At 50.8% G+C, this 142,085-nt stretch overlaps 4 protein-coding genes and 2 long non-coding RNA genes across 19 annotated transcripts; 4 read left to right on the top strand and 2 right to left on the bottom strand.

Annotated features, from left to right (window-relative positions):
• Nucleotides 1-37,352: 37,352 nt before the first annotated feature.
• On the bottom strand, nt 37,353-48,004 carry LOC121233011. Its single transcript, XM_041121599.1, has 6 exons — nt 47,748-48,004; nt 45,889-46,060; nt 44,882-44,938; nt 44,268-44,390; nt 43,147-43,227; nt 37,353-37,415 (listed from the first exon to the last, which is right to left on the bottom strand). Exons 1-5 carry the CDS (start codon nt 48,002-48,004, stop codon nt 43,165-43,167), a joined length of 672 nt encoding a protein of 223 aa, XP_040977533.1. The 3' UTR covers nt 37,353-37,415; nt 43,147-43,164.
• On the top strand, nt 46,067-50,310 carry LOC121233006 (sigma non-opioid intracellular receptor 1-like). 10 transcript variants are annotated; one of them, XM_041121588.1, is made up of 6 exons: nt 46,067-46,785; nt 47,597-47,797; nt 48,335-48,427; nt 48,748-48,817; nt 49,245-49,421; nt 49,825-50,310. In XM_041121588.1, exons 1-6 carry the CDS (start codon nt 46,188-46,190, stop codon nt 49,868-49,870), a joined length of 1,185 nt encoding a protein of 394 aa, XP_040977522.1. In that variant the 5' UTR covers nt 46,067-46,187; the 3' UTR covers nt 49,871-50,310. The 10 variants fall into 10 exon arrangements, with proteins under 10 accessions (XP_040977522.1, XP_040977515.1, XP_040977518.1 ...); XM_041121581.1 differs by having other exon boundaries at nt 48,530-49,421; XM_041121584.1 differs by having other exon boundaries at nt 48,335-48,615; nt 49,245-50,310.
• Nucleotides 50,311-66,224: 15,914 nt separating this feature from the next.
• Nucleotides 66,225-89,409, top strand: LOC121233008 (AT-rich interactive domain-containing protein 3A-like). Its single transcript, XM_041121594.1, is given in 9 exon segments — nt 66,225-66,455; nt 83,094-83,166; nt 86,973-87,023; nt 87,026-87,140; nt 87,362-87,606; nt 87,911-88,180; nt 88,357-88,391; nt 88,393-88,447; nt 89,267-89,409. Coding segments are annotated over 9 exon segments (1,218 nt in total).
• A 2,175-nt stretch (nt 89,410-91,584) lies between these two features.
• On the bottom strand, nt 91,585-98,022 carry LOC121233020. The gene is made up of 3 exons (XR_005931823.1): nt 97,837-98,022; nt 92,276-92,279; nt 91,585-92,124 (listed from the first exon to the last, which is right to left on the bottom strand). It is a non-coding gene; the product is annotated as an uncharacterized LOC121233020 (long non-coding RNA).
• Nucleotides 98,023-102,656: 4,634 nt separating this feature from the next.
• Nucleotides 102,657-107,854, top strand: LOC121233025. The gene is made up of 3 exons (XR_005931828.1): nt 102,657-103,086; nt 105,662-105,664; nt 107,841-107,854. It is a non-coding gene; the product is annotated as an uncharacterized LOC121233025 (long non-coding RNA).
• Nucleotides 107,855-117,515: 9,661 nt separating this feature from the next.
• On the top strand, nt 117,516-122,791 carry LOC121233012 (dynactin subunit 3-like). 5 transcript variants are annotated; one of them, XM_041121606.1, is made up of 8 exons: nt 117,516-117,628; nt 117,729-117,813; nt 118,758-118,844; nt 119,730-119,813; nt 119,910-119,953; nt 120,575-120,633; nt 121,373-121,432; nt 122,167-122,791. In XM_041121606.1, coding segments are annotated over exons 1-8 (513 nt in total). In that variant the 5' UTR covers nt 117,516-117,535; the 3' UTR covers nt 122,168-122,791. The 5 variants fall into 5 exon arrangements, with proteins under 5 accessions (XP_040977540.1, XP_040977539.1, XP_040977538.1 ...); XM_041121605.1 differs by having other exon boundaries at nt 119,904-119,953; XM_041121604.1 differs by lacking the exon at nt 119,910-119,953 and having other exon boundaries at nt 120,578-120,633; nt 122,167-122,790.
• Nucleotides 122,792-142,085: the final 19,294 nt, after the last annotated feature.

The following is a 142,085-nucleotide window of genomic DNA, read 5'->3' as shown; positions in this document are numbered from 1 at the left end:
GTGTCATTACAGAAAATGGGCCAAAGTGGATTCCAACTAAGTGGACGAAACCTTATGCTGAGATTGATATGGAACACACTGACTGTAGTAAGCAGCATGACAGTGACACCGGTGATTGATCCACATCGTTTAACACCGTGGGACAGTAAGAATGTTTGGGTGACAGTGGCTAAAGCTATTAATCAAACCTCTTTTTGTGTGTCTTTTATTCTTATGTATTTTATTAGGTATAATGTTGCTTTTACTGTGTTTAATTAATTGTGTTCATAGATCTTGTAGGTCCCCTTGGCCAACATAACAGGTCAAGATTCTCTGTGCATTACAACCGCATCGCAAAGCCCATGAACCAATTAGACAGGATGGCTATGACTCGTGCAGCACGCCTGGCCAGTGAGCGCATGCGTCATAGGCTCCCCATGTTCAACCGAGGCGAATTTTGGCACCCGCTGGCCACGTGTGCTGAAATCCGTTCCTCTGACAAATACCAGGATTTTCCGAAGAGCATCGGGCTGGTGTACGGCAAGGTCATCGTTGCCTCTATGGGGACGCCCACATAAAGCTGGCACCTACCGACTGCTGGGCTGAGTTCGTGGAACAAGACAGATTGGTGTAGTCTTAAATCATAGGTTCAGATAGTTTTGATTTATCTCGTAGTGGGTTTTTTGTATTTTAATTTGTGTGCCTTGTATGTTGCAATGTGTTTAGGAATTAATTGATGGATCAAGTAAGGCTGTGTTGATTAACAAAAAACAAAAAAGGGGGAATTGTGGACACATATTTAGCTAACATCGGTCGCAAGAGCATTCCAGAGGCCTTTAGAAGACCTTGAACAGAATAAACAAGAAGACTAAAAAAGAAAGATGCCAATTAGAAGAACACAGGTGCGCATTCCACGATAAAGGGAACTTGGCACAAAGAACCTCAATTCGGCAGTTTATCTTGACCAATTAGACTGAGACAAGTTTCGCGTGTTTTAATTGGTATAACCAATTATATCTTATGTTTATGCACGTGTACAGTGTTGATATAACCAATCATATTTTATGCTTGTGCGCGTGTACAGTGACTTTGCAGAATATGTGACTATAAGTATGTGTGTGTTTTAGCAATAAAGGGTCGTCTGTTGTCTGCTCTCAAGATTACAGGCGTCCGTCTACTTCAATCTCCTCACTTTGACATATATTCCTTACTACCTTCTCTCTTTAAACATTAGATTGATCCCACTGATTACAAGTAGTTTGCCTAAAGCTTTCTCAGGTTTTACGATGGCAATTTATTCTTTAAATTAATTCAGTCACTGTAATATTTGTGATTCTAATTTTAGTATTTATTTCTTTCATTCTGTATGTCATCAGCACTTTAACATTTTTTCCAGTACTGCTTGGAATTCCTTTCTCACTTTAAATCCCACAAAAGAAATCAGCTACTAAAATAAATAATTTCTGAAACCTTGTTCATTCAATTCCACCCACAATACAAAAGTATTGGAATTCTGCCACATTACTGAATATTAATACATTTTGTATTTGCCTTGAACAAAGAAATCCCTGGGCAATTATACCCTTAGAATCTAAATTCCTCACCCCTCATGCGACAGTTCGGACCCATAGTAATATTAGGGTCTGGGGTCTTCCCATTCTTCACTGGGTCCTTTCATTGTCTCTAAGCAGGTTGTTTCTTTTCTTATCTCTAAGGTTGCAGCTTCTCTTAATGAATGTAGCTTCCTTATCTTCTGGCTTGAACTGGCTCTGGGGCCTTCTTTTACTTGACTAGGTAAAAGTTCAACATATCTAGGTGAAAGTTCACAGCTTGTGGCCTAAGGCTTCAGCAAATTTAGCTACTAATGCTAAGCAAGTTATGCTAAACAAGTTCCATATAAGTAGTATACCAAATCACACAACAACAGCCAGTAAAACTCCAGAGACTGGCATGAAAACAAGTCTAATACACACTAAGAATGACAGCCTGTAAAAATTATCAGTTTGAACTGGCTTCAAAAGAGCAAAATTCAGTTCTTCATGAAAACAAAATTTCTATGATTGTTTTTCAGAAAGTAAGAAAGATGGGAGGGATGCATTATCTCTGTCACTATACAGTATTAGTGTACCAGACACCATCCAGAGGTAGAGAGGTACAGTTCTTTGTCTAAAAACCTTTGACTTATGGTATTTAAACAACATATTAGAAAATTGAGCATGAAATTGCAGACATTGTGATTCTTCTTTTGAGACTGAGATATATACACACAATAGACAGTAATGCTAAACACTGAAAACCATTAAAAAGTGATCAGGTATTTCGACTAGAAGTCATGACAATTTTAATCAAGCCCCTATTCACAGTATAAAATTTTACTTAGAGTGATAAGCCTACCTATTTTCTCTGAATTTTTGCATGACTGACCTTAGAAAACAATCAACCTAATTGTCGTGGTTTAACCCCAGCCAGCAACTAAGCACCATGCAGCCACTCACTCACTCCCCCCCCCACCCAGTGGGATGGGGGAGAAAATCGGAAGGAAGAAGGTAAAACTCGTGGGTTGAGATAAGAACAGTTTAATAGAACAGAAAAGAAGAAACTAATAATGATAATAGTAACAATAATAAAATGACAATAATAATAATATAAGGATTGGAATATACTAAACAAGTGATGCATGATGCAATTGCTCACCACTCACCGGCCGATGCCCAGTTAGTTCCCGAGCAGCGATCCGCCCACCCCAGGCCAACTCCCCCCAGTTTCTATACTAGATGTGACGTCACATGGTATGGAATACACCATTGGCCAGTTTGGGTCAGCTGCCCTGGCTGTGTCCTGTGACAACTTCTTGTTCCCCTCCAGCTTTCTCGCTGGCTGGGCATGAGAAGCTGAAAAATCCTTGACTTTAGACTAAACACTACTTAGCAACAACTGAAAACATCAGTGTTATCAACATTCTTCACATACTGAACTCAAAACATAGCACTGTACCAGCTACTAGGAAGACAATTAACTCTATCCCAGCTGAAACTAGGACACTAATCAAAGCTAATAGCTACTGAGATTAAAATTTTTCATTTTTATTTGGAGAATACTGGTATTGGTCATTCACTCTGAAAGAGGGAAGTACTATATGGAATAGCTAATAATACCTGACATGCAAATTACATCCAGGACTGATACCAAACAGTTATTTTCAGCCTACAAGGAACAGTAGGAATGAGTGCCTAGTACGTTCTCCTAGTTTCATCATAAGCATTTTCCAGTGATTTCCCTTACACTTAATTATAAAATCCAATTGTGTAGGGCTTTTAGATCACCCTTATGGATTAGTCAACATTCCCCATTGTCCTGGGTTCAGCTGGGATAGAGTTAATTTTCACAGGAACCTGGGAGGTGAGGGGGCACAGCCGGGGCAGCTGACCTGAACTAGCCAAGGAGCTATTCCATACCATGTGACATCATGCCCAGTATATACATGGGGAGCGGGCCAGGGGGTGCTCTCGACTTTCAGTGGGGGAATTGGCCGAGCATCGGGTTCCGGGTGGTGAGCAGTTGCACTGTGCATCACTCCTTTTGTATATTCTTTTATTAGTACCGTTGTTGTTGTTGTAACTTCTCTTTTTTTCTTGTGTTGTCCCAGTAAACTGCCCTTATCTCAACCCTCGAGGTTCGTGGGGGTTTTTTTGTTGGTTGTTTTTTGTTTTTTTTTTTTTCTTTTCTCCTTTCTGATTCTCCTCCCCATCCCACCGGAGGGGGGCGGGAGGAGTGAGCGAGCGGCTGCGTGGTCCTTTGTTACCGGCTGGGCTGAAACCACTACACCCATGCAATGTGTCAACAGCCTAACAGAATTTTAGACTTTATTCTGGGAGGCAGGAATAAAAGCTAAGTTTGTAGACTCCCAGATTCTCTACTGAATCTGTCCTTTTAACTTTTTAACTGCTAAAATACAGTTTTGCTTTAAATTAGTTCAATCAGCAGACAGCAATAGGAAGAAGGCTCTCTGTACCCAAAGTATTCCATCAAAGATATATGGACTAGTAAAACAAAATAAAAAAATAAAATGAAGAAACACAAGTTTCCCACCCACCAAGAAAGGTTCCATACCAATGACCTGTTATGGCGAGTTGACCCTGGCTGAATGCCAGGTGCCCACCAGAGCCGTTCTATCACTCCCCCTCCTCAGCTGGACAGGGGAGAGAAAATATAACAAAGGGCTCATGGGTTGAGATAAGGACAGGAGAGATCACTCACCAATTACTGTCACAGGCAAAACAGACTCAACCTGGGGAAAATTAACTCAATTTATTACCAATCGACCAGAGTAGGGTAATGAGAAATAAAACCAAATCTCAGAACACCTTCCCTCCACCCCTCCCTTCTGCCCAGGCACAACTTCACTCCTGGATTCTCTACCTACCCCCCCCCAGCAGCACAGGGGGACAGGGAATGGGAGTTGCAGTCAGTTCATCACACGTTATCTCTGCCGCTCCATCCTCCTCAGGGGCAGGACTCATCACACTCTTCCCCTGCTCCAGCGTGGGGTCCCACCCATGGGAGACAGTCCTCCATGAACTTCTCCAACGTGGGTCCTTCCCACAGGCTACAGTTCTTCATGAACTGCTCCAGCATGGGTCCCTTCCACAGTGTGCAGTCCTTCAGGAGCACACTGCTCCAGCATGGGTCCCCCGCAGGGTCACAAGTCCTGCCAGAAAACCTGCTCCGTGGGCTCCTCTCTCCACAGATCCGCAGGTCCTGCCAGGAGCCTGCTCCAGTGTGGGCTCCTCTCTCCACAGGTCCGCAGGTCCTGCCAGGAGCCTGCTCCAGCGCGGGGTTCCCACGGGGTCACAGCCTCCTTCGGGCATCCACCTACTCCGGCGTGGGGTCCTCCACGGGCTGCAGGTGGAGATCTGCTCCACCGTGGACCTCCCTAGGCTGCAGGGGGACAGCCTGCCTCACCATGGTCTTCACCACGGGCTGCAGGGGAATCTCTGCTCCGGTGCCTGGAGCATCTCCTCCCCTTCCTTCTTCACTGACCTTGGTGTCTGCAGGGTTGTTTCTCTTACATGTTGTCGTGGTTTCAGCCCAGCCGGTAACAAAGGACCACGCAGCCGCTCGCTCACTCCTCCCGCCCCCTCCGGTGGGATAGGGGGGAGACGGAGGAGAGAAAAGAAAAAAAAAAAAACTGGAACCTCGAGGGTTGGGATAAGGGCAGTTTACTGGGACAACGCAAAAAAGTTACAACAACAACGACGGTACTAATGAAAGAGTATACAGAAAAGAGTGATGCACAGTGCAACTGCTCACCACCCGGGACCCGACGCTCCGCCACTTCCCCCACCGAAAGTCGAGAGCAGGAGAACCCTCCCCCCGGCCCACTCCCCATGTATATACTGAGCATGATGTCACATGGTATGGAATAGCTCCTTGGCTAGTTCAGGTCAGCTGCCCCGGCTATGCCCCCCCACCTCCCAGGTTCCTGTAAAAATTAACTCTATCCCAGCTGAACCCAGGACATTATCCACCCCTTATTCTATACCATTTACATCATGCCCAGATCCTACATTTTCCAATCAACCGCTACCACTTTCCTTGTCTTATATATAGATATATATGTATATGGACACCCCCCCCCCACACACACACACATACAAATAGTATTCCCTTAGTCAATGGGTTATCCCTCCAATGTGTCCATCAATTTTATTTAGTCCATGACTTTGAGGCTCCATCTGTTGTAACACTTCTTCAGGATAAGAGAGATGGTGTGAGGTGTTGGGTTGTTGTATGCTGTCTCTGGAACTTCTGGCTGGTACATTTGATGCAACCCACACACTTGGTCTGCAGGTCGAAGATGTTGATCTTGAGGAAATTGCTGGGCGCCAGTTCAAGTTCTATCACTGTTGTTCTTGGCTCAGTTTCAAAGTCCATTCTTCAGTCATTTGGGTAATTCTTACAGTAATACCCTTGATATGGCATATAGACACTATAGATACAATGACATACATTGGCAGGTTATTTAGCAGTTAAATATCATACAGCCTAGTTCACTGGCTATTCTCTCCCAAAATCAAATCTCCCTGAGGTACACATCGAACTTCCCCATCCTTCTGCATCACCCACCAGGTGTACCCAGGTCCCTGAGCAAAAACCACCCCTTGGATGGGTTTGTCTCTGCGTGAGGGAGGACTAACCCAGACTGTCTTTCCTAACATACTCCTCATGTGCACTACAGGAACTTTATCCCCTTCTACAGTATGTGGAAGTCTTGGTTGGGCGGGGCCCGCCCGATTGGTGGATCCTCTAGTATTAACTAACCAGGTGGCTTTTGTTAAATGTGTATCCCAATGTTTGAAAGTTCCACCCCCCATTGCTCTCAATGTAGTTTTCAGCAGTCCATTGTATCGTTCGATTTTTCCGGAGGCTGGTGCGTGATAAGGGATGTGATATACCCACTCAATGCCATGTTCTTTGGCCCAGGTGTCTATGAGGTTGTTTCGGAAGTGAGTCCCGTTGTCTGACTCGATTCTTTCTGGGGTACCGTGTTGCCATAAGACTTTCTCTTCAAGGCCCAGGATAGTGTTCTGGGCAGTGGCGTGGGACACAGGATATGTTTCCAGCCATCCAGTGGTTGCTTCCACCATTGTAAGCACATGACACTTGCCTTGGCGGGTTCGTGGGAGTGTGATATAGTCAATCTGCCAGGCCTCCCACTGTTTATATTTCAGCCATCGCCCTCCATACGACAGGGGTTTCAGTCGCTTGGCTTGCTTAATTGCAGCACATGTTTCACATTCATGGATAACCTGTGCGATAGTGTCCATGGTTAAGTCCACCCCTCGATCGCGAGCCCATCTATATGTTGCATCTCTTCCCTGATGGCCCGAGGTATCATGGGCCCACTGAGCCATAAATAGCTCACCCCTACGTTGCCAGTCCAGGTCCACCTGAGACACTTCAATCTTGGCGGCCTGATCTGCCTGCTGGTTGTTTTGATGTTCTTCAGTGGCCCGACTCTTGGGTACATGAGCATCTACGTGGCGTACTTTTACCACTAGCTTCTCTATCCGAACAGCAATATCTTGCCACAGTGCGGCAGCCCAGATGAGTTTACCTCTGCGCTGCCAATTGCTCTTCTTCCATTGCTGTAGCCACCCCCATAGGGCATTTGCCACCATCCATGAGTCGGTATAGAGATAGAGCACTGGCCACTTTTCTCTTTCAGCAATGTCTAACGCTAGCTGGATGGCTTTCACCTCTGCAAACTGACTCGATTCACCTTCTCCTTCAGCAGTTTCTGCGACTAGTCGTGTAGGACTCCATACAGCAGCCTTCCACCTCCGATGTTTTCCCACAATGCGACAGGACCCATCAGTGAACAGAGCATATTGCCTCTCATTTTCTGGCAGTTTATTATACAGCGGGGCCTCTTCAGCCCGTGTCACCTCCTCCTCTGGCGACATTCCAAAATTTTTGCCTTCTGGCCAGTCCATGATCACTTCCACAATTCCTGGGCGACTGGGGTTTCCTATGCGAGCCCGTTGTGTGATCAGTGCGGCCCACTTACTCCACGTGGCATCAGTTGCATGATGTGTAGAGGAGACCTTCCCTTTGAACATCCAGCCCAGCACTGGCAGTCGGGGTGCTAAGAGGAGCTGTGTTTCAGTACCAACTACTTCTGAGGCGGCTCGAACTCCTTCATATGCTGCCAATATCTCTTTTTCAGTTGGAGTATAGCGAGCCTCGGATCCTCTGTATCCCCGACTCCAAAACCCCAGGGGTCGACCTCGGGTCTCCCCAGGTGCTTTCTGCCAGAGGCTCCAGGTAGGGCCATTCTCCCCAGCTGCAGTGTAGAGCACATTTATAACATCTTGTCCTGCCCGGACTGGCCCAAGAGCTACTGCATGAACAATCTCCCGCTTAATTTGTTCAAAAGCTTGTCGTTGCTCAGGCCCCCATTTAAAATCATTCTTCTTCCGGGTAACTTGGTAGAGAGGACTTACAATTTGACTGTAATTTGGAATATGCATTCTCCAAAAGCCCACAACACCTAAGAAAGCTTGTGTTTCCTTTTTATTAGTTGGTGGGGACATAGCTGCTATTTTGTTGATCACATCCATAGGGATCTGACGACGCCCGTCTTGCCATTTTACTCCTAAGAACTGGATCTCCTGTGCAGGTCCCTTGACCTTACTTTCTTTTATGGCAAAACCAGCCATCAAAAGGATTTGGATTATTTTCTTCCCTTTCTCAAAAACTTCTTCTGCCGTGTTGCCCCATACGATGATGTCATCAATGTATTGCAGGTGCTCTGGAGCTTCACCTTTTTCCAGTGCAGCCTGGATCAGTCCATGGCAAATAGTGGGGCTGTGTTTCCACCCCTGGGGCAGTCGATTCCAGGTGTACTGGACACCCCTCCAAGTAAAGGCAAACTGTGGCCTGCACTCCGCTGCCAAAGGGATGGAAAAAAAATGCATTAGCAATGTCAATTGTGGCATACCACTTAGCTGCCTTTGATTCCAGTTCATATTGAAGCTCTAACATATCTGGCACAGCAGCGCTCAGCGGTGGCGTGACTTCATTCAGCCCACGATAGTCTACTGTTAGTCTCCATTCCCCATTAGATTTCCGCACGGGCCATATGGGACTATTAAAGGGTGAGTGAGTCTTGCTGATCACTCCTTGACTCTCCAATTGGCAAATCAGCTTATGGATGGGGATCAGGGAATCTCGGTTGGTGCGATATTGCCGCCGGTGCACCGTCGTGGTAGCAATTGGCACCTGTTGTTCTTCAACCTTCAGCAACCCCACAACTGAAGGGTCTTGAGAGAGACCAGGCAGGGTAGACAGCTGTTCAATCTCCTCCGTCTCCAATGCAGCTATACCAAAAGCCCAACGGTACCCTTTTGGGTCCTTGAAATATCCCCTCCTGAGATAATCTATACCAAGGATGCACGGGGCCTCTGGGCCAGTTGCAATGGGGTGTTTATGCCAGTCATTCCCGGTTAGACTCATTTCAGCTTCTAATACGGTTAGCTCTTGGGATCCCCCTGTCACACCAGAGATACAGATGGGTTCTGCCCCTTTATAACTTGATGGCATTAGGGTGCATTGTGCACCAGTGTCTACTAGAGCCTTATATTCCTGTGGGTCTGATGTGCCAGGCCATCGAATCCACACTGTCCAGTAGACTCGGTTGTCCCTCTCCTCCACCTGGCTGGAGGCAGGGCCCCTCTAATCCTGGTTAGAATATTCGTTACTCACTTTTCGCACCCGTGAATCAGAAGTCCCTTCAAGAGGATCAGAAATGTGATCAGCCCATCTACTGCATCTGGGGGACTCCTCACAGGAAACTGGAGCAGCAGTTTTCCAAGAAGAATCCTCTTTCCTGGTTGCTTTTTCTCGCAACTCCCGTACCCGTGCATCCAGGACTGAGGTAGGTTTTCCATCCCACTTCCTCATGTCCTCTCCATGGTCACGCAGGTAAAACCACAGGTTAGCCCGTCGTGTGTACTTTCTCTCTCCTCTCTCTTGGGCAGAGGAATGCTTACTCCCAATAGCTGCGATGCGGGCCTGTACAGGTGGGGAGGAAGACATATCCACTTTGAATTGCTGGAACTCTCGGGACAGTTCCTCTACAGCCGAGACACAGGACCGTAGGGAGGAAGAGAGACTTCCTTCGTATTGCCGGAGTTGGACAGCCAATTCATCCACCGTTTGTCCATGGCCTTCTTTCCAGGACATTACTGCCAATGAGTTGGCATAGGTTGGTGGTGCACTTCGTAGAAACTTCCGCCACATGGGTTGTGTGCATTGGACATCATCTGGGTCTATGGGTGACTGCGTATTTTCTGGATCATTATAAATCACCTCCAGCACGGCTAATTCCCTCAGGTACTGGATACCTCTCTCCATGGTGGTCCACTTGCCTTGGTGACATGTAACTTCATCCTTGAAGGGGTATCTTTCCTTTACACCTAACAGAAGTCGCCTCCAGAGGCTGAGGACTTGTGTTTTTCTCCCAATCGCCTTGTCGATGCCCCCTTCCCTAGACAGAGATCCCAACTGCTTGGCTTCCTTACCCTCTAATTCCACACTACTAGCCCCATTATCCCAGCATCGGAGCAGCCAGGTAACAATGTGCTCACTTGGGTGGCGGCTAAAATCTTTTCGCATGTCACGCAACTCACTCAGGGATAGAGATCGGGTGATTATTTCAGGTTCTGCCTCTTCCTCCTGTTCTCGTGATGACCCTGGTTCATCTTCATCTCTCACTGAGCGAACTGATTTCTTTGTGTGTTTCTTTTTCTGTACAGGGGCGACTGATACTGGCACAGGTTGGTTCTCTGGTTTAGCTGCAGTATCTGTCACTGCGGTTGGGGTAGCCGCGCTGCCTGTTGCCGGGGTAGGGGTAGCCATGGTGCCTGTTGCCGGGGTAGGGGTAGCCACGGTGCCTGTTGCCGGGGTAGGGGTAGCCACGGTGCCTGCTGCCCTGTTTTCCATCTTTTCCCCCTTTTCTCCCTGAGGGTGCTGCATAATATCAAGCAGTGTTTGGTAGATACTGGCCAGGGCCCAGCACAGTGCAGCGAGTTGTACGTCTTTGGAATAGCCACAGCATTTTTCTTTCAAATATTCTACCACTTCATGAGGGTTCTGTAGTTGTTCAGGAGTGAACTTCCAAGCCACTGGGGGTGAGAAGTTCTCTAGATACCTGCCCATATCCTCCCACATGCCGTGCCACCCATGAATATCCAGCTTTGGGGCAGATCTCTGGGTGGTACTCTTAAAGAGCCTTTTTGTAGCCCTAAACAAGACCTGAAACATATTCAGGAGGCATAGCACTAACAGCACAGTGGCTTGTGCATCCCAAGGATATTCAAAGTTCTCAAAAGCTGTTGTAATTAGTCGGAAGGAGAAAAGGGAGGCGAACGGATGGGGGGAAGTATCCCCCCCTAACTCCCCCATGGATTGGCTGTAATTACCAATAAAATCCGATAGAAGGTGCCCAAAGTATGGGAATGATATCACTGCCTCATACAGATACCAGCTTAACCTCATGACCAGTGATGTAATCATTTCACAAGTCGACATTGCCCAGTACAGCAAAATGATAATCCCAATCACTCTCCCAGAGGTGAGAAACGTAACTACAGGGAATACATAGAGCATATAAGGACCTACAAAACGCCACCATGTAAACAAATTAATCAACATTGTGACTAACATCTATTTATCTAATATAAGGAATGCGTATGACAAATTTGTTTCAACACGCTCTGGCCAGATCTGTCGTTATCTCAACCCTTCTTGCCCCACGTTGGGCGCCAAAAAGGACTGTCGTGGTTTCAGCCCAGCCGGTAACAAAGGACCACGCAGCCGCTCGCTCACTCCTCCCGCCCCCTCCGGTGGGATAGGGGGGAGACGGAGGAGAGAAAAGAAAAAAAAAAAAACTGGAACCTCGAGGGTTGGGATAAGGGCAGTTTACTGGGACAACGCAAAAAAGTTACAACAACAACGACGGTACTAATGAAAGAGTATACAGAAAAGAGTGATGCACAGTGCAACTGCTCACCACCCGGGACCCGACGCTCCACCACTTCCCCCACCGAAAGTCGAGAGCAGGAGAACCCTCCCCCCGGCCCACTCCCCATGTATATACTGAGCATGATGTCACATGGTATGGAATAGCTCCTTGGCTAGTTCAGGTCAGCTGCCCCGGCTATGCCCCCCCACCTCCCAGGTTCCTGTAAAAATTAACTCTATCCCAGCTGAACCCAGGACACATGTTCTCACTCCTCTCTCCAGATGCCGTTTCTATCTGTCCCAGCAACTTTTTTTCCTTCTTAAATATGTTATCACAGAGGTGCTACCACTCTTGCTGATTGGCTCGGCCTTGGCCAGTGGCAGGTCCGTCTTAGAGCCGGCTGGTATTGGCTCTGTCAGACACAGGGGAAGCTTCTAGCAGCTTCCTACAGAAGCCACCCCTGTAACCCACCCCCCACCCCCGCTACCAAAACCTTGCCACACAAAGCCAATACACCTGTACAGCCAAATTCAAGTCTGCGGAACTACCTTCTGCATTCTGAATGCACCTGTATTTTTAATAGAATGTAATCACAGAATGGCTGAGATTGGAAAGGGCCTCTGGAGATCATCTAGCCCAAACCTCCTGCTCAAAGCAGGGTCAACTAAAGCAGGCTGCTTAGGACATTGTCAAGTCAGGTTCCGAGTATCAACAAGGATGGAAAGTCCACACCACCCTCTAGGCAACCTGTCATCTATCAGGTTGGTCAAGCATGATTCCCCCTTCACTAATCAATGCCAGCTACTCCCAATAACCTTTCATGGCCTTTCAAATACAGTTGAAGAGTCCTTGCAATGACATCAAACAGCTCCCTCAGCACTTATGGATGTACCCCATCAGGTCTCATGGACTAGTGCATGTCAGGTTTGTCTAAACATTTCCTTGTCTGATCCTCCTCCACCAAGGGTAAGTCTTCCTTTTTCCAGACTTTCCCTCCAGTCTCAGAGGCCTGGGGTTCATGAAGGCAAGTCTCATCAGTAAAGACAGAAGCAAAGGCAGCATTGAGTACTTTGGCCTGTTCTGCATCCTTTGCCACCAGATCCTCTGCCCCATTCAGCAGAGGACTCACATTTTTCCTAGTCTTCCTTTTGCTGCCAATACACCTGTAGAAGCTCTTCTTGTTGCCCTTCACATCCCTCACCAGATTCAACTCCAGGTAGGCTTTGGCTTTCCTAACCCCATCCCTGCATACTCAGACAGCATCTCTATAGTCCTCCTGGGTCACATGACCCTGCTTCCACCTCTTGTACATATTCATTTTATGTTTGGATTTCGTCAGGAGCTCCCTGTGCATCCATGTGGGACTCCTATCACCTTTTCTTCATTTCCTCCTCATCAGGATGAACCATTCTTGAGCTTGGAGGAGATAACTTGAAAAAATATGCAACCAGCTCTCCTGAACCTCTCTTCTCTCTAACATACCCCACTTCTCATCTACTGTGTAATGTAATTAAGCCTATTAAACTGCTGAAATGTTTCTGCCAAAGACAGCTGAGAAACCTCTTTATTAACACTATAAATAACATCAATTTTATTGAATGAAAATTGAAAGACAATTTGGACACAATGATCTTTGTCCTTTGCCATGTCAGCTGCATCAAAATGAATTATCAAGATAATCTGAAAGCAAGTTTATTACTGTAGCACTTTCCTAACTGATTAGTAATCAAGAGCTTATCATAATCTAAACCTGAAAGACATGGGTAAATTGAACAGATACAAACACTATAAAAACATGACAGAAAGGCTTTTCAACTTTTTAAAATAGGTATTATTCTTCTGCACCATCTGCTAAATAGATTTATTTTATAACACTTAACTCAACTTACCACTACACTAAACACTTTTTAAAGGACTGTGCCTCTCATCATCTTACACTGACACCTTACTGTGTCTAGTGAGGAAGACAAAATCAGTTACAGTTTAGGAATCCTTATAGCTAAGGAATCATAAGCTACACATGTTGAAGTGATGCTAGCATATTAGCATCAGGGCAAAAAAAAGTCAATCCACATTTTACAGTTGAAACTAAGTAGCATTTCACAAAAGTTGGATTATTTTTTTAAATAATAGATTAGAAATTTAAATTGAGTAATTCTCAAAGATTAATTTCCCTAGAAAAGTAAACCACTTCATGAAGTTTGACCTATTATCTGGTCTGTTCATAGCACTTTGATGTGTCTTTGTTTAATTTGCTGCTGCAAAAGCTAAAGGAAAGAAAGAGTAAAACCTTATTAATCAGTCTAATTTACATATCAAGTGAAAAACTGACATCAACTATTTATTTTAACATAGGTGAATCTCTATAAGCTCAGCCAAAACAGAGCATTCCAGTTGAAACTATGATCTTCCCAAACAAGTACCAGCTTTAGAGATGGAGATTTTTTTTGAGTGCAATATGGAATAATAAATATCATCAGAACTGGGATGCAAATCAATAAGAACTTAAAACCAATAGTGTTTATTTGCAAAAGAAAATGAAGTATTTAGATGAGCATTTTTTTTGCACCTCTTCAGGGTATATTGAAGAGAACTCTATGTCCACCTACTGGACCAGCTACAAAAATGTTTGTAGTTTGAAAACAGCACAGGGGGATTGCAAAACCATCTATATGAATATGCAACTCAATTATATTGAAGATACTAGTCTGACATAGAAGTTTTCCTCTCCTTTCTCTTAGCTCTTTACACACCACATGTTTGAAGACGTTATACTCCATTGTTTAATCTCACCTAAACCCATTATTAAACGGACAAAGGCTACCTACCTACCAGTCAAAATACACTGTAATTGCAAACTGCTGTGTTCAAAATAGTGAGGCTGAGCACATGAACTTTTATCCTTTTGGATTGTGCTGGATTGAAAACAGTATAGGACTATCAACAAAAAACTAACCTGTATTATGTTGGGGTTTTTTTTAGTCCAGTGTTTGTGGGCACATCCATGCTGATGTCTCAATTTGGATAATATGTCAGCATTGTAAGTTTCATATAAGCAAAAACAATTTATCCTCTGGAATATTCTCCATTCTTTCCACCAACAGACAATATTCTGTTTCCCAAAAGAGTGTGTATGTTTGTACATGTTTGTTTAATTGCTCCTTCCCACACATCCCAAGAGCACACAATGTGATACTTCTTCCACATATCTGCCTTTTCTTTCTGTTCTGACAGCAAGATCACTCATTCACAAGTCATCTTCATAACTGCCTATTGATCAAGCCTCTAGGTCAGAATTTCCTAAACCATGTCTTCCACAATATTAGACCCACTGGGATAATCAACCTAGTTCAACACCTGTTTCTGGCAGTCTCCCCATCTTCCTTCCTATCCCACAAAAGGACTAAAATATAGATCAGAAATTGTTCTCTTCAGCACCATTTTTCTTTCTCAGCTCAACAGGTTTAATGCACACACATTACACTGGGTACATATAAACACTCCCCAAGCAGCTCCCACAAAAGCTGAAAACCCATAGAGGGCTGCCAGCTCCAAAACAATTCACCCATGCCACTCCTGAGTTCACCAGTGGGCAAAGCAAGCAGGCTGTACAAATTCTTCCCTCCCCAAGAAGCACTGAGACTCACTTTACAAGCACAAGTCAGTCAGATCTCACTCATCCACAGAAACAGACTTACTGCATACACAGAGACTAACAAAACCGTGCTGGGGATGTAACACCATTGCTGCCTTCCCTTACCAGAAAAAAAGCTAATGGACTAACCAAGCATAAAGGTGGTAATTACTATTCTAGCTAAGTAATAGTGGATCCACTTGTAAAATTCATCTTTCATTATATTAATTTTGCCATGCACATTACCTTGGAGTCTCTTTTCCATAAGAAGTGAAATTGAATTTATTACTTTCCATTCTTTGCTTTATTTAGCCTCTTGCTTCTTCCCAAGTCTGTTTCCTTCCAGGACCCCTTCTTCTCTCCATTCCACAAGTAACACCAACTAAGACATCACCTTGGTTTCCCTCTAGTGCTGTCTTTGTTTTTCTTCTGAGTTTCATCAATGGAACATATACCAACCTTTTATGTGAATGCTACACCATCCACATCTAATCTTTCTTTAACTGTTATGATACTTTGATATTCCAATAAACAATCTACATTAAGTATTTAATTTTTCACATGAGTCTGCTTATGTTGTATAAAGGTACGTTCAAAAAATAGACCATGTAAGTCTAAAACGCAATTAGAAAAACCACTTGTAGCAGTACATTCCCCCCCCCATCCCATCCTGCCAGCAAGAAACGAAGCTTCTCCAGGAAGGGAGAAGGGGAAGGAAACCCTGGAGGCTGCAGGTTGAAATTTGAACTGGCCAATCGAGATGCGCCAGGTACACCGAGGTGACCCTCCTAGCCAATAGAATTAAATGACCACAGGTCAGATTCGACAGGGGTATAAACGGGGTCCCGCCGGAGGACACGTTGGCAGTCCTCCTCGGAGCAGCGGGTCAGCAGTCGGGGACTCCCCCTCGGGTCGGGGCACCGCCCGAGGTAACTCCTCGAGGGAGAGAGCCCTCAGCTTTTAGGTCAGTGATACGCGCGTTTTGAGCCATCACTTTAAATCTTGGGGATTCTTAAGTCGGCCGTGTAGTATTAATTCTCTTTACATCATTGGGCCTGTGGTTTTATAAAATGTTACCGGACTTCTAACTAACTTTGCTGAAGAATAAATCTGAGTTTTAACACCTGTTGGATTTGGTTAGTCGTGCATCCGTAACATTTTAAATTGGCGTAGTCAGCAGGATGGTGTTAATGGAGGAATTATTACGGAGGCACGGCTGCAGCCCTTTCCCCCAGGTCTGGACTGGGCGAAGTGGTCCGACCCGGCAGCGGTCGTGGAGAGAGTAGAACTATGCCGCGGAAGTAGTCCGTGAGACAGCAAAGGCAGCGTGTGTGCCCTCCTGGGCGCCTGATGGATTCAAGCACAGAACCGTGATTCTGCTAAAAGGCAAGGGGAAATAGATTGTCCGAAGGTGGAATTGGAGGAAAGGGACGTGCGGCCCCTTACTGAAACAGAAGGGCACGCGGGTCCGCACGGTGGGAGCCCCCGGAGCGCTGTTTGCACGGCCCCTCGGTCGGGACCCGAAGTCGGCGAGTTGCAAGCTAAGTTTTCGCGCAAGCTGGGCGAAACCGAAACCGAGTATTTGTGGAGAGCTTCTCTAACGGGGGAGGATCGGATACTGTTGAGGGATGATGAAGCAAGAAATTACTGGGGACCGGGAGTGTTTCTGAGTGCTGGACCGGCAGGTGATAGGTCGATAACGTCCCGAGTAGCCTACTGGGCTGGGGGTGTGGACCCCAAGGAGAATCTGTTACTATCCGAGCAAAGGGACTGTCGGAGTTAACGGAGGGCAGCAGGAAGGTCCGCCCAGCCGGTTGTAAACCCCGCCCCGAGCGGTCTCGAACTCGGGGGCCGTCGGGTCGGAACTACGATCCCGGAAGGGACGCTCTCTGGCGGAAGGCACCGGCGCTGGGGGCAGCCCGAGCCGTGCTGCACGGGCAGTCCGCCGGCGGCGTCCGGGAGTGGGATTGCTAGAGGGGAAAGCTGGAGACCCAAGGGAAGCGCCAGCAACCCCGCCCCCTCGGGAAGAGAAACGGGACCCTTTCGCGGCACTGCGAGAGGAACTGGAAGGGCTAAAAACTAGGAGCTGCGGTTTGGGGTTCAGGCCGCCCAGTCCGCATGGTGAATACTCTGCTACATGGTGAATGGTCTGCTGATAAAGAGCCTTATATACGCATTCCTGTGGGTCCAAGACGGATAAGTTTGGAATTCTTAATCGGTACAGGAGCCCAAATTAGTGTTTTAAATGAACGACAAGCTAGTGAGCTGGGAATTAGGCCATCAAGAAAGGCTATAAACATTAGAGGAGTAACAGGGGCGACAGGAAAATGCCCCATAGCTCAAACCCAACTTTGGTTACTGGGGGAAAAGAGAATGACAGCTGTGGAAGTGGCTTTAAGCCCCTATGAGGGAAATATACTGGGATTTGATGTGCTGGCAGGCAGACAATGGGACCTACCCAATGGTAGGGTGTGGAGCTTTGGGGGCAGGGAGGCAGAGGCTATTCATGTGAGAACATTGCAGGTTGCTCCTGCACTACCGCAATCTAAGGTAACCCCTGTCCCTCAATACCCACTTCCAGCTGCGGCCAAGCGGGGCATTTTGGAAGTAATTAATGATCTGGAGAAAAGAGAGATCATCAGTCGCACACATTCTCCTTACAATTCCCCTGTTTGGCCAGTCCGTAAATCAGATGGAAGGTGGCGACTAACAATTGATTATAGAAGATTGAACAGTAATACCCCACCATTAACTTCTGCCGTCCCAAGTATTAACTCAGTGACTGCCCACCCTCTCTATGACTTGCTCCGAAAAAAACAGAAAATGGGATCGGACTTTGCAACATACGGAAGCCCTTAACACTCTGAAAGATGAGCTTAAGGCTTATCAGAGACTAGGTCCATTGCACCCACGAGATCCTTTAAGGGTGGAAAGGGGATTCACTGAACATGCCTCATACTGTGGCGTGTTTCAAAAGGGGCCACAGGGACCAGCTAGACCGTTATTATTCTCTTCCACTGCATCCAAAGAAATGGAGCGACGATATTCAGATTGGGAAAAGGGGGTCCTCTCCCTCACTAGAGCAGTTAAAGAGGCTGAAAAGCTGCATACCTCACAGGATGTTATAGTACAGGGTCCTTTCCCTCTCCTAAATTCAATCCTCAGTGGGTCACCTCCTCCGGAGGGAGTAGCCCAAAAGGCCACAGTAAGGAAATGGTATGCATACCTAGAAGGGATAAGCCAATTGCTCCCACTAAAAGAGGGTCCAACTAAGGTTTTCAAACTACAGCAACCTGTAAACCCTAACCCAGCCTTGCTGTGTCAACCGTATAAACCTTGTCCGATTGAGGAGGCACCCGAATTTGTGGCAGGCTCAGATGTGCAGGGAGTGTGGTTCACGGATGCATCTGCCCATCGAGTGGGATCAAAATGGCAATATAAAGCAGTGGCGTTGGAGATTGGTACTGGGAAGACAGTCGAGGAAGAGGGTGAAGGTAGTGCACAAGTAGGAGAACTACGGGCTTTATTACTGGCCGTAGAGAATGGTACTACCATCGTCTGTACTGACTCTTATGCAACCTTTAAGGGTGCTACAGAGTGGATATGTCAGTGGCAATCTAGTAGGTGGGGAGTAGGTCATGTGAAAGTGTGGAGGACAGAGGACTGGCAATGTCTCCTGGCAATAGGGAGATCCTGACCTTTAAAGGTGGGATGGGTGAAGGGACATGCTCGGGATGGAACCCCAGCTGCGAAATGGAATCAGCAGGTGGACCACCTGGCCCAAAGCAGGACGGTCACCAGTGAGAAGGAAGATGGGGATAGACTAGCAGAATGGTTGCATATCAAACGAGGCCACTCGGGGAGAGTAGATCTTTATTATGAATGCTGATCTTGGGGTTGGCCAGTGTCTCTGAAAACCTGTGAAGCAATTCTTACAGCTTGCCCGCAATGCCGAATAAGGCTTAAAGCTAATCACCCAAACCAAGCTCCGTCCCAGCATATCGGACAAGGCAAGGCTCTTTGGAGCACGTGGCAGGTTGATTACATTGGTCTTCTGAGACCATCTCATGGGAGTGGAAAGACTCACCACATCAGTGCCCGGTGGATAATCCCGGACTTCTAACCCTGTGACCCGGTTTTAAGACCGAGGCCTAGTTTGTGCTTTCTTACAGGACCATGAAGGAACGAGTCATTCCAGTCCTTTTGCTGACAGTGATGACGGTGACAGGCGTGGATGGTGAAGATCTGGATGATAATGTTGTGGCAAAATGATGGACATTAATATATTGTGAGTCCTTGAGCTCGCATGAGAGCAATGTAACAATTATAGTTGGAGGTTCAGATTGGATGGGGGAGGAGGCTATACTCATGTTGTTTATAGTTGGTCACCAGGTGCAGTAAATGCTAGTTCAGTATGAAACACCAGATGTGACTATATCCTCCAACTAACCCATGGGATCAGGGGGTGGAGTTGGAATGGTACTACACTATGCCCTGAAATTCCTTGGGGGCAACTGTATATGGTACTCAAGGAACTTCGATAGAGCACCCTAGAACTGAGTTTACAACTATCAACCTTAGCCAACGCTACATCTAACAATTTGGGGACTCTCAAACAATCGGTTATAACATATCGGTAAAACGACTATCCAAAATTGGGCTGTATTGGATTAGATGCCAAAGAAAGAGAAGGGTATATGTAAAGTTTTGAACATGTCAATGGACAACTGCTGTGTTCACTCCAAATGTGTCAGTGTGGCTTCAAGGTCAAATCAACAAAAGTAAGTGGCAAGAGACTCGGAGGCAATTGCTTCTGCACCAGGGACCAACTGGTTGGGAAAAGTTTTGATATGTTCAGATTTTATTTCACGGGGTGGGCGACCAGCCTTCTCTAATCTTTAATAATGCTTGTAATTATGACTACTGTAATCTATATTGCAATAAGTTCTATCAAATACTTGGTAGTAAAGCCTGTACTAGCGGTTAAGTATACTCCTTTAAACTGTCCATACACTGAATATTCCTGTGTTTGACATTCCACTTTAGTTCTAGACCAGAAGGGAACGATGACCCACAATGAGCGTCAAACTCGCCAAACTGCACTCCCTTTTAACTTTGGAGGCAAGAGGTGACTGTACCACCACTCCAAAGAAACCAGTTGAATCATGACTGTGGTCACAGGGTGGATTGTGGCAGTACATCCCGCCCCCCCATCCTGCCAGCAGGAAACAAAACTTCTCCAGGAAGGGAGAAGGGGAAGGAAACCCTGGAGGCTGCAGGTTGAAATTTGAACTGGCCAATCGAGATGTGCCAGGTACACTGAGGTGACTGTCCTAGCCAATAGAATTAAATGACCACAGGTCAGATTCGACAGGGGTATAAACGGGGTCCCGCCGGAGGACACGTTGGCAGTCCTTCTCGGAGCAGCGGGTCTGCAGTCGGGGACTCCCCCTCGGGTCGGGGCACCGCCCGAGGTAACTCCTCGAGGGAGAGAGCCCTCAGCTTTTAGGTGAGTGATACGCGCGTTTTGAGCCATCACTTTGAATCTTGGGGATTCTTAAGTCGGCCGTGTAGTATTAATTCTCTTTACATCATTGAGCCTGTGGTTTTATAAAATGTTACTGGACTTCTAACTAACTTTTGCTGAAGAATAAATCTGAGTTTTAACACCTGTTGGATTTGGTTAGTTGTGCATCTGTAACACCCTGCCAGGCAGAGTCACCTCAAAAAGTGTGTGGGACCCCCCAAAAGCAGCTGTCTGCCTCTTCTGCAGGTATTGCAATGGAAGGAGAGTGGTCCCCAGTCAGCAGCCTGTGAGCACCAGGATTTTAAAAGCATGTGTGAAGCCAATCTTTTTTGTTACCACGTCAGTCCTGGGCAAAATAACAGATGGCTGGTGGAGGATGGGATTAATAAAGAGTTAAAGAAAGGTAAAATAATAATGGTCCTGCTTGTGGGGAATATGGAGAATAGGGCTTGTCAGAGCAGCTTGCTCTAATTTTTCATGGAGATCACAAATTTGGTGGAGAGATACATAATAGCATTGCTGTAATGTACTTAGGCTGTTGTAAGCCATTTGGTCTGCCCCTGCCTGGCACTGATTAATAAACCAGAGCAATAGTGAATCGACATGGCACACAAGACACATGGTGAAGCAGCAACTAAGGACACCCAAATGGGATTGAAGAAGGGGAGCTGCCTCCAAGAGAGCATTTCTCAGTGTGTCCCTGGGCCCCATCCATCATGTGTGCACGTGGGATGTGGGCAAGAAGGATGCTAACCTCCCACAAGCGGGGATGATGTGGGTACCCTGGCTGGGGGCAGCAGTTCTGCAGGGTGGTTGGATGCTGCCCCAGGGGATGTTTGGCTCAGCCCTTGGGCTGTTAGAGCTAAAAAGCTTATTGTAACCCTAGATGTAAGGTAGGATCACACCAGAGCAGAGGCAGAGTGTCCTTCTGCAGCCTGATTGAGACTGCATTGCCAGGTCTGGGGTTTGGGAGACATGCTGATGTGAGACCCTCCCAGGAAGAGCACAGTGGATTGCATGCAGCAGATGGAGGGCTGCCCCATTGCAAACCCAAATCCTCCTACCTTGGAGGATCTCAAGCAGTAACTGGAAGCAGCTGTTATTCAAGGTTTACACTAAGGCCTCGCAAGTAGGCTGCCCTCCTTCCTCAGAGTTACATGGAGTATGATAAAGGCACAAGAGATGCTAAAGAGCTGATAAGGAGGAATTGGAGAGTGCCATGCCAGAGATCTGGGCTGCCCCTGTTTCACTTCCCCTCCCTTGCTACCTCCCAGGGCCGGGCCCAGCTCACCAGCACTCCTGGAACACCAACTTCACCATGCCACCCCAAGCATCCTTTCCAGACCACTGGAGAAATCCCAAAATCAGGTTCCCTCCCTCCACACTGCCTGTGTCCCTTCTGCTCCTGCCCTTTCCCTTGGGAACAGCCAGGCACTTTGGACAGAAATGCTTTTTCATCCAGAAAATGCCAGTTCATCAAAACACTTCCTAAGAAAAGGTCACTTCAGAGGAATTTCTCTTTCCAAAAACCTTCTGGGGAAAAAGACAGACATTCAATGGTTTAACTCTCCTGTTTCAACAGCTTTAAATGAAAAATAAATCTTCTCACACACATACACACAGAGGTGCCAAATGACTTTTCATTTGGAAATGGAAGATTGTTATCATCTTAAAAAAAGATAGAAAAGGATGAAATCAAAAGAAAATTTCTGGAAAATGTTAAAGCGAAACACTCAGCTGAGTCCAATGCAGCAAGCAGGAGCCAGGTTCATGCTCTGCCAGGTTCCCCAGGGTGGCTTTCATCCCAGCTCGGGGCAAGACAGGACTCCTGAGTCTTGACAAGCATCCTGGGACAGTGGAGCTGATTCCCACGCCTTGTCCTGGCTTTGCATCCCCCAAGAAAGGGACACGGCCAAACATCTTTCAACCCATGTGCTTGCCAGGAGCAGAGACCCCACAACTTGTGACATGTTGGAGCAGTGGAGCTTCATTGGCCAAAGGTGGTGATGCGGCTGGGGGAGCCCTGGGGAAATGAGTCTCACCGGGGGTGTGGAGCAGCACCGATGCTGGGGTAGGAAGCAGGTAGCTGGTATTTCTGCTCCAGCTTCCCTGCATGTGCTCACAGCCCCCCAACATCATCCCCAGCCCCCAGCTGTTACAGTTTAGGCTGCATGGGGAGCAGGAATGCCAGCAATCAGGCATCCAGAAGGGAATCCAGGCCCTGTTCAATACTGAAAGAAGAAGGGCTTTGAAAGGAGTATGCTCATTTTCCCATTTCATCCTTTGCCAAGAAAACGGAGGATGGGTGAAGGGGTGGGGGGAACAGTGGAAAAAAATGTCTTGGCTGGGCCCTCTCTGCCTTTTATCTCATGGGCAGCCTGCCAAGACAGGGTCTTCCCCCCACTGATCCCACTGGCAGATCAAATGAAAGGAGAGAAGAGTTATAACCCCCCCCATCGTGGCCCTCTCCCTGCAAGGAATAGGAAAGGAGGAAAGAGCAAATGGTCCCATGATGCCAACAGCTCCCCCCTAGCTGGGGGGCACCTACTCAGTACCTATGGGGGCCAGGAGATATCCCCCCAACTGGCAAAGGGGACCTCAGGGAGATCTGGATGTGACTGGCAGGGTGGCCCGTGTCCCTGTGGAGGGGACATCACTGCTCCATGGCCTTGAACCAAGGGGGAAGGTCACCAGTGACCACAGCGAGCATCTCCCTGGGGTCCCACTGTGCCCATTCCTTCATCATGCCAGATCCTTCAGAGCTGACTTCGAGCAAATAGCTTAAATGCCTTTATTCCAAGGACTCCCTCTGTGTGTTTGTGTATTTGTGGATTAGCAGTTAATACAGTAAGAGGCTTTATTGTAAATAAATTGATTTCTTTTTTTTTTTTCTTCCTTCCTTCTTCTGTATTTTTTTCCCCTTCCCACTCACCAGACTGTCCTCCCTTGTCACAGGGTTTCCTGTGGGGACTGTCACCTTCACTACCCGATGGTGCCGGTGTGATGGGGAAGCAATCACAGCAAGCACCTAGCTGGGGAGATCTGGGGGACTAATGTTGCTGAAGGTATCTTTTCAGGAAGGACAGGTAAGTAAGTGAGCATTGGCTTGACTATTGTATGGGGAGAAGAGATCCCTGATGCATATAGGATGTTCACCTTGGCAGGCTGTCGTGGTTTAACCCCAGCCAGCAACTAAGCACCACGCAGCCCAGTGGGATGGGGAGAAAATCGGGAAAAGAAGTAAAACTTGTGGGTTGAGATAAGAATGGTTTAATAGAACAGAAAAGAAGAAACTGATAATGATAATGATAACACTAATAAAATGACAGCAGTAATAATAAAAGGATTGGAATATACACAGTGCAATTGCTCACCACCTGCCGATCGATGCCCAGTTAGTCCCTGAGTGGCAATTCCCCCCACCCACCCCCCCCAGTTTCTATACTAGATGTGATGTCACATGGTATGGAATACCCCTTTGGCCAGTTTGGGTCAGCTGCCCTGGCTGTGTCCTGTGCCCCTCCAGCTTTCTCGCTGGCTGGGCATGAGAAGCTAAAAAATCCTTGACTTTAGACTAAACATTACTTAGCAACAACTGAAAACATCAGTGTTATCAACATTCTTCCCATACTGAACTCAAAACATAGCACTGTACCAGCTACTAGGAAGACAATTAACTCTATCCCAGCTGAAACCAGGACACAGGCACAGTGGGCACAGGTGGAGCGCAGAGCTCCAGCCATCCCCATCCAAGGACACCCCATTTCCCAAGGCAACAAAGCCACAGGTCCCCAGAGGGAAACCCCAGCTCCAGCCTCACCTGCAGACCCCTGAGGATTGCTTGGCAGGATCTGTGCAATCCCACCATCTTTCTCTTTCCAGTGTAATTCAACTTCCCTATATTATTATTAAATTGTTACCAGCCCATTGGCCCCGTGCCCTACATGCTTAACTCAAAAGCTATGACTGCAACAGATCCATGAGGAATGAAGGCCAAGGAAGATCAGACTTTGCTAGCCCATCAATCAGCATTCCTAGATCACTCCGAAAGCTCACAGTGTGCACATCTTCTCGCTGTGTTTAGCTAAAAAAAAATAGCTAGGCTGATAAATGCAGGCGTTACCCAAGCTGGGACCTGGGCATTACTCTGGGCTTCCCAGGATGAACACAGACCTGTGCTACACTTTCCTTCCTTTTTCTTCTTTATGCCTTCCTTCTTTACTGCCTGCCTTCTCCTTCCTTCCTTCTCTCTTTCCTCCCTTCCCTCCCTCTTGCCCCGTGCCCCATGCCCCTGCCACGGGTATGCAGAACCACCCTCTCCCCTTCCCATCCCTGGGCAGCGGGAGCTGAAGCCATACTTAAACTTGTCTGGGAAGAATGTGAATCAAAAGGCTGTTAGAAAAGAAAAGAAATGAGGGTACCCGTGGATTACGCGAGCCAGAAAAATGCAAAGCCAGCTTCCAGCTGCCCATAAAATAGATACTATCTCCTTTCCCATTGGTAGGGTTTGGCTGAGCACAAAAAGGCTGGGAAGAGGATTTTTACAGAAGTTATTTATAGCCTGGATGAATAGCGGCATGTCTGTCAGTGGGTTTCTGCCTCTCGGCATGTGCTGAGGTTGGGCTGAACAAGGGGTGCCAGCCTTGGCAGGTGCCACCGCACTGGGTTTGGGATGGCACCGGCAAACCTGGATACAGCCCTGGGCCCTGGCCAGCCCTTCCTGCAGGGATGGGAGTGGTGTCAAAAGAGGAGAAATGAGGAGAAAAAAGGATGGGAAGGAGCAGCAATGGGCAGCTGCTCACCCCCCCAGCAGCTTCACCTTGGCCAATGTCACCATGCACCTGAGTAGGGACAAGCAAAGGGCTGGCCCAGCCCAAGAGCCACTGAGTCAGGACCACTCCTGGGATATCTGTTGTCCCCATCCCCAGCACCACCGCATCTTTGCTCCTGGCCTGGCCACTCTTCCTCTCTTCCCAGGTTTGATGGAGGCATCTGAGAAGCCTTTCCCCCCATTTGCACTGGGAGCTGGTGCAAAGATTCATCTCTTTGTGAACAAAATAAGTTTACAATCATCACCAAACTCTAAGCAAAGATCAAAAGTTGGCACTTCAAGAAGCACATTCATTAAATAAAGGGGAGGGGAGAAAAGCTGGGGGGGGGAAGATTACCTTGCTGAATGTCATAGTTTAAGCCCAGCTGGCAACAAAGCACCACAAGGCCGCTTGCTCGCTTCTCCCTCACCCCGTGTGTAGAAGAGGAGAAAATGTAAAGAAAAGCTCGTGGGTCAACACAAGGACAGGGAAGGATCACTCACCAGATATGGTCATGGGCAAAAGACAGACTCAACTTGGGGAAAAATAAAATCAATTTAATTTACTACCAATCAAATCTAAACAAGGATAATGAGAAGTAAAACCAAATCTTAAAACACCTTTCCCCCACCCCTCCCTCCATTCCGGGCTCAACTCTACTCCCAGTTTCCTCTACCTCCTCCCCCCAGCGGCACAGGGGGAGGGGGAATGGGGGTTGGGGTCAGCTGGCCACACATTGTCTCTGCTGCTCCTTCCTCCTCAGGGGGAGGACTCCTCACTCTTCCCCTGCTCCAGCGTAGGGTTCCTCCCATGGGAGGCAGTCCTTCACGAACTGCTCCAGCGTGGGTCCTTTCCGTGGGCTGCAGTCCTTCAGGCACAGGCTGCTCCAGCGTGGGCTTTCCCATGGAGTCACGGCCATCTTCAGGGGCATCCACCTGCTCCGGCGTGGGCTCCTCCCTGGGCTGCAGGTGGGCATCTGCTCCCCTGCTCACCTCCATGGGCTGCAGGGGGACAGCCTGCCATCTCACCATGGGCTGCAGGTGGGCATCTTCTCCCCTGCTCACCTCCATGGACTGCAGGGGGACAGCCTGCCATCTCACCACGGGCTGCAGGGGCATCCCCTCCTCCAGTGCACCTCCTCCCCCTCCTTCTTCACTGACCTTGGTATCTGCATAGGTGTTTCTCTCACATTCCGTTCTCTTCCCCTGTTGCAGGTTTCCCTTCTTAAATCTGTTCTCCCAGAGGCGCCACCACCGTCACTGATTGGGTCAGCCTGGGCCAGAGGCAGATCTGACTTGGAGCCAGGGAAGCTTCTAGCAGCTTCTCACAGGAGCGACCCCTGTAGCCCCCCCTCCCCCGCTACCAAAATCCTGCCACACAAACCCAAAACACTGAATTAATCAGGCTTCACTGTAATGTTCAGCCTCAGATTTTATTTACTGTGATAAGCTCATTAATATGGGTGTCTATGGCAGGGGGCTTTTAGCAGCAGGCACCATTAGTGTAATGAGGAAGGGCTAATAGTGTTTTATTGGAAGTTTTATTCCGACATCACAGCCTTTTAAAACAGCTGTCTCAATAGGCATTATTATTCTGATTAACATTTAGACAGTACAAATCATAGTGATGCCCTTGGTGTCCTGAAGGTTTTATCATAATCATTCCAAGTCCCTGATGCGTTGGCTAGTCCTTTAGACCCCGGCAGAGGCTGGAGGTCATTTCTTTTCTCCTGTGCCAATGTATTGGCTACTCCTGAGGGGTTCTGCTGTGCTGTGATGGAGCAGGGTCCTGCTGTTACCAAAACACGGCAGAAGCAGCTGGAATCGGCCAGTTGCTTTTCAAGCCTCTCTGATCCCTGGGGGGATTTGAAAACTGGGTGGAAAGGGTTAGAAAGCAAGCTAGCAACCTGTGCACCCATCCTGGCTTTGCTCTCACCCTGTTTCTCACCCATGTGAGAATTATTTTTTTAATTTTTAAAATTTAATTTAATTTAATTTTTTTTATTGTGTGAATTAAATATTGCACCGGCAGTTTGGGTGCACAAACCCAGCAGTTTGCTAGGCAGCACTGTTTCAGGGCAGGAGTCAGCCCCAGGGCTGGAAAAGGTTTTCCTTGCATCCACAAGACTTGTACAGGGTGGGATGGAGCCAGGTCCAAGCTGGAGGCACCGCAGGAGTGTCACACCAGTCCTCATGCAGCCCAGGAGCATCTGCAGGACTGGCACATGGGGGCTCCCACTGCCTGGTCAGCCAAGGTGGATGGGGTCTGGCCTCTGTGGTATTGATCCTATTTGAGCCATGGGGAAATTGAGGCACAAGGAAGGGCAGCAACTTGCCCACAGGGACAACGCAAGCAGCCCAGGAGTCCTGCCTCCCTGCCCAAGCACATAATCGGGAGGGAGCAGACGAGCTGCCATGAGTTATAGATGATTGCAAGCAAAATAAGCAAGGGATCAAATGCCAAAAGCAAACAGGCTGCAAATGCACTTTTGGCTTTTATTTGTCAAGTTTTGTTTCGCAGGGGTTATTTATGAGGACATTTTACTGCAAGTGAGCGTGGCGGTGTGCGTGGGGATCAGTGGCTGGCTTGTCCCAGCTCTGGCCATACCCTGCAGGGCTTAAACCACCCTGGGTGCACTGAAGCAGGTGGTTTGGCTTGGAGATGGGCAAGGGAGCCTGAGGGCACTGGGCAAGCTGGAAACCCACTAATTAGTTTCTCATTAGCATCTAATTAGCATCTGACCACCTCCTCCCCTCTCAAGAGCTCTGCTTCTGCCAGGAGTAACCTTGTGCCTAAGCGAACCCCGGGGGGTGACTTTCTGCTCTGGCTTGTTGCGTTAAGGAGTAAAGAAATTTGGCAGAAAATAAACCCTCTTGCGTTCCAGCTTATCCTCAGATGTCAGAGGGGCTGGGGGCAGTTATGTTTAATTTCTGAGTGATGTCCAATTCAGCGCTATAAGTCTGGTCATGTTCAATATGCTTAACTATCACGATGATGGATGCACTTAGCACACTGCACTCTCAGCTTAGCCGCATTCAACACACAAGAATTACCACACTTAGGGAGTTAACGATCTATCACGACTAGATTAATGAGCAGCGCAGTTTATTAAAGCAACAGGAGTACAGGTTCTTTTGAACTGCCGGTGATAAATACACTGTCTGCAAAGCATGTGAAAATAATAATACAGTCGACTACAAGCACATTAAATTATGGAAAGACTCTATAGAGATTTCTAAGTTTCCCAGGGAAGCACTCGGTATGACCAAGGGTTCAAATCTTACCCAATAGGCGTCCCTATGTGGGGGAAGAGAGGTTCAGCCCATTGACTGATCCCAGAAGTCAGCGATGTCCTCCCGACTTGTCTATGATGGTATCTTCCCTAGCATTCCTCCTCTCTTAAGCCCTTTTATACTATTTTCTTATTTTTAGGTGGAGGTTGAGTGACTTTAGTCATACATACCTTTATTACAATTGGTGTAAAATCTCCTCGCTTTACTTTTAAAGGTATATGCTAGAGAAAATTCAGAGCGCATGCTCAGTGAGGGGTGGTCGCACCTTGAAGGCGGGTAGCTTTTAGGATGGAGGTGTGTTTTAGTATTATAATGAGATTATAATGAGCAAAGTTCACCCAGAGAACATGATTTAGCGTGTCACTACTCCAGAACTGGGCACTTGTGATATAAATCAGAAGACCATAGCGTTGACAGAACCCCCATTATTTCACCTCCTTGCTTCAGTGGATTCAATGTAGGGTCCTTCCATTCTTGTTCCAGTAGTTCCAGTTCCCTATCCCTGCAGTGATATCACAGAGCCTGGCTGCGGTGTTTCCATTCTGCTCCACCCTCCGTGTTGTTTCTCTTAGAGTCAGCATACCAAGCTCCCCTGGTGTTGCTAACATCTAAGATTGCAGGTTATGTTGCTTAGGGAATTATTATGGAACAGATTTCTTGTATATCCACTGCATTCCACCCTGGAGGTTCACCTTCCCTTAAGGGGGGGGGGACAACAACACATATCAATAAGTCACTTCCAGCAATCATTCCACATAATCCACCCTGTGACTATAGTCACTCAAGCTTCACAATATTTAAAAGGAACTGGGTATGTCGATTATATATATATCTCGTGGGGGTAACAGAGGAGTTAAGCATTTTTCCATAATCCAGAGCTTAACATATAGGGTGATTATCAAAACAAAACACAATACAGTGAATATTAATAAGATAATGACAGGATGAAGCATCTTGTTGAAGATTCCTGTGGCAGTTGGCGACCATCCAAAAAGAGAGTCCCACCATTTCTGTTCTCCATCTTTACTCTTTCCAACACCTGATTTATCCTCTCCACATCGTGATGGATGGTAATCAGAGTTTTTTGTCCATTTTCTTGAACTTGCTTCAACAGTCGCTTCAGGTCTTCATGTCGTAGGAGTTTTCTCACCAAGGTGAGGTTCATTCTGAGGCAGCAGATCAAGAATTAGTGTGTAGTCATATTGTAGCAATTGATAAGAGGTAACAGGAGCTGAATAATCAAAGTCACATCCCATCATTTTAGTAAGGTTACAAATGTAAATATTTGAGTGATTACTTGTATCTACAGTAATGTTATCTATGAATATAAAATCACAAAGTGTTCTCATACAAACACATCCTTTTCCAGTATATATAAATACAGTTTCAGGGGTTCCATTAGGATGTATTTCAAAATGGCAGACATTCTGTTCAGTGTCAAGACAAATGTCTTGGGCCTTGATGGTATTACTTTCACAAATTAATTCCTTTTGTTCTTGTACAATGCATGCATCAACATCAATAGTTTGCTATTTGTTTCCATTTTGTTGGGCCCATACTCTATGTTCCAATGGATATAGTTCCATCATGGTTTAATCCCAGCGCAATGATTGGGTATATGGTATATACCAAAGCATTGCGTATTGTGAGGATAAAGGCAATAATTTTATCACTTTCTGCATGGTAGGTAAAGTTGACTAATTGCCACCATGATTGAAACTCTTTTTCAAATTCTGAGGCGTTGTCCCAAATCAATTTTCAAATTTCAGTGGGTAAGATTCCTCCCTCTCCTTCTCTAATGATAGCTGCTGCTATAGACTGTATCCATAACTGTGCTTGGATGCAGCTCAAGGCAAGGGAAGTATCACCTTGGGTTGCTCTGAGGGCTTTTATAATTAATTGATGCTCATTTTCTTCAATTCATTCCCAATGGTGTAAAATGTCTGATAGGAGCCATTGACTTGTTCCTAAGGCCAATAGGGATGATTTTAATGGATATTCCAATTTCCTTAGATCGTCTGTAGAAGCAGTTATTTTGTTCATTAGGATCTCTGCATCTATGCTATTTACTATTCCTAATCCTGTTCTCAATAACCCAGTGGCATCTCATGGTATGTGTCGAGATTGTTTCAGAGATTATCCATGTAACCATGCCAACCAGCCAGTGTGAGCAGTTTCCAAAAAGGTGGAACAGTTTGGTTTAATTTCTGAGATACCAATGTGTAGCGCTAGCTCTACCCTTTTTAGAGACCAACTAGGGTTGAAGAGAACTTGTTGACCCATGTTTCTAATTACGTAAGGGCCCGTGCTGAAGATGTGAGGAGTTGGCTCAATAGGAAGCCAAGTTGGTGCAAGGCTGTTCAATTTCAAATTGGAATGTCATGCTGGAATTGATCTCGAAATTGGCCCAGAAACATGTTATGAGTGCTGAGCGAAATAGGGTAAAAGTATACCAACATTCGCATCCATAGGGACAGGCATGTATGTGATCAAAGTTGTGTTTGAGCTTATTTCCAGCATATTCTATAGTAATTCATGAGGCTGTTGCACATTCAGTGCTGTTTTCAATTCGGCATCCTACTGAGATGGTGTCTCCGCCTTTCTCCATCAGTAACAGAATTTGTTAATCTCTGTCTTCATCTTTTATGAGCCATTTTTGCTTGGAAAAGGTAAAATTGTCTTGTAACGCCACTACAGACAAACTTGGTGTGGATCCATTATAATCAGTGTAGGCATGGATCCATGGCCACTTCATTGTATATGTGTTCCATATATTTTGTGTATTAATTATAAATTCAGATAGCAATTCAGTGTCTCTATAACCCCAAATACAATATGCAATTATAGGTTTGGTGAAGGTGAAATTATGTCAGCAATCTAAATTTGGTTCCGTTATTTATCTGGCAGCCAATTTGTATTTTCTCCCCTGGTATGGCCTAAAACCTGGGTTTCCACATCCACATGCAGTTCATTCAGGATTCCTGTGAACACAAAAAAGGGAAGAAAATATGCTTGGTTGTATTCAACCGGCAGGGTTAAAAGGAAGGTGAGATTCACCAGGTGCTAATCCGGTGTACCTTTCCTGAGCAATCTCTGGCTTCCCATGCGTAGGGATTTTTGGGTGTAGTTAGGACAATTGGTACTGTTCCAATCTGAGGCATTTTCACCAGTACAGGTTGTCCGGTGTAAAATCCCATAGGATATTCTCCTGGCTTGGTATGAACTTTCGGGCAGTTGTATTAGCAGATACACAAAAGGCTTTCGTTTTGGGGTAGCCATCTCCGCTCCATCTATTATTCAATTGGTAGATGGTGTTATACAATTGCAAATGCCATCCAGATTTATGAATCTTTGCGAAATGCTTGACCAATTCAGTTTCGGTTTTGCCTGGCTTATGGCCAGGTGATGTCTCCCTGCTCCCAGGGCCCCCTTACTGACTCCTCAGCATTGCTGAATGTAATTAGCAATAATTTATGGCTTCCTTCTCTGGAACATCAGGACAAAGGGGGATCCCTCCATCCTGGTGGCCACCGGGCAGGCACAGATGTTTGTGAGCTCTCACAGCTGGCTCCAGCAGCAGGGTGTGCCAGGCACAGCTGGGGTACCCAATCTCAGCCATGCCAGGAGCCAGCTGGATTTCACACCACTGCAAGGGCTCCTGCCTTCTCCCAGCATCTCCCCTGCCAGCGGATAACCCCCTTTTGTGGTCGAGCGTGTCGGCTGCCCCCAGCTCAGATCAGCCCTCTGGCCTCTTATCCATGCCTGTTCCCCTCCCCAGCTAGTTGTGTTTGGAGTGAATCCAGGGGGAATCTGGACCCTGCTGGGGGTCCCCTTGTTCTAAATAGAGGCCCCTGACCCCAGGATGGGGTCCCAGGACGGGAGAGAGGCTCAAAAATCACATGCGATGGCAGGTCTCCATTGCTGAGAGTTGAGAGCCGAGGTGCCTCCCCAACTCTGGGTGTACAGAAAATTTGGGGGGAGATGGGGGAATCCACTGCTTAGTGACCACATGGATGCTGCAGTGTGACGGTATTTAATTACCTGCATGTCTCAGATTATTAACAATTTAAATTCCAGCCCTGGGGTTGCCTCCTAGAGCCCATACAGAGCCCATGGCTCTCTGCTGCTGGTGGGCAGCATCCAGACACCCTGTTGTGTCCACCTGGAACTGGAAGCCCTCCCATGACACATGGTCCTTGAGGGCTCTGAAAATCCCTTACAGGGAGGTCTCGGTGACCATCAGCAGAGGAAAAAACACCAGCTGGCTGAGGCATGGGCAAGTCACCTCCGAAATTGCTCCCCACTGGTCTCAGCCCCTTGGAAAGTCCCTGCCAAGGCAGCTTCCGAGCCCGAGGGTGATGCTCCAGGCGGCCCAGAACAAGCTGAGTGCTTTTGCTGCCCCAGAGGTTGCTCACATGCTCCTGTGTGTCCATCTAAGCCAAGATATAAAAGAGGTTTGGGTTTTGTTTTTCATTCTCCTGGCATAGCAGATGTCCCCGCAGCACGGAGCTGCCTGCTGCAGGGCATGAGGGTATTTAGCATATGCTTAAAATTTTTAATTGTTTTTGTGTTAAGCACCTGATGGTGTATTTTAGATAGAAACGGAAGGGATTTGGCCTTCCCTCCCCTCCTTCCCTCCTCCCTCCCTTTCTTCCTTCTTTTCATCCATCCTTCCTTCCTCCCTCTCTCTCTCCCTCCCTCCCTTCCTCCCCTTTTTCCTCCCTAAAACTTTAATAATTTCTTCCTTATTACATCCCTAAAAGCCCCATTCAGTCACGGGCAGCAGCAGGCAAGGAGAAACTCAATAAGGGCAAAACCAACAGTAAAACTGGAATGAAATGACAGCCATAAACCCAGTACCAGGAGGGACAATAAAACTGCAGTTTGGCAGGAGCCAGCAGGCCCGCACTAATACCTTTTTTTCTGATTAAAACACTTTGGTCACAGATTAACTTCCTTTGCTCAATATTTATTGTCTCACCTGCGCTGGAAGGCAGGGAGGAGAGGAAGAGGGGTGGGCAGGATTTGGGACTCAGGATCTGCATCAGGTTTGCAGCTCTGCAGCCTTTGGCAGCTGCTTAGGCCATGGACACGTAATCAAAGGTGACGAATGTGCCTCCAGCAGTTACCCTCCATCATTGAGTGCTCGTGCCAAAGGGTCTCCATGCACCGGGGCAGCATCTCAGGACTTACATCCCGGACAATGCTCTGGGTGTCCCAAGCACGCAGGATGGGCAACAATGGAGACAGGCACTGCTACAGCCTGGGTGAGCACATTGGTTTGTCTTGGTCGAGCCAAAGTCCCAGCAGCTCTGGGGAAACCATGTCCCTTGGTAGCCTGACCCATTTGTTTCAGCAGCATCAGAAAACGGGATGGAAATGAGACTAAATTCCTGGCCATCCCCCCTTGAGTGTCTCTACATCTCCACATACCCCACTGGGCTAATCCCTTGCTCCTTGCAGAGCACAGGATGTGCCAACCCATTGCAGAAGCACCACAGCCCTTTCCTAATCCCTCATGGCTCTATAAATGCGCCACAGAGGGAGTACATGCCTCCGTGGGACCTTGATGCGTTTTTAATGCATAACTCCATGCTTGAGCTTCAGCTCAGCTCCCCTCACTCCCCCCATCACCTGCTCCACTCACCCTCCCGGAACAGCTCAGCATGGGGATTGTGGAGGATGTATTTGCCCTGATGCTGAGGGACAGGGGCTCAGGACAAGGGTGACCCCATCCCAAGGACACTTTTCTCGGGACGATCTCCAACAGCTCCCCTGCAGAAGTGAAATGGCGTCAAGGCACATCCCTACAGGGCATCCCAACAGACCTCAGTTTCCCTTTGATGCTTCCAGGTCAGGAGCAATGGCCAGGTGTCCCACAGCCCCTCCACTCTGCCGTCCTGCACCCAGGTAGATGTTTTTAACCTCCTCCCCATAAATCACTTTTTGATTACAACTGGACTGTAACTACCAAAATATAAAAGGCTTCGGGGCACAGCAGTGATGGTTTCTACGAATTGCAATGCCTTTGCATCCCCAGCAGCCCCATCCTCACCAGCCCAACACCTCCCCACACCACAGGAAAGGCTCATCTCTCCCTCACGGTCCTTCCCACCCCCTCAAGCAAGCTAAAAATATTGGGGGGAGTGGAGGTGGATTTGTCATGGGGAAGATGGGGGCTCAGCACAGCCAGGGTCCAACTCTCATACCTAGCTGCACCCCCCACTCCTCCTCCACCTGCTGCTGACTTCCCCCCTGAGTTTTTCAGGAGATGCTTTCTGGGAGGGGAAAAATATTTTTTATTAAAAATTTAAAAAAATCTCAGGCCATCTCTGAGCTATTTTAGCAGCAGCTAAACTCCAGCAGGCTGCTACCTGCCAGGGAGGGCATCCTGGCACATGCACCCACGCTCCTTGGCACATGCTGCCTCCCCAGCCTCCATCCTAAATCACAACACAACAAACAGGCTGTTCATATAGATGCTGTTTAATTAAGCAATATGGATCCTGCCTCAATATTTACAATCCCACTTGCTCTGATTTATTAGAGCAAGAGTCTCATTTTTAAAGACAGCAACTGTAAAGTTTCATACTGCTTGACTTACTGCTTTGTTACAACTGGTTAAGTGGCTAATCACCCCAATCTGGATTCTCACATTTAAGCCAATTCTTTGCTGCTTTTCCAGGGCCCTGGGGAAGAGCCAGGCAGATGGGAGGTTGGCACGAAGGCACTTACTGTGATGAGAAGGGATGGGGGCTGCGATAGGGATGGTCGCAAAGCCTGGCCGGGTGTTGGCTGTCCCAGGAAGGAAGGAATTGGTTTGCAAGAGGCCAGACTCTGAGTTGGGCACCCCCCATGCCATGCAGGGGGGATGCTGCATGCAACAATGGCTCCAAGCTCAAGGGTCACCCCAAAAGCCACCGCCTCCTCCCCAAAACCCTTGGGCACCTTGGGAGCCCTGAAGCCAGGGGGTGGGATGGCTCACGAGCTCTGGGATGTGGTGATCGGGGAGGAGGATGGGACCAGCACCCAGGATGGCCGCAACCAGCCTGGTCCTGAGCCTCACACTGGCCAGCCCCCACCCTTGCCCACGAGTGGGGATTGGGGAGTGATGCACAGATGGGGCAGGGGGGTGTATTGGGTCTGGCTGAGATGGAGTTAATAGTCCCCATAGCAGCCCTCATAGAACTGTGCTCTGCATTAGTAGCTAGAGAGGTGTTGATAACACACCAGTGTTTTGGCTACTGCTGAGCAGCGCTGGCACAGCATCAAGGCTGTCTCCCCGACATTTTTGCCCCCTCCCTCAATGGCAGGCTGGGGCAGGGCAAGATCTTGGGAGGGGACATAACCAGGACAGCTGACCTAAACTAACCAAACAGATATTCCATACCATATGATATCAACTCAGATATAAAAGCTAAGTAAAGGGAGACGGAAGGGGGGCATTTTTGTCTTCCGGAGCAACCACCACGCGTACTGAAGCCCTGCTTCCCAGGAAGTGGCCAGACATCGCCTGCTGATGGGAAGTAGAGAATAATATCATTTGTTTTTCTTTGCTTTCGCGCGCGACCTTTGCTTTCACTTTATTAAACTGTCCTTATCTTGACCCACGAGCCTTTTGTTATATTTTCTCCCCCCTGTCCAGCTAAGAAGGGGGAGTGATAGAGCGGCTTTGGTGGGCACCTGGCACCCAGCCAGGGTCAACCCACCACAGGGGGACATGGCCCTCCCCACAAATTATGGTCTTGTAGGTAGGAGGAGAGCATTTCCCATCTCACAAAATACTTCTAGCCCCCAGGAGACCACTCATGGACTTGACAAGGAGGATAGGGGCCTCGTTAAGGAGTTATGAGAATGGCTCTTCAGTGACAAATAAAAAATATTTGTGCGAAGACGTGATGGCAGATGGCGCTGGGCATCCCCCCACATCAGCTGTGGAGCATCACTATCTGGGACCTACCCCTGCATGGCCCTGGGGCTTCCCTGAGGGAAGGGGCTATGGTGGGGCAGAGCACAGAGCTGGTTGCAGCATCCCCCCAGCCCAGGGATGGGGCTGCTGCTGCTGCCCAATGCCATGGGGTGGGTACTGGGGGTGGGGACGGGACACTGCAGCACAGTGAGCCAAGCTAGACCCCCTGGCAGCCCCTGGGCTAGCAATGAACCAGCCCCTCACTGCATCCCAGCAGCCCCGGTACCCGCAGCACACAGGACAAAGGCTGCAGCCCCAGGCAGAGACAAGGAAGAGGAGCAGCTCCAGGGCCGGGCATTCCTGCGAGCAGCCCCCATGCAGCGAGTTTGCCAGGCCTCAGCCCTTTCCCAGGAGCTGACTAAGCCTTGGACAGCAAGAACTCCTCCCTGCTTCCAGCTCCTCCCCGAGCCTGCAGCGCTCAGAGACAGGCGCAGAGCTCCCCCCAGAGAGGAAGAAGAGGCAACGCAGAGACAGGGACAGCAGCAAGTGCCATGGGGCTGCTGGCACATCCCCTGCAGCCCCCAGTGTTATCCCCCCCAGCAGCTGGGGGTCCCCACCAGAGCCCCCAAACCTCCCACCCAAGGCTGTGAGTCACCAGGGCACAGGCAGAGGCACTTTGCTTCCAGGTTTTATTGGCCAGGAGGGCTGTGCCCCTCCACGGGGCAGGCAGCACTCCTGTTACGGATGCACGACTAACCAAATCCAACAGGTGTTAAAACTCAGATTTATTCTTCAGCAAAGTTAGTTAGAAGTCCAGTAACATTTTATAAAACCACAGGCCCAATGATGTAAAGAGAATTAATACTACACGGCTGACTCAAGAATCCCCAAGATTTAAAGTGATGGCTCAAAACGCGCGTATCACTCACCTAAAAGCTGAGGGCTCTCTCCCTCGAGGAGTTACCTCGGGCCGTGCCCCGACCCGAGGGGGAGTCCCTGACTGCAGACCCGCTGCTCCGAGGAGGACTGCCAACGTGTCCTCCGGCGGGACCCCGTTTATACCCCTGTCGAATCTGACCTGTGGTCATTTAATTCTATTGGCCAGGAGGGTCACCTCGGTGTACCTGGCGCATCTCGACTGGCCAGTTCAAATTTCAACCTGCAACCTCCAGGGTTTCCTTCTCCCTTCCTGGAGAAGCTTCGTTTCCTGCTGGCAGGACAGGGGGGCGGGATGTACTGCCACAATCCACCCTGTGACCACAGTCATGATTCGACTGGTTTCTTTGGAGTGGTGGTACAGTCACCTCTTGCCTCCAAAGTTAAAAGGGGGTGCAGTTTGGCGAGTTTGACGCTCATTGTGGGTCATCGTTCCCTTCTGGTCTAGAACTAAAGTGGAATGTCAAACACAGGAATATTCAGTGTATGGACAGTTTAAAGGAGTATACTTAACCGTTAGTACAGGCTTCACTACCAAGCGTTTGATAGAACTTATTGCAATATAGATTACAGTAGTCATAATTACAAGCATTATTAAAGATTAGAGAAGGCTGGTCGCCCACCCCATGAAATAAAATCTGAACATATCAAAACTTTACCCAACCAGTTGGTCCCTGTGGCAGAAACAATTGCCTCCATGAAATTTCAGAGCGTAGTGTAGTACCATTCCAACTCCACCCCATTATCCCATGGGTTAGTTGGAGGATATAGTCACATCTGGTGACCAACTATAATTGTTACATTGCTCTCGTGAGGTCAAGGACTCGCGTTATATTAATGTCCATCATTTTGCCACGACATTATCATCCAGATCTTCACCATCCACGCCTGTCACCGTCATCACTGTCAGCAAAAGGACTGGAATGACTCGTTCCTTCATGGTCCTGTAAGAAAGCACAAACTAGGCCTCGGTCTTAAAACCGGGTCACAGGGTTAGAAGTCCGGGATTATCCACCGGGCACTGATGTGGTGAGTCTTTCCACTCCCATGAGATGGTCTCAGAAGACCAATCTGCCACATGCTCCAAAGAGCCTTGCCTTGTCTGATATGCTGGGCCAGAGCTTGGTTTGGGTGATTAGCTTTAAGCCTTATTCGGCATTGCGGGCAAGCTGTAAGAATTGCTTCACAGGTTTTCATAGACACTGGCCAACCCCGAGATCGGCATTCATAATAGAGATCTGCTTTCCCTGAGTGGCCTCGTTTGATATGCAACCATTCTGCTAGTCAGTCCCAATCTTCCTTCTCACTGGTGACCATCCTGATTTGGGCCAGGTGGTCCACCTGCTGATTCCATTTCGCAGCTGGGGTTCCATCCCAAGCATGTCCCTTCACCCATCCCACCTTTAAAGGTCAGGATCTCCCTATTGCCAGGAGACATTGCCAGTCCTCTGTCCTCCACACTTCCGCATGACCTACTTCCCACCTACTAGATTGCCACTGACATATCCACTCTGTAGCACCCTTAAAGGTTGCATAAGAGTCAGTACAGACGATGGTAGTACCATTCTCTACGGCCAGTAATAAAGCCCGTAGTTCTCCTACTTGTGCACTACCTTCACCCTCTTCCTCGACTGTCTTCCCAGTACCAATCTCCAATGCCACTGCTTTATATTGCCACTTTGATCCCACTCGATGGGCAGATGCATCCGTGAACCACACTCCCTGCACATCTGAGCCTGCCACAAATTCGGGTGCCTCCTCAATCGGACAAGGTTTATACGGTTGACACAGCAAGGCTGGGTTAGGGTTTACAGGTTGCTGTAGTTTGAAAACCTTAGTTGGACCCTCTTTTAGTGGGAGCAATTGGCTTATCCCTTCTAGGTATGCATACCATTTCCTTACTGTGGCCTTTTGGGCTACTCCCTCCGGAGGAGGTGACCCACTGAGGATTGAATTTAGGAGAGGGAAAGGACCCTGTACTATAACATCCTGTGAGGTATGCAGCTTTTCAGCCTCTTTAACTGCTCTAGTGAGGGAGAGGACCCCCTTTTCCCAATCTGAATATCGTCGCTCCATTTCTTTGGATGCAGTGGAAGAGAATAATAACGGTCTAGCTGGTCCCTGTGGCCCCTTTTGAAACACGCCACAGTATGAGGCATGTTCAGTGAATCCCCATTCCACCCTTAAAGGATCTCGTGGGTGCAATGGACCTAGTCTCTGATAAGCCTTAAGCTCATCTTTCAGAGTGTTAAGGGCTTCCGTATGTTGCAAAGTCCAATCCCATTTTCTGGTTTTTTTTGGAGCAAGTCATAAAGAGGGCGGCCAATCACCAAAAACCCTGGTATATGTTTTCTCCAATAGCCCGAGGTACCTAACAGCTGTTGTAATTCCGTTTTATTACTTGGAGTCTGTCCCTTTTCAATAGCTGATAGAGTGTCATCAGGTACCGCAACTGCTCCAGCTATCCACCATGCCCCCAGGAATTTGACTTCTTGTCCAGGACCTTGGCATTTAGAAGATGGAATGTCTAGCCCATTCTTGACTAACAGATTCCAGATGGCCTCAGCCACTTGCCCTACCTGTTCCTTGTTGTCCCCACCAACTAGGATATCATCTATATATTGATATATGTGAATGCCTGATGGTACTTCCACAGCATCAAGGAGCTTGGCTAAAGCATTGTGAGCGATATTAGGGGAGTGCTTGTATCCCTGGGGAAGTCGATTAAAGGTGTATTGGGTCCCTTCCCAAGTGAAGGCGAACTGGGGTTTGTCCTCTTCCCTTAGGGGAACCATAAAAAACCATATCTTTGTCATCTAAAGCAGCCATCCATGGGTGGGCTGCAGCCTGTATTGCTGTTATTACTGAGGTGATACTTGGGACGGCAGAAGTTAATGGTGGGGTATTACTGTTCAATCTTCTATAATCAATTGTTAGTTGCCACCTTCCATCTGATTTACGGACTGGCCAAACAGGGGAATTGTAAGGAGAATGTGTGCGACTGATGATCTCTCTTTTCTCCAGATCATTAATTACTTCCAAAATGCCCCGCTTGGCCGCAGCTGGAAGTGGGTATTGAGGGACAGGGGTTACCTTAGATTGCGGTAGTGCAGGAGCAACCTGCAATGTTCTCACATGAATAGCCTCTGCCTCCCTGCCCCCGAAGCTCCACACCCTACCATTGGGTAGATACCATTGTCTGCCTGGCAGCACATCAAATCCCAGTATATTTCCCTCATAGGGGCTTAAAGCCACTTCCACAGCTGTCATTCTTTTTTCCCCAGGTAGCCAAAGTTGAGTTTGAGCTATGGGGCATTTTCCTGTCGCCCCTGTTACTCCTCTAATGTTTATAGCCTTTCTTGATGGCCTAATTCCCAGCTCACTAGCTTGTCGTTCATTTAAAACACTAATTTGGGCTCCTGTATCGATTAAGAGTTCCAAACTTATCCGTTTTGGGCCCACAGGAATGTGTATATAAGGCTCTTTATCGGCAGACCATTGGCAGGTATTCACCATGTGGATTGGGCGGCCTGAACCCCAAACCGCAGCTCCTAGTTTTTAGCCCTTCCAGTTCCTCTCGCAGTGCCGCGAAAGGGTCCCGTTTCTCTTCCCGAGGGGGCGGGGTTGCTGGCGCTTCCCTTGGGTCTCTAGCTTTCCCCTCTAGCAATTCCACCAGCTTCCGGACGCCGCCGGCGGACTGCCCGTGCAGCACGGCTCGGGCTGCCCCCAGCGCCGGTGCCTTCCGCCAGAGAGCGTCCCTTCCGGGATCGTAATTCCGGTCCGCCCGCCCGCGAGATCGAGACCGCTCGGGGCGGGGTTTACAACGGGCTGGGCGGACCTTCCTGCCGCCCTCCGTGCCACCGCTCGGCTCCGCCCATCCCATCTCGCGCCCGTGAACTACTGTGCTGTGCAGTACTTCCGCCCAAGTCATCACATGCGCGGCCGGCCAATGGGGGTTCTGTCGGTTACGATCAATGGCCCCCTGGATTCTTTCTCTGAGGGACTGGACGTGTATTTTTAAAGCGTCCGGCAGACCTCTAATAAGGGGTCTGAGGTGGCGGGGGTCCACCGGGGCAGTCATCGGTATCCCTTGCTGCCCTCCATCATACATGGCCTGAACACAGGCGGCTTTTTGCATCCCCTGTTAACTCCGACAGTCCCTTTACCCGGATAGTAATAGGTTCTCCTCTCTCCCTCGGGTCCACACCCCCAGCCCAGTAAGCTACTCGAGACGTTATTGACCGATCCCCCGGTGGTCCATCGTTCAGAAACACTCCCGGTCCCCAGTAATTTCTTGCTTCATCATCACTCAACAGTATCCGGTCCCCCCCGTTAAAGAAACTCTCCACAAATACTCAGTTTCGGTTTCGCCCGGCTTGCGTGAAAACTTAGCTTGTAACTCACTGAGTTCGGGTCCTGACCAAGGGGTTGTGCGAGTAGTGGTTCGGGGGTTCCCACTGTGTGGACCCGTGTGCCTTTCTGTTTTAATAAGGGGTCGCACTTCTCTTTCTTGAAATTCCTCTACCTCTTCAGAGCTGTTTCCATCAGAGTCTCCCCAAACGTTCCCATCCCAATCCTCAGGGTCCATATCCATGATTAACTTTCGGATTTGGGTGATGCTGGGGGGTTTTTTTGCTTGTGCCAGCATCTTTCCAATCTTTTTTTCTAAGAAACGCGTCCGCTCCTTCCCTTTTCTCAATTCCACCCTCAAACAATCCATTTCTCCTTGCTTTTTAACATTATCCCTTTTCAATTTATCCATTTCCCCCTTCCATTGAACAAAATCACTCTTTTGGTTTTGCGCTTGGATCAAGTAGGCGCCCAGGACGGCACACATAATACCTTTGCCTTTACCGTCCCGACAAAGTCTGCGGCACAGTTCTACTCTCTCCACGACCGCTGCCGGGTCGGACCACTTCTCCTTCGCCCAGTCCAGACCTGGGGGAAAGGGCTGCAGCCGTGCCTCCGTAATAATTCCTCCATTAACACCATCCTGCCGACTACGCCAATTTAAAATGTTACGGATGCACGACTAACCAAATCCAACAGGTGTTAAAACTCAGATTTATTCTTCAGCAAAGTTAGTTAGAAGTCCGGTAACATTTTATAAAACCACAGGCCCAATGATGTAAAGAGAATTAATACTACACGGCCGACTTAAGAATCCCCAAGATTCAAAGTGATGGCTCAAAACGCGCGTATCACTCACCTAAAAGCTGAGGGCTCTCTCCCTCGAGGAGTTACCTCGGGCGGTGCCCCGACCCGAGGGGGAGTCCCCGACTGCAGACCCGCTGCTCCGAGGAGGACTGCCAACGTGTCCTCCGGCGGGACCCCGTTTATACCCCTGTCGAATCTGACCTGTGGTCATTTAATTCTATTGGCCAGGAGGGTCACCTCGGTGTACCTGGCGCATCTCGACTGGCCAGTTCAAATTTCAACCTGCAGCCTCCAGGGTTTCCTTCTCCCTTCCTGGAGAAGCTTCGTTTCCTGCTGGCAGGATGGGGGGGGGCGGGATGTACTGCCACAACTCCCCACCAGTAAGACTGGACTAGGAGGAGGGTGAGCCCTTTAGTGGTTGTAGGAGCATGCTGCAGAGGCAGGAAGATGCAGCCTGGGATGGGGAAGGAGACAGAGTTCATGGTGATGCAGCAGGATTAGGACTGGGGTACCTGAACAGGCAAAACCAGTCCCCAAGCCAGGACCAGCCATGACAAGGCTCAGGAGAAGCTGGGAGACCTGAGGGCTCACAAGTGACATGAGTTCCCAGGCCTCAGCTGTCACCACCCCCAGCTGACTCCTCTCCCTGGCCTCACCCAAAGCTGGCTCCACTGCTCCCTGTCACGACATCTCCTTGGCCCTCCGCTTGTAGTGTGCCTTGTCGCACTTGATGAACAGCCTCTGCATGGTGGAGGCCAGGCCTGCAGGAGAGTGCCGGGGAGCTGCACCCTGAGCTGGTCAGCCCCCACTGAGGGCAGGCGGCATACCTGGCTGGGGGGGAGGTCACCCTCAGCACCTCTCCCTGGGTGGACATCAGTGACAGGCAGGAGGGATGCACTGGCCAGTCCCCCCCCATCCATGCAGACAACCTGAGCAACACAGCAGGAGGAGCCCCCATTCCTAATCAGCCAGCACCCCAAAAATATGGGGCACCACATGCTTCATCACCCCAGAAAGGATGACAGTCCCCCCCACCAGTACAGCCTGCACCTGGACGCACAGCTCCTGCCCTGGCATAACAGAGGTGCCCATCCCCCCCCAAGCCAAACCCAAGCAGCCCTACACCCCAGGGGGACATGGACCCTCTGGCACCAGCGAGGCTGCTGCAGAGCTGCCTCCTAACGAAGGCTGAGCCCAAAGGACATGGGACAGGGGCTGGCAGGGTGTGGAGCCACTCACTGTCCCTCTTGCCCTCGCAGAGGTCCTGGAGGCGGCGGATGTGGCGGCAGGGCAGCAGCAGGATCTGGAAGGGCCAGGTGGCCCAGTATGGCACAGCCAGTCCACATTCTCCACCACCAGCCACTCCTGCGGGACACTGTGCTCAATGGGGACACACGCAGCCCCGACGCTCCAGGGGCTCTGCTTCTGGGGGCTGGGGGGTCCACCCCAGCACACATCCAGTTCCCAGGGAAGAGATGACAGCCACATACTCACCTTCCAGTGAGCCTCCTGCTCACCATACTCCAGCAGCATGGGCATGCTGTGCTGGGTCAGGTGCTGCTGCTGGGTCCGGTCCTCCAGGCGCACCTCATTTGGGACGAAGCTGCTGGCGCATACCTGGGAGGGACATCAGGGTGCAGGGCCAGGTTACCTACCTAACCCCCCCTGCCATGCCACCCTGCCCCGCCACCCTGCCCCATCACCCAGCCCAGAGACCCCAACACATCCCTCTGCAGTGCCTCACCATCCCTTGGGCGCTCTGGGCTCATGCCACAGCCCCCACACACACCTAAACCCTGCCAAGCTGGGAGGATCCAGCCATGCCACCCCATGTGGGGTGCCGGTACCCCCCATTTGCAGGGGTGCCCCAGCCATGCTGCCCGTCTGCAGGTCCATGCTGCCACCAGGCAGAGAGGTCGACACATGGCAGCCGCAAGGGATGGTCCCCATGAGGGGAGGTGACAGGACAAGTATGGAGGGATCCTTGCTGCAGAAAGCTTTGGGACCAGGGGGGTGATTCCTGTTCACATCTTCCGCCTGGGTTTGTTGTTGTAGGGTCACCCACAGGGACTCACAGTTAAGCCAGGTCACAGGTGGGACAGCCTCACCTGGCAGTGGGGGTATGGGTTGGAGCAGCCCATCATCACTCCCTTGTTCTCGAAGATCTGTGGAAGAAGAGGTGCAGCCAGCAGGTCCCAGTCCCAGGTTGCCACGGTGTCCCCAGTGCACCAGGAAAGTGGAGCCTTGCACCTGCCTGGAAAGGCTAAGTGGGGTATAAGGTGGGGATGGGGGACCCACATGTGGCTCGGAGGGTCCCAACCCCGGGTGCTGCCAGAGCCCCCAGCCCCAGCCTCCCACCTCCGCCTGAGCCCCCTGGTGCAGGGAGAGAAGGGCAGCCCCCACCAGCCCCAGACCTGCACCCAGGGGTAGGAGGCACCCAGCTTGGCCAACAGCTCTGCCCACGTGTTGATGACAGCCCAGATCTCTGCTGGGAACACAAGGGGCAGCGTCAGGTCCGACCAGGGGTGGAAGCACATCACCTTGCTGCAGAGGAGACACACGTGGTTGGGGCTGCAGGGTGTCCTCAGGGCCCCCTGTGGCCCTGCTGCGTCACAGAGGGACAGGGGAAGCTGAACAGGGATGAGACCCCCAAAATCCCCCAAAACAGAGCAGGCATGCACAGAACAGGCATCGCAAGGAGGGGTGTGGGCTCAGTCCTGCTTCATCCCACAGGTCCCAGCTGTCATCACAGCCTGGACCCCCTAGAGCCATGGAGGTATTCACCACATGCCCCAGGCTGCTGCTGCTTGAAATGAGGGGTAATCACTGTCACCTGGTGAAGGACAGAGAGCAGGGAGGGAGAGGGGACCAGGGCAGCACCCATGCCCCTGTAACCTACCCTACAGCCCCCCCAGGACCTGAGCTTGGGGGTCCCCAGCAGCCTGCTCTTACCCCAGAAGTTACCAGGCTCAGGAGCATCAGGCTGCAGCACAGGGAAGTCATTTGGGAAGACAAAGGTGCCCTCGTACTGAGGGTTCACCTGCCAGGGCAAGAGATGGGGTCAGGGGGGACAGGGCGGCAGGGAGAGCCTGGATGCCTGAGTCCCCGGTGGTACCTTGCCGTTGGCCCGGGTGGCCCCGGGGCAAAGGGGGTTGTTGGGGTCCCAGAGGGGCACATCCTCGGGGGCAGCTTCTCCAGCTGCCCCTGCCAGGGGCACTTCACCCAGTGGGCCGACACCAGCACCCAGCCATCCCGCAGCGGGTTGTAACGAGCATGCTGGTGCTGCTCTGTGGGGAGAGGAGCGGAGCATCAGGGAGGGAGGGACGCGGGAGGCAGACCTCCGCGGGCCGGGCACCCCCCACCCACCATGCCCCCTCCTCGGATAACCCTGCAAGAGGGTCTACACCCTATTTTATGCCCCCAGCCCCCCCCCAGCTTCACCCCTTCCTCCCTGTCCCAGTCCGGGGGGGTTCCCCGCTGCCACCCCCCCCCCCCCGGGCAGGAAGGGTCCCCGCAGCCCCCGCTTCCCGGGTTGCGGCTGGGCTGGGCTCTGCCGGGAGTCCGGAGGGAGGCAGCCCCGGCCGTACCGCTGGGGCGGAAGCAGCCGCCCCCCACTTCCTCCTCCCCCACCAGCGGCTCCATGCTGCAGCTGTCCCGAAAGCCCCGGCGACAGCATCAACATCGCCCTGCGGGACCGGCCCCTTAGAGCCGCCGCCGCTCCGCCCCGCCCTGCTGGAGCAGGGCCGCCCGCGGCCGGGCATGGCTTGGCCGCGGCGGGGGCGGTCCCGCTCCCCGTCCCGGTGCTGGCGGGGCAGAGCGGCGGCGGGCGGCATGGGGGCGGCGGGGCGGCGGGCGCTGCGGGCGCTGCGGCAGGCGTTGCGGCAGGCGCTGCGGGCCGGACTGGCGCTGGGCGTGCTGGCGCTGGTGCTGCAGGGGCTGCGGGGCTGGCTGACCTCCAAGCGGTACGAGTTCACGCCCGCCGAGATCGCCCAGCTCGCCCGGCACCACGCGGGTACGCGCCGCCCGTGGGGACGGGGCCTGCGGGGGGAACGGGACCGAGGAGGGATGGGGACGAGGAGCAGGAAGCAGAACTGGGGACTAGGAGGGGGAGGCAGCGGCCTGGGCTGGGGAAGGGACCCATAGCGGGGATGCGGGATCGAGGAGGTTCTGATACAGGGGGGCTGGGATCACGGGGGGAATGGGACTGGGGTCAGGGAGGGGCCAGGGGGCTGGGACTGGGGCAGCAGGACCAGTATCGGGAAGGGATCAGTACCGGGGAACTGGGATGGGGGATTGGGATAGGGTAATGGGACTGGAATGAAGGAGGGATGGGGCCTGGGGCAGCAGGATCAGCCAGCCCTGTTGGGGCTGAACCTGGGGTTAAGGCAGCTCCTTCTGTGCTGGGGCTGGTCCAGGTCAAGGAACCAAGCCCCAAGTGGGTCAGGGGCAGAACCAACCCCCCAACTAGGGCTGGAGGGGAGGGCTGGCCCTGTAGGGTGCAAGGTGTGTGGTCACAGCGGAGGGGCTGCATGTCACCAGGGCAGGGTCACTGTCACCTTGCTTGGGTCCCCCATATAGCCCAGCACCTGGGATAGGCTGTAGGGCTGGAGTGCTTGGTGCTGCACATCCTCCATCACCATCCGGGGAGGCAGCGGGGCTGGGTCTGCAGCCATGGGAATGGAAGGCTGTTGAAAGGAGACATTTCCCCTAGGGAGACCCCTCAAAGGATGTGCTGTGACCCTGTGGCTGGGGAGGGGAGTCAAGGGGGGGGCCAGCAGGGCTTGCTTCGTGCCAGGGACTCATGGTGACCCCGGGTGCTGCAGGGCTGGACCACGAGCTGGCTTTCTCCAAGATCATTGTGGAGCTACGGAAGAAGCACCCAGGCCACATCCTGCCAGATGAAGACCTGCAGTGGATGTTCGTGAACGCAGGCAGGTGGATGGGCTCCATGTGCCTCCTGCATGCCTCACTCACCGAGTATGTGCTGCTCTTTGGGACAGCCGTCGACACCGGGGGCCACTCAGGTAAGCAGGAGACAGGGCTGGCAGGTAAGGGGTTTCTCTGAGCTCTTTCCACCCTGCTTGTTCAGGTCCAGCTGCCCCGGCTGTGGTGTGCCTGGGGCAGGGAGCCCGCTGCTCCACTTCTGGATGGGAAGCACGATGCTGGAAAACACCCTCCACATGAGGACCAGCCCCCGCGGTGTTCCGCAATGCCTGCAGGTCCCGGCACATGCTGTGCCATGCCGTGCCACATGGCCAGGACTCTCTGCATCCAGCTGGCAGGTGGTGGCGGGCATCGCATTTCCCAGCGCTTCATCAGGGAGCAAATGCCAAACATGCTGGAAACAATGGAGCTTAAGGACACTGAGCAGCCCAGGCTGTTGGGATGTGGCTGGTCACACAGGCAGCCTGGGTACCAGACCCAGCCGCACTCCTTGGTGTGTTGAGGCCCCGGGGCTGGCATCCTTCCCCCCCCAGAGGGCTGCTCTGTGGCCCAGACCTGGGCTCCTGAGCTGTCCCTGGCAGGGATGCTCTAAGCCGGTGCTGCCTGTCCTCCCGCAGGTCGGTACTGGGCAGATATCTCCAACACCGTCATCTCAGGGACCTTCCAGCAGTGGAAGGAAGGGACCACCAGAAGTGAGATCTACTATCCAGGTAAGCGCAGCAGCCACGGCGCCCTGCAGGCTGTGTCCATGTCCTGGGACATGATTGCTCTGTGGGCTGGTCCTCTGCTGTCGCAGAGCCTCTTCCTTCCAGCTGGCAGAAGCCAAGAGCTCAGGATGGGGCAGTTTGTGTCCCCTGGGGCACATCCCAGCATCTCAGTGGGTGCCAGTAAGAGAAAAGTGAGCAAGACTGGGGAGGGGTTGGGGTGCGCAGACCGGGGTGCTCAGCCCTGCAGGTCCTGGTCCCACCCATCTCTTTGGGAACAATATGGGGCAGCTGCTGGGAGCTGTGCTGGTTGTGTGTGTTGGCAGGGGACACCATCGTGCACCAGGCGGGAGAGGCCACGTCGGTGCAGTGGAGCGCAGGCACCTGGATGGTGGAGTACGGCCGGGGCTTCATCCCCTCCACGCTTGCCTTCGCCCTGGCTGACACCCTCTTCAGCGCTCAGGACTTTGTCACCCTCTTTTACACCCTGCGCGTCTACGCCAAGAGCCTGCTCCTGGAAGCCAATGCCTTCTTCAGCACCTTGGGCAGCTGAGCCCGGCTCACTGGGGTGCCCTGCTGGGCACAGCTGGCTCCTCTCCTCCCAGCCTTCCTCCCCTTTCCTCCTCCTCCTCCCCAGGCTCTATCAGAGGCAGCAGGAGACCCCCTATGCCTCCCCCCAATTGCTCTGTCCTTCCCCATGGGCCAGCTGGGTACCAGGACAGAGGGACCGTGGCAGTCACCGCAATGCAGACCACCAGTTCTCTTTACTACCTGCCTGTCCCCCCTTTCAAGCAGAGCCATGTCCTGCTTTTCCATCCCCCAGGGCTGGAGTCGCCTTGTGGGGTACAAACACCGCTGTGTGCCCCCGGTGTGCAGCAGGAGAGGGGCTGGGGTTGGCTGTCCCTGGGCTCTGCGAAATTTCTGCAGCTCCCGAGACATCAGGAGGAGGATGCTGGCACAAGCCAGGCTGCACCATGCCCCTCGGGGCAGGGTGCACAAGGTGAGCTGGGCCAGAGCACCCACTGTAAAGGTCAGCCAAGAGGTTCCCTGGCAGGCTGCCAGGTCTGCAGGCAGCGCAGGGCACTGTGTCCAGCTGGCAGCATCTCCCATGGCTCCATCCCCACTGACATGGGTTGGCAGCACACAGTGTCCCCCTGGCACAGGGCGGGATCTGCGCTGGGACCCCCCAGCAGTCAGGGGATGCCCAGCCTCTGTGCTGGAGGTCCCTCCTGGTCCCCTGCGTGTCATCTGCCCGAGGGGATAGCTGGGGCTGGAAGAGGGTCCCTTTCCCCACAGTCCCCCTCCCTGCAGTCCCCCCCAAGGGGGAAAGCTACCACCTGTCACTTTAACTGAGAGCCTGTTCTGTGTGGCCTCTGGTCTATGCACATACCTAGTGTCTGCAGGTGCCTGAACCTCTGTACTAGCTCAGGATGGGATCTTGCCCCTTGAAACACTTCCCCTGGCTGTGAGACCCCCTAGGGATGGCCACCCTGCTCAGCTCCTGGTGCAGAGTCCTGGTCACCGAGGGAGTGCCGTGGTTCCCTGGCTGAGCCTGGCTGCAGACCCCACTCGCAGCCCTGTGGCCGGACCCAGGCGGGCTCGCTGCTTGGTGGAGGGCTTTCGCCTCTGCGCTGCTGCCAAATTAATGTGTGTGTCCCCAGCCACCAGGCTTGTAGCGTGTCCCTCCTCCCACAACCCGGACTGTCCCTGTCCCGCCAACTGGCAGCCCCATACATGGGCTACTTCTTAATTTGCCACCCAAAAAGAGATGTCAGTAATAAAATTGTTCATCCCACCTGCTTGGATCCCTGGGAGAGTCTGTGGAGCGTGCTGAGCCCCTGCCATGGGGAACGGTGCTGGATCTGGCCGCCTCCAGGCTCAGCAGGGGTCCTGCTGGCAGCTGGGGACAGATAGGTGTCCCCGGGCAGCTGGCATCATCCTGCCCAGGGTCCTGGGAGCCAGGAGGTGCGGTGCTGGGCAGTATCAGGCCTGTCTCAGCTCCCAGGGACTGGCAGGAGATGGTGCTGTTACTCCTCTCTCCGCTGCAGTTGCTGGGATCTGAAAGCCTGGGCTGGTGCCAGGGCCCTGCCTCCACAGGGAACCCGGAAGTCCGAGGGGGCTCTATCCTTTTTGGAGACGGTGCCGATGCTGGGCGTGCGGCCCTGGGGGTGGACGGACCCAGGCCTAGTGGGTTGGTGGTCCTTGAGAGGTTTACACAGATGCACGCACACAGACACACGCATCCCCCCCCCCGGTGTGAGAAAGGCACAGGAGGGAATCACAGGATCTATAGGCTCTGTGTGTGTATGTCTGTGTGTGCATGCTGGCGGGCAGATTGCATGCACATGTGTATAGGTGCAAAACAGGATGGGTTTGTGTGTGTCTTGGCAGGGCATTTGGGCATGTGTTGGTGTGTGCTTGCGTATCGGTAGAACAGTTTGCAGGTGGGTGTAGGCAGGACAGGTGGGGGGGTGTGCACATGTGTGTGCACACATGTATATAGGTATAACAATTGGACAGCTGTCCATACGGTCAGAACAATTGCACATATGTGAGTGCTTGGGCACATATGGGTAGGACATTTGTGTATGTGCATGTGTGTGGGCATGCCGTGCCCATTCCCTGGGGTTTACTGGGGCCCTGTTGAGGAACACGAGCAATCCCACACTGGCCTGTGTGGGAAGGCGCTAACTCAGCAGCTCATATCAATACCGCTCCACTTACAGCGAAGGCCATATAATGAAAATCCAATGGGCACACTGGTGGGAGTAAATAAGTATGCTATTAAAATGAGAAAATCAAAGCTCTGGACAGGTCTTTTCTCTTGCTCATTAATTTCTTTTATTACAGAAATATTGCTGCTAAATAACATTAGTGTGAACAATCTCAGCAGTGTTTTCCATAGAGCCTGTGTCAATAATTTCATCATGGGCAGGGGATCCCCCCCCCAGACTGGCTGCATCCCCATCCGGGCTAAGGGCTGCGCCGGGGATACCTTTCTCACCTGTCGTGGTTTAACCCCAGTGTATTGGGTCTGGCTGAGATGGAGTTAATTCTCCCCATAGCGGCCCTCGCAGTGCTGTGCTCTGTATCAGTAGCTAGAAAGGTGTTGATAACACCCCAGTGTTTTGGCTACTGCTGAGCAGTGCTGGCACAGCATCAAGGCTGTCTCGCCAACATTTTTGCCCCCCCTCAACGGCAGGCTGGGGCTGGGCAAGATCTTGGGAGGGGACACAGCCAGGACAGCTGACCTAAACTAACCAAACAGATATTCCATACCATATGACGTCAGCTCAGATATAGAAGCTAAGTAAAGGGAGATGGAAAGGGGGCATTTTTGTCTTCCGGAGCAACCACTACGCGTACTGAAGCCCTGCTTCCCAGGAAGTGGCCAGACATCGCCTGCTGATGGGAAGTAGAGAATAATATCATTTGTTTTTCTTTGCTTTCGCGCACGACCTTTGCTTTCACTTTATTAAACTGTCCTTATCTTGACCCATGAGCCTTTTGTTATATTTTCTCCCCCCTGTCCAGCTGAGGAGGGGGAGTGATAGAGCGGCTTTGGTGGGCACCTGGCGCCCAGCCAGGGTCAACCCACCACACCCAGGCAGCAACTAAGCACCACGCAGCTGCTCACTCACTGCCCCCCCACCCAGTGGGATGGGGGAGAAAATCGGGAAAAAAAAGTAAAACTCGTGGGTTGAGATAAGAACGGTTTAATAGAACAGAAAAGAAGAAACTAATAATGATAACACTAATAAAATGACAACAGTAATAATAAAAGGATTGGAATATACAAATGATGCACAGTGTGATTGCTCACCACCCACCAATCTACGCCCCGTTAATCCCCGAGCGGCGATCCCCCGCCCCCATCCCCCCAGTTTCTCTACTAGATGTGATGTCACATGGTATAGAATACCCCTTTGGCCAGTTTGGGTCAGCTGCCCTGGCTGTGTCCTGTGCCCCTCCAGCTTTCTCGCTGGCTGGGCATGAGAAGCTGAAAAATCCTTGACATTAGTCTAAACATTACTTAGCAACAACTGAAAACATCAGTGTTATCAACATTCTTCACATACTGAACTCAAAACATAGCACTGTACCAGCTACTAGGAAGACAATTAACTCTATCCCAGCCTGTGATGGGTTGACCCTGGCTGGTTGCCAGGTGCCCACCAAAGCCATTCTATCACTCCCCCTCCTCAGCTGGACAGGGGATAGAAAATATAACAAAGAGCTTGTGGGTCGAGATAAGGACAGGAGAGAGATCACTCACCAATTACCGTCACGGGCAAAACAGACTCAACTTGGGGAAAATTAACTCACTTTATTACAAATCAACCAGAGTAGGGTAATGAGAAATAAAACCAAATCTCAGAACACCTTCCCTCCACCCCTCCCTTCTTCCCGGGCACAACTTCACTCCCAGATTCTCTACCAACCCCCCCAGCGGCACAGGGGGACGGGGAATGGGGTTTACGGTCAGTTCATCACACGTTGTTTTCTGCCGCTTCATCCTCCTCAGGGGCAGGACTCATCACACTCTTCCCCTGCTCCAGCATGGGGTCCCACCCATGGGAGACAGTCCTCCACGAACTTCATCCAACGTGGGTCCTTCCCACGGGCTGCAGTTCTTCACGAACTGCTCCAGCATGGGTCCTTTCCACGGTGTGCAGTCCTTCAGGAGCACACTGCTCCAGCGTGGGTCCCCCACGGGGTCACAAGTCCTGCCAGAAAACCTGCTCCGTGGGCTCCTCTCTCCACAGATCCGCAGGTCCTGCCAGGAGCCTGCTCCAGCGCGGGGTTCCCACGGGGTCACAGCCTCCTTCAGGAACCCACCTGCTCCAGCGTGGGGTCCTCCACGGGCTGCAGGTGGATATCTGCTCCACCGTGGACCTCCCTGGGCTGCAGGGGGACAGCCTGCCTCACCATGGTCTTCACCACGGGCTGCAGGGGAATCTCTGCTCCGGCGCCTGGAGCATCTCCTCCCCCTCCTTCTTCACTGACCTTGGTGTCCGCAGGGTTGTTTCTCTTACATGTTCTCACTCCTCTCTCCAGCTGCCGTTTACTGTCTGTCCCAACTTTTTTCCTTCTTAAAAATGTTATCACAGAGGTGTTACCACTATCGCTGGCTCGGCCTTGGCCGGTGGCGGGTCCGTCTTAGAGCCAGCTGGTATTGGCTCTCTCTCGAACACAGGGGAAGCTTCCAGCAGCTTCTTACAGAAGCCACCCCTGTAACACCCCCCGCTACCAAAACCTTGCCACACAAAGCCAATACACAGCCGAAACCAGGACATCACCATCCCCACCCATGCTGGGATGTGCCTGGCAGAGAAACCGGGCAGCACGGGGTGACTTGGGCAAGTGTCACTGGGAGGGAGCTGGCTGGGACCCAGGAGCCCTGGATGCTTTGCTGCGGTGGGAGGGGTTGTCCCCACCGCAGCACTGAGCAGGAACAGTGCCAGGCATGCAAGGGTCACAAAAAGCAGTCCTTCCCTTTGGGGCAGGTGTTTGCAGCCTCTTACAGATCAGGTAAGTGCCCCCAGTGACCAGCAGACAAGGTATGGGTCCTGGACACGGTGTGTCCCACAGGCTTTTGCTGCCTCTGCCCCTTCCTCCCACTCCTCCTCTCCAAGACCCATCCATGCCCATGTCTGTGCTGGACAGACTCAGCTCCCTGCGGCTTGCCATCATTTGGTTTACATGTAGAAATTGAAACATGGGGTAGGAACTCATCCACAATCACCCAGCTCCAGCACAGTCCATGCACCAGGGCCAGGGCTCATGCTCAAGCTGCCCCTCTCCCTGTTGGCTGCCCACATGCAGATGCCCAGCACCCTCCAAGATGCCCACAGGTGGCAGGGACATCCCTGCAGGGCCAGAGGATGTGACCAGGACACAGATCTGCACCCTTTGGTACCCAGAGACCAGGTGGGACCCCAGGGCACCTCAAAGGACACCAAAGCCCTGCGGGGTGGCCGGAGATGGACAAGGATACTCAGCCACGGGCACCTGCACTGTGGGTCCGGCTCTGTCCAAGCTCCAGCTGAAGTGACTGCAAGTAGCAGCTCCTCAGAGCCATCACCAGAACAAATGCACATTGCTGCCCACCAAACACCTTCCCCCTGCAGCTCACTCTGTCTTGTTGTCCCTCGACATGCAGTAGGTATTGATCAGCCCGCAGAATCTCTCTCCTGATTCCTCCTGCGGTATCCCTCTGCTCAGAGTATCTCTCAATCTGCTCCGCTGTATGCCGTGCCCATCTATACCTCCAGTATCTATCTGTGCTGCCTCCACCGCAGCCGTCAATAGCCATTTGTCTGGGGGATTTCTCTTTCTCTCCAGCTAGGAGTGTCATCAGACCCCGGCAGTGCAAAGATGCCGAGCAGGAGGATGGAGGGGACATGGCCCTGCTTGCTGCCCTGGGGAGAGCCTGACCATGGACACACTTCATGACACATGTGCAGAGCCTCAGAGCTGCTGCTGTCACTGTGGAGGCTTTAGGGAGGAACTGAGTCATGCTGGTCCATCTGAGCTGGGTCCCTTGGTGGTCATGCCCAGGGCGATGGGACATGCTGCACCCCATGCAGACCTCAGTGCTGCCACTAACCAGCCTAGCCATGTCCCCCACCCTTGGGTGACACCTTGATCCCAGCACCCCAACCCCTCTGCCCTGGAGGAGGGGAGCTTCCCCGAATGCCTGGGTTCCTGCTGGGCCATGGAGAAGTCCCGTCACCCATCACCATGTCCGACTCATCCCACCCAGCCCAGCCTTCAGCTCTGGCTCCCTCCTTGCCCCAGTGTGCAGGGAATGGGGCATGGCCCAGTGCAGAGGGTGCCAGCACCCTGGATTGCAGTGCACCCGCACCAGGAGGGGAGGCTGGAGCCCTGTGTGATGGGGACCTGTGGAATGAGTCCCAGGGGGCAGCTGGCCCTGTGGGTCCCCCTGAAATGGGGCTGAGTCATATCTTCCCAGGGGCAACTCAGAAGGATCGTTGGCCAGTCACTGACAAACTGATGCTTGGGGGGCTGGCAAGCGCCAGAAGGTCCCTACCCTTGCTGCGGCAGGATGGGATAGGCCAGGGCGAGCTACAACTGTCCAGCCCTGAAATGGGATGGCTGACAGCTGCTTTATCTCCTGCGCAAAGATAAACAGTGCCCAGGGGCCCTGCGGGGTTGGGAGCTGCCCTGCTCTCCCAGGGAAGGGGATAATTTTTCCAGGAGAGCTTCCCTGGTGAGGATGTTATGCCATGCTGGGTGCCACTGGCAGCCCCAGGGCAGGTGCGAGGAGCCAGGGGGTCACCAGCACCATGGCAGGACGAGGGGCAGTTTCTCCAGAGATGCTCGTGGGGAAGCCGGAAAGCCCAGAAGTGGCAGCTTTTCCTCACAAAGAGATGTGGCGAAGGCGGCAGAGGTTCAGCCTGGGCTGTGGAGCCCAAGAGCAAAGCCAGCTCCCACCACAGCTGTGGCCAGCAGCTGTTTCCACAAGGTGTTCCAGGGAAAGGGCAGGACTCAGCTTGCGCTGGGCTGTGAAAGGCAGCTGCCCCTGGCCCCTGTGGCACACAGGTGGCCCCGGAGGGGACAGAACCAGCGGCCCTTGACACCCAGAGCTCCTGTCACCCCGTGCCACCAACACCCAGTGCAGCAGCATGAGGTCTCGGTGACAAGCTGCCCTGGCTGTGGGATGGGGCCAAAGCCACTGTCCCTTGTGTCCCAGTGTTGCAGGATGCTTCTGCTGCTTGTCCCCCAGGGACCCATGCAAACCCTGAAGCTGCCCTGGCCAAAAAAGCCCGGGAAAGAGCAGGTGCCTCCTTTGCCTCCTGCTAAAGCTGCCTCCATAGTAAAGAGGGATCAGGAAAAAACTGGCAGGCAGGCAGGTGGAGGGGGAGTGTGGGGACAGTGTGGGGATGCTGCCGGCAGGGGAAGCCCTGTGCTTTGCCACAGGCCTTGGCCCACCTGGGGCAGTGAGGTGCTGTGGGTGCAGCAGTGGGGCCAGGGTGCTGCATGCTCACCCTGGCTCACACCCTTGTCCAATGTCTGGAGACGTGCTTGATGGTACCCCATTGCCTCAGTTTACCCTTCTGCAGGGACACAGGGCAAGCTAGTGGCACTGAGTCCCTCCAGTGACAGAGATGCGTGGCCTCATCCTGCCCATGCCAGGCAGGGGCCAGGGCTCTGGGAGCCTGTTTGGGGGTCCAGGCCACATTGCAGTCTGACCCCTCCAACTGGGGTCTGGGCACACACAAAACCCCTCAGGAGGACCCCTCAGTGGCCCCAGCCTGTGGGCAGGTCTCAGGCCCCAGCTTGGGGTGTGCTGCAGTGACCTCATGGCTCTTGCAGATGGAGGTCAGGGCTCAGCACTTGCAGCTCACCTGAAATGCCCTTTTGTGCCTGCACACGGATTGACAGTGTGGGTACACACACCCACTCCCCTAAACACACACACGTGCACATGCCTGCCTGTGCACACAATGCACACCCCCACCTCTCCCAACACAGACTGCACACACCTACAGGTGAGCACACAAAACGCTCACACCCAGCTGCTGGCATACACATATAAGCACTTATTGTTGTCCCCAATAGCATACACACACTCAGCCCCTCTGACAGTGCACACGGCTGCATGTATGCATGTGCATGCAAACAGCTCCACACAATGTATGCACATCCTCCACGGCCCCAGGGCATATGCACACCTTAAACACAGTGTGCACACACACATGCATGCAGTGAGACGGGGAGCCAAAGGAACCTTAGTAGATATAGTAGATATATGGATGTAGATAGGAACTGTTTAATAATTATCCAGCTTATAATGAAGTTAAAGAAATTTCAGTAGAGGTAGACATGGCCCAAGAGGATGAGAAGTGATGCTTAATGTTTGCATTGTTGAGGCTGGCTGGGGCAGGAGATAGTCCCTGATAAGAAGCAGCAGTCGACCCCAAAAACCAGCCAAGACCGGCCTTGTGACTTTTTGGAACTAATTTTAATATGAAGCGGGGATAGATCATGCCTATGTATAGGCGTATTGTGAAACTCTATGTATATGTAACACTTGACTGTATAAATTTGAAGCGAACTGCCGAGTCAGGCGCACGACTTTGGTGGGACTACCCCCCGTGCTGCCCAGCGCTGAATGAACATACCTACTTTACAATCTCACTGATTGTGGAGTCCGTTTCCGCACGTCAGTTTGGCGAGCCAGGCAGGAGACTCTCTGCTCGGCTGCGGGACCGACTGCGGAGCGGACGCCCCTCGGCGCGCCCCGAGCACTTTCCTCGGAGGAGCCTCCGCTGCCAGCCGCTCACCGCGGGAGCAGACAACGACCTCCTGAAGCCGCGGACCAAACGGTATGTGTCACAAAGGGAGCCTGTAAAGGTACAGGCTGGGGCAGCTGGTAAATCGCACAGAGACGTCTGGCGTGCAGCAGAGTCCCCGTATGGGAGGAGGGTACCCTGTATGGTAACAAGGGGGATTTGCTGACCGATAGAGCGGCCGCCAGCGATCTTGGGGGTAGATCGAGCAAATCCGGGGTGACTGCTACATCCCAGTATCGGGAGCCAGGACGGACCTGTCGATGACTGGTATATAAGAGGCAGGAGAAGGGTAAGCGCACCCCCTTGCAATTGCACTTGGTACATTTTTGCAGCTGCTGAAAGGTTGTCAACTGGAGCGATGACTGTATGATGTGAATGTTTGGAAATTTAATGTTAAAAATTGTGTGTGAGTATGTGGAAATGTTATGTTGAGATTTATATGTGTATATATGCTTGTTAATGTGTAAATGTCTAAAACCGTGCATTGAATGTTTGAGTAAAAGAGACGCAGCTCAGCTGCGGAGCATGTGTGGAGTTCTGATCCACAGTTTCGTAACTCCACAAGGGGTACGGCCGGAGACGAACAAAAGTGTGATTCCCTGATAATTTGGAACTTAAATTTATACGTTAGTGTTGTAATTGTAATTTTGAGTTTGATTATCTTAATCATTTTGTGGTGTTGGTATAAGAAAGTCCCTGTATGGTGCATCGCATACATGTGGGTATTTGAATGGTGTCTTTTACATCCAGGAAATGAGTGTATGCCCTCATATGTCCTGGAATGTGTGTGGTGTAAACAGAGGTTGCAAATAGATTGTGGAGGGGATATTGAATGCCCTGAGTGTCGGGTTTGGACTCCCTGGGATAAGAAGGGACGAGCTACGTACACAGTTGAGATTGTTTGTGGTTGGAAAGGTAGCCGAAATAGTGAAATTGGTGTGTGGAAAGGAAAATTTAATCCCGGAAATTCGGGACGTGTGGGAGGAAAACTGGGAGAAGACTATAAAGAGGTGTAAGAAACGATTTGCATGGAAGCTTATTAAAAGGAGAAGTTATAAAATGGGAAACAATCAAGGGGGAATATTGAGGAAGAGTCCTCTGGGTTGTGTAATTGCCCACTGGAAAGATATTGTTGGGACCGGAGGTACGGAAAATAAAAAGAACCTTATTAAATATTGCAATCAATGGTGGCCGTTGTATAAGTTAGAAGGTGATGCTAAGTGGCCACTTAATGGGTCAATAGATTATAATAGTCTATTACAACTAATGCTGTTTTTAAGGAGAGAAGGAAAATGGGATGAGGTTTCGTATGCAGACATGTTTTTCACCCTCCGAAATCATCCAGAGTGGCAAAGGGACTGTGGAATGGTACCCCCACAGGACCCCATGGTGCTTGCACTTGAGCAAGAAAACAAGGAGCTTAGAGCCTCCCCCTCGACCACAGGAACAGGATGCAGACTCGGATAGAACTCCAACCCCCCCGGACAGCCCTGTATCTTCCCGTACTAGGAAGAAAACTACCTCAACAGCTTTACAAGCACCTCTCCGAGAGGCGGTGGGGCCGGATGGTGGGACGATGTTAATCAAAGTACCCTTTTCTACTGCTGACCTAGGGGAATAGAAAAAGGTTGCAAAAGATTATAGGAGTGATCCGGTAAGTGTAACTAAGCATTTCCAATTTATTGTAAAACAGCATAACCCTGATTGGAAGGATATACAGCTATTATTAAAATATATGACTGAGACAGAGAAACAGCTGATTTTAAAAACAGCAGGGAACCTTGCTGAAGACCATTATAAGATTACAGGAGGGGACATTAAGAAATATTTCCCTCTCCAAGACCCAAAGTGGGATGTTAATAGATCTGCACATATGGAAAGATTGCAGGGGTATCAGGAGTGGATTACAAAAAGAATACAGAAGGCAATCCCCAAAACTATAAATTGGTCAGCTTTATATGCAAACAGAATCCTTCCGAGTCTCCATCTGAATTCCTGGATCGACTGAGGGATGTAATGCGCCGCAGCACACCACTGGATCCTGGGTCAGAGGTAGGAGTACAACAATTGGTCTCCCTGTTTTTGGGTCAATCTACAGGGGATATAAGGCGCAAACTTCAGAAATTACGCCCTACAGAGGGTAGGAATTTAGAAATATTATTGGATGAAGCATGGAGAGTATTTAGTAACAGAGAGGAAGGATATAGGCAGGGGCAAAGGAAATTAATGACTGTTATCCAGGAAGAAAGAGGAAGAGGGCCTAGACGAGACTTGCCCCGACTGGGCAAGGATCAATGTGCTTTGTGTAAGAAATTTGGTCATTGGAAAAAGGAATGCCCAAGGAACAAGGAGGATCAGAGGGCTCAAACAGGAAGAACGGTAGCCCATGTGAAGGGAGATTGACAGGACCCTGGGGAATCTACCCTAGCGGATCCACTGGTTATAATTAAGCTAGGGAAAACACAACAAGAGGTAAAATTTTTGGTAGATACGGGGGCAACATACTCGGTTCTGAACCAAGCTTGGATGCCCCTGGGAGATGATTATGTCATGGTGAAAGGAGCGACTGGCCAAAGTGAAAAGGCATATTTTTGTAAACCTTTAGAATATAAATTAGGAAAACAGTGGGGCATTCGTAAATTTTTATATATGCCCAACTCCCCAAAGGCACTTTTGGGAAGGGACTTGTTGGAACAATTGGGAGCAAAAATTGTATTCGAAAAGGGAGAAATTACTCTGGAGGTAAAAGATCAGCAATATGTTCAAATATTGAGCCTAACCTTAACCAGTCTCCCCCTAGAAGGAAGCATTAACAAGGACATCTTAAACCAAGTGTACCCAGGGGTATGGGCTACTGATGCACCTGGAAGAGCAAAAAGTGCTCCACCTGTTGAAGTTAGGATCAAGGAAGGCCAAAAGCCAGTAAGAATTAAACAATATCCCCTAAAGAAGGAAGACAGAGAAGGAATCCGGCCGGTGATAGAAAAATTTTTGCAGTTGGGATTACTAAAAGAGTGTGAGTCTGAATTCAATACCCCTATATTACCTGTTCAGAAGCCCGATGGGTCACATCGGGTGGTCCAAGTCTTATGGGCGGTGAATAAGATAACTGAAGATCTTTACCCAGTAGTGGCGAACCCATATACCCTGTTCACCGTATTAACACATGAATTGACTTGGTTGACTGTTTTAGATTTAAAGGATGCTTTCTTTTGCCTCCCTCTCCATGAAGCCAGCCAAAAATTATTTGCATTTGAATGGGAAAACCCCAAGAGTGGTCGAAAGACCCAGCTCACTTGGACGGTGTTGCCACAAGGATTCAAGAATAGTCCTACCATTTTCGGCAATCAGCTTGCGAAAGACTTAGAATCCTGGGAAACCCCGTCTGAGGAGGGGAAGCTGTTGCAGTATGTGGATGATATCCTGATCACCACCAAGACAGAGAAAGATTGTATAATATGGACGGTGAGTCTGTTGAATTTCCTGGGACTTCAAGGGTACCGGGTATCCAAGAAGGTGGCACAGGTAATGCAACGCAAAGTGAATTACTTGGGCTATGAAATTAGTGCGGGACAAAGAACTTTGGGACAGGCCCGTAAAGAGGCAATATGCCAAACTCAGAGACCTCAGACAGTAAAAGAGTTGCGGACTTTTCTGGGAATGACGGGGTGGTGCCGATTGTGGATCTATAATTATGGATTGCTTGTTAAACCACTGTATGCGCTGACAGCCACTGAGCAGAAACACCTTGAGTGGAACAAGGAGACCGAACGAGCCTTTGAGCTACTGAAAAAGGTTTTGATGTCAGCCCCGGCCTTAGGACTCCCAGATGTAAGCCGTTTCTTCTTTACTCCCACGAGAAGCAGGGCATTGCCCTGGGAATATTAGCACAAAACCTGGGCCCATATCGACGGGCAGTTGCCTACCTCTCTAAGCAGTTAGACACGACTGCAAAAGGTTGGCCTGGATGCCTGCGGGCGGTTGCAGCTGTAATACTGAACATACAGGAAGCCCGAAAGTTTACTCTGGGCCAGAAAATGACTGTTCTGGTGTCTCACACAGTATCAACAGTACTGGAAGCAAAGGGTGGACATTGGCTCTCTCCACAAAGATTCCTGAGATATCAAGCTATATTGGTAGAGCAGGATGATGTGGAGATTGTAGTCACTAACATTGTCAACCCAGCTTCTTTTCTCAGCAGGAACACAGGAGAACCAGTACATCATGACTGTTTGGAAACCATTGAAGCAACATACGCCAGTCGCCCAGACCTGAAAGACAGCCCCATGGAAAACGGGGAAACGTGGTTCACAGACGGAAGCAGTTACGTCCTAAATGGTAATCGACATGCGGGATACGCCATCACCACCAGCCAAGAGGTAATAGAATCAGGGGCTTTGCCCATGAACACCTCCGCACAGAAGGCAGAAATAATTGCTCTAACCCGCGCCCTGGAGTTGGCCCAGGGCAAAGTTGTGAACATTTATACAGACTCAAAATATGCCTTTGGAGTTGTACACGCACATGGAGCAATTTGGAAGGAGAGGGGACTATTGAATTCCCAGGGGAAAAATATCAAACACGCAGAAGAAATTCTGAAGTTACTGGAAGCTGTCCAGCTCCCTAAGAAAGTAGCAATTATGCATATTAAGGCACACCAGAAAGTGAGCTCAGATTTGGAAAAAGGGAATGAACTGGCAGACAGAGAGGCAAAACAAGTGGCCAAAACAAACGTAAAAATAGAAAGGGCTTTAATTCCTGATAGACAAATCTCCCTAAGAAGTAAACCAGAATATACAAGAGAAGATCAGAAGCTTATTACAGATTTAGAAGGGTCACATAATGAAGAGGGGTGGGCTCATACCCCACAGGGTAACTAATCATTCCCTCTTGATTACTGTGGCATTTGATACAGGAGGAGCATAGGAAAAGACATTGGGGGACAGAGGCTCTGTATAAACATTTGATAAGAGAAATTGTGGCTAGAAATTTATATACCACGGTGAGACAGGTGACTCAGCAATGCGATCTTTGCCTTCAGACTAATCCTAAGAATACCCCCAAACTAAAAATGGGTCAGATTGTGAAAAGGCAATGGGCCTGGACAGCAATGGCAAATTGATTTCACAGAACTTCCAAGAAAAGGGGGGTATCGATATTTACTAGTATTAACTGATACCTTTTCAGGTTGGCCAGAAGCATTCCCAACAAGAACGGCGAAAGCTTGGAAGGTAACTAAAATATTAGTGCAAGAGATAATACCACATTTTAGGGTTCCAGCAACCATGTCCTCTGACAGAGGACCACATTTTGTCTCAAAAATAGTACAACAAATTAGCCGCCATTTAGGTATAGATTGGCAGCTTCATACTCCATATCACCCCCAGTCGAGTGGTCAAGTGGAAAAAATGAACCACTTAATCAAACAACAAATTGTGAAATTGGGACAAGAAACAAATCTGACATGGCCTCAGTCTCTCCCTTTAGCCCTTCTGCGTATACGAACAAGACCAAGGGCGAGGGAAGGACTGAGCCCCTTTGAAATGTTGTATGGACGACCCTATGAAATACAGAAAGGGGTGTCTGTGCAAGCTGAAAACGAAATTGTGACCTCTTACATGGTAGCATTAGGTAAGCAACTTAATAAAATCAGGAAGCATGTAGCTGGGACTCGAGGGAGAGGTTTGGATGGACCTGTACATAATATACAACCTGGGGATTATGTATATGTAAAGTCTCTTACAGAAAAAACCCTGGAGCCACAGTGGGAAGGACCATTCCAAGTACTACTCACCTCCTTTACTGCAATCAGAATCAAGGAACAGGACGCTTGGATTCATCACACCAGAGTGAAAAAGACACCCAAAACTCCATGGAAAGTCACCACAAAACCCGAAGGACACTTAGTTTTTACGCAGTAATATGGGCAACCATAGAGACAAGGAGCTTAACATAGAATGGGAACATGTTTGTTCAACTCCACGAGAGTATTACAAAAATAGTGAATCAAACTGATTGCTGGATATATTCACGTTTTCCTAAGGGTCTCAGACGGGGCTACCCCATAATTACTACAAACCCAACTTTTACATTTAATGTCACAAGATGACACTTCATGGGGATTCACTGAGATATGGGAAAAATTAACCTCCTGGTTGCCAAATTTAGCATGGTTGAAGCAATTGTTTGTCACTATAATAATGATCATTCTCTTGTCTGATCCTTTACATAGTGGTTCAATGTAGCTTTTGGTGCTATAAGACTACAGGAGACTCTTACAGCGAATGGAAAAAGAATCAGTTGCAATGAAAACTCTAGTCCAACAAATATTTTGAGAAAATGCTAGATAGGGAAACAATGCATTAAAAGTACTAGAGTTGAATATAGTAAAAGAATTTACTATTTTCTAGAAAAGGGGGGACTGAGACAGGGAGCCAAAGGAACCTTAGTAGATATAGTAGATATATGGATGTAGATAGGAACTGTTTAATAATTATCCAGCTTATAATGAAGTTAAAGAAATTTCAGTAGAGGTAGACATGGCCCAAGAGGATGAGAAGTGATGCTTAATGTTTGCATTGTTGAGGCTGGCTGGGGCAGGAGATAGTCCCTGATAAGAAGCAGCAGTCGACCCCAAAAACCAGCCAAGACCGGCCTTGTGACTTTTTGGAACTAATTTTAATATGAAGCAGGGATAGATCATGCCTATGTATAGGCGTATTGCGAAACTCCATGTATATGTAACACTTGACTGTATAAATTTGAAGTGAACTGCTGAGTCAGGCGCACACAACTTTGGTGGGACTACCCCCCGTGCTGCCCAGCGCTGAATGAACATACCTACTTTACAATCTCACTGATTGTGGAGTCTGTTTTGGCTCGTCAGCAGGGCATGCTCCCAGTGGGTGTGCACAGGCTCCCCTGCACACACACATGCAATGCACTCACCTCTCCCGGTGTGCACAAATGCTTGCATGCTCAGACACCCTGCATGCACACATGCGGTGTTCGCCCAGTGAGCGCACATGTACGCATGCAAGCACAGTCCCACTGCAAACACACACACATGCAATGCACTACCTTCTCCCAGCACACAGGTATCTATAAATACACAGACCCTCTGTATATATGTGCAATGGGTGCAGCACCCAATTACGTATGTATACACAGACCCCTTGCAAACCCCTACTATACGATCCTCTCTCCCAGCACCCCCATGCATGCACGCCCTGCCCCCCCCCCACACACACTGCGGCCCGCCCAGCCCCCTGCGCCCACGGCCCCATCCCCTCCCGCAGCCCCGCGCAGGGCGGCCTCGGGTCGGCTCTCGGCGGGCTGGTCCCGGGGCGCTCCCCCGGGGCTGCCGCAAGCCCGGCCCTCCCCGGATGACTCCCTTGACGTGCGCTAGCAAATGAGAGCGGGGATGGGTGTTGCTGCCTGCCTGCCACTTGTTGCCAAAAAAAGAAAAAAAAAAAAGGGAAGAAAGAGAGAAAGAAAGAAAAGAAGGAAAAATCCCACCCACCCTCATCTGATGCGAAATAAAAGAATATCGGCGGGCGCGGCGCCATGTGAGCGGCAGGCCGGGACCGGGCGGAGCAGCCGGCCGTGCCTCCCGGGACGAGCCCCGGGCGGCGCTCGGAGCCGGCGGCATGGTGGAAAACCCCAGCCTGGCGGCCAAACCCGCACTAGTGAGGGCCGGCGCAGCCGCACCGCGACGGAACGGAGCGGAGGGGCCCCGGTAGCGCGGGGGTGCACGGTGGGTGTGGGGTGGGGGCACTCCCGGTCGGACAGGGAGCGGGTTGGGGGGCCCCGGTGGGAACGGGAGGGGGGTCCCAGGAGGACAGGGAGCCCGGTGGGACCGAGGGGGGATCTCCGGCGGGACCGGGACGTGGTCCCCGGCAGGGCCAGGGCGGCGGGGGGTGGGTAGGAGACGGTCCCCGGTGGGACCAAGGAGGGCGGTCCCCGGTAGGACAGGGTCCCCGCTGGGACCGTCGGGGCGGAGGTCTCCGGTGGGACCGGAGAGGAGGTCCCCGGTAAGACGCGGTCCCCGGTGGGAGCGGGGTGGGGGGTCCCAGCAGGACACGGTCCCCATGGGACCGAGGAGGGAGGCTCCCCGCAAGACAGGGACGGGGGTCCCCAGTCGGACCTGTCAGCGGTGGGAGCGGGGAGGGCGTCCCCCGGAGGAGCGGGGATGAGGTCCCGGAGGGCCAGGTCCCCGGTAGGGCAGAGTGCCGGATGGTCCCGGGGCGGGAGGCAGGCTCTCCGGCAGCGGGTGCCGCACCCGGTGCGGCAACTCGGCCAACTTTTGGGGCGGGCCCCCAGGAGGGGAGGGGAGAACGGGTGGGGTGGGGTGTGCTTCCTCCCCTCCCTCCTCTCCCTCCTCTTCCTCCGGCGGCGGCGCTGAGACCGTACCCTGTGCCCGCAGCCGGTCGCCCCGCCGCGGGAGCCGGGGGCGGCGGGGGGGGCTGCGCTTGGCGGCGGTGATGGAGAGCCTGCAGCGGCAGCAGGCGGTTCGCCTGGCCCGCGGCCCCGACGGCGCTCCCCGATGGACCCCGGCCGAGCCCGGCCCCGGGCCGCCGCACGCCGCTCCCCGCGGCCGCCCGGCCCCTGGCCCGCGCCCGCCACCCGCCGCCGCGGGGGAGGAGGAAAAGGAAGAAGGGGACCCCCGCGACCCCCCGCCCCAAGAGTGGACCTACGAGGAGCAGTTCAAGCAGGTAGGAGGCATTTGCCGCCCTGGCACCAGCACTGGCTGCCCCAGGCAGGCAGCCCTGGTGTCCCCCCCACAGCCCCCAAACTCGGGGTCCAGCCCTCCCCAAACGGCTTATGCCCCTTACTGCCCCCAAACCCCTTCTGTGACCCACCCTAAATGAGCAACCCCACTGCCCCAAGCCCCATCCCAGTCCCACCCCAAGCAGACATTCCCGGCATCCCCATTACCCCCAGACATCGTCTCCACATGCCACCCTAAATGGGACCTCCCCATTCCCCCTCCACAGCCCCCAAACCACATCCCAGGCAAGCACAGTCAGTGCATCCCAGCCAGCACCCCTGTCCCAGAGCCCCATCCTGCCCCAAATGGGTACCCCCTGAATGCTCCTCACTGCCAACAGGCATCTTCGTGCGCTCCCCATCTCCCTGCCACCAAGCCCCATCCCACCCCTGCCTCGTGTCTGTCACCTCCCCAGTGTCCCCTATACCTGTCCCCAGGCCCTGCAGCATTACGGGGTGCCCAGTGTCCAGGCACCTCCCCATGCCTGCCCTGACCTGAGCAGACTCCATCCCCAGTGCTTTCTGTGACAGGTAAAATGGGGTGATCCCTGTCCATGGAGGTTTTGTGGAGATGGACAAGGGTGAGGGTTCCGGTGCACGGTCACCCCAAGGAGCCAGCAGGCCACAGAACCGAGCTCCCCTGTGTCTCTGCAAGGACTGGGGCGTATTATGGCTGGTTGATGCCGCTCATTGATTTCCTACATTGGCTGGAGGGAGCAGCACGTCAACCCGATCACCTCACTTCCAATGGGCACAGGGGGCCCTATCTGCCATGGAGATCTGGTGGGGAGACAGGGCTCCCGGGGCTCATATATAGGGTGGAGGAAAGGCCTCTGCATATTTAATAACATGCTCCCGTGTATGAATCCCATCCCTGCTGGGTTGTGGAAGCCCTGGTTCACATGCGGTTGCTCCATGCATGAGTGTGAGTGTGGATTGCACAGCACCAGGTCAGGTTTGCACTCCCCATGTGCTCGGCTTCATTGTGGGGGGAGAGAAGTGTGACACTGGTGGCAGGGTGGGTGGTGAAGGGACAGAGCAGGCAGTTGGTCCCCGTGCAGCTCGTGCGTAGCTTTTTAGGATGGCACTGCTCAGGGGACAGCGGGATGAGGGGAATTACCAGCTCATCCACAGTGGCTCTGGTGGGAGGGGATGGGGACAGCAGCAAGGACCCGACTTTTGGGTGCTGTGGGGCCACGGCGCTGCTCTTTCTGTTTGGAGATTGTCCTTTCTGGTTGTTTGGAAGGGCCAGAGCTCACCTCCCTGGGCGCCCGCCTGCGATGTGGCAGGTAAGAGTGCAGGCAGGGCACGGGCAGTGCGTGCCCTGTGGCTGTGCCCGGGGAGGCTGCCAGCACTGGATGCTGCCTCAAAGGCAACCCGGGGAGGGCCAGGGTGGGTGAGCTGCATAGGCTGAATAGCTTGTCAGGGAAGTGTTACGTTACACCCTGCTGCGCAAAAAAAGGCTGACTGTCCAGTTCCTGGGGTCAGGTGGGAGGTGGGAAGCGGCTCCTCCCTCCCGGGCCTGGGGAGGCTTTACGGAGAGAAAGCCTCATCTTTCAGCCTTGTGCCCTGCCCCTGGCTGGAGCTGCCCACGCTCCCCGCGCAGGGTAGGAGCAAAGCCGGCAGTGCGGTGTGAATACCGGGGAGATGGAACGCAGGGGAGGTCGGGGTGGGGGGATAAATCCTGCTGCAGCTTCCTGGGGTGAGAGCTGGCTCCTTGTTTGCTTGCTCTCTTTTTTCTCCAACCCTGATCGGAAAGGTCCCTGCTCCAAAGACACCCACACGTGGGTTTCCTACCAGGTGGCATGTCCCAGCCAGCCCAGGGGACAGCGGGATGTTCCTTTTGTTCAGTGCCCCCTGGGTGCACAGGGACAAGGGGACCGATTGCCTCTGGGTGGCTTTATGGGATGGGACTGGAAGAGCAGAAAGGAGTTACCGGGACCAGCCCTGTCCTGCCTTTGTGTGGTGCTGCCCTGTATGGGGTGACAGTTTGGAGCAGGCTGCAATGCCGGCTTGCCTTGGGGTCTGCAGGGTGGCTGTCACTCCTGTCCCTCCCCTGTGATCATCTGGGAGGGGACATACCCCTGCCTGGGAGGGACATGTGTGTCCCCTGGTCCCTCCCCAGGCTGCAGAGCCCTGCCTCACCCAGCCTGGGGAACAGGTTCTCTGCTCTCGGCAGGGGCTGAGCAGGGAGGGTGGCTGTGCTCCGGCTTTCTGAGGTTTCCCAGGGGCTGGACTGCAATGCTGTGGGGCACGGAGGGCAGCATGTGCCTGCTTGCAAGCTGCTGGGGCACCGGCAGCATGGGCATGGGGGTCCTGGAGCTGGGGAGAGACCCCACAGCAGCTGGGGCTGTGTCTCCCACTGGAACCCCCTGCTCAAAGCTGCCACGTCCCAACACGGCACCGCTGGCGTCACCCAGGACGGGTCTCAGGGTCTGTCCTTGCTGTCATCCTCCTGGATGGGGGGGACAGCTAAGTGAACCAGGATCCCTAAATCTTGGCTGGTTTGTGGAGGGTGGGCAGGGAGCCGCTTCCCCAGCTCTCCGCATCAAGGAGGGGGCCCTGATAGGGATGGGGTGGGAGGTGGGTGCAGGACCAGCTGCGGAGGGTTTTCCACGCAGCACAGTGGTGCTAAAAATGGGAGTAGAGAATGAGGTCACGGTGGAGGAACCCATCGAGGGTTAATAGGCAAACGTTGCTTCACCCAGGGGAGCATTTTGGGGAAATATCCTATGTGTTTGCCCTGGCTTTATAAGTTTCCCAAGGCACCGGTTTGGGGGGGCTGGCGGGACCTTTGCTCTGATTGGGGAGGGCCACTCTGATGTTACGGGGTTGTGAGACCCCCTCACCCCTGCCTCTTGCATCAGCCCCTGGCCATGGTCTATGTACGCTTGATAAGGACACATGGGTAGAGACCTGGGCAAAGGTCCTGGAGGTCTCCCCTACCCAGTGCTGTGAGGGAGCCCTGGTCCTGGGGCAGGGGGCACTGAGCAGGGTCTGACCATGCGCTACCCACAAGCCCCCCTTCCCTGGGGACAGGGATGCCACCAAGTTGAGATGCTGTGGTGCTGCGTCACCCATTTGACTTGGAGGGCACCGGGAAGAGCCTGGCATTGCTGGGAGCCAGCTCAGCCCCGTGAATTCAGCTTTCACCCCCGGGGAGCCATGCACACACGTGGGGACGGGCACCCTGGTTTCCTCCAAGTGATGGAAGAGTGTCACGACCCAGACTGGACAGACCAGGGAGTCATGTTTAATTTGAAATTCCCTCGGGCTAAATTAAGGTGAAAGGACACCAAACGATCAGTTAAAGATTTTATTCATGATAGAAGCAAACTGAACTGGGGAGGCGTGGTAGTAGGTGGCAGGGTTTCTCACAACAGGAATTGGCATAAGACTACTTCTGTAAACCATGTAACCCGTGGTAACCATATACATCAATTCAGGGAATAAGGAGATCCCTCCTGTCGAGTCACGAGGTTCAGAGCAGACCCCCTTGCTTTCTAGACTCCTCAGAGAAGGGTCTAGGGGCGGCTGGATCCACTCTTAGTCTCAGACTTGGTCAACGGTTTATGCCTTGAAACGGATGAGGTGTAGGGATTGTGGAAAAGGAAAGAGAGAAGAAGACAGAGAAAAAGGAAGAGAGAAAGATTTCACCGGTGCTGGGTCCAGCATTGGTTCAGTCAGCCGAGGGGTCCATTTCTGGTGGGCTTGCACACCCGGGGCTTCAGTTTGTGTCCTTTTATCATCCTTGCCCCTCCTCCGGGTGGGCACCCGAACTCGTCAGGCTAATGAGCAGTTTGTGAGCCTTTGGGCTTGGGGGTCATTTGTGGAGTAACTTCTCCTTCCCTGCAGACATGGCCACTGTTTGATCTTTGTATCAGAACAGGGAGCTGTGCACCCTGCAGCACACCCTCCCCCTCCTGTTGCTGCTGTCTGAGCTGATGGGCTTTTCACCGTGGTTCCTTGCTGTGCAGGGTTTGTCTTTAAGCAGAACTTGCCCCACCACAATGTTTGAGACATTAACTCTTTCAGTCTCTCACAAAGAGCAGCACCAGGACATGGGGCTCCCTCCTCCATCCCCTGGCTCTTCCCAGAGTTGGCACCGCAGGAAGACCCTGGGCAGGAGGGACTCAAAACGCCTGGATTTTGTGCCCAGCCCTCCCGCAGCGGAGTGTTCACTGGCAGGAGGCTGCCCTCCCTGCCAGGGCCCTGCCAGCATGTTCAGACCCATCTGGTTGCAGTTGGGGGGATCAGGACCCCCCTGGAGCTCCTTCCTCCATGCCCAAGAGCAGCTGGGGGGAGTCAGCCCCAGCCGGCCCTTTGGGGACTTTTGGGTGTCTAGTAGCCTCAGCAGTTAATTTGGGGATGGATGGCTTTGCCAGCAGCTGTTCGCCATCGTCCTTGGCCATCCCTGGCATGGCCATTCCTCCTCCTGCCGTGGTGCTGCTCCTGCCCTGTCTGTCTCTGCTGCCGGCAGTCACCTCTTGCACCCACCTGCCCTTTCCATGCATTTGGGGGGGGGCTCGCTGGCCGTGAATGGATGTGCTGGTGTCTCAAAGCCTGGAGGAAAGTGCTCTGAGATGGTTGCAGCCCTTCCCACCACAGACGTCCTGCTCTATTGGTTCCGCTCACTGTGCCTTGGGGTCATCCCGAAGTGGGGCAGCGGGGTGTGCGGCACTCGCCCTCCTGCCTTCATCCCCATTGCTTTCTCCTGTGGGGGTGGGGGTATGGAGGTGGCTCAGAAGGGAGACCCTGGGGGGAGGGAGGTGGTCTCCCTGCCCTAGCCCCCCACCTCCAGCGCATCTTTAACCCAGGTGCAGGAACAACAACTGCAGGGCTCCTGGGGCTAAATTAGAGGGTTACACCATGGCGGGGGGGAGGACATGGATGGACATGGTGGTTGTTCCTGGCCATGGCTGCCTGGAGGTTTCTTGCTGGCAAACCTGTGGGCAGAGCTCTGCCCCAGGGCCGGGACCACCTGCAGCAGGGAGGCAGCGGCAGCAAGAGTCAGTGCGCTAATCCCTGGTGGCAGCAGCTCCAGAAGCTCTGGCAGCCCAGCAGGAGTGCAGGGGCACAGGGCAGGAGCAGGGGCCTGCTGGGGTATGGCTGGGGGTGTGTACAGATGGGGTATGGGAGTGCACACGGGGATGTTCTGGGCATGTGTGTGTGTGTGTGCGCGTGCGTATGGACCAACATGAGTGTATGGATCCATATAAGTGCCCATATAAGTGTAGGGGTGTGCCCATGTGTGTCTGAACCCATATGAGTGCTGATGCGTGTGTGTGGACCCATATGAGTACTCACGTGTGTAGGGATTCCTGGGAGACCCTATGTGTGTGTATGGATCCATATAAGTGCCCAAGTGTGTATGAACCCGTGAGTACTGGTGTGTGTATATGGACCTATATGAGTGCCCACATGTGTATGGATGTGGCCAAGTGTGTATGGGCCCATATGTGTGTGCACCTGAGTGTAGGGGTGTGTATGGGCCCATGTGTCTGCCCACATGTGTATGCTGTGCCCACGCATGTCTGAATACACCTGTGTGTATGTATAGGGATACATGTAGTGTCCCAGCATGTATGGACACTCCTGCACATGCATGGACCAGTGTCTCCACATATGGAGCCGTATAGACCCATGGGTGTTTGGGGCAGGGTTTGGGGGCTGAGCCCCCCTCCGTGACCACCCCTGTGGCCCTTGCCCCCAGCCAAGGTGCCGAGTGGTCCTGGTAGGTGCCAGCCCCCTGCCCCCCTGCTGCCCCCCAGGACCCTTCTCAGCCCCGCTGCGGTCCAGGGGATGCTGAGAGCTTCAGTGGCCACCACGACACCATCTCCTGACTGGGGGGTCCCGAGGGCTTGGGTTCTCTAATCAAGGGTGTGAGAATAAAGGTGCCGTGGGCAGGAGAGGAGCACCAGTAGGAGCCCCCATCCCACGGCTGCCCCTGGCTCCCTCCCCGGCTGCCACCCTGGAACCGGATTGGGGGGGGGGTTGGGGGGGATGCACCCCCTCGCTGGCTTGGGCCTCCACTAATCCACTAATCGGGTTAATAATGGAGGTAAATCCCCTGTGCCAACAGCGGGCTGGGCAGGGCTGTGGCAGGGAGGTGGGATCCAGCCCTGCCGGGGTGCTCAAGGGGGTTTGCAGCTGTGCGGGGGTGTGGGAACAAGCTCAGGTGTGCATGGGGGTCAACGTGCATAGGGGACAACATGTATAGGGGATGTGCGAGCATGCACCAGGGAGAGTGTGTATAGGGCATGAGCGTGCATGGGGGGCTATGTGCACAAGGGGAACATGTAGGGGATGGGTGAGCATGCACAGCAGGTGAGTATGTGCGCACAGGGAGAGTGTATGGGGGGGTGTGAGTGTGCATGGGGTGTGTGGGTGTGCACAGGGAAAGTGTAAAGGGGATGGATGAGTGCACAGGGAGTGAGTGTGAGTGTGCGCGCAGGGAGAGTGTATAGGAGGTGCATGAGCATGCAGAGGGCTGTGTGTGCAGAGGGAGAGCATGTATAGGGGCTGTGTGAGCATGCATGGGGGGGGTGTTTGCCCAAGGAGAGCGTGTCTGGGTGTGAGTGTGCACAAGGAGAGCGTGCACATGATGTGTGCACGTGCAGAGCAAGCTGGGGGCTGTGTGAGTGTGTGGGTAGGGGTGCACTGGGTGTGCGAGCGTGCACAGGGTGAGCATGCTGGGCACTGTATGTACATGGGGGCTGTGGGGACCTGTCCCCTGGAGCACAGGGCACCCACTGGGGATGCCCATGTCAGCAGGGCCGCGTTCCCCCACTGTGGGCTGCAGCTTGGAGCTGCTCTGTCCTGGATCTGTCACCCACATCCCGTGTCTGGTGGTGGGGTGGGAGTGAGCACCAGCCTCAGACGCCCTTTCTGCTTGGGTGTGCAGCTCTTCCAGTGATGGGGGCCAGGATCGGCAGCACGGGGGAGACCACCAGCCCTTCCTCCCCCATTGTCGCTTCAAAGCGGCTGGAGGAAGAGGATGGGGCTGGAGGTGCACAGGGGGAGTCACCAAGCACCCAACACACATTCCAGGTGTGCACATAGCCCCCCCAGGTGTGTACCCCCATCCTCACCCAGCCCTATAGCGGGTGTGTGCATGTGCAAACCCCCGTGTGTGCAAGCACATGCCCCGTGTGCACACCTATGCGCGTATAGTGGGTGTGTGCATGCATGTCCCTTGGGAGACACCTGGAGTGGTGCTGGAGGGGGGTCTCCCAGCTCCGGTCACCCTGGGAGGGATAGAGGGGGAGGTAGGGATGGAGGGGGAGATGGTGGCATGGCAAGTGCTGGCGGGTCAGGGAGGTTAACCCAAACAAATCCCCTCATTGACTCCCTGCCTGTTCAACCATGACTGAGTAACAAGGGGCCGAGCATGGGGGACGCACGCTCGTTGGGAGCTGGGACCCACTCCCTGCACCACAGCCCTCAGATGGACAGATGTAGGATGGTGGGATGGGGCCACTGATGGTGCCCACAATGGCACCATGCAGCACATTTCCTCCGGATACGTGGCTCCAACCCTTGGATGAGCCATGCTGGCACCCCGTGCCTCAGTTTCCCCTCCTGCAAAACAGGTTGAGGAGGAGGCTGGGGACCCTGCAAACCCCCCCTTCACCCCGGGGCTGGGCTGCAGGTGGGGGGCTGCCATCCAAAGGCCAGCGCCACCAGCAAACAGTCCCTCACCTTGCGTGAAGCCAGGTTAATGTCTGCAGCAGGCAGCTTTCCTGGGAGAGGGGGGTTTTAATGACCTGCCGGATCCACCGCATTATCAGTGCTGATTAAACCTGCTGCTCTATAAAGTGCTGTTAAATATTAAGAACGATGAAAGGTTTGGGGGGATTAGCTGCAGTGCTGGGAGATGGCTCTGACCAGGGGTGTCCGGCCATACTGGTGGGGTGACCTCTGAGGCTGGGGATGCAGGGGTGAGCGAGCCCCCTGGCGCCCATCAGGGCTGTGGGTTCAGAGGAGCAGTTCCCCCCAGTGAGCTGGCAGTGCCTTTGAATGCATCCAGCATCCAGGCAAAGCCATCCCGTAACCATTAACTTATTAATGGCTGGCGGCAGAGGCTTGCAAGGTCAGGGGGTGGTTTGTGCCCGGCAGGGAGCGAGCTGCCCCTCAGCTCCTTTGTGTGTGCCCCACTGTGGGGGGGAGTGGAGGGGGGGGGCTCTGGCTGTGGCTGTTCTTGGGGTCCCTGCACCCCGGAGTGCACAGGGCTGTGCATCCACTGGGAATGGCCAGTCCCTGTGGTTGCAAGCCTGCGGGGTAAACTGAGGCACTGACAGTTTTCCCATCCCCCCATCCCATCAGGACACCAGGGGGGACACCCTAGTGTCCGGGTGCCTGGCTGTGCACCATCTCCCTGGGGAAGGAGGCAGGGATCCCCAGCTTGGAGGTGGCAGTGATGCTCCGGAGGGGCACAAGGACCCCAAAATAGCCCATCGGTGGTTGGTCACCTGTGGCGTGCAGCTGCACCCCAGGGGCCGGGGGACACATATGGGGACGAGCATTGCCCGAGCTCCCTGCGTGAACAGTGGCCAGATGGAAAAATGAGCAGCATGGCTAATCAATGCGGTGCATATTAAGCAGCTCAGGGTTGGGGGGGGGGGGGTGCAAGGCAAGGGGGAGCCGAGCAGGGTCTGGGATCAATATGGCTTGTATTAAGTGGATTAAATCCTGGTTGCCAATCTGAGCCCTCGCTGCCAGCAGGAGGTGGCAGCCGAGCAGGGGCTGCGGGGGGTCCCGCTGCAATTGCTTCCCTTGGCAGTGGAGCAGTGGGGCTATGGGGGGGGCATGGAGGGGTTCACCAGGGCAGGGCAGCCTGGAGATGCCTGGGGGGTGGCTTAGCACCTTAGAATCACAGAATCATAGAATCATTTAGGTTGGAAAAGACCTTTAAGATCATCGAGTCCAATCATCAACCCAACACCACCATGCCCACTAAACCATGTCCTGAAGTGCCTCGTCTATGCATTTTTTTAACACCTCCAGGGATGGCGACACCACCACTTCCCTGGGCAGCCTGTTCCAATGCCTGACAACCCTTTCAGTAAAGAAATTTTTTTCTAATATCCAATCTAAACCTCCCCTGGTGCAACTTGAGGCCATTTCCTCTCGTCCTATCACTAGTTACTTGATAGAAGAGACCAGCACCCACCTCACTACAACCCCCCTTCAGGCAGTTGTAGAGAGCGATAAGGTCTCCCCTCAGCCTCCTTTTCTCCAGACTAAACAACCCCAGTTCCCTCAGCCGCTCCTCATAAGACTTGTGCTCCAGGCCCCTCACCAGCTTGGTTGCCCTTCTCTGGACACGCTCCAGCACCTCCATGTCTTTCCTGGAGTGAGGGGCCCAAAACTGAACACAGTACTCGAGGCGTGGCCTCACCAGTGCTGAGTACAGGGGAACAATCACTTCCCTGCTCCTGCTGGCCACACTATTTCTGATGCAGGCCAGGATGCCGTTGGCCTTCTTGGCCACCTGGGCACCCTGCTGGCTCATATTCAGCCGGCTGTCAACCAGCACCCCCAGGTCTTTTTCTGCTGGGCAGCTTTCCAGCCACTCCAAGCCTGTAGCGCTGCATGGAGTTGTTGTGACAGAAGTGCAGGACCCGGCACTTGGCCTTGTTGAACCTCATACAATTGGCCTCGGCCCATTGATCCAGCCATCGATCCACCTTACCGCATCCCTCCTCTGGGGGATCAGCTGGGCCATGGGGTGACAGGGACCCCAGCTCCAGCCCTACAAGCCTCCCGGAGCCAGGAGAGGCACCTCTCCCGGGTGAGTGAGAGGTGCTAAAGATGTTATTTAATCATTGTGAGGAGGCAGGGGAGGCACAAGGTCTATTCGTGTCCCTTTAATAAATCATGTTTGACCTGCTGACCTTTAACCTGCCTGACAAGCCCAGTTATCCCCATCCCTTAAGAAATAAAGACGTTGCCATGGCAATGGGATGATGGGAGGGAGCAGGGTCCCAGAGGCTGCACCCGGGGTGGGGACAAGGACACCCTCCTCTGGCCCTGCACTAGCACCCAAGTGGCTGTGCCAGGCAGAGGCGCGGTGGCGCTGGGGTTGCCACAGCTTTTGGGGGGCCCGAGCCCCGCAGACAGGGTCCCTGAGGTCAGCAGAGCGGAGCTGCACTGCACACTGGCGGGATATTGATCCCTGGGCTTGACAGTTTAATACTTCTGTTTATAGAGGAATATAGTTACATCAATGGCATTAAATGACTTACTAATTATATCAATGCAAACATGATTAAAAGGGTCCTTGCTCATAGGTCACCACAAGCAGGAGCTGCTGCTCTTGTTGCACAACTGCCCCTGGGCAAGGTGCGTGGCGGGGGGATGCTCTGGGGTGGTGTGTGCCCCTGTGGGGTGGGGGGGTGTCTGTCTGGGGGTGTGTGTGCCCATCTGGGGTTGTGTGTTCCCATCTAGAGTTATGCATGCATGTCTGGCATTGTACGTGCCCTTCTGGGGTTGTGCATACACGTATAGGGTTGTCTGTGCCCATCTGGGGTTGTGCATGCACGTATAGAGTGCGTGCCCATGTGTGTATGCACATACAGGGGTGTGCATGCTTGTGCAGAGTTGTGTGCACCCATGAAAGGTTGTGCATGCTCATCTGGGGTTGTGCGTGCCTGTAGGAAGCTGTGCACATATGGACGCTGTTGTATGTGCCTGTCTCGGGATGTGTGCTTGTGCGGGTTGTGTGTGTGTGTACAAGGTTGTGCACACACATGTGGAGTTGTGTGTGCCCGTACAGGCCTGTGAGTGCCCATGCAGGGTTATGCACACCAACACAGGGTTGTGCATGCCTGTGCAAGCTTGTGTGTGCCCCTGGGGGGACGTGTGTGCATTTACAGGATGGTGCGTGCTTGTGTGGAGTTGTGCATGCCCACGAGGGGTTGTGCACACTCATGTAGAATCATAGAATAGTTTGGGTTGGAAGGGACCTTTAAAGGTCAGCTAGTCCAATCCCCCTGCAATGAGCAGGGACATCTTCAACTAGATCAGGTTGCTCAGAGCCCCGTCCAACCTGACCTTGAATCTTTCCAGGGATGGGGCATCTACCACCTCTCTGGGCAACCTGTTCCAGTGTTTCACCACCCTCCTCGTAAAAAATTTCTTCCTTATATCTAGTCTGAATCTACCCTCTTTTAGTTTAAAACCATTACCCCTTGTCCTATCGCTACAGGCCCTGCTAAAAAGTCTGCCCCCATCTTTCTTATAAGCCCCCTTTAAGTACTGAAAGGCTGCAGTAAGGTCTCCCAAGAGCCTTCTCTTCTCCAGGCTGAACAACCCCAACTCTCTCAGCCTTTCCTCATAGGAGAGGTGTTCCAGCCCTCTGATCATTTTTGTGGCACATCCTCTGGACCTGCTCCAACAGGTCCATGTCTTTCTTGTACTGAGGACTCCAGAGCTGGACGCAGTACTCCAGGTGGGGTCTCACCAGAGCGGAGTAGAGGGGCAGAATCGCCTCCCTCGACCTGCTGGCCACGCTTCTTGTTATGCAGCCCAGGATATGGTTGGCTTCCTGGGCTGCGAGTGCACATTGCTGGCTCGTGGCCAGCTTTTCACCCACCAGTACCCCCAAGTCCTTCTCCTCAGGGCTGCTCTCAATCCCTTCATCCCCCAGCCTGTATTGATGCTGGGGGTTGCCCTGACCCAGGTGCAGGACCTTGCACTTGGCCTTGTTGAACCTCATGAGGTTCACATGGGCCCACTTCTCAAACTTGTCCAGGTCCCTCTGAATGGCATCCCATCCCTCAGGCATGTCAACTGCACCACTCAGTTTGGTGTCATCTGCAAACTTGCTGAGGGTGCGCTTGATCCCACTGTCTATGTCACTGATGAAGATATTAAACAGTACTGGTCCCAATACAGACCCTTGAGGGATACCACTCGTCACTGATCTCCATCCAGACACGGAGCCGTTGACTCATCACATCAGGTTGTGTGTACCCACGCAAGGTTGTGCACACTCATGTGGGTTGTGTGTCCCCAAGCAAGGGAGGAAGGGACTGCAGTGCCCACCCTGCAGGAGGAGGAGGAGGGTGAGTGGCAGGGCCAGGAGCCCCAGGTAGGGGATGAAGCTGGCTCCTTCCTCAGGGCTAGGGTTGTCTGGGGGTCCCTCCATGCCTGGAGGCTGTGGCAGACCACCCCCCCATGCCACCCCTGTGAAGCTGTGATGCCTGGATCCCACAGCCAGCCTTTGCTGGGACCCAGCCTACCCCCCCATCAGCAAGAATCCCCTAAACCCACCTCCTCTCCAGCCTGAGCATCCCAAAATCTCATTGGATGCCTGTGTTATTCAAAATGGGTTAAATAAACTCAATATATAAATATAAGCTATTAGTAAAATGACATTATAAAATCGATTAACTGTAAACTTATTATTATTAAAAAAAAACCCACACAAAAAACCCCCAAAAACATAGAGTATGTAGGTACATTGGACTTTTAAATGATTCATGTTATATCCACATACCAAATATGACAGATGATCTAAATCATCAGATAGACAGAATAAAACATGTAGCTCAAAACAGTAGAGAATTAAGATCAAACATAGAAAATTTTTAGCTAAACAAAATATTTCAAAACTTTAGATTTTTTCTGACTGGATGGTTGACTGAGCTTTTACAAAATATAATTCTGATAGTTATCATCATTGTTATAATCTGTGTCACTTTTGGCTGTCTTAAACGAACTGTGACATAATCCCTGTTCAAGTGAGACTGCTAAAAAATTAGTAGCCTCATACAGAAAAGATGAAAGTATTGAAATGATTTTCAAAACTTTCGAAGGGGGGAAATGTTGCAAATATTCTGGTAAAGAAATCAAAATTTAATCACATAGAAGAGTTAAGTTTGATTAAAAAGTAAGATTGTGAAGCATAATGTATAGGATTGTTAAGTTTGAAATGTAGCCATAGAAACTTTAGGAACTGTTATGTGTGACTATAGGAACCTTAATATTGTTAAAGTTTGAAATAGCTAACCATAGAAACCTCACCAGGAAGTTACTGGTTTTTCTATGTTTTGTTTCAAGAAACTAAGGAAACTGTCATGGACACCAGTTATGCTGTTTGGAAACCCCCTTACCCTTCCCATCTTGATTTGAGTATCGAAGATTCCAATCAGTAGAGCTAAGTGTAACTGACCAATGATTGTTTTTAAATAAGAATATTGATAAGGTTATATAATCAAAGGACCAATCATTATAAAGGTTAAATTTAAGAACGAGCATAGTATGCATTTTTATGTAAAGAGCTTATGTAACAATGACTTGACAGAAAAAGTTTATAAAAACTGATGAATTTAATGTTAAGGTGGACACACCTTTGGAGGAGCGATCCCCCGTGTCCCCAGCACTGCAATAAACGAAGTGCCTGCTTCTTAACTTCTCATTGCTGTTAAGGAGTTTTATTCCGGATTTCAGTAACACCTGGTGCATCCCTGGTGCAACCAAGGGCCCTGCCGGCGTGTCCCCTGTTACTCGGCTCCACTCTTGTCTCCACTTAAAAGCCAACCTTTGCTCCCCATTTGATGTAATGTGTTTTTGCATCTCGGTGTCCCGCAGATAAAAGGTTAGAGGTTAATAAATGGTAGAAAAATAGATCCTGGCCCTTGGAGGTCACACCTATTTTGGGTGCTGGAGGCAGTGGCGGCACATGCTGGGTGGGATCCTGCCTGCCTTGGTGGGAGCAGAAATGTGAGCAGCACCTGGGGGCCCGGCAGAAGTGTGGGTGCTGTTGAGCTCGGGGTGCAGGAGCCTACCCGCTGGGTTGACCCCCCAGGAAGGTGGTGGCTTCACCCTGCCATGGGATGGGCAGCAGTTGCTGGTTTTGGGGGGTTTGCTCCTGCTTTTCCAAGCCAGGAGATTGTACAGGGATGGAAATGGCTTGGCATGGAGCAGTGTGGGTGGGAGCCCTGCTGCAGGGCAGGGACAAGCAGGGAAACACAGGCAAAGCCTGGCTCATACAGCCTTCCCATGGCAGAAATCAAAGCAGCCCCCCCCCGGAGCTCTGCTCCGAGCCTGACCTAGTTACATGCAGGCGATGGGGAGGGGGTGTGGAGCGGGGCAGGGATCACTGTGGTGGAGGGGAGGGACAGGGCACTGGCACCCAGGGGTCAGGGCACCCCGAGAGCACCCTGCTGCAAGGAGGTAGGTGGCACCTGCAGGGAGAAGAGACAGGGAGCACCATGGAGCGGCTCAGAGCTGGGCAGTCAGCACCCATGGGTGTGGTGGGAGACAGGCCAGTAGCACCCGTTGACTAGGTTAGGGACAGGCAGTTAGCACCCATGTGTTAGATGAGGGACCTGCAGCTGGCACCCATGGATTAGATGAGGGACTGTTAGATGTGTCTGTTCGGTGATAGGACACACCACAGGGTGTCTGTCGGAGCATCCCTGTATCCCTGCATCCCTGTGTGTCCCCATGTCCCCACAGCCTGACACATCCCCACAGCCCAGCTCCCTTTATCTGCCCCGTGAAGGATGTGCTGTGTGGAGCACCCTTTCTATTGGTTTTTAACAGCCTTTCCCAGCACAATTGTTTTTAAACGACTCTATTTTGTGCCTGATTGTTTTCCAGCTTGCATGTCTTTGTATATGTTTTGGAAATCCATTCTGGACTGCTGAGTTTTGTTTCTTAAATGGCTTTAAATTCTTGCCAGGCTGGCTGGGATGAATTGGTGTCTATAGCACCTTCGATCGGTGCTAATTTTTCCTTCATGTGCTCTGACTTTTACTGCTGGGCCATTGATCTGGCAGGCTCCAATTTGTCATGATCACCCAGGTGCTGTGCTGGAATCGGTCGAGCCCTGGCTTTCGCACGGAGCTGGTGCTTCATGTCCCTGGTGTAGGGGCTTGCTCACCTCCCAGGTGCCGTCCCTCAGCTCAGCCCAGGGAGTTGTGTCCATGTGTCCGGAGCTGTGTCCATAAGTATCCACACAGCCATACATGTGCATCTGTGCAACCATGTGCATGTTCACTGGCTTGCACATGCGTTGGTGCACCCACAGACTTGCTGGGACACGTGCACCAGTGTCTGCACACACAGCACTGCACATGTGGTTTCATGCTCATGCACTTGCACACAGTGCACGCGCATCTGGCTTTGCATGCACACACCCATATCCCGCTGCGGGAAGTCCTTGCGCCTTGCAGGGATGTGTTGCTGTCGTGCTCACACCCTGGTCCCCGTGTGCAGCCGAGGAAGACAGATTTGGGGTCCTGTCCTGGGTTCAGCTGGGATAGAGTTAATTTTTACAGGAACCTGGGAGGTGGGGGGGCATAGCCGGGGCAGCTGACCTGAACTAGCCAAGGAGCTATTCCATACCATGTGACATCATGCCCAGTATATATATGGGGAGTGGGCCGGGGGGAGGGCTCTCCTGCTCTCTCTGGACTTTCGGTGGGGGAAGTGGCGGAGCGTCGGGTCCCGGGTGGTGAGCAGTTGCACTGTGCATCACTCTTTTCTGTATACTCTTTCATTAGTACCGTCGTTGTTGTTGTAACTTTTTTTGCGTTGTCCCAGTAAACTGCCCTTATCCCAACCCTCGAGGTTCCAGTTTTTTTTCTTTTCTCTCCTCCGTCTCCCCCCTATCCCACCGGAGGGGGCGGGAGGAGTGAGCGAGCGGCTGCGTGGTCCTTTGTTACCGGCTGGGCTGAAACCACGACAGGTCCCCATGCCCGGCCAGGGGAGATGGCTTTGGGGTCACCGTGCCCAGCCAAGGGAGAAGGATCTGGCAGTGTGTCCCTTTGTGGAGGTGCTTTGATCTGTCCTCAGTCATCGATTAGGCCCTGTCTCATGGTGACATGGCTCAGGCTGTGCTTATCAGGTCATCAATAGCCCTGTCACCCCAGTCGCGTGGGGCAGCCTTGGTGCACACGGCTCCCTTGCTGGCACCCAGCACCGTGGCCTTGCCAGCTCGCCCTGCCCTGAGATGGGACCAGCATCCCTGTGGTTGAGGATGCTGATCCCATGCTGATACCTGATGAACACCGGCACTGGGTAGTGCTGGGAGGCTGCTGAGCCAGGGCAGGGCTGAGCATCCCAGTCCTGGGGACCTACCCAAGGGCCTGGGATTTGCTGCTGCTCCATCTGCACTTCAGAACATGGTTTAGTGGGCATCATTGATTGTTGGACTCGATGATCTTGAAGGTCTTTTCCAACCTAAATGATTCTACGATTCCATCTACATTGGCATCATCTTCTTGGCTGAAATGCCATTGTCCCTTCACCTAGCAAGGCATGGGGCAGGGAAACTGAGGCACAGATGCAGCATTTCTGCAGCAAGGCTGCAAAACAGTCAGTGATGCATGGGCAGCCTGCTCCAGCCCCCAGGCACAGGGAGAGCCCAGCACTGCTAGCACAGAAGATGTGCTCAGGGGTCCCGTCCGTGGCACAGGAAGAGCCCCTCATTGCTGTCTGAGTGGGCAGGTGAGGCCAGGGGTGATGCTGGGTCCTGGCACAGGCAGGGGCCCTGATCCTGGCATTGACCCCCTCTGCCTCGCATGCACATGGGTGCTGGCAGCGCTAACCCCTCTCTCTCCCACCCCCAGCTCTACGAACTGGATGAGGACCCGAAACGCAAGGAGTTCCTGGATGACCTCTTTGGCTTCATGCAGAAGAGAGGTAAAGGTGGGTGGCTGGGGTGGGCGCTGCTGGCACCCTTGCCCCGGCTGCCTGGGGGGGCTGACAGCAGGGCCACTTGGGTACTGAGCTGCTGCAGGTCTCTGTGAGCCCCCCAGGCAGGTCCTGCAGAGCCTCCCCCCTCCATGTCCTTACAGGTGCCTTCAAATGCGCACACCACATCCCGCACACACCTGGGTCAGCATGCACACACACTCAAATACACAAACTCACACCCTGCAGTTTTGCCCCCGTTGCCCCAGGTGGACCCCCCCCCCCCCCAGGGCGCCTGCTGGCTGGAGGGGCTCCCCTGGGCCCCCCAAGATGGGGCTGGTGGTGATGCCCAGCAGGGATGCCCACTAGCAATGCCTGGTGGGGATGTCCATTAGTATACCCCTTGGTGACAACTGTTAGCAAACCCATTAGTGATGCCTGTTAGCAGTACCCAGCAGGGATGCCCATTAACGATGCCCATTAGCAGTGCCCATTCACAGGGCCTTTTAGTGATGCCTGGTGGGGATGCCCTTAGCAGTGCCCATTAGCAGTGCCTGGTGGGGAGATGCCTGTTAGCACTGCCCATTAGCAGTGCCTGGTGGGGATGCCCATTAGCGGATCCTCTTAGCAATGCCCTTGATGCTGCAAGAGTGGGGTCAGTGATCTGGGCAGTGCCGGGTGCCCAAGGGTTAAGGGCCTGCCAGCCGGCCCAGCCGCATCAGAAATCTTTGCTATTGGCATGGGGGGCCAAGCCAGCTCCCAGGGACTGGATAAATGCTTTAACCTTGGCCCTCCCCGGCCAGGCTTGTGACAATTAAAAGTTGCCAAGTGCAGGTGTGTGGCTGGCCATATTAGAGTCTTTTGCTGGTGTATGGATTAATGAACACGCCACTCAATAACCAGTAAACCCTAGGCAGAGGTTAATGCTGAGCTGGGAGAAGGCTGGGGGGTGGGTGCAGGAGCAGCAGGGCTGGCTGTGTGTGGGGCAAGGTTGGGCAGAAAGGGGCAGTTGCCCCCAAGCCATGCCCCCCCACCCACAGGGCAGCAGTGACCAGCTTTTGGGTTGGGATGAGACCCCACAAACTCGTGTCACCTGAGGCTGTGCCACAGGGGGCTGATGTGGCCATGGGGCTCATGCCAGAGCCCAGCTGGAGGTGGGGGGCTGGGTACTGCCCCACAGGTGACCCCCTGGTCCCCCTGGCCCCAGATGAAGGGCTGTGAGGCAGGCTGGGGGGAACAGGTGGGAGCATCAGTGCTGCCTTGGCCCCACCCAGCATCTATCAGCTACAAGATTCATGGGCTGCTCTACAGCTTCATTATCTCTCTCTCCAGAGCTAATTAGCTCCCTCGCCATTGCTTCCTTGTAATGCTGCTCTTCATCCCTCTGTGTCCGGCTGCCCTGCTCCTATCCCCTCTGCCCCATGCCTCTCCCAGGTGGAGGGTAGGTGGATGTGTGTGCACAGGTGTGCGTGTGCCTGTTGGAGGAGTGAGGGATTTTGGAGACGAGTAGCAAAGAAAAAGGGGATGGGGGGGGCTGTGGGACAGGGACAGCATCCTGGGGGTCCTTGGGGGGGTAGGGGCCATTGGGAGCTGGCTGAGAAGTGGCACCCATGAGCCAGCGTGGGTGCTGCTGGGGCACCCAGGGGTGCACGGGCTGTGACCCCTGGGCTGTGTCCCCAGGGTGGCAGCAGGCTAGGGGGGATTGATGCCTCTAGGGTGAGCCCTAATGAAAGGGGCCATGTCCCCCCTGCTGTTTGTCAGGGCAGTTTTGGCACTAGCATTTGTCAGCAGGGTGGAAAATTAGTGGGGCTGAAAAATGGGTTGGGGACAGCCCCACTGGGGGGGGGTTATTGGGGACCCCATGGCATGGTGCTGGGACACCCGGCCCTAGTGGCACATGGGGGTGACTGCTGGAAGGGATCTGGGGGAGCAGGGATGAGATGGAGGTGATGCCATCGCCAGGACAGACATGGGGTGCAGGCAGTGGGGCATGTTGTCCCCATGCCCCAACCTCCATGGCACCCCCAAAAGTGGTGAGCTGGGACATAGGGGGACTATTTCTGCATTTGCTTGCTGGGGGTCTGCAGAGCCTCCTTGTCCCCTTGCCAAGCCAAGGGCCCTGCCAATAACATTGGGCTATTAATCAATCAAGGAGCTAATTGCAGCGGCACAATGGCCACAACACCTCCCCGGGCTTTTGTGCCGCTTGACCTGGCTGGGGCCATCACTCTGTGGGGACGCAGACAGGTCCCTTTGTCAGCAGGAAGGGCACTGTCTGCCCGCCCCACGTGGCCCCGAGATTAATGGCAAGCCACTTTCATTAGCTGCCATGGCCCGGGAGGGGGGAAGAGAAAAGAAGTCTGTGGGCCATTGATTGGGGGCTGAGACCCTGAAAACTTGTTGGCAGCTGCTGGGGTGATGGGGAGCCCTCAAATTCGCGCCCCCCCCCCCCCCCGAGGTGATGGGGCCGGTGCCAGCAGCCCCTGGGCAGGGCTGGCGAGGGACTGCTGGCAGATATCAAGTCGATATCTCTGCCTTTTTCCCAGGAGGATAAACTCCTCTCCCCCTTCCCGACTGGGCGAACACCACAGACACAAAAAAAAAAGTTAAATGAACTCAGTAAAGGAACAAAAAGAGCTCATTTTTCAGGCTTATGTGAAGAAGCCGAGCCAATATTGGAGCCATAAATTAGGGATGCTGGAGGATGGCAGCGAGTGACGGCTTCGTTTGAGGGGTGAAGCATGGCCATGACAGCCTCCCCTGGCCAAATGGATGGCTTTCTGATACCGCCCATGCCCTGCTGCTCTGCAGGAGGAATAAATACAGGGTGGGATGCTTGTCCCTCCTCTGCCCTGCTGCAGCCCCCAGCTGCTGCCTAGACCATTGCCCCAAGGTGCCATGGGGCAGAGCAAGGCTGTGGGGCTATTTGGGGGTGCTGGGAAAGTGGGGAGAGGGTTGTAAAAGGACTCGGTGGCTGTGGGGACCATGTTGGTCCATGCTGGGCTTGCAGAGCCCTGACAACCCCATGTCCCCTTGCCCCATGGCCTCAGTGTGGGGGGTGATGCTGGAGGGCCAGGGGTCAGGTTCTCTATTGGGGGCACTTGAAGGGAATTTGGGGTCAGGTCTCTTGAGAGGAGGTACAAAAGGCCTTTAAGAAGTCAGGGGGCTGCTGGGGGGGATCTGTGGGATGGGGAGTCTCTCTGGGGACTCATGGGGGAGTCCCTCTCTATGGGGCTCTGAGGGGGATTTTTAAGAGAGAGAACCTCTCCATGGAGAGATTATAGGGTGAGTCCCTCCAGAAGGGTTATGGGAGGAGTCCCTCTTCAGAGAGGGTTATAAGACGAGTCCCTCTATAAACTTTAGGGGGTGGTCTCTGTTTATGGGGCTCTGAAAGGGGGTAACAGAGAGAGTCCTTCTAGGATGCTCTGAGAGATTTGGGGGGAGATTGTCTATAAGGAGCTCTAAGAGTTGGGGAGGAGGCCCTTTGCCTGGCCCACCGAGCCTCCACATCCCAGCTGAGAGTGTACCTGGCCCCCTGCCCCACTGATAGCTCCATCGATGGGAACCCCATGCCAGCATGCCAGGGTCTGCCCTGCTCACAGGCATGGCACTGCTCTCCCAGGCACCCTGGGGTCCTGCCTGCACCCCCTGTGCCCATGGGTGCTCACCTGGGCATGGAGAGACGGGTCTCCCCTCAGGGGGCAGCCGGTACCTGCAGTGATGGTGGGGACAAGGTAGGGGCCGTGTCCCTGTGGAGCGAGGGTCCCCGTGGACTCACCCTGCACCCTTTTCTCTCTCCTGTGCATGGCCGGAAGGGACACCCGTGAACTGCATCCCCATCATGGCCAAGCAAGTGCTGGACCTGTACTGACAGACAAGGGTGGCCTGGTCGAAGTCATCAACAAGAAGATCTGGCGGGAGATCACCAAGGGCCTCAACCTACCTACCTCCATCACCAGCGCTGCCTTCACCCTCTGCACACAGTGAGAGCCTGGCAGTGGCAGCGGGTAGGGGACACCCACCCTGGGGCACCTGCTGGCTCAGATGTCCCAGAGCCCCCACTGGGGTGCAGCATGGAGTGCCCCAAAGGGGAATGGAGGGCTCTGCCCCTTCCCAGATGCCATCCCCATCCTGGTCCCCACTCAGCACAGGACTGGCTGGGAGGTGCATGATGCTGGGTCTCATCCTGGCTCTCCCTGTGCAGATACATGAAGTACCTGTACCCCTACGAATGTGAGAAGCAGGCACTCAGCTCTCCCGGGGAGCTCCAAGCCGCCATTGACAGCAACCGGCGGGAGGGACGGAGGCAGGCTTTTGGCACGGCACTCTTCAACTACTCGCCAGCTGGCACCCCAACCCTGCTGGGCTACCCCAAAATACCTTTGCTGGCTCTCAGCATCTCCACACACAGCTGCAGCCAGCTCAGCCAAGTGCACACTGTTAAGAAAGGTGGGTGAGGACCATGGCTGCCCCGCAGCGGGCATCTCCCCCAGGGATGGGCACCACTCCAGCAGCAGGGATGTTCCCCAGCTGCTCTTGCCCTTTTTGCTTGGGGAAAGAAGGAACAATTTTGTTCATTTAGTCCCTCTCTGGGACTGAGAAAGCTTTATTTCTCCAGACTTTGGAGACGGACCAAGCCCAGATGCTGGGGGTGGTGGCCTACCCTTGCTACTGGGATGGAGGTGGCATGGGCTGGGGATGGCAAGATGGGGTGGCGACAGGGGGTCCCACTGAGCATTCCTGGTTGTTGCAGAGGACAGCATGCTGGCGGCACCAGTGCCAGGGAGCATTGCTATCCCGGTGGGACTGGCCAGCCACCACCTCGCAGCAGCCCAAGTGGCAACCGCCTCGCAGGTGGCAGTGCTGGAGCAGCTGCGGGAGAAGCTGGAGGTGGGGGAACCCCCGGAGAAGAAGGTGGCCCTGACAGCAGAGGAGCAGCAGCGGCTGGTGCAACATGCGCTGCAGCACAACCTCCTGGCCGTGGCCTCCCAGTTCCCCATGAACATTAAGATCTCCAACCGAGGTAGTGGGATGCAACTCCCCAGCTTGGGTCACCCCATCCCTTGGCACCCCAGGAGGGAGCTGCCATGGCCAGAGAGAAGCAGGACTGCCCAGAGAGGCCAGGGCCCCACTTCTCTCTCTTGGGCAGGTTCTTGTTTCTGTTTCTCTTAACGCTCATATTGGTATTTCCTTCCCCAGATGACAGACAGGAGACTGCACTGAACCTGTCCACCCAACAGCATTAGCGGTATCAACATGTCAATAGAAATAAATGGAGTTGTCTACACAGGTAAATAGAAGGGCCGCTTGGGCTATGTAATTGCGGCCGGGAAATCCAATAACTTATAGCCGCTGCCTGGCCAGTAAGTCCTTCCTTCAATCTGATGTCTTTACTATAAAATCCATCGTAATGAAGTGGCAGGGCCTGGGGAGAGGGAGCAGGTGAAGGAAGGGGTTGGTGAGGTTGGAAATTGGCCCCCAGGAGGGCCAAAGTGGGAGATGGATGGAAGGATGGATGGATAGATGAACAAACTCAGGCTGAAGTGCAAAAAGGCACCTGGGGTCATCCCTCTCCATGGGGTCCTGCAGGCAGGGCTTGAATTTGGGGTCACCCCAATGCTGGTGTGCCCAGAGTGTTTCTGGATGGGTGTGGGGGTTGGCTGGGTGCAGAGTAGGGCATTGGGAACAGGGGAAGATGTTGGGGTGCTTTGGAGCAGAGACTCCTTCGGGGTGCTGGCGTGCACCTACCTGGCTAAGCAGCTCACCCCATGCCCCCCAGCTCCCTGCCTGCCTCGCTGAGACACCCCCAATTAAAATCAATGGCTTTTCCTTCAGGATGTAAATATTTAACAACCTGGAAAGGTCAGGGCTAATCAGTATGTGGGGCTGCCAGCCAAACGGTCCCAGACCACCCTGTGGGCTGCCCCACACGGGTGAGAGCAGCTGGGCTGGGGGAGGCACTGAGGGTGATGGGGAGGGTGGCCCTGGGGGGGGGGGTCTGGAGCCCCCAGGGGTGCTGGTCCCACCCTCCCCAGCCTGGGTGCTGGGGGCCAGGCGAGCAGAGCCCCAACCCTGGGTTTGCCCTAACCCTCTTGCTCTTGCTCCCCAGGCATCCTGTTTGCCCAACGGCACCCAGCCTCCCCGGCACCCAGTGGAAGGAGCACCCAGAGCTGGCTGAACCCCATGCCTGCCCTGAACCCACTGCTCTCAGCCCCCTCACACAGCCATACTCTTGCAAGCGCCTTGCCATAGGGGAGATGCCCCCCCACCTCAAAAGCAGCTGGGGGTCCCCAGGGTCTGGGGGGCCTGAGACTGGGCCACCAAGGCAGGATGGGGAACCTGAAGGTGCCTCTTACTGCAATACTGAGCTGTGTCTGTGCAAGGCTGTGAGCACCCATGTGGGCTCTTTTGTCCCTTACCCCCACGCATGGGGCCCCTTCTCCGCAGGTGTCCTCTGACGTGCACCTTCCTTCCCAGGCGCTGCCCCAGGTGACTCCCCTGTACAGCTCCTGCCTGCCCTGCTGCCTGGGGCACCCCTGGGTCCCGCATGCTGCATCCCCTACACATTGCAGCCCCTATACACACCTCAATGCACACACAACATCCTCTACATTGCCACACTCTCAATGCACACATTGCATTTCTTACACACTACCTCCCCTATACACATCTCTATGCACATGGCATTCCCCATACACGCTCTTGGTGCATATGCTGCATCCCCTACACACTGCATTCCCTATACACACCCTTGGTGCCCACATATACATCCCCTTGCATACCCTCAGTGCAAACACTGTGGCCCCTACACAGTGCAGCCCCTATACACTGCATCCCCTATGCACCGCAGACTCCCCTACGCAGCCCTTCTGCGCTGCCTGGGCTCACTGCTCCCACCCTGAGACACCCCCAGGGTCCTGGGTGCCCCCTAGCCACCCTGTGCTGGGGGCACCTCAGCCCCCCAGGTCCCCAGCTCAGGGGGGTCACCCTGAGGGGCAGATACTGGGGAAACTGGTGTGAGCGAGATGTGACAGGTTATTAGGTGGGGGTGGAGCTTGTGGGGGTGGGGCTTAATACCAGGGGGTGGGGTGTGTGGTGGGGGCAGGGCAGGGAGGCCCAGCAATGCCCCCCACCACCAAAGACCGCCCAGATGCTGGGGTCCCCAGCTACAGGGCAGGGAGACAGAGGGCACCATGCCAGGCACTCAAAACTATCTTGCTGGGACCAGGTGGGCGCCTCCCCTGCCCACTCGCACCCCTGGGTGCCAAAGCAGGTGAGCTTACCTCTACCTCAGCACAGGGGGACCAGGGCTTGGTGCCACCGGGCTCCCCCCTGCACTCCCACTGTGGCCGCATGACTCTGTGTATCTATTAAAGGAAATGAACTGCTGAACCAAACCAGTGTTGAGGGTGTGTCGCGTCCCAAAGTTGGAGCGACTCAGGTTCGTGGATTTCCTTTGTCAGAATTAAGGTGAAACGACACCAGGGGAGTTCAAACAACAATCAACATTTATTCAACCTAGCTAACTTTGTCCAAGTACACGTGAACTTATTAATATGAACCTTGCAACATGTCATTAAGCCGCTGTTTGAGAAGAGGAGGGAAGTATAGAAAAATGAAATGGAAAAAGGAACATGAAACTGTGTCAGAAGGAGAGCCCTCCCGTTGAGTCACGAGGTTCAGAGCAGACCCCCTTGCTTTCTGGACTCCTTCTCAGAGAGGAGCCCAGGGGCGGCTAGGTCCACTCCTAGTCTCAGACTTGGTCAACGGTTTATGTTTAAAAGGATGAGGTGTAGGGACTGTGGAAAAGAGAGAAGGAAAAGAGGGAGAGAGAGAATGAGAGAAAGAAAGAGAGAATGAGAGAAAGAAAGAAAGAGAGAGAGAAGGGTTTCACTAGTCCTGGGTCCAGCGTTGGTCCAGCCAGCGTAGAGATCCAGTTCTGGAGGGCATGCACTGAGGACTCGTTCTCTCTTCTTTTATAGTGTGTTGGTTGATGATCTCAACATGTGCAGTTCCCACACCTGGGGTTCACTGGAATCGGTCAGTGAGCTTTGGGGGAGGGGTTCATTGTGGAGTTGCCTCTCTTTTCCTGCTGGCATGACCGCTTAAGATAGAAGCACAGTCCCAACTTCCATGGGGCCTTCTTCCTCCAGGAAGGCATAAATTGTGTTCCTTCTCCTGGTCACTTAAGATAAGGAATTGGGGCTTTGGAGAAGTGCGTTCCCACCCTCCGTGGGGCCCTCTCCTCTGGCCACATTGTCCTGTTCACAAAACTCCAGCATTTTTACAGAGGCCGTTTTCTCCAGCAAAGCTCTTTAACAGATGTTTGAGACATTGAATGTGTCAGACCGTCACACCACCCCGTGGCTCAAACAGTCACTGGACTTTGATTCTTGTTCATATCATCTTCGTCTGTGGTGATTTTAATATAGCGGACAGTAGGAGAAGAGAGAGAGACAGCTGAGGATAGCAAGCGGCTAATCATACATCTTACTATGGCAAGGCCTGCTATTAAACATATAAATCCAATTAATATCATAAGTCCAATATTTACAAGCCATTTCCCCCATCCCATCAGTCCCAAGGATCCTAAAATGGAATGTAGCCATGAGTTTGGATTCCAGCCATCAAACCAGTCAGCTGGTTGCATTGCATGGAAGAGTTCTCTCGTCTGGTCGGCAATCTTCATCTTTGCCCGGGCTTCTTCAATTGAGGTCGTGGCATTATGAATGGTAATACAACATTCAGATTCAGTCAAGTTTAACATACCACACACACCTTGTTCTTTTCACAATAACATATCTAAGGCTAAACGATTCTGTAATGTAATTTTTGATACCTGTTGCACTTGGAGATTTAGTTCTCCAAAGGCATATCGAGTCTAATTACTTAATACATGTACTTGCCAAGTTAGGTTTTCTAGCACCCATTGGTGCCGAACAATATACCCAGATGGTGCAAAGAATGCTTCTAGCTGTGTGGCAGTACATCCCACCCCCCTGTCCTGCCAGCAGGAAACAAAACTTCTCCAGGAAGGGAGAAGGGGAAGGAAACCCTGGAGGCTGCAGGTTGAAATTTGAACTGGCCAATCGAGATGCGCCAGGTACACCGAGGTGACCCTCCTAGCCAATAGAATTAAATGACCACAGGTCAGATTCGACAGGGGTATAAACGGGGTCCCGCCGGAGGACACGTTGGCAGTCCTCCTCGGAGCAGCGGGTCTGCAGTCGGGGACTCCCCCTCGGGTCGGGGCACCGCCCGAGGTAACTCCTCGAGGGAGAGAGCCCTCAGCTTTTAGGTCAGTGATACGCGCGTTTTGAGCCATCACTTTAAATCTTGGGGATTCTTAAGTCGGCCGTGTAGTATTAATTCTCTTTACATCATTGGGCCTGTGGTTTTATAAAATGTTACCGGACTTCTAACTAACTTTGCTGAAGAATAAATCTGAGTTTTAACACCTGTTGGATTTGGTTAGTCGTGCATCCGTAACATTTTAAATTGGCGTAGTCAGCAGGATGGTGTTAATGGAGGAATTATTACGGAGGCACGGCTGCAGCCCTTTCCCCCAGGTCTGGACTGGGCGAAGTGGTCCGACCCGGCAGCGGTCGTGGAGAGAGTAGAACTATGCCGCGGAAGTAGTCCGTGAGACAGCAAAGGCAGCGTGTGTGCCCTCCTGGGCGCCTGATGGATTCAAGCACAGAACCGTGATTCTGCTAAAAGGCAAGGGGAAATAGATTGTCCGAAGGTGGAATTGGAGGAAAGGGACGTGCGGCCCCTTACTGAAACAGAAGGGCACGCGGGTCCGCACGGTGGGAGCCCCCGGAGCGCTGTTTGCACGGCCCCTCGGTCGGGACCCGAAGTCGGCGAGTTGCAAGCTAAGTTTTCGCGCAAGCTGGGCGAAACCGAAACCGAGTATTTGTGGAGAGCTTCTCTAACGGGGGAGGATCGGATACTGTTGAGGGATGATGAAGCAAGAAATTACTGGGGACCGGGAGTGTTTCTGAGTGCTGGACCGGCAGGTGATAGGTCGATAACGTCCCGAGTAGCCTACTGGGCTGGGGGTGTGGACCCCAAGGAGAATCTGTTACTATCCGAGCAAAGGGACTGTCGGAGTTAACGGAGGGCAGCAGGAAGGTCCGCCCAGCCGGTTGTAAACCCCGCCCCGAGCGGTCTCGAACTCGGGGGCCGTCGGGTCGGAACTACGATCCCGGAAGGGACGCTCTCTGGCGGAAGGCACCGGCGCTGGGGGCAGCCCGAGCCGTGCTGCACGGGCAGTCCGCCGGCGGCGTCCGGGAGTGGGATTGCTAGAGGGGAAAGCTGGAGACCCAAGGGAAGCGCCAGCAACCCCGCCCCCTCGGGAAGAGAAACGGGACCCTTTCGCGGCACTGCGAGAGGAACTGGAAGGGCTAAAAACTAGGAGCTGCGGTTTGGGGTTCAGGCCGCCCAGTCCGCATGGTGAATACTCTGCTACATGGTGAATGGTCTGCTGATAAAGAGCCTTATATACGCATTCCTGTGGGTCCAAGACGGATAAGTTTGGAATTCTTAATCGGTACAGGAGCCCAAATTAGTGTTTTAAATGAACGACAAGCTAGTGAGCTGGGAATTAGGCCATCAAGAAAGGCTATAAACATTAGAGGAGTAACAGGGGCGACAGGAAAATGCCCCATAGCTCAAACCCAACTTTGGTTACTGGGGGAAAAGAGAATGACAGCTGTGGAAGTGGCTTTAAGCCCCTATGAGGGAAATATACTGGGATTTGATGTGCTGGCAGGCAGACAATGGGACCTACCCAATGGTAGGGTGTGGAGCTTTGGGGGCAGGGAGGCAGAGGCTATTCATGTGAGAACATTGCAGGTTGCTCCTGCACTACCGCAATCTAAAGTAACCCCTGTCCCTCAATACCCACTTCCAGCTGCGGCCAAGCGGGGCATTTTGGAAGTAATTAATGATCTGGAGAAAAGAGAGATCATCAGTCGCACACATTCTCCTTACAATTCCCCTGTTTGGCCAGTCCGTAAATCAGATGGAAGGTGGCGACTAACAATTGATTATAGAAGATTGAACAGTAATACCCCACCATTAACTTCTGCCGTCCCAAGTATTAACTCAGTGACTGCCCACCCTCTCTATGACTTGCTCCGAAAAAAACAGAAAATGGGATCGGACTTTGCAACATACGGAAGCCCTTAACACTCTGAAAGATGAGCTTAAGGCTTATCAGAGACTAGGTCCATTGCACCCACGAGATCCTTTAAGGGTGGAATGGGGATTCACTGAACATGCCTCATACTGTGGCGTGTTTCAAAAGGGGCCACAGGGACCAGCTAGACCGTTATTATTCTCTTCCACTGCATCCAAAGAAATGGAGCGACGATATTCAGATTGGGAAAAGGGGGTCCTCTCCCTCACTAGAGCAGTTAAAGAGGCTGAAAAGCTGCATACCTCACAGGATGTTATAGTACAGGGTCCTTTCCCTCTCCTAAATTCAATCCTCAGTGGGTCACCTCCTCCGGAGGGAGTAGCCCAAAAGGCCACAGTAAGGAAATGGTATGCATACCTAGAAGGGATAAGCCAATTGCTCCCACTAAAAGAGGGTCCAACTAAGGTTTTCAAACTACAGCAACCTGTAAACCCTAACCCAGCCTTGCTGTGTCAACCGTATAAACCTTGTCCGATTGAGGAGGCACCCGAATTTGTGGCAGGCTCAGATGTGCAGGGAGTGTGGTTCACGGATGCATCTGCCCATCGAGTGGGATCAAAATGGCAATATAAAGCAGTGGCGTTGGAGATTGGTACTGGGAAGACAGTCGAGGAAGAGGGTGAAGGTAGTGCACAAGTAGGAGAACTACGGGCTTTATTACTGGCCGTAGAGAATGGTGCTACCATCGTCTGTACTGACTCTTATGCAACCTTTAAGGTGCTACAGAGTGGATATGTCACTGGGAATCTAGTAAGTGGGGAGTAGGTCATGTGAAAGTGTGGAGGACAGAGGACTGGCAATGTCTCCTGGCAATAGGGAGATCCTGACCTTTAAAGGTGGGATGGGTGAAGGGACATGCTTGGGATGGAACCCCAGCTGCGAAATGGAATCAGCAGGTGGACCACCTGGCCCAAATCAGGATGGTCACCAGTGAGAAGGAAGATTGGGATAGACTAGCAGAATGGTTGCATATCAAACGAGGCCACTCAGGGAAAGCAGATCTCTATTATGAATGCCGATCTCGGGGTTGGCCAGTGTCTATGAAAACCTGTGAAGCAATTCTTACAGCTTGCCCGCAATGCCGAATAAGGCTTAAAGCTAATCACCCAAACCAAGCTCTGGCCCAGCATATCAGACAAGGCAAGGCTCTTTGGAGCATGTGGCAGGTTGATTACATTGGTCATCTGAGACCATCTCATGGGAGTGGAAAGACTCACCACATCAGTGCCCGGTGGATAATCCCGGACTTCTAACCCTGTGACCCGGTTTTAAGACCGAGGCCTAGTTTGTGCTTTTTTACAGGACCATGAAGGAACGAGTCATTCCAGTCCTTTTGCTGACAGTGATGACGGTGACAGGTGTGGATGGTGAAGATCTGGATGATAATGTTGTGGCAAAATGATGGACATTAATATATTGTGAGTCCTTGAGCTCGCATGAGAGCAATGTAACAATTATAGTTGGAGGTTCAGATTGGATGGGGGAGGAGGTTATACTCATGTTGTTTATAGTTGGTCACCAGGTGCAGTAAATGCTAGTTCAGTATGAAACACCAGATGTGACTATATCCTCCAAGCAACCCATGGGATCACGGGGGTGGAGTTGGAATGGTACTATGCTGTGCCCTGTGTGGTGGGTTGACCCTGGCTGGGTGCCAGGTGCCCACCAAAGCCGCTCTATCACTCCCCATTCTCAGCTGGACAGGGGGAGAAATATAACAAAAGGCTCGTGGGTCAAGATAAGGACAGTTTAATAAAGTGAAAGCAAAGGTCGGGTGTGAAAGCAAAGAAAAACAAATGATGTTATTCTCTACTTCCCATCAGCAGGCGATGTCTGGCCACTTCCTGGGAAGCAGGGCTTCAGTACGCGTAGTGGTTGCTCCGGAAGACAAAATGCCCCCCCTTCCGTCTCCCTTTACTTAGCTTTTATATCTGAGCTGACGTCATATGGTATGGAATATCTGTTTGGTTAGTTTAGGTCAGCTGTCCTGGCTGTTTCCCCTCCCAAGATCTTGCCCTGCCCCAGCCTGCTGCTGGTGGGGGGGGGGGCAAAAATGTTGGCGAGACAGCCTTGATGCTGTGCCAGCACTGCTCAGCAGTAGCCAAAACACTGGTGTGTTATCAACACCTTTCTAGCTACTGATGCAGAGCACAGCACTGTGAGGGCTGCTATGGGGAGTATTAACTCCATCTCAGTCAGACCCAATACACCCTGAAATTCCATCGGGGCAACTGTATGGTACTCAAGGAACATCGATAGAGCACCCTAGAACTGAGTTTACAGCTATCAACCTTAGCCAATGCTACATCTAACAATTTGGGGACTCTCAAACAATCAGTTATTGGTAAAATGACTATCTAAAATTGGGCTGTATTGGATTAGATGCCAAAGAAAGAGAAGGGTATATGTAAAGTTTTGAACATGTCAATGGACAACTACTGTGTTCACTCCAAATGTGTCAGTGTGGCTTCAAGACTAAATCAATGAGAGAATATGGCAAGAGACTCGGAGGCAATTGCTTCTGCACCAGGGACCAACTGGTTGGGAAAAGTTTTGATACGTTCAGATTTTCTTTCACGGAGTGGGGTTGGAATGATACTACGCTACGCTCTGAAATCTCACATGGAGGCAATTGTTTCTGTTACGGGGTGGGAGACCAGCCTTCTCTAATCTTTAATAATGCTTGTAATTATGATTACAGTAATCTATATTGCAATAAGTTCTATCAAACGCTTGGTAGTAAAGCCTGTATTAACAGTTAAGTATACTCCTTTAAACTGTCCATACACTGAATATTCCTGTGTCAGATATTCCACTTTAGTTCTAGACCAGAAGGGAACGATGACCCACAATGAGCGTCAAACTCGCCAAACTGCACCCCCTTTTAACTTTGGAGGCAAGAGGTGACTGTACCACCACTCCAAAGAAACCAGTTGAATCATGACTGTGGTCACAGGGTGGATTGTGGCAGTACATCCCGCCCCCCCATCCTGCCAGCAGGAAACAAAACTTCTCCAGGAAGGGAGAAGGGGAAGGAAACCCTGGAGGCTGCAGGTTGAAATTTGAACTGGCCAGTCGAGATGTGCCAGGTACACTGAGGTGACCGTCCTAGCCAATAGAATTAAATGACCACAGGTCAGATTCGACAGGGGTATAAACGGGGTCCCGCCGGAGGACATGTTGGCAGTCCTCCTTGGAGCAGCGGGTCTGCAGTCGGGGACTCCCCCTCGGGTCGGGGCACCGCCCGAGGTAACTCCTCGAGGGAGAGAGCCCTCAGCTTTTAGGTGAGTGATACGCGCGTTTTGAGCCATCACTTTAAATCTTGGGGATTCTTAAGTCGGCCGTGTAGTATTAATTCTCTTTACATCATTGAGCCTGTGGTTTTATAAAATGTTACCGGACTTCTAACTAACTTTGCTGAAGAATAAATCTGAGTTTTAACACCTGTTGGATTTGGTTAGTCGTGCATCCGTAACAAGCTGTAACGATACCTTCTGTCCCCAGGTGTAATAATCGCGTTTTAGAATGCTTTGAATCCACTTCTGGGTGCTACTTGGGTCATCAAGTTCTCATTTTTTCCTTTGAATAGGTGGTGTGGTATATTCAAAGATTCGCCTGGGACACATAGTAGGAATTCCTAAACCACACCGCAATCCAGCCTGTTTGATGACATTCAAGTGCAAGTACATTTTCCCATCTGAGCACCCCCAGACAGTTGCCTTGGGGGCGGCATACAAAGCATTTTGACAAGTAGCTGCGTCTCCCTGAGGTATTTGATTATCCTCCCCCACCTTATGTCTTGGGAAGTGGTTAATGGGAAGTCCACATTTTAGCTAGATATTAACATTATTGGTGATCTTATTACATTGGTTATCCCGGTTTCGGTATCCAAAATTAGGATATCCCCAACAGGTGCACATATCTCGAATTGAGGTTCTAACTTCCAAACTGATCCATGTTTCGATGGGATTGCCAGCGCCTGTGGTACAGTCTATAATGTGGGTACAGTTTAACAAATGGGCATCATTGGGGTTGGGTGTGCCCCCAAATTCTTTCTTTAATAAGTGAAGAGGTTGGTTTTTTAACTTGTGTTTCACTGACCATCCCCAAGCAGTGTGGGTGCTATTCATTAAAAGATATTGTCCCTTCCTGTCAGTATGTGAACACACCAAGCTGAATCCCATCTTACATTATATTGTAATTCAAAAGGGGTAATTTTTGGGGAAGCAGGCCAAAAGGGCACTAGATTACAAGATATATTGTGATAGGAAGGGCATCCTGTTATTCTCCACCAGGATGGAGAAGGTGGGAATCATCTGGAATAGGCTTCCTTGAATCCTGGAGGACACAGTGGGCTATAACTAATACCGATTTTGTGACTGACCTCCAATCTCCATCGCTTACAAGTTTTGTTTATTAAGTCAGGTCACCCTGTGTCCCGAGGGATCTCGTAGAAGGCTGCTTCATCTTGCCACCATCTGCCAGAGGAGGTATGATCACTTCAATATTGATACTCAAAAGGAGCATCTACTAACCCTATAGTGCCATTGCTCATATTATGTTTTCCAATATTGAGCTTCATGGGTATCAAACCGAATCTAATCCCCTGCTCGGCAGAAGTAGGAATCTGAATACAGATCCCCTGATCTGTTCTATTCCAGACATGTATGAATCCTTGTATCACTTCCCAAGCCAAATTGGAGGTCCGTTCTCCTTGTCCAGATGCACCAAAGGTAAGAAAGGCAAGGAGGAAGGAGTTCCAAACCATCTTTCCCTGTCGTACCATAAGAATATCACAACCAAAATCAAACAAACAATACAGATAATGGCCCACTCATCAACCAAAAACATAAGTCCTGCTGTGGGCTTCTGATAACCTGCAAAATATATACAAAGATAACTAATGATTAGAGGGATGAGATCACAGGAGATGTCAAGCAGTGCTGCTAGTGGTTGGGATCCATCCGAGAGGCTGAGGTGCACCCTCCAAGGCGCTCATGCAGCTTCTGTAAAACAACCTCATACAGGCCATGTGCAGGATGTGTTACGTATTATAGATGCATACAAACTAGCCTTAAATTTCAAGCTCTCTTGACTGGAATTGCTCTGATTAAAGCATCCGTAGATCAGCAGAATGTGCTCATTGTGTGTAAAAATGCTGATAAGTTTATAGCGACCTCTTGCTCTTACGTGGCGTAGGTGCCGCTGCAAGAACTCCAACACGGTCTGCTGCCAAGCTCTCTGTGTCCTCCCCCCAACTCAGGAATTCTGAGAAGTCAACACAGCATCACTAGTCAGAGTAACAAAAACATAAGCAAGCAATCAAGCAGCTATGGTTTTAGTACTATAACAGAGGGTTAGGTTTATATTGTGTATCTTAACTGATATGCTTGTTAGAATCCAGCCAGTGGGATACAGAAAAAACATATTCTTATCAGCCATTTAACATCGGAACAACTTTAATTCAGAACATGAAGGCCCACTTAGAAGGATGGGACAATCCATCGGGTATTGATACGATGCTCTTTCCCATGGGCATCTGTGGCCACCCAGGAATAAAGGTTAAGGGACGTCTTTAGGGTTAGGGGTACTTGCCCCACAGTGGGCAGTTCCACTAATACTGGTTGTCCAGCATAGTGGAGCAAGTGTGCAGGGTCTTTGCCACTTTTCGTCCCTGGAACAATAGAAGGAGGTGTGGGACAGAATGCTAGGAGTCGGGGGCAGCCATTTGCCCCCCACCGGCTATTGACTCGGTATACTGCTTCTGGTACTCGCAAGGCCCACCCTGGGTCATGGGGCCTCAGAGCTCGTTTTAGAAGTCCGTTCGCTCTCTCCACAATACCATTAGCTTGAGGGTAGGAAGGGGTGTGAAAAACCCACTGGATTTCCTCACCCTTCGCCCATTCTTGCACTACTCCAGCAGTGAAATGGCTCCCATTATCAGACTGAATTGACTGAGGCTTGGGTAAGTAGCTAAACCATACTTTTAGACTCTTCACCGTATTTTCTCCTGTTGCTCTGGATACGGCTTCAGCTTGTGTTAGTCCTGATACTACCTCTACTCCCACTAACACATATCGTTTTCCCTCTGATACCCGAAAGGGGCCAATATAGTCAATTTGCCACGTTTGCCATAAACCCTTGTTTGTCCTTAAATGTAGGGGTTGTTCTTTTAAAGGGTTATATTTTTCCAAACAAACTCGACACTATCCGCATGCAGAAATAACAGTGTTACATAATTCTCGTGTAATGGCCCATCCTCTGCTAATAGCCTCTTTGTACAGGTCTTTACTCCCTGAATGGCCACACTTCACGTGCAGCCACTCCAGAAGGTGTTCCCATTTCCCTGCTTCACCATCGATGGCAAGACTGGCTAGACGTGTTAAGGAATCTACTTGGTTATTTAGGAGGTGAGCCGGGTTATCTCCTGTCTGGTGTGCAGCAACCCAGCCTACCAAGAAAGATCTCTGCTTGGCGATATTCAGTATTTCTTCCCATTTGTCTCGTTGCCACACTGGCACTTGGTTTACTTCCCATTGGTGTTGTTCCCAAAATGGTAACCATTCAGTGCATCCTTTAAACACCGCATAGGAGTCAGTATAAATGTATACTGGTTCTGTTGTCTCAGCTTCCTTAACGACTACACTCCACACAGCAACTAACTCCCCTACTTGGGCACTACCCTCTCCCTCAGTTATCATATGCTCCCCTGAATCAATATGTAATGCTACTGCTCGATACTTCCACATCTTTCCTTCCCTTTTTGCGGAAGCATCAGTGAACCACACGTTTTTTAAATGGGGTTTAAAATGAGGAGCCACTTTGATGTACGATGGAGGGGGTTCTGTATCTGGGTGATCAGAAGGGGGATCCTGTATTTGGAGCGTTTTGGGTGTTCCCTCCTCTATCTGTCTAGTGTGACAGTAGTGGTCTAACTGGGCATACCACTTCCTTACTGTTTCTCCTTGAGCTACTCCTGCGGGGGGAGGAGTTCCAGCCAATATTGGTTTCAGGATCTTAAAAGGTCCTCGCAAGATGATGGGCTGCTGCTGTATAATTGTCTCGGCTTCCTGTAAGGCTAGGTTAACCACAAAGAGTCCTTTCTCCCAAACTGAATACCGTTTTTCAGCATCCTTAAAGCTACGCGAGAAAAATCCTATAGGATGGGTAGGACCTTCAGGGCCACGCTGCCACATATGTATAGATAACCCATGAATTGCAAAACCCCATTCTATGTGGAGTGGGTCTGTTGGATGTATTGGCCCTAGGGCCTGGTAAATCCCTGCTTCAAAAATTAATAATTTCAGAGCCTCTTCATGGACAGGTGTCCAGTCCCAAGCAGTTCTTTTACGGGTTAAATCATATAAAGGGCGAGCTAGGATAGAAAAGTCGGGGATGTGTTTTCTCCAAAACACTAGCAAGCCTAGGGCATGCTGCAATTCTTTCTTATTTTCAGGCATTTTTACTTGTTCAAGGGCGGACAAGGTTTCGGAAGGTATACACACAGTCCCCGCTTTCCACCGGATACCTAAAAATTTTATGTCAGGTGATGGGAGTTGCACCTTTTCGGCACGGATTTGGAGCCCTAAATTCTCTAAGTGGCTAATGATTTCTCTCTGGGTTTGCCCCACCGCAGCATTGTCTGGTCCTCCAGTTAGCACATCATCAATATATTGATATACTCTTACTCCATCTTTAGGAGTGATCTGATTTAGTTCCTGGGCCAATGCCTAGTGAGCAATGGTGGGTGAGTGGCAATAGCCTTGGGGAAGTCGCATAAATGTATATTGTACACCTTCCCAGGTAAAGGCAAAGCGGTCCCTATTTGCTTCTTGTAAGGGAACCATAAAGAACATGTCTTTCACATCAATGGTTGCTAAAATTTGGTGACCCTGTTCTTGTATGGTTGCAATTAATTCTGCTATATTGGGGACTGCAGCTGTTAATGGGCCAGTATTGGCGTTCAGGCGTTGATAGTCAATTGTCAATCGCCACTTCCCATTTGGCTTGGGGACCGGCCATACTGGGGAATTATAGGATGAGTGCGTAGGAGTAACTATCCCCTGTTCCTGTAACTCAGTTATCACTGAAGTGATCCCTTCCCTTGCTCCCAAAGGCAAAGCATAAGGTTTGACATGAACTATTTTTGAAGGTGGGAGAGTTGGTGCCAACTGCAAAAGCCTCACAGAGATTGCGGGACACCCGAATTTCCATTCTCTTCCCTTAGAGTCTACCCACGGCTGGCCCTTTAAGAGGTTGAGTCCTAGAATATTGGTGGATAGAGGACTTAGTATCATAGTAACCTCAACAGGGGATGAATCCCCTGGCAGCCAGCATTTAACTTTAGCTGTCGGCTGCGGTTGGGAGCTTCCGAAAACATCTGTGACCCATATCTGCTTCTTATCTGCAATTATTCCATTGTGGTTAGCAACATCCACCCAGAGTGCTGACATTTGAGCACCAGTATCAACTAAAAAAGTTACTGGGGTCTTAAAGGGACCAAGGGGAAAAGTAATCAACAGGTCTCCTGTCTTATTTTCAGTGAGCCTCCTTAAATAAAACCACTGACTGTCCCCCGGCTCACTTACTGGGGACTGCATGTCTAGTTTCCCGTCCTGCAGACAGTCATACCTTCCTCTGGGGCAGTAGGCGTTTGGGGAGTGGGAGTTGCCAGCAACTGCGGATTCGCCCCCTTATAGTCTCGAATGTTTAACTCAGTATGGGGAGTGTTATAGACGCTCGTGACAAATTGGAGGAGCCAATTTGTATTAAATAAAAGATCGAATTTATTAGCAAGCGATAAAAGAGCAAAACAGCGCTGGGCGGCCGGGGAGACAGTGCTCCGCCACAAGCTCGCGCCCAAACAGGGGAAGAGCCTCTTTATTTATACAGTCTTTTTAGTCCCTGATACGTGACTGGCTGGCTGGTATCGTCGGTATCTTGTGCCATCAGGTGTTAAGTGGTCGTAATTTGCCTTCTGGTGGTTGTTGGGATGAAGGCCCAAGTCTTCCTCAGCTGTTCTTTAGGTGACTCAAGTCCCATTCATGCTCTGTAAATGTCTCTCTACATATGCTAATCATCGGTACTCATGGTCTTATCTAAGTGAAGAATATCCCTACCTCCACATGCGATTTCATGAACAAAGTTAGCCCGTTCATTACAATCCCCCCTTTTCTATTTTATCCTGATTTTGTTCATTAAATCGATCTAATACTTCTTTTGTCCGCCCGAGGATAGGATTAATTCCTTCATCCTCTATTTGTTCATATTGTTTTCGTAACAGCATTAAGTGTGCAGCTTCTAACCACCCTTTAACAATAGCGATCAACTTATTAAAAATGCATGTCCCAAAAGTCAAAAATAAGATCAACAAGATAAGGGGTCCTGTAATAGTTGACAATAGGGTGGTTAACCAGGGTGAATAATTAAACATAGACTCATACCAGCTCTGTTGTGCTTCCCTGTCTTTCTTCTAACCCCTCCCGTAGCTTGGCCATTGTATCTCTAACTACTCCAGTATGGTCAACATATACACAACACTCCTCCCGTAGGGCTGCACATAACCCCCCCTGCTGCATGAACATTAGGTCTAAGCCCCGTCTGTTTTGTAATACTACTTCTGATAAAGACCTAACAGACTGTTCTAGGGCTGTCATGGCTTTTTCTATCCTAGCCAAATCCTCGTCGACTGCTATTCTTAAGGATTGAAATTCTTGATTTTGTTGTACGAGGGAGGTTATTCCTGTACCAGCTCCAGCAGCTCCGACTGCTATGAGGGTTGCTACCGTGAGGGCTGTCAAGGGCTCACGTTTTTGTATGTGATGGGCCTGAGTAGTTTGATAGTCATAAACAAAATCTTCGGGATGGTAAATAAGCTTAGGTATTACAGCTACTTGTATACAATATTCAGTTATCCAATTAAAAACCTTTAGGAATATACAAGGTGTAACCCCAGTTTGGGAACAAATCCACTTAGTATTATCTGCAGGAATTAACCACTCAGCTGTTATTTCTCTTGATTTGTGAATTGTGTTACACAGGTGTCGTTTGTCTTTTGGGACATTCCCTATACATCTTCCTTTTCCTGATACTTGGGACATTGTTATCCCTTGCTTACGTCCAGATTCCTTATTCCATAAGCACTGAGCTGGGTTTGTTCTGTTGGCCTTCTTAAATCTACTGTCCACCCCAATAGTTTCATAAAAGGGTGGACGAATGCTGTAACATAACCAACAATGCTCAGTTATATTAGGGTAGGTGGCATTCAGTACTTGATAACTGGCTTGAAGCATATCCCACAATGGGCTGACTTCGGGTGTAAGAGTCGAGGGTTTGATTTTTGTTGATACGCCTGGGGTGTTATTTTCAGTGATGTTTATATTAGGAGAGATTGTAACAGTATGTACAATACTGTTACTATCATCTTCCTCTGCTATGACTGGATTTGGTCCTACACCGGAGGGTTCATTGGGCACCGGCTCCTTTTTTATTAAAATTATTCCCCCTGTATCAGTGCCTGGTTCCCAAAACCTGATTCCCCAAGTTCTCCCTATAGTCCATCCTAGATCTTCAGGTTTTGAAACATTAAGATAAATATGCCAACATGTGCCTCTCTGAACCGAACCCTGAGGTCCATAGGTGGGTTTTTGACATCCTGGCGGTCCCCATCCTACAGTTAAAAATTGGTCTTTCCCTCCCCCTGGTGTCCATTCTGATGCTATTGTTTCACAGCCCCAATATGCACAGTAATATTCAGCTGGGTGATTGCAATATCCTTTTCCTGGATTGTTAGCTGGACACATATAAAAGGCTTTACGCTGAACTGTATACTTGCGAGTATTCTCATCAATGGGGGCCCATCCATGGTATGACCTTACTAGGGAACTTAAGTGGGCCGTGAAAGAGGAAGCGCCCGGGGTAATTCTGTTTTGTATGATAACTGAGTGTTCTAGTTGTATTAGTGACCACTTGAAGGGTTGATGGCTGACATTGCCAGATACCATAGGCCCAACAAGCAAATACCACAGTAATATCATCCAAACACGGATTGCTGGTGGGGTTTCCCAAGGAACACCAATGGGTGTCGATGTCAATTCCCGATTATCTCTTTGCCAGGGCATACCTGGTCGGGCTCCCAGAGTCCATTCCTCCTCTCGAAGTGTCTGTTTTTCGCCATTACCCGCCGATGATCTCACGGTGTACTCACACTCCCTTTTCCGTATGCCTCTGCCTACTTTGCCTACTCCGGTGCCTGGAGCAGCGAGGTTTCTCATCTTCTCGGCAGCAGTCGTACTTCTTAAGGGCGTGTTTTCCACTTGCAAAGCCCTTACGGGACTTAGCTCCTCCCTGGGAACTGTGTAGAATATTTTATATTACCTGGGAAATGACAAGACACTCGCAGGATTCAGGGTTATAGGAGCTTCGGGTTGGTTAGGGATTTCCTGTAGCTACCCCCCCCGCCCCGTAAGGCGGACGTGTTTAGTCCCCTTCTCCTTTGGGTACACTGTGTACAGCCGTCCCTAAATGGGTGGCTGTTCCTGCAGTGTGTCCACCAGCATTCCTTATACAAATTTTATTTAAGAGTAGACGCTATTCTAGTGATAACGTCTAGCTCGCTTCCATGCGAATTTGATAGCACACCGCCTTATAGTTTCAGGTACTAATAATTCCTACTCACAAATTAGTCTATTAATTTCCACTCTATTCAATTGGTCTCCACGGGAAATTGGTACTCTCGACACTTCATACAATAATAATGTCCCCTTCTAGAACTACAATACCATTTCTGACCGTACAGTTACAAAACACCGAATTCCAATGGTTATGGTTACGATGCTTTAAACACGGAATCCCACTAAATATTCCGGTGGTCTAGGGACCTTAGTCCCCACTTCACAATAAAAAAGTAAGTACATAAAAAGGTAAGTACTGAGGAGTTCCTGCTAATTTATGTATATATACCAGCTCCGCTGGTTTGATGAGGTATCCGTTCTGTACGCCAAGGAGTAAAGTTTACCACCTGTAAATTCTCTCCAGGTGATACCTGGAACCACTGGTATAAACTAGGTTTTACTGTTCTTCCAAAAGGATTTATTCATTCATGCAGTTCCTTTTTCTTCCTTATCACTAGTTTTAAGTCCTCTGAAGTCTTTGTTACTTCCCACTGATCTCTGGGTAAAGGTCCTTTAATTCGCGAGGCATGCGTCCATCCTCGTTCTGCAGTCCGGACAGTAGTTTCTGTGGTAAGTAAAACAAGAAAGGGCCCCTCCCACCTAGGAGTGAGAGAGGATTCTTTCCAGGCTCTGATTAATACCATATCACCTGGCTTTACTGAATGTATGGATATATCTAGGGGCGGCCTCTGTACCACCATTCCTTTCTTTTGCAATTTCTCTCTCCTTTTCATCAGCTGAACAATATAAGGGTTAATACTATCTTCATCTAAAGTAGGGTAATTGGCTGGGCATTCCATATCATAGGGCATGCCATATAACATTTCAAATGGGGAAATTCCAGTATCTGTTCGGGGCTGAGTCCGAATATTTAATAAAGCAATTGGCAAACATTTTACCCATGACATTTTGGTTTCTATCATTAACTTAGTTAATTGTTTCTTTATTTCTCCATTCATTCGTTCTACTTTCCCGGAGCTTTGGGGGTGCCAAGGTGTATGGAACTCCCATTTAGTTCCAAAGGGGGCTAGAGCTTCTTTTACTACTTTGGAAATGAAATGTGGGCCTCTATCTGAATCAATAGTTTCAATATTTCCATATCGCGGTATGATATGTTCCAAAAGTACTTTTACCACTGTATTGGCAGTTGTCCTAGCAGTAGGGAACGCTTCGATATAGTGTGTGAGGTGGTCCACCAATACAAGTAAGTGTTTATATCGCCCTACTTTAGGGAGATCAGTAAAATCAATCTGTATTTTGGCGAATGGTCAGTGTGCCAATTCCTGTCCCCCTTGTACTTTTTTTCTAAGATGCTGCTTATTGATCCTCTGACACATTAGGCACCCCTGTACGATTCCCTTGGCTACATTATAAACCCCAATACACATGTATTTTATTGCGAATTGATCAACCAGCGCTTGGACACCCCAATGAGTCTTTGAGTGCATACCTCTCATTATTTTCCATGTTAGTGCTTTTGGTAATACTTGTCTCCCATCGGGTAGTTCTCAATTACCTTCTTTTTCCACTACTCCCATTTCCTTCAATTTATCCATTTCTGGTTTACTAAACTGTGGGCTAAGGATTTTTGCTGGCGTTTCACCTGCCAGCGGGGTGATGGTCACAGCAAGTAGTGCTGCCGCCTTGGCTTCTTGGTCAGCAAGATTATTCCTTCGAATTTCGGGGGTTGTTCCTCTTTGGTGTCCCTTAACATGTATTACAGCTATTCGCTTGGGCCCTCTTATTGCTTGTAGAATTTTGACAATCAGTTTCTCATGAACTAAACCCCTTCCTTGAGAATTAATAAGTCCCTGTTCTTCCCAAATTTTTCCAAAAGTGTGTACCACTCCATACGCATATTTTGAATCAGTGTACACGGTTCCTTCTTTGTCCTTCAAAAGTTCCAATGTCCTAAGTACTGCATCTAACTCACATGCCTGCGCCAACCAGCTAGGACTGAGGGGTCCAGACTCCTTTACTTTTAGGCTCCCCCCGTCCACAATTGCATATCCTGACTTCCTTTTCCCTGCTATTGCTCGAGATGACCCATCAGCGAATAGCTTTTCTCCCTCCCCCAATTCTACCTCTTCTAGATCTGGCCTAATTTTTGTTTGTTGTTCTATGGTTTGGAGGCAATTATGTGTTAACTCTTCTTCAGGACCTCCATACAAAAATTGCGCCGGGTTCTGCAAGCTCAGTGTTCCGATCTCTAATTTAGGGGAATGGATCAAGATCCCCTCATATTTTAAAAGCCTAGCATCGGTGATCCATTTTTCAGCCTTTTGTTGGAGAACCCCTCGAATATTATGGGGGGAGAACACCTTTAATTCACTTCCAAATGTTATTTTATTCGCTTCTTTCACTATTAGGGCTACAGCAACGACTGCCTGTAAACAGGTGGGCCACCCTCTACTGACGGGGTCTAATAATTTGGAAATATACCCTACAGGTTTTTTTTTCCCTGCCCACTCCTGGGTTAAAACTCCGTATGCTGTCCCCTCCTCAGTGGCCACAAATAAATAAAAGGGTCTCCTCACATCAGGCAGACTCAAGACAGGGGTGTTAACTAGATCAGCCTTGAGACTCTCTAATCTCTCTTCATCCTCCGGGGTCCATTTAAGCAACCCATCCATAGTTAACTTTTGATACAAAAATCGTGCTTTCGCACTAAAGTTTTCAATCCACTGCCTACAATACCCAAATAGCCCCAACAATTGTCTAATCTGTCGTTTACTCCTCGGGGCTTTCAGTGATAAAATTCCATTTACTCGTTCAGGGTCCAACTTCTTAGTCCCCTTGCTTATCCAGTGTCCTAAATATTTCACCTCCTTTTCCACAAACTGTAGTTTTGGCCGTGATACCTTGAGACCTTGAAGGCCCAAGAAATTTAACAACCGTATGCTTTCTTTTCTGGCTGTTTCTTGATTTTCTCCTGCTAACAATAAGTCATCCACATACTGGATTAGTACGACCCCATCCTGCAGTTGGTATTCCCGTAGAACCCGTTCTAGGGCTTGTCCAAATAAGTTTGGGGATTCTGTAAACCCCTGGGGGAGTACAGTCCACCTTAACTGCTGTCTCCTATGAGTGTCTGGGTCTTCCCACTCGAAGGCAAAATAATCTCTACATTCCTCCTTTAGAGGGCATGACCAGAATGTATCCTTAAGATTTATTACGCTATACCATTGGTTCTCGGGTCCCAATTGACTCAGCAGGGTGTGTGGGTTTGCCACTACCAGGAACCGGCTGACAGTCCGTTTATTGATTTCCCTTAGGTCATGCACCAACCGATAGCTACCATCGGATTTTTTTAATTGGTAAAATCGGGGTATTAAAAGGGGACATGCAGGGTTCGAGTACCCCCTTTTCCAATAGTCTCTCGATCTCAGGTTTTAGTCCCCTTTTCCCTTCATTAGATAAGGGATATTGTTTAATTCTCACTGGAATCTCGGGGTTCTTAATAACCACCTCAAATGGTTCAATATCCAGTTTTCCAACCGTTTCGGGAGTATACCACACTTCGGGGTTAATTTGTTTCTCGTCCACCTCTGTAAGGGGACGAAGCCTAATTTTTAACTCTTCCTCTTCCACGTCTACTCGAATCCCCATTTCTATGATTAAATCCCTACCTAATAGGTTATATTCCGCTTCAGGTACTAACAAGAGCGTTCCGATTCCGCATCTGCAACTTGATTCCACCGCCACATCTTTTATCACGGGGACCCTGAAAGGTTCCCCTTTTGCTCCAATTACATTAACTTTATCCCCGGATATTTTACATCCCGGAGGTAATGATTGTACAGTAGACCTTTCGGCTCCGGTATCTACAAGAAAGGTCACCTCCTGGCGCTGAGGACCCACTTTTAAAGTTATCAAGGGCTCCTTCTTACCGGGGGTCCTCAGCACATAGAGCCCCTGACCCCGCTAATCCTCCTGGAACATTTTTTCATCCTGAATCCTTTTTCTACATTCTCTCTTCATGTGTTCTTTTTCCCTACAATAGAAACATTCCACGGCTTTATCTCCTCTCCTCTCCATTCTTCCCTTATGTCCCCCACCAGGCCTACCGGGTCTCCTTATCACACCCTTTTGTCCTTCCCTTACTGCTGCAACCAGCAGTCTAGTCTGCCGCTTTTCAGTTTCCTCTTCTCGCCTCACATACACCTTCTGAGCTTCTCTAAGTAATTCATCCAACCCCCACTCCTGCCAGTCCTCAATTTTCTCCAACTTCTTCCTAATATCTCCCCATGATTTGGCCACGAACTGAGTTTTCAGCAACGCTTGTCCCACAGGAGTGGCAGGATCTACCCTAGAGTATAACTGGAAGCTTTTCCTTAACCTTTCAAGCCATTCTGTCGGGGTCTCATCTTTTTTCTGCCGTTCACTAAAGGCTTTATTAATATTCTGTCCTCGGGGAACCGATTCCCATATCCCCTGAATTATAATTGTTCTCAAGTCTGACATATTATTCCTGTGAGCCGGATCCTGATTATTCCAGTTTGGCCGATTTAAGGGCCATTTTTGATCCGCCGCCGGACCAGCCTGATGTTGCTGGTCCCACAGCCTCATCCCAGCCCCTCTAATCATGTCCCTTTCTTCTACGGTAAATAATATGCCCAGGATAGACTGTAATTCATCCCACGTGTACAAATTCAGTCCCAAGAATTGATCTAGCCTCTCGGCTACCCCCAGGGGATCATCTAACAAACTCCCCATTTCTTTCTTAAATTCCCTTACATCCCCTGTATTAAGGGGAACTGCCACATACCCCATTCCCAGTCCTCCCTGTCCATCCCCACCAGGCACTAACATTTCTCGAAGAGGAAACAATCTTTCCTCTCCTCTCCTTATTTTATTGCGTGCAAACCTTCTGGGAGGGGGTGTCGGGGTCAAGGAATCAGGTTCCGAATCTGACCCTTCCTGGGCCTGGGCTATTTCCTGGCCTTGGAGTGGGTCCTGAGGAGGAGGGGCCTGAGGGGCATAGGGAGGGGGCCAAAGGGGGTCCTCATCATCTTTTTGAGGTTTATCTGGTCTGTTTTCCCTTAAGGCAAAGAGGAATGACAGTTCCCAGGATTGGGAAATCCATAAGGCAGCATATTCACTTTCCTCTGGGCTGGCTGGTAGTCTCTTATTGTTTACCCATATATTTAATTGTTGACACACCCAATCCTCAGAGGACCCGAACACAGGCCAGAGTACATGAGGATTACTGAGAGGTTTTCCACCCCAAATCTCAATACAATAACTAATCATCTTTTCCTTAGACCTATCCTTTCTCCTTGGTGAACTGTCCCAATATCTTAACATCAGGCCTAGGGGACTATCCGGGGGTATGTCTGGTAACTTATTTCCCTTCCCCATCCCCATGGGTCCAGAGTGTAATGAACGGGTTAACTTTGTTCATGAAATCACATGTGGAGGTAGGGATATTCTTCACTTATCTAAGACCATGAGTACCGATAATTAGCATATGTAGAGAGACATTTACAGAGCATGAATGGGACTTGAGTCACCTAAAGAACAGCTGAGGAAGACTTGGGCCTTCATCCCAACAACCACCAGAAGGCAAATTACGACCACTTAACACCTGATGGCACAAGATACCGAAGATACCAGCCAACCAGCCAGCCAGTCACGTATCAGGGACTAAAAAGACTGTATAAATAAAGAGGCTCTTCCCCTGTTTGGGCGCGAGCTTGTGGCAGAGCACTGTCTCCCCGGCCGCCCAGTGCTGTTTTGCTCTTTTATCGCTTGCTAATAAATTTGATCTTTTATTTAATACAAATTGGCTCCTCCAATTTGTCACGAGTGTCTATAACACAGGGGGCTTGCTTTTCCTCTGCCCCATCTTCCGAGGTGCCTTTGTCCACACGCACACTCACTTCCCCTCGGTCATGACTCGCTCCCTCGCGGGCTACGAGAACTGCACTACTGGAGGGTCCGCACTCGCGTGATCTCAGAGAGACCTCTCACACAATCGCACCTCGGGATAACCACCCCAACCAAACGGCTCACGCTTTATATACTCACCCGCTCCCGGGGTCTTCGTTTGGTCTTCGTGCACAAAATTTAAGGGGTCCTGCAGGTTCTTTTGCTCAGTTATCGTAATTTAGAGGGGTTCATGGGTCAGGGTATGGCGGCGGCAGCTCTTCAAGACGGGGCTATCCGGGGATAGGGCGCCTCCCCGCTTGCGAGGGTCCGCACCAAAGAACCTGGATCTGAGTCACGGCACCAAGTTTGTTATAGACGCTCGTGACAAATTGGAGGATGCATATTCCAAATTACAGTCAAATTGTAAGTCCTCTCTACCAAGTTACCCGGAAGAAGAATGATTTTAAATGGGGGCCTGAGCAACGACAAGCTTTTGAACAAATTAAGCGGGAGATTGTTCATGCAGTAGCTCTTGGGCCAGTCCGGGCAGGACAAGATGTTATAAATGTGCTCTACACTGCAGCCGGGGAGAATGGCCCTACCTGGAGCCTCTGGCAGAAAGCACCTGGGGAGACCCGAGGCCGACCCCTGGGGTTTTGGAGTCGGGGATACAGAGGATCCGAGGCTCGCTATACTCCAACTGAAAAAGAGATATTGGCAGCATATGAAGTTTGAGCCGCCTCAGAAGTGGTTGGTACTGAAACACAGTTCCCCTTAGCACCCCGAATGCCAGTGCTGGGCTGGATGTTCAAAGGGAGGGTCTCCTCTACACATCACGCGACTGATGCCACGTGGACTAAGTGGATTGCACTGATCACACAACGGGCTCGCATAGGAAACCCCAGTCGCCCAGGAATTTTGGAAGTGATCACGGACTGGCCAGAAGGCAAAGATTTTGGAATGTCGCCAGAGGAGGAGGTGACGCGTGCTGAAGAAGCCCCGTTGTATAATAAACTGCCAGAAAATGAGAGGCAATATGCTCTGTTCACTGATGGGTCCTGTCGCATTGTGGGAAAGCATCGGAGGTGGGAGGCTGCTGTATGGAGTCCTACACGACAAGTTGCAGAAACTGCTGAAGGAGAAGGTGAATCGAGTCAGTTTGCAGAGGTGAAAGCCATCCAGCTAGCGTTAGACATTGCTGAAAGAGAGAAGTGGCCAGTGCTCTATCTCTATACTGACTCATGGATGGTGGCAAATGCCCTATGGGGGTGGTTACAGCAATGGAAGCAGAGCAACTGGCAGCGCAGAGGTAAACCCATATGGGCTGCCGCACTGTGGCAAGATATTGCGTCACGGCTGGAGAATCTGGTTGTAAAAGTACGTCATGTAGATGCTCACGTACCCAAGAGTGGGGCCACTGAAGAACATCAAAATAACCAACAGGTGGATCAGGCTGCCAAGATTGAAGTAGCTCAGGTGGACCTGGACTGGCAACATAAGGGTGAGCTATTTATGGCTCTGTGGGCCCATGATGCTTCAGGCCATCAGGGAAGAGATGCAACATATAGATGGGCTCGTGATCGAGGGGTGGACTTGACCATGGACACTATTGCACAGGTTATCCATGAATGTGAAACATGTGCTGCAATTAAGCAAGCCAAGCGGTTAAAGCCCCTGTGGTATGGAGGGCGATGGCTGAAATATAAATTTGGGGAAGCCTGGCAGATTGACTATATCACACTCCCACAAACTCGCCAAGGCAAGCGCCATGTGCTTACAATGGTGGAAGCAACCACCGGGTGACTGCAAACATATCCTGTGCCCCATGCCACTGCCCGGAACACTATCCTGGGCCTTGAAAAGCAGGTCTTGTGGCGACATGGCACCCCAGAGAGAATTGAGTCAGACAACGGGACTCATTTCCGAAACAACCTCATAGACACCTGGGCCAAAGAGCATGGCATTGAGTGGGTGTATCACATCCCCTATCATGCACCAGCCTCTGGGAAAATTGAGCGATACAATGGACTGTTAAAGACGACATTGAGAGCGATGGGGGGGTGGAACTTTCAAACATTGGGATACACATTTAGCAAAAGCCACCTGGTTAGTCAACACCAGAGGATCTGCCAATCGGGGTGGCCCTGCCCAGTCAGAATTTTTACGTACTGTAGAAGGGGATAAAGTCCCTGTAGTGCACACAAAAAATATGTTAGGGAAGACAGTCTGGGTTACTCCTGCCTCAGGCAAAGGTAAACCCATTCGTGGGATTGCTTTTGCTCAAGGGCCTGGGTGCACTTGGTGGGTGATGTGAAAAGATGGGGAAGTCCGATGTGTGCCTCAAGGGGATTTCATTTTAGGCGAGAATAGCCAGAATTAACCTGTATGATATTAGTTGCTATATAGCCCTGCTACTGTATGTTATCATTACTATAATTGTTATATGCTATATCCATAGTACTATAGTAAGAATCACTTAGATCAAGCAAGAAAAAACTGTGATAAAACTGAGCGAAGCGCAGTAGTGATGGAACCAGAACTGACTCCAGCATGCAACAATCCAACGGTGCACACCATCCTCCTGCTGCGTCCAATGTCACCTGCTCGTCACACTGCACTGAAGCCCAACTCTGCTCTACCGACTGAGAGGACTTTGCACCATCCCTCCTGCCCAGAAAGACTGGTATGACAGATGGAGCCCAGAGTCAGGAACTAAATGAACTCAATGAACATTTAATGAACATAACCCATAAACTAAAGGAATGATATCTCTGTGTATGTATACATATATATATATATATCATTGTTCATATGTCTCAAAGGGATGGAAAAGCTGATGATGATTGACCAGGATGTAACTAAAGGTATGGGAACTGAGCATGACGTCAATGGTATAGAATAAGGGGTGGATACTGTCCTAGTTTCAGCTGGGATAGAGTTAACTGTCTTCCTAGTAGCTGGTACAGTGCTATGTTTTGAGTTCAGTATGAGAAGAATGTTGATAACACTGATGTTTTCAGTTGTTGCTAGTAGTGTTTAGACTAATGTCAAGGATTTTTCAGCTTCTCATGCCCAGCCAGCGAGAAAGCTGGAGGGGCACAAGAAGTTGGCACAGGACACAGCCAGGGCAGCTGACCCAAAGTGGCCAACAGGGTATTCCATACCATGTGACATCCCATCTAGTATAGGAACTGGGAAGTGGGGGCGGGGAATCGCCGCTGGGGGACTAGCTGGGTGCTGGTCGGTGGGTGGTGAGCAATTGCACTGCACATCATTTGTACATTCCAATCCTTTCATTATTGCTGTTGTCATTTTATTAGTGTTATCATTATCATTATTAGTTTTTTCTTTTTTGTTCTATTAAACCGTTCTTATCTCAACCTGTGGGTTTTGCTTCTTTTTCCCGATTTTCTCCCCCATCCCACTGGGTGGGGGGGAAGTGAGTGAGCGGCTGCGTGGTGCTTAGTTGCTGGCTGGGGTTAAACCACGACACCCGTGATGGTAATTGGTGAGTGATCTCTCCTGTCCTTATCTCGACCCACAAGCCCTTTGTTGTATTTTCTCTCCCCTGTCCAGCTGAGGAGGGGGAGTGACAGAACGTCTTTGGTGGGCACCTGGCATCCAGCCAGGGTCAACCCACCACAAATGTAAACGTTAAACATTATTTCTCATTCCCTTGGGCTATGTCTACATCTACTGAAATTCCTTTAACTTCATTACAAGCTAGATAATTATTAAGCAGTTCTTATCTGCATCCACATCTACTATATTTACTAAGATTCCTTTAATTCCTATCTCCCCTTCTCTCACTGTCACCTGAGTAACCAGCCCTGATTGATGCCTGCTTCCTGCATCCTGCAGGGACTGTAACTGAGCGGGAGGGAGGAGACGGAGGGATGCAGGGACGATTCAGCCTAGCAGGAGGAGCGCTGGATCTGGCCTCAGCACCAGGCTGGGGGCAGGTGTCCATGGCATAAGTGTGCCACCGCAGGCTCCAGGGATGGGGACAAGGTCAGAGCCCTCCTCTCAGCCCCAAGGAGCAAGGGGCACATTCTCCGTGCACCATGCTGGGCTGCAGGCAGCCAGTGCTGTGGCTTCAGCCCTGCTCCAAGGCTTGCAGGCTGGATGGGACCCTAAAAAGTGGATGTCCTCCAACCCTAAAGCCCCCCCCCCGAGTGCCTGAGTCCCAGGACTGCCTTAATTTCTCACCTTGGGGGGTTAGGGTGGGATATCTGTGACCCTCTAGCACAGGGATTTGCATATTCATGGCCATTGCCCACCACTCTGGGCACAGGGCACGGTAGAGCCAGTACCCTCTAAACACAGAGCAGCACTGTGTGCAGCCCCCAGCCCCTGCTGCAGCCCCCAGCCACTTCTGCTAACAAGGCTGTTTCTAATTGTCACCTTTGTGGAACAAAGCGCAGCTCTTCCCCTCTGAGGATGCCTCTCCCACAGCCCAGCTGTTGTTCCCTGGGAAGAAAGGCAGAGCACACAGGGCCTCAGCTTGCTCCTCCTGCCCGAATGCTCTGTACATCTCCTCCAGGGAGATCTGGGGGGCCATAGGGGTTGCTGGGACCCTGGGCCACCCCACAGCTCCCTCCTACAGCCTGGCATCCCCGTACAACTCCCTGCAGGAACATATCTATAAGGACAATGCTTTTTCAGGGCACAGTGAGTTTTGCTCTTGGCAAGGGGCACTGGGAGGGTCCCCAAAGCCATGCAGCCAACATCACCAGCCATGCTAACAAAGTACTTGCTACTAGCAGATGGTTTTGACCTAAGAGCCTGACCTGGGACCCCTACCAGGGGTTCCCTGGTGCCTGGGGCATGGTGGTGCAACACCCAGCCCCATGCTTGCAGCCCAAGAGGGACAGAGACTGCCCTCCAGCCTGGGGCAGCTCTGGCACTGCTGAGGCTACATGGGCATGACGGGGCAGCGGCAGGCTGAGCCCTGGGGTGCAGGGAACATCGCAAGGTGCTTTGGAGGCTCCTGAACTTCTCCCTCTGCAGTTTGGAAAGTCTGGATTTTCCTCTGTGGTGGATGCTGCTACTAAGAATTCATCTCATCCCTTTGAGGGATCCTTGTAATTGTGAGTGCCAATTGCAGGCAACAGTGGGGCTGGGGTTGGCTGCTGCATTCATTAGCATCTTGCTTTTTAGTGAGCATCATCTGCGGTAGTTGATAGGAGAAGGGTGAACCCAGGCAGGCTGAGGCCTGGGGGAAAGCCCATGGCAGCCTCCTGGATTTCAAAGGTCCTGCATCCACATGGGCTGTAGATTGCTATATTCATTTCTTTTAATACACCTGAGCGCCTTTTTCCTGAAGGACCACGCTGGAATGAAGCAATAATCGACTGCCCAGGCGACAGGAAGCCTGCACACCTCCCTCTGCAGTGCAAATCACCATCGGCCAGCTGCAGCCTCCCTTCCTTGCCTCTGACAGGGGCTTCGCACCTCCCGCCCCCCTCCCCGGGAGCCGCCTCCTCCCTTCCCACCCTCCCGGCTCCATCACCCCTTCCCGGCCTGGGGAGCTCCGTCTCCACGGCAACGGCGGCCCCTAGCAACGGGGCCCCTAGCCATGACAACGGGGAGGGGCGGAAGCGGCGCGCGGTTCTTTCCGGTCGGCGGCAAGATGGCGGCGGGGCTGGTGGAGTTGCGGCGGTTGCAGTGGCGATTGGAGGAGCTGGAGCAGCGTGTTGGCGACGGAACCTGCGGGCCGCGCAAGGTGCTGGTAGGTCCCGCAGCGCTCGGGGGACGGCCCGGAGCGAGGCGCCTCGGCCCGGCGGGGTCTGACGGGTCCGTCCCCTTCCTTTGTGCCCCTGCAGGTGGCGGACGAGCTAGTGAAGGTGCAGGTGGCGCTGAGCAATATCGCCGGCAAGAGGGAGAGGATCAAAATCCTGTTTAAGAAAAGTGAGCGGCCTCGGAGAGGGGGGCCCGGGGGGCGGGGAAGCTTGAAACCCCTGTGTTTGCTCCTCTAAACAAAAATCCTTTCCATGCTCCCTGTGTGAGCCTCTTTGATTTTGGGTTCTTGTTTTGTGTATTTGGCAGAGAAGTAAGCAAGTAGGGTGTCTTTCTGCTTGCGCTTCTCCCACTCAGCTGTTGGGGGTAGGAAATGGGCTACTGCAACCTGTTATTTGATTTATGTCCGCCTATATTGGCACAGCGATTTGCTCTGCCTGAAATGCAGCCCTCAAGGGTTGTTGGAGTGTGAGCTCCTGAAATGGCTTCTTGCATACTTGGACTTCTCGGGCATGCTAGAGCAGCTCTCCCCTGTGTGTGTGGTGGGAGCAATAAGGATCACACGCAGCCACTGGTGGATGGATCTGGGGAGCTGACTCTGAATTGGGGGATATTGGGAGTGGACACCAGAGTGGTGCTTTGTCCTACAAAACTGTCTTTTGGCCAAATTTTGCTGTCTGGTATCACAGGAGCAAGCTACGTAGGGAGGGTTGTTGTGGTCCAAAGCTGCGGTGGCTGTTTGGTATAAACATGTAAATGTGTATTTGTAGATAATTTTAAGGATCAGGATGGAGGGCTATTTCCTGGTTTTGTTTCAAGGGCAGGAAGAAGCAGATTTCACTCACCTCTAATATTGTTAGCCAAATAAAAAGCAAGCATTGCAGGTGTCTGTAACGAAACAGTTACTTGGCTTGAGCCATTTGCAAGTTCTTGGTCACGGTGTTCCAAAGTCACCTGTTTTCGAGTGCTTTAGAAATTCATGAATCTGAACGAAAATGACCCTAAATGGGCAGTGTTTACAAAGTAACCTGATGTATAGCACGGGGGGGGATTGCACCTGTAAAGGCAATAATATATCCTCTACTACTTGTCTCCAAACCTATTTTTCACTCTAGTTGAAGATGTAATAAAATACCTTGACCCTCAGTACATTGATAGGATGGCTGTTCCAGATGCCATGAAGTTGCAATTCATCTTGGCAGGTATGGCATGAAATGAGAGGAGACAGGGTTGGTGGTTTTTTTTTTAGCACTGCAAAAGTTGTCTTTTATATAAACTGGATTGGGATGGATTTCTTTTCTTTAGTTGTAAAGATATGGCAAGGCACCCTCTTTAGAGCTCTCAGAGAGATGGTTTGTACAAGGATGTCTGTCACCCTTACTGCTCCTTTGTGAGTGTCCATGCTGCAGTTTTATCAGTTCTGATCTTTCTAGTATTGATCAGTTTAACCCTGAATTAATAAAAGCTTGAAAAGAAAAACTGGATCTAGAACAGTTTTCCTCACTCCATTTCTAATACTCTCTAGGCTGTGACAAAAATTGAAGACCTTTGGATGTATGTTAAACACTTTATAGCCTTATCTTCTTTTGCCCCAAAGAATTTGGTTCAGCCTTGTATTGGTATAGTCTGCAAATGAAACTTGGAGATTCTCCTGCCTTAAGTTGGTGTGAATGAGAATCCAGTGGTGAACAACACAAAAGTCTAAATAAAATAATAAAAAAGCCCCTTTTTGTATAGCTAGGTCAGCTGGAAAAGGGAAGCTGGAATACAAGTGTCAGTCCCAGCTCTTTGATCATCAGTTTGGAGTGGGACAAGCCACCCTTGGGGGGTGGGCTATGGTTGACCTGTTTAAGAGCACTTGCCCCTTGGAGACTTTGGAGTCTGCAGTTGGAGGTTTTTGTGACTTTGCTCTAGCTTTGGCTACAAGATGCTTTATATTTGCCAAGCTGTTCTCTGGTGTGTTAGGTGTGAATGGTTTAGAAAACCAATTCGTACCCATTAATCCAAAGTTACCTTACCAGTCTTTACGAAAAGCCAAAGCAGCATCTTGTATCTACTGATGTTCCTTCTTGTCCCTCCCCAATCAGAGGAGCAGGTTATTCCTTCCCGAGCAGCCCTTCTGGAGCAGGTGAAGAACCTCCAGCCTATCTTGGAAAGTGCCAGTATCCAAGGTATGCATGTTCTTCTGCAAGTTTAAGCTGCAAATGTCACCCCCCAAGCTGCTGCCTATCTTGCTGGTTTTTTTTTTTTTTCTTCTTGAGCCTCAGACTTGAGGAGAGGACAGCTAAGCACACAACCTGGTGTGAGTAAAGTAGGTACAAACTTAGTGGTATGTCTGCTCCTCCCTCATGCTGCTCTAAAGTCTCATGCCTGACCTCTGTTGGGAGTGTGCGATGTCATGCAGAGCACTGCTGAGTGCCGTAGCTGTCACCCAGCACTGGTGGGGTGGAAATGTAGCTCCTGCACCAAAGGCCAAGGATGTGATAGAGTAGGTTAGGAAGCAGGTTAGAGACCCGCAGCTTGGCAAAGAGGGTGAGCACTGTGTATGGTCACCAGGCTGTGGAGCCACTCCTGCCTACTGCTTATGAGCAGAACATCCCTGCTCCTGGTGTAGGCAGAGATGCCTTTTTAATTGCTTGCCATAACATTCATCCAAGTAGTTTACTCTGATGTAGCTCTTGAGTAGCCCTCAGTGCAGGCATCCCCTAACTCATGCCATTCAGAAGCAGTTAGCAAATAAACTTGATATTTAATGTACAGTGTAGCTAGGTTTTTTTATGGTATAAAAGGTGTGTTTGTGGTGTGTGGCACTTGCATTCAGTGAGCGGAGTTCTGCTGTGATGTGCTCATGGAGAAGGAATGGTCTTTATTTTGGTAACTAATCCCACATGATGTAAAACAAACAAAATGGATTTCTCTTCTGTGCTTTCAGCGGTTCCTGACCATGCAGCCAAACTACAGCGACTCTCTCAAATCCGCATACAGCAGCAGGTAGCGTGAATATTCTTGATAGCCTTGACTAGCAGGGAGAAGGAACCACTTGTTAGTGGCTGTACTGACACCTCTGTATTTGCAATTGTTTGAATTGCTCATTTATAGCAGGTTTTTTTCCATCTTGTCCAGGATATTCATGCTGCAGTTTTTAAAGAGGTTTAAGCAATTTGGGGGTTGAACTAGCCAGGATCTCTGAAAACTGAGTCTGAGTTGGAAAAGCGCTTTGCCTACCATAAGCCTGCTCAAAACAGAGGTTTGGGTGACACTTAATAAGCAGTGGTGGGTTTAACCAGCTGGCATTCCCCCTCTCACTGAGACACTGAGGTAAAGCATTGCGCTCCTCCAGTGTCCCAGTCTCTGGAAGGCTGTTGATACTGTCACCTGGTCTCTTCGCCCTTTCCTTCCCCATTTGAGCATGCCTAGGCAGGGCCTAATGCCCCCTTTCAGCATTTTGCTGTGAGTTTCCATTCTGGGGCAAGCAAAGTATGGGTGCTGAGGAGAGGCAGGCAGTAGTACAAAGCCCATGACTTTGGCACTTCATGAGCTTGGGTGTTTCTCTAACCTTTCTCTTGACTGTTGAAACCCTTCCAGCTGCAATGAATGGCCACAGCCAGCGTCTGAGCACTAATCTCAGTACTGGCTTTGGATGAGTTTCCCCCTGTGCTGTCAGGGACTGGGAGGACAGATGTCCTTCAGCTTATTTATTGCTCACTCATTGAGGCTCCCCTCTTCACAGGAACAGCGTCAAGATCTCACTGACAGTGTCAAGATGCTCCTTGAAGACTACAACAAAATGGTATCCTTTGAGCCTTGGGCCTGACACAACTGAACTGCCTGCCTGTCTCCTGGGCTGCCTCGCCCTATCAGATGTTGTTGGAAGCAGGTGATCCCCAGCCCTGGGTTTAATGGCCAGTGCCATTTCTGGCATGGTGATGCCTGTGTCCCTGTCATACTCCTCTTGGGAGCAGAGATGAGGGCCAGAACTGACCATCTCTCTGAGATGGGAAGGGCAGGGTGCCACCTGCAAGCCAGAGCCTCTGTGCTGGATCCACTCACAGTGCAGCTTGGCATGAAGGAGCAGCACAGCCTGTGTGCTGGTGCAGAGCTCGTGCTGGCCAGCTGGACATTGGCATCTCTATCAGGTGACTGCTGGTCTCTGTGACCTGCCCGAGCCAAACAGCAGCTAATCCTGGCCATGTTAGGATCCCAGTGCTGAGACACATCCTAAAACCACAGTGGGTAGGGAGCTCTGCTCTTTTCTGTAGAAAGCCCCTTGAAATGCAGTGCTATGCAGTGTTCAGAAGTGCTTCCTGGACTCCCATCGGTGTTTGGTGCTGTGCAGTGGCTCAAGGTCTGGATGGTTTGAGTCCGTGCAGGCTTTCTACAGCCTGGTGCCCCAGGTCTCTTCCTCTCCCAAGGAATCGGGATTGTAACAGTGCTGTTGGGCTGCCAGGGCAGTCTCAGGCTGTGCTCTGACCTTGGTTTCTTCCCTGAAGTTTCCACATCTCTTTCCTTAAGAGCCATGTCCAGACCCTGCTTCTCTCCAAGCAGTTTGTCCAGTGGAATGAAATACTGACACGGCTGGAAATGGCCAAGGAAGCAAAACCTGTGGCAGAGTGATGGTGGAGTCCAGAGCACAGAGAACCCCGGGGACCCTGCTGGCCTTGTGTCTCTCAGGAGAGGCTGCAGCAGCTTGCACCCTGTTGTCTCGGCATCTTCCCACTCATCATGAGCATGCTGCGAGTGACATCGCAGGCTCTCAGGGGCACCCTGGCTCCGTGGCTGCACTGTGTCAGCCCCAAATCGAAGCCATGCTACTCCTTAATATGCCACTGTTTGCAAATCTTGCACTTCCATGAAATACATTTTGGTTTGTAACATATTTAAAAATCCCTTTCTGCTCTTACTGTGGACCATAGTAAAGTCCTGAAATGCTAACTGGGTTGTCTCTTCCTCTCCTGGGGGCAGCCATGGCACAGACTGGCTGTCCATCCCTGTGTGGTTTTCCCCAAGCAGTGAACTGTGGAGACCTCATGGCAGCTTGTAGGAGATTGCTGGTGGCTCCTGGTACAGTGGTTTCAGCCTTGGGCCAAGGGCAAGTAAATCTCTTCCAGTCCCACAGCCTTCCCTGAGCTGCAGCACGTGTTCTTCCTGCTATTTCTTTCCCCGAGCTGCAGCACTTGCTCTTCCTGCTGTTTCTTTCCATTCATGTGAGCTGCCTGTGCCCAGGGGAATCTGACCTGATGAGGCTTTTCCCCCAGGCAGTTCTCCCATCCCTGCATTGGGAGGAGGGAGCAGCTCTTGCCTTTGTCCTGCTTACCTGAGTGGCTGCTGCAAGCCAGAGCCTGTGGCTGGTCCTTGTTCAGAGGGGTTATCTGTGCCCTGCCTGGTTGGGCTAGAACCTAGAGTTTCTCCTAGCATAAAGGTGGTCTTGAGTTGAGGTCATGCTTTGGAGAGGGTCCCAAACCCTCCTGCTTGGTTAGAAACAGACCAGCTGTGTGTGATGTGGGAGCCCTGCAGGAATGGGGCAGGATCCTAGCAGGGAAGTCCAGAGGGGCTTGGCTGTCTGTGTGTTCCCACTGTGGGGCCAGTACTCTCACCTGCTCAGCAAGCTCTCCTCTGGGCAAACCATGGCAGGGCTGTAAGCCTGCAGAAAGCCATCTAGGTGCCTGGGAAACTCTGCTGGCCCTGGGACTTAATATTCCTCCTGGTCAGGTAATGGGGAGTAGTTTGAGACTGACGTGCAGAAACAGACTCCACAATCAGTGAGATTGTAAAGTAGGTATGTTCATTCAGCGCTGGGCAGCACGGGGGGTAGTCCCACCAAAGTCGTGCGCACCTGACTCGGCAGTTCGTTTCAAGTTTATACAGTCAAGTGTCACATATTCACAATACGCCTATACATATGCATGACCTGTCCCCGCTTCATATTAAAATTAGCTCCGAGAGGTCATTTCCATAGTCTCCTCTCAACTGCGCTTGCGCAGTGCCTCTTTATGGTGGTCGTCTGGTGGTCACAGAGATGAAGATAGATGATTCCTCTTCGTCACCGCTAGTAACCTTTTTTCTTGTGCAGGCTCAGTGATTTCTTGGTATTCACCCAAGCCGCAAGACCAGTCTTAGCTGGCTCTTGGGGCCTGCTCCTGCTTCTTATCAGGAACTGTCTCTACCTTATTGGCTGGTTCTTAGGACCAGCTCTTCTTATCAAGGACTGTCTCTATGTCAGCTAATTTCAACAATGTAAGCGCTAAACATCATCTTTCATCCCCCTTTATTATGTCTACTGAGATTCTTTTAACTCCCCTTGTCTCAGTCCCCCCTTTTCTAGAAAATAGTAAATTCTTTTACTATATCTAATCCTAGTACTTCTAATACATTATTTCCCTATCTAGCATCTTCTCAAAGTATTTGTTGGTCTCGAGTTTTCGTCGTAACTGATTCTTTTTCCATTCACTGTAAGAGTCTCCTGTATTCCTACAGCACAAAAAGCCACATTGAACCACCATGCCAAGAACCACAGACAAGAGAATAATGATTATTATAGTGACAAACAATTGCTTCAACCATGTCAAATCTGGCAACCAGGAGGTTAATTTTTCTAATATGTCTGTCAAGTCCCAAGAAGTGTCATCTTGGGAAGCTTCATGTAGTATTCTAGTCTTTTCCCATATCTCTTCAGGATCTGTTTCAATTCGTTGGTTTTGATTGATATAGGTACAGCAGGTTTGGTTTATAACTACACATAAGCCCCCTTCTTTTGCTAAAAGCATGTCCAATCCCATTCTATTTTGGAGTACTACTTTACTTAGGGATTGTATTTCCAGTTGCAGCCCTTGAATTGCATCAATTGTAGCTTTTTCTATAACCTCTAATGTAGCAGATATATTCACGATAGCTTTCTCCAACTCGCTTACCCCTAAAGAGGGGATTAGCCATCGGACAAAACTATGGTACCTAGTACCTCGAATAATTAGTGGGTTTTCAGTCCGTTTTACACGGAGCCAAGGTGTTCTCAAAAACCCTCGGGGAGGCGAAGCTCCCTCGAATATACTGATCTGAGGTGCAAGGTACCCCCGAACACAGTGTCCCTTCCAGTTCTGGGGTAAACTCTTTCTGGCTGTCATCCCCACAGAGCCACCAGTATCCGGGCCCTGTGTTGCATCTTGGACCAAGATGTGTCTCCCTTCTGTCTTGTTCTTGCCCCTTCTTTTCTGGCCCCCTCTTTGGTTTCCGGATATAATAGAAACTGATAGTTAAGTTCAGTCCAAGACGTTCTAATTTTCCTTTATCAAAAGTTCCCAGATTTTCCGCAAGGCTACAATTATCCATGTCTCCCCAAATATTATCAGTAATATTTAAGCAACGGCCAGTAATTAAGACCTCTTTAGGGTCAGGTACCTCCAGATCAAAGCTGGGTCCCCGCTGGGCATTTCCCTTTCCACAAAGGCATAATCCATTCCTGTCTGGCCCATCTTTAATAAGAGATGTCCAGTTTGTGGTTGGGACTCCTAGAAAGGGGAGTTCCATGTTCCCCTGAGGAAGGGGATTACATACCCAACAATCTGATAAATTTAGTACTTTTGAGATACTCTCTGTCATATTTAAATAAGTATTTCGATCCCAAGCCTGCCCCTTGGGCAAGGTCTAACTGAGGAGCATGACAATCAATATCTTACAAATTTGAGCTTCAAAGGTCCCTTTTCTTGTGAAGTCCATTGTCCTTTGGGTGCCTTCTTCACCCTAGTGTGATGGATCCAGGCGCTCCGTTCCTTCATCCTAATCGTGGTGAAGGAGGTAAGTAACACTTGAAATGGTCCTTCCCACTGCGGCTCCAGAGTTTTTTCTGTAAGAGACTTTATATACACATAATCTCCTGGTTGTATATTATGTACAGGCCCATCCAAACCTCTCCCTCGAGTCCCAGCTACATGCTTCCTGATTTTATTAAGTTGCTTACCTAATGCTACCATGTAAGAAGTCATAACTTCATCCCCCGCTTGTACAGACACCCCTCTCTGTATCCCATAGGGTTGTCCATACAGAATTTCAAAGGGGCTCAGTCCTTCTTTTGCCCTTGGTCTTGTTCGTATACGCAGAAAGGCTAAAGGGAGAGACTGAGGCCATGTCAAATTTGCTTCTTGTCCTAATTTCACAATTTGCTGTTTGATTAAGTGGTTCATTTTTTCCACTTGACCACTCAACTGGGGGTGATATGGAGTATGAAGCTGCCAATCTATACCTAAATGGCGGCTAATTTGTTGTACTATTTTTGAGACAAAATGTGGTCCTCTGTCAGAGGATATGGTTGCTGGAACCCCAAAACGTGGTATTATCTCTTGTACCAGTATTTTAGTTACCTCCCGAGCTTTAGCCGTTCTTGTTGGGAATGCTTCTGGCCAACTGTCGCGTCCCAGAGTTGGAGCGACTCAGGTTCGTGGATTTCCTTTGTCAGAATTAAGGTGAAACGACACCAGGGGAGTTCAAACAACAATCAACATTTATTCAACCTAGATAACCTTGCCCAAGTACAAGTGAACTTATCAATATGAACCTTGCAACATGTCGTTAAGCCACTGTTTGAGAAGAGAAGGGAAGTATAGAAAAATGAAATGGAAAAAGGAACATGAAACTGTGTCAGAAGGAGAGCCCTCCCGTTGAGTCACGAGGTTCAGAGCAGACCCCCTTGCTTTCTGGACTCCTTCTCAGAGAGGAGCCCAGGGGCGGCTAGGTCCACTCCTAGTCTCAGACTTGGTCAATGGTTTATGTTTAAAAGGATGAGGTGTAGGGACTGTGGAAAAGAGAGAAGGGAAAGAGAGAGGGAGAGAAAGAGAGAAAGAAAGAAAGAAAGAGAGAAGGAAAGGGTTTCACCAGTCCTGGGTCCAGCGTTGGTCCAGCCAGCGTAGAGATCCAGTTCCGGAGGGCGCGCGCTGAGAACTCGTTCTCCCTTCTTTTATAGCGTGTTAGTCGATGGTCTCGACATGCGCAGTCCCATTCCCGGGGTTCTCTGGAATCGGTCGGAGAGCTTTGGGGGGGGTTCATCGCAGAGTTGCCTCTCTTTTTCTGCTGGCATGACCGCTTAAGATAGAAGCACAGTCCCATCCTCCGTGGGGCCTCCTCCTCCAGGCGCGTATGCTGTGCTCCTTCTCCTGGTCACTTAAGATAAGGAATTGCGGCTTTGGAGAAGCGCGGTCCCACCCTCCGGGGGGCCCTCTCCTCCGGCCACATTGTCCTGTTCACAAAACTCCAGCGTTTTTACAGAGGCCGTTTTCTCCACCAAAGTTCTTTAACGAATGTTTGAGACATTGACTATAATTTGTCCGACCGTCACACCACCCCGTGGCTCAAACAGTCGCTGTACTTTGATTCTCGTTCATATCATCTTCTTCTGTGGTAATTTTAACATAGCGGACAGTAGGAGAAGAGAGAGAGACAGCTGAGGATAGCAAGCGGCTAATCATACATCTTACTATGGCAAGGCCTGCTATTAAACATGTAAATCCAATTAATATCATAAGTCCAATATTTACAAGCCATTTTCCCCATCTCGTCAGTCCCAAGGATCCCAAAATGGAATGTAGCCATGAGTTGGGACTCCAGCCATCAAACCAGTCAGCTGGTTGCATTGCATGGAAGAGTTCCCCCGTCTGGTCGGCAATCTCCTTCATCTTTGCCCGGGCTTCTTCAATTGAGGTCGTGGCATTATGAATGGTAATACAACATTCGGATTCAGTCAAGTTTAACATACCACACAGACCTTGTTCTTTTAACAATAACATATCTAAGGCTAAACGATTCTGTAACGCCATTTTTGATACTTGTTGCACTTGCAGATTTAGTTCTCCAAAGGCATATTGAGTCCAATTACTTAATACATGTACTTGCCAAGTTAGGTTTTCTAGCACCCGTTGGTGCCGAACAATATACCCAGATGGTGCAAAGAATGCTTCTAGCTCTAACGATACTTTCTGTCCCCAGGTATAATAATCAGGTTTTAGAATGCTTTGAATCCACTTCTGGGTGCTACTTGGGTCATCAAGTTCTCGTTTTTTCCTGTAAATAGGTGGTGTGGTATATTCAAAGATTCGCCTGGGACACATAGTAGGAATTCCCAAACCACACCACAATCCAGCCTGTTTGATAACATTCAAGTGCGAGTACATTTTCCCATCTGAGCACCCCCAGACGGTCCCCTCAGGGGCGGCATACAAAGCGTTTTGACAAGTAGCTGCATCTCCCTGGGGTATTTGATTATCCTCTCCCACCTTATGTCTTGGGAAGTGGTTAATGGGAATTCCACATTTTAGCCAGATATTAACATTATTGGTGATCTGATTACATTGGTTGTCCCGGTTTTGGTATCCAAAATTAGGATATCCCCAACAGGTGCACATATCTCGAATTAAGGTTCTAACTTCCAAACTGATCCATGTTTCGATGGGATTGCCAGCGCCTGTGGTACAGTCTATAATGTGGGTACAGTTTAACAAATGGGCATCATTGGGGTTGGGCGTGCCCACAAATTCTTTCTTTAATAAGTGAAGAGGTTGGTTTTTTAACTTGTGTTTCACTGACCATCCCCAAGCAGTGTGGGCGCTATTCACTGAAGGATATTGTCCTTTCCTGTCAGGTATGTGAACACACCAAGATGAATCCCATCTTACATTATATTGTAATTCAAAAGGGGTAATTTCCGGGGAAGCAGGCCAAAAAGGCACTAAATTACAAGATATATTGTGATAGGAAGGGCATCCTGTTATTCTCCACCAGGATGGAGAAGGTGGGAATCGTCTGGAATAGGCTTCCTTGAATCCTGGAGGACACGGCGGGCTATGACTAATACCAATTTCACGACTGACCTCCAATCTCCATCGCTTACAAGTTTTGTTTATTAAGTCAGGCCACCCCGTGTTCCGAGGGATCTCATAGAAGGCTGCTTCATCTCGCCACCATCTGCCAGAGGAGGTATAATCACTTCGATATTGATACTCAAACGGAGCATCTACTAACCCTATAATGCCATTGCTCATATTATATTTTCCAATATTGAGCCTCATGGGTATCAAACCGAATCTAATCCCCTGCTCGGCAGAAGTAGGAATCTGAATACAGATCCCCTGATCTGTTCTATTCCAGACATGTATGAATCCTTGTATCACTTCCCAAGCCAAATTGGAGGCCCTTTCTCCTTGTCCAGATGCACCAAAAGTAAGAAAGGCAAGGAGGAAGGAGTTCCAAACCATCTTTCCTTGTCGTACCATAAGAATATCACAACCAAAATCAAACAAACAATACAGATAATGGCCCACTCATCAAGTGAAAACATAAGTCCTGCTGTGGGCTTCTGATAACCTGCAAAATATATACAAAGATAAACAATGATTAGAGGGATGGGATTGGAGGAGATGTCAAGCAGTGCTGCTAGTGGTTGGGATCCATCCGAGAGGCTGAGGTGCACCATCCAAGGCGCTCATGCATCTTCTGTAAAACAACCTCATACAGGCCCTGTGCAGGATGTGTTACTTATTATAGATGCATACAAACTAGCCTTAAATTTCAAGCTCTCTTGACTGGAATTGCTCTGATTAAAGTATCCGTAGATCAGCAGAATGTGTTCATTATGCATAAAAAGGCTAATAAGTTTATAGCGACCTCTTGCTCTTACGTGGCGTAGGTGCCGCTGCAAGAACTCCAACACGGTCTGCTGCCAAGCTCTCTGTGTCCTCCCCCCAACTCAGGAATTCTGAGAAGTCAACACAGCATCACTAGTCAGAGTAACAAAAACATAAGCAGGCCATCAAGCAGCTATGGTTTTAGTACTATAACAGAGGGTTGGGGTTATATTGTGCATCTTAACTGATATGCTTGTTAGAATCCAGCCAGTGGGATACAGAAAAAACATATTCTTATCAGCCATTTAACATCGGAACAACTTTAATTCAGAACATGAAGGTCCACTTAGAAGGATGGGACAATCCATCGGGTATTGATACGATGCTCTTTCCCATGGGCATCTGTGGCCACCCAGGAATAAAGGTTAAGGGACGTCTTTAGGGTTAGGGGTACTTGCCCCACAGTGGGCAGTTCCACTAATACTGGTTGTCCAGCATAGTGGAGCAAGTGTGCAGGGTCTTTGCCACTTTTCGTCCCTGGAACAATAGAAGGAGGTGTGGGACAGAATGCTAGGAGTCGGGGGCAGCCATTTGCCCCCCACCGGCTATTGACTCGGTATACTGCTTCTGGTACTCGCAAGGCCCACCCTGGGTCATGGGGCCTCAGAGCTCGTTTTAGAAGTCCGTTCGCTCTCTCCACAATACCATTAGCTTGAGGGTAGTAAGGGGTGTGAAAAACCCACTGGATTTCCTCACCCTTAGCCCATTCTTGCACTACTCCAGCAGTGAAATGGCTCCCATTATCAGATTGAATTGATTGAGGCTTGGGTAAGCAGCTAAACCATGCTTTAAGAATTTTTACTGTATTGTCTCCTGTGGCTCTGGATACAGCTTCAGCTTGTGTTAGTCCTGATACCACCTCTACTCCTACTAACACATATCGTTTTCCCTCTGATACCCGAAAGGGGCCAATATAGTCAATTTGCCACGTTTGCCATAAACCCTTGTTTGTCCTTAAATGTAGGGGTTGTTCTTTTAAAGGGTTATATTTTTCCAAACAAACTCGACACTATCCGCATGCAGAAATAACAGTGTTACATAATTCTCGTGTAATGGCCCATCCTCTGCTAATAGCCTCTTTGTACAGGTCTTTACTCCCTGAATGGCCACACTTCACGTGCAGCCACTCCAGAAGGTGTTCCCATTTCCCTGCTTCACCATCGATGGCAAGACTGGCTAGACGTGTTAAGGAATCTACTTGGTTATTTAGGAGGTGAGCCGGGTTATCTCCTGTCTCACGTGCAGCAACCCAACCTACCAAGAAAGACCTCTGCTCTGTGATATTCAGTATTTCTTCCCATTTGTCTCGTTGCCACACTGGCACTTGGTTTACTGCCCATTGGTTTTGTTCCCAAAACGGTAACCATTCAGTGCATCCTTTAAACACTGCGTAGGAGTCAGTATAAATGTATACTGGTTCTGTTGTCCCAGCTTCCTTAACGACTACACTCCACACAGCAACTAACTCCTCTGCTTGGGTGCTACCCTCTCCCTCAGTTACCACATGCTCCCCTGAATCAATATGTAATGCTACTGCTCGATACTTCCACATCTTTCCTTCCCTTTTTGCGGAAGCATCAGTGAACCACACGTTTTTTAAATGGGGTTTAAAATGAGGAGCCACTTTGATGTACGATGGAGGGGGTTCTGTATCTGGGTGATCAGAAGGGGGATCCTGTATTTGGAGCGTTTTGGGTGTTCCCTCCTCTATCTGTCTAGTGTGACAGTAGTGGTCTAACTGGGCATACCACTTCCTTACTGTTTCTCCTTGAGCTACTCCTACAGGGGGAGGAGTTCCAGCCAATATTGGTTTCAGGATCTTAAAGGGTCCTCGTAAGATGATGGGCTGCTGTCGTATAATTGTCTCGGCTTCCTGTAAGGCTAGGTTAACCACAAAGAGTCCTTTCTCCCAAACTGAATACCGTTTTTCAGCATCCTTAAAGCTACGCGAGAAAAATCCTATAGGACGGGTAGGACCTTCAGGGCCACGCTGCCACATATGTATAGATAACCCATGAATTGCAAAACCCCATTCTATGTGGAGTGGGTCTGTTGGATGTATTGGCCCTAGGGCCTGGTAAATCCCTGCTTCAAAAATTAATAATTTCAGAGCCTCTTCATGGACAGGTGTCCAGTCCCAAGCAGTTCTTTTACGGGTTAAATCATATAAAGGGCGAGCTAGGATAGAAAAGTCGGGGATGTGTTTTCTCCAAAACACTAGCAAGCCTAGGGCATGCTGCAATTCTTTCTTATTTTCAGGCATTTTTACTTGTTTGAGGGCAGACAAGGTTTCGGGAGGTATACACACAGTCCCTCCTTTCCACCAGATACCTAAAAATTTTACTTCAGGTGATGGGAGTTGCACCTTTTCGGCAGGAATTTGGAGCCCTAAATTCTCTAAGTGGCTAACGATTTCTCTCTGGGTTTGCCCCACCACAGTGGTGTCTGGTCCTCCAATTAGCACATCATCAATATATTGATATACTTTTACTCCATCTTTAGGAGTGATCTGATTTAGTTCCTGGGCCAATGCATAGTGAGCAATGGTTGGCGAGTGGCAATAGCCTTGGGGAAGTCATGTAAATGTATATTGTACACCTTCCCAGGTAAAGGCAAAGCGGGTCCCTATCTGCTTCTTGCAAGGGAACCATAAAGAACATGTCTTTCACATCAATGGTTGCTAAAATCTGGTGACCCTGTTCTTGTATGGTTGCAATTAATTCTGCTATATTGGGGACTGCAGCTGTTAATGGGCCAGTATTGGCGTTCAGGCGTTGATAGTCAATTGTCAATCGCCACTTCCCATTTGGCTTGGGGACCGGCCATACTGGGGAATTATAGGGTGAGTGCGTAGGAGTAACTATCCCCTGTTCCTGTAACTCAGTTATCACTGAAGTGATCCCTTCCCTTGCTCCCAAAGGCAAAGCATAAGGTTTGACATGAACTATTTTTGAAGGTGGGAGAGTTGGTGCCAACTGCAAAAGCCTCACAGAGATTGCGGGACACCCGAATTTCCATTCTCTTCCCTTAGAGTCTACCCACGGCTGGCCCTTTAAGAGGTTGAGTCCTAGAATATTGGTGGATAGAGGACTTAGTATCATAGTAACCTCAACGGGGGACGAATCCCCTGGCAGCCAGCATTTAACTTTAGCTGTCGGCTGTGGTTGGGAGCTTCCAAAAACATCTGTGACCCATATCTGCTTCTTATCTGCAATTATTCCATTGCGGTTAGCAACATCTGCCCGGAGTGCTGACATTTGAGCACCCGTATCAACTAAAAAAGTTACTGGGGTCTTAAAGAGACCAGGGGGAAAAGCAATCATCAGGTCTCCTGTCTTATTTTCAGTGAGCCTCCTTAAATAAATCCACTGGCCGTCCCCCGGCTCACTTACTGGGGACGGCGTGTCTAGTTTCCTGTCCTGCGGACAGTAATACCTTCCTCTGGGGCAGTAGGCATTTGGGGAGTGGGAGTTGCCAGCAACTGCGGATTCGCCCCTTTATAGCCTCGAATGTTTAACTCAGTATGGGGAGGCTCCTTGTTCTTGTCTTTCCACCCTAGGACCAACTTTTCTGGGACAGAGGTGGGCAAGCCATCCATCACATCCCGGGGAATTCCCTTTTCTATCCCTTCTGCCCACAACAAGTTTTGCTGACCCCCATACAGCTTTTTGGTGTTTACAGTCTTAGATGGGGGAGGTCGGCCAGGTCCTTCTATTCGGCAGATAGCAGCCTTAGCCCTGCTTTCTTCCCTTGTGAGACCCATTCTCCGGCCATAGTTAACCAATTCCTGTGCCACTTCTCCCCAGGTCAGGACCCCTCCTGCATTCCGCCTGCCTCCTCTAGGTGCTATCGCATCACGTAATCTATCCTGCAGCTGGACAGCACATAATTTCAAAGAATCTGGTAAACCTCGGATTAGAGGAGTCATTCTATTGGGATTGGCATTTAACAACATCGGAGAGGGCTGTTGTGGCACTAATCGCCTATCATGCATTAATTGGAGACAAGCAGTTTTCTGTAAGCTCTCAGTCAACTGATTTATAGAAGGGGTGTCTATCCGTGTTGGTTCTCCTCGTTCCATTTGGTCTATTCCCCCTGCCCAGTAAGCTGCCCGCTGCGTCAGAGACCATGGTTCCCTAGGATCATCGGTAGTTAGGAACATTCCAGGCCCCCAATATCCTTGGGCTTCATCTTCTGACAATAAAATCCGGTCGCCACCAGTTAATGACACCCTCCACACATATTCTGTTTCGGTCTCCTTTGCTAGTCGGATATACTTTTCCTGAATTTTAGATAATTCAGTGGCGGAATATGGTATCGTCTTAATGGTCACGTGTGGTGCTCCGCCATTTTGGCCATTGTCTATGGTTTCTGTTTTAATTAATGGCCTCATTGCTATCTCTTCATCCTCAGGGTAAAAAACTTTTCTGGTACCTTCTAACTCTTGATTTGGGTATAAAGATTTTTGCTGTTTCACCTGAACTACTTCTAGACCTTGCAGGTCTAAGTCCGGGTCAGATCGTTCATCCACCTCGGCTCGTAAAATTCTTTCCCGATCTAATGCATCAGACAAGGCAGCATGAAGCCGCTGTGTTGTATTACGCTCAGCAGTTAATTGCTCTTGCAGGACTTTAACTAAATCCTGCAGGGACTGAATCTTCTCCTTATCTGCCTGCTCAGCTTTCATTGTTTCCTGTCTGTCTTCCTGGGCTGCTACGAGTGCGGCCCCTAAAACTGCACACACTACAGCCTTCCCTTTTCCCGGGCGAAACCTGCCTTCTTTTGCTAGCTTCTCAATTCTTCCTACAGTGGCTTTTGAGTCATGCCAGTGGTCTCGTGCCCAGGCTACTCCTTGTGGGGAAGGGCGGGCTTTATATGCAATTAGCTTCTCTAAAACAGGGGAACAGTCAGACACAGATATTTCCCGGGTCACCATGCCTGCCACTGCTCGGATCCCTCCCGACTTATTGTTGAGAGATCCTTCCCAGATCCTCCCCGCCCGTTCTCCGGGTGGAGGTCCGGTATCCCGTTAGAATCTCCCTTCCAACAAGGGAAATCCCCTATAGGCAGTTAGCCTCTCTAAAACAGGGGAACAGTCAGACACAGATATTTCCTGGGCCCCTGTGTCTGCCGCTGCTCGGATCCCTCCCAACTTATTGTTGAGAGATCCTTCCCAGATCCTCCCCACCCGTTCTCTGAGTGGAGGTCTGGTATCCCATTAGAAACTCCCTTCCAACAAGGGAAATCCTGTCCGTGACGCCAATTAAGATGTCGCGTCCCAGAGTTGGAGCGACTCAGGTTCGTGGATTTCCTTTGTCAGAATTAAGGTGAAACGACACCAGGGGAGTTCAAACAACAATCAACATTTATTCAACCTAGATAACCTTGCCCAAGTACAAGTGAACTTATCAATATGAACCTTGCAACATGTCGTTAAGCCACTGTTTGAGAAGAGAAGGGAAGTATAGAAAAATGAAATGGAAAAAGGAACATGAAACTGTGTCAGAAGGAGAGCCCTCCCGTTGAGTCACGAGGTTCAGAGCAGACCCCCTTGCTTTCTGGACTCCTTCTCAGAGAGGAGCCCAGGGGCGGCTAGATCCACTCCTAGTCTCAGACTTGGTCAACGGTTTATGTTTAAAAGGATGAGGTGTAGGGACTGTGGAAAAGAGAGAAGGGAAAGAGAGAGGGAGAGAAAGAGAGAAAGAAAGAAAGAAAGAGAGAAGGAAAGGGTTTCACCAGTCCTGGGTCCAGCGTTGGTCCAGCCAGCGTAGAGATCCAGTTCCGGAGGGCGCGCGCTGAGAACTCGTTCTCCCTTCTTTTATAGCGTGTTAGTCGATGGTCTCGACATGCGCAGTCCCATTCCCGGGGTTCTCTGGAATCGGTCGGAGAGCTTTGGGGGGGGTTCATCGCAGAGTTGCCTCTCTTTTTCTGCTGGCATGACCGCTTAAGATAGAAGCACAGTCCCATCCTCCGTGGGGCCTCCTCCTCCAGGCGCGTATGCTGTGCTCCTTCTCCTGGTCACTTAAGATAAGGAATTGCGGCTTTGGAGAAGCGCGGTCCCACCCTCCGGGGGGCCCTCTCCTCCGGCCACATTGTCCTGTTCACAAAACTCCAGCATTTTTACAGAGGCCGTTTTCTCCACCAAAGTTCTTTAACGAATGTTTGAGACATTGACTATAATTTGTCCGACCGTCACACCAACCTGAAAAGGTATCAGTTAATACCAATAAATATCGATACCCCCCTTTTCTTGGAAGTTCTGTAAAATCAATTTGCCACTGTTGTCCAGGCCCATTGCCTTTTCCAATCTGGCCCATTTCTGGCTTGGGGGTATTCTTAGGATTAGTCTGGAGGCAAAGATCACACTGTTGAGTCACCTGTCTCACCGTGGTGTATAAATTTCTAGCCACAATTTCTCTTATCAAATGATTATACAGAGCCTCTGTTCCCCAATGTCTTTTCCTATGTTCCTCCCGTATCAAATGCCATAATAAGCAAGAGGGAACGATTAGCTTTCCTTGTGGGGTATGAGCCCACCCCTCTTCATTATATGACCCTTCTAAATCTGTAATGAGCTTCTGATCTTCCTTGGTGTATTCTGGCTTACCTTCTAGGGAGATCTGCCTATCCGGAATTAAAGCCCCTTCTGTTTTTACCTTTGTTTTGGCCACTTGTTTTGCCTCTCTGTCCGCCAGCTTGTTCCCTTTTTCCAAATCTGAGCTCACTTTCTGGTGTGCCTTAATATGCATAATTGCTACTTTCTTAGGGAGTTGGACAGCTTCCAGTAACTTCAGAATTTCTTCTGCGTGTTTGATATTTTTCCCTTGAGAACTCAGTAGTCCTCTCTCCTTCCAAATTGCTCCATGTGCATGTACAACTCCAAAGGCATATTTTGAATCTGTATAAATGTTCACAACTTTGCCCTGGGCCAACTCCAGGGCGCGGGTTAGAGCAATTATTTCTGCCTTCTGTGCGGAAGTGTTCATGGGCAAAGCCCCTGATTCTATTACCTCTTGGCTGGTGGTGATGGCGTATCCCGCATGTCGATTACCATTTAGGACGTAACTGCTTCCGTCTGTGAACCACGTTTCCCCGTTTTCCATGGGGCTGTCTTTCAGGTCTGGGCGACTGGCGTATGTTGCTTCAATGGTTTCCAAACAGTCATGATGTACTGGTTCTCCTGTGTTCCCGCTGAGAAAAGAAGCTGGGTTAACAATGTTAGTGACTACCATCTCCACATCATCCTGCTCTACCAATATAGCTTGATATCTCAGGAATCTTTGTGGAGAGAGCCAATGTCCACCTTTTGCTTCCAGTACTGCTGATACTGTATGAGACACCAGAACAGTCATTTTCTGGCCCAGAGTAAACTTTCGGGCTTCCTGTATATTCAGTATCACAGCCGCAACCGCCCGCAGGCATCCAGGCCAACCTTTTGCAGTCGTGTCTAACTGCTTAGAGAAGTAGGCAACTGCCCGTCGATACGGACCCAGGTTTTGTGCTAATATTCCCAGGGCAATGCCCTGCTTCTCATGGGAGTAAAGAAGGAATGGCTCACTCACATCTGGGAGTCCTAAGGCTGGGGTCGACATCAAAGCCTTTTTCAATAGCTCAAAGGCTCGTTCGGTCTCCTTGTTCCACTCAAGGTGTTTCTGCTCAGTGGCTGTCAACGCATACAGTGGTTTAACAAGCAATCCATAATTATAGATCCACAATCGGCACCACCCTGTCATTCCCAGAAAAGTCCGTAACTCTTTTACTGTCTGAGGTCTCCGAGTTTGACATATTGCCTCTTTAGGGGCCTGTCCCAAAGTTCTTTGTCCCGCACTAATTTCATAGCCCAAGTAATTCACTTTGCGTTGCATTACCTGTGCCGCCTTCTTGGATACCCGGTACCCCTGGAGTCCCAGAAAATTTAACAGACTCACCGTCCACGTCATACAATCTTTCTCTGTTTTGGTGGCGATCAGGATATCATCCACGTACTGCAACAGCTTCCCCTCCTCAGACGGGGCTTCCCAGGATTCTAAGTCTTTCGCAAGCTGATTGCCAAAAATGGTAGGACTATTCTTAAATCCTTGTGGCAACACCGTCCAAGTGAGCTGGGTCTTTCGACCACTCTTGGGGTTTTCCCATTCAAATGCAAATAATTTTTGGCTGGCTTCATGGAGAGGGAGGCAAAAGAAAGCATCCTTCAAATCTAAAACAGTAAACCAAGTCAATTCAGGTGTTAATACAGTCAACAGGGTATATGGGTTCGCCACTACTGGGTAAAGATCTTCAGTTATCTTATTCACCGCCCGTAAGTCTTGGACCACCCGATATGACCCATCGGGCTTCCGAACAGGTAATATAGGGGTATTGAATTCAGACTCACATTCTTTTAATAATCCCAACTGCAAAAATTCTTCTATCACCGGCCGGATTCCTTCTCTGTCTTCCTTCTTTAGGGGATATTGTTTAATTCTTACTGGCTTTTGGCCTTCCTTGATCCTAACTTCAACAGGTGGAGCACTTTTCGCTCTTCCAGGTGCATCAGTAGCCCATACCCCTGGGTACACTTGGTTTAAGATGTCCTCGTTAATGCTTCCTTCTAGGGGGAGACTGGTTAAGGTTAGGCTCAACATTTGAATATATTGCTGATCTTTTACCTCCAGAGTAATTTCTCCCTTTTCGAATACAATTTTTGCTCCCAATTGTTCCAACAAGTCCCTTCCCAAAAGTGCCTTTGGGGAGTTGGGCATATATAAAAATTTATGAATGCCCCACTGTTTTCCTAATTTATATTCTAAAGGTTTACAAAAATATGCCTTTTTACTTTGGCCAGTCACTCCTTTCACCATGACATAATCATCTCCCAGGGGCATCAAAGCTTGGTTCAGAACCAAGTATGTTGCCCCCGTATCTACCAAAAATTTTACCTCTTGTTGTGTTTTCCCTAGCTTAATTATAACCAGTGGATCCGCTAGGGTAGATTCCCCAGGGTCCTGTCAATCCCCCTTCACATGGGCTACCGTTCTTCCTGTTTGAGCCCTCTGATCCTCCTTGTTCCTTGGGCATTCCTTTTTCCAATGACCAAATTTCTTACACAAAGCACATTGATCCTTGCCCAGTCGGGGCAAGTCTCGTCTAGGCCCTCTTCCTCTTTCTTCCTGGATAACAGCCAGTAATTTCTTTTGCCCTTGCCTATATCCTTCCTCTCTGTTACTAAATACTCTCCATGCTTCATCCAACAATGTTTCTAAATTCCTACCCTCTGTAGGGCGTAATTTCTGAAGTTTGCGCCTTATATCCCTTGTAGATTGACCCAAAAACAGGGAGACTAATTGTTGTATTCCTACCTCTGACCCAGGATCTAGCGGTGTGCTGCGGCGCATTACATCCCTCAGTCAATCCAGGAATTCAGATGGAGACTCGGAAGGACTCTGTTTAACTGCATATAAAGCTGACCAATTTATAGTTTTGGGGATTGCTTTCTCCATTCCTTTTGCAATCCACTCCTGATACCCCTGCAATCTTTCCATATGTGCAGATCTATTAACATCCCACTTTGGGTCTTGGAGAGGGAAATATTTCTTAATGTCCCCTCCTGTAATCTTATAATGATCTTCAGCAAGGTTCCCTGCTGTTTTTAAAATCAGCTGTTTCTCTGTCTCAGTCATATATTCCAATAATAGCTGTATATCCTTCCAATCAGGGTTATGCTGTTTTACAATAAATTGGCAATGCTTAGTTACACCTATCGGATCTCTCCTATAATCTTTTGCAACCTTTTTCCATTCCCCTAGGTCAGCAGTAGAAAAGGGTACTTTGATTAACATCGTCCCACCATCCGGCCCCACCGCCTCTCGGAGAGGTGCTTGTAAAGCTGTTGAGGTAGTTTTCTTCCTAGTCCGGGAAGATACAGGGCTGTTCGGGGGGGGTCGGAGTTCTATCCGAGTCTGCATCCTGTTCCTGTGGTCGAGGGGGAGGCTTAAACAAATCAGTTAGATCTTGTTCTGGTACCTGATGGATTTTATTTGCCTTAGTACATCTTTGTCCAATACTACATGCCGAACAACACCACCTCAGTTTACCTTTAAGCTCCTTGTTGTTCTCTCGCTCAAGTGCAAGCACCACGGGGTCCTGTGGGGGTACCATTCCACAGTCCCTTTGCCACTCTGGATGATTTCGGAGGGTGAAAAACATGTCTGCATACGAAACCTCATCCCATTTTCCTTCTCTCCTTAAAAACAGCATTAGTTGTAATAGACTATTATAATCTATTGACCCATTAAGTGGCCACTTAGCATCACCTTCTAACTTATACAACGGCCACCATTGATTGCAATATTTAATAAGGTTCTTTTTACTTTCTGTACCTCCGGTCCCAACAATATCTTTCCAGTGGGCAATTACACAACCCAAAGGACTCTTCCTCAATACTCCCCCTTGATTGTTTCCCATTTTAGTACTCCTAATGATTCTTAAGTTTGATTTTGGCTTCTCCTTTAATAAGCTTCCATGCAAATCGTTTCTTACACTTCTTTATAGTCTTCCCCCAGTTTTCTTCCCACACGTCCCAAATTTCTGGAATTAAATTTTCCCTTCCACACCAATCTCACTATTTCGGATTCTTAGTAAGCTCTTTCCCAATCATAGAAGTGTGGAATTTGGGAAAACACTCAAGGCAGTCTGGTTTCCGTCTGTTAGATGTACAGTACCACCTCCTCCCACAAGATTTACACTTCAACAAAACCCAAGCCGGATGCTAATTGCTAATTATTATATAGTCCAGTTGCAAGCCCACATACAAAGCAGGGAATCACCCCTATTAATACGTGAAGACATTCACACATTAACAAACATACATACACCTATAAATTTCAACATATCATTTCCACACACCCACACAAAATCTTTAACATAAACTTCCAAACATTCACATCATACAATCATCGCTCCAGTTGACAACCTTTCAGCAGCTGCAAAAGTAAACCAAGCGCAATTGCGAGGGGGTCCGCTTACCCCATAAACCAAGCGCAATTGCGAGGGGGTCCGCTTACCCATCTCCTGCCTCTTATATACCAGTCATCGACAGGTCCGTCCTGGCTCCCGATACTGGGATGCAGCAGTCACCCCGGATTTGCTCGATCTACCTCCAAGATCGCTAGCGGCCGCTCTATTGGTCAGCAAATCCCCCTTTTTTACCATACAGGGTACCCTCCTCCCATACGGGGACTCTGCTGCACGCCAGATGTCTCTGTGCGATTTACCAGCTGCCCCGGCCTGTACCTTTACAGGCTCCCTTTGTGACACATACCGTTTGGTCCGCGGCTTCAGGAGGTCGTTGTCTGCTCCCGCGGTGAGCGGCTGGCAGCGGAGGCTCCTCTGAGGAAAGTGCTCGGGGCGCGCCGAGGGGCGTCCGCTCCGCAGTCGGTCCTGCAGCCGAGCAGAGAGTCTCCTGCCTGGCTCGCCAAACTGACGTGCGGAAACGGACTCCACAATCAGTGAGATTGTAAAGTAGGTATGTTCATTCAGCGCTGGGCAGCACGGGGGGTAGTCCCACCAAAGTCGTGCGCGCCCGACTCGGCAGTTAGTTTCAAGTTTATACAGTCAAGTGTCACATATTCACAATACGCCTATACATATGCATGACCTGTCCCCGCTTCATATTAAAATTAGCTCCGAGAGGTCATTTCCATAGTCTCCTCTCAACTGCGCTTGCGCAGTGCCTCTTTATGGTGGTCGTCTGGTGGTCACAGAGATGAAGATAGATGATTCCTCTTCGTCACCGCTAGTAACCTTTTTTCTTGCGCAGGCTCAGTGATTTCTTGGTATTCACCCAAGCCGCAAGACCAGTCTTAGCTGGCTCTTGGGGCCTGCTCCTGCTTCTTATCAGGAACTGTCTTTACCTTATTGGCTGGTTCTTAGGACCAGCTCTTCTTATCAAGGACTGTCTCTATGTCAGCTAATTTCAACAATGTAAGCGCTAAACATCATCTTTCATCCCCCTTTATTATGTCTACTGAGATTCTTTTGACTCCCCTTGTCTCAAGACTGCTTCAGCAACACTATGAAAACCAAGTTCTTCACACAAATGCACTCACACGTGTCCTTGCGCGGGTGCACATGGAGACAGCCGGCATGGCCGGTGTGAGGGACAGCAGCGCGGGGCTGCCCGTGCTGGGAGGGCACTGGGCACCGTCCCATGGAGCAGCCGCACCTTCTCTTGCCTCCTCCAGCTTCCCAGGCCCGTGGCAGACCGGCAGGGACGCCGCTATGATGTTATAGCGCCGGAGTGACGCCAGATGGGGGCGGAGCGCACCGCCTCCCTCCGCCCTCCCTGCGCGCGCGCGCTTTGCGCCGGCCGCCATCTTGTGGCGAGGTGCGCACTGAGGCCGCTGCAGGTGAGAGCCGTTCCCGCACCCCCACCCCTGCTATAGCGAGGCTCGGCCTCCCCACAGGCACCTATAGTGCCGCCGGGCCTCCTCCTGGGACCCTATAGGGGCACCTGGCCTCCCCACAGACCCTCATAGTGGGGCCTGTCACACCCCCCCCCCGCCCGCCTCATCCCCCACAGCAGCGGCCTGGCCTCCCTTCAGACCCCTGTAGGCTTCCCTCCTCCCCCAGTAGCAGGGGCTTTGCCACCCTGCGCTGTGAGCTCTCCTGTCGTAGCAGCCTGGTCTTTCCCAGGGCCCTGGGACACCAGCCCCACCTGCTCCCCCATCCCAATAGCAGTGTCTTTGCCAAACCCCCTCAGCTGTCCCGGTCGCAACCCCCAGCAATGGCTTGGCCTTC

Source organism: Aquila chrysaetos (assembly GCF_900496995.4).
Source record: "Aquila chrysaetos chrysaetos chromosome W unlocalized genomic scaffold, bAquChr1.4 W_unloc_3, whole genome shotgun sequence".
NCBI classification, from domain to species: domain Eukaryota; kingdom Metazoa; phylum Chordata; class Aves; order Accipitriformes; family Accipitridae; genus Aquila; species Aquila chrysaetos.
This window is presented reverse-complemented; position numbering and strand designations above follow the sequence as displayed.

Coding starts and splice junctions, on each gene's coding strand:
- LOC121233006 (XM_041121580.1), top strand. CDS start 46,188: ATGCCCCCAGCCCCCCCCCAGCTTCACCCCTTCCTCCCTGTCCCAGTC. Junction 46,786..47,596: donor GCTCGCCCGGCACCACGCGG/GTACGCGCCGCC, acceptor CGGGTGCTGCAG/GGCTGGACCACGAGCTGGCT. Junction 49,422..49,824: donor CTCGGGGCAGGGTGCACAAG/GTGAGCTGGGCC, acceptor TAGTGTCTGCAG/GTGCCTGAACCTCTGTACTA.
- LOC121233012 (XM_041121603.1), top strand. CDS start 117,536: ATGGCGGCGGGGCTGGTGGAGTTGCGGCGGTTGCAGTGGCGATTGGAG. Junction 118,845..119,729: donor GTTGCAATTCATCTTGGCAG/GTATGGCATGAA, acceptor CTCCCCAATCAG/AGGAGCAGGTTATTCCTTCC. Junction 121,433..122,166: donor TTGAAGACTACAACAAAATG/GTATCCTTTGAG, acceptor AGCCATGTCCAG/ACCCTGCTTCTCTCCAAGCA.
- LOC121233011 (XM_041121599.1), bottom strand. CDS start 48,004: ATGTGCCGGGACCTGCAGGCATTGCGGAACACCGCGGGGGCTGGTCCT. Junction 46,061..47,747: donor CAAAGAGCAGCACATACTCG/GTGAGTGAGGCA, acceptor CTCTCCCCACAG/AGCAGCACCAGCATGCTCGT. Junction 44,939..45,888: donor CCACCCGGGCCAACGGCAAG/GTACCACCGGGG, acceptor CTTCTTCCACAG/ATCTTCGAGAACAAGGGAGT.